Source organism: Gymnodraco acuticeps, unplaced genomic scaffold (assembly GCF_902827175.1).
Source record: "Gymnodraco acuticeps unplaced genomic scaffold, fGymAcu1.1, whole genome shotgun sequence".
Classification (NCBI taxonomy): domain Eukaryota; kingdom Metazoa; phylum Chordata; class Actinopteri; order Perciformes; family Bathydraconidae; genus Gymnodraco; species Gymnodraco acuticeps.
The window spans coordinates 4,658,961-4,803,139 of NW_022990501.1; the positions used below are offsets into that span (position 1 = coordinate 4,658,961).

At 42.1% G+C, this 144,179-nt stretch overlaps 3 protein-coding genes across 4 annotated transcripts; 2 read left to right on the top strand and 1 right to left on the bottom strand.

Moving 5' to 3' along the window:
* The first annotated feature begins 3,238 nt into the window (after nt 1-3,238).
* arhgap32b (Rho GTPase activating protein 32b) lies at nt 3,239-103,813 on the top strand. The gene is given in 27 exon segments (XM_034226604.1): nt 3,239-3,720; nt 29,846-29,966; nt 48,403-48,508; nt 51,752-51,846; nt 52,525-52,609; nt 64,877-64,963; nt 67,832-67,969; nt 70,087-70,179; nt 71,072-71,194; nt 71,733-71,810; nt 75,526-75,607; nt 76,914-76,964; nt 77,777-77,851; nt 90,965-91,114; nt 94,222-94,324; nt 95,176-95,320; nt 95,793-95,875; nt 96,199-96,306; nt 96,954-97,099; nt 97,201-97,402; nt 97,612-97,757; nt 97,861-97,935; nt 98,043-98,849; nt 99,176-99,987; nt 100,577-101,530; nt 101,873-102,424; nt 102,426-103,813. Coding segments are annotated over 26 exon segments (6,075 nt in total). The 5' UTR covers nt 3,239-3,720; nt 29,846-29,871; the 3' UTR covers nt 103,110-103,813.
* A 6,343-nt stretch (nt 103,814-110,156) lies between these two features.
* h3f3c (H3 histone, family 3C) lies at nt 110,157-113,673 on the top strand. 2 transcript variants are annotated; one of them, XM_034226663.1, is made up of 4 exons: nt 110,157-110,383; nt 111,423-111,566; nt 111,844-111,997; nt 112,390-113,673. In XM_034226663.1, the coding sequence occupies exons 2-4, from the start codon at nt 111,439-111,441 to the stop codon at nt 112,516-112,518; spliced, it is 411 nt and encodes a 136-aa protein (XP_034082554.1). In that variant the 5' UTR covers nt 110,157-110,383; nt 111,423-111,438; the 3' UTR covers nt 112,519-113,673. The 2 variants fall into 2 exon arrangements, with proteins under 2 accessions (XP_034082554.1, XP_034082556.1); XM_034226665.1 differs by lacking the exon at nt 110,157-110,383 and adding an exon at nt 110,721-111,095.
* Nucleotides 113,674-120,671: 6,998 nt separating this feature from the next.
* Nucleotides 120,672-122,817, bottom strand: LOC117552979 (homeobox protein otx5-like). Its single transcript, XM_034226715.1, has 3 exons — nt 122,721-122,817; nt 121,571-121,722; nt 120,672-121,307 (listed from the first exon to the last, which is right to left on the bottom strand). Exons 1-3 carry the CDS (start codon nt 122,815-122,817, stop codon nt 120,672-120,674), a joined length of 885 nt encoding a protein of 294 aa, XP_034082606.1.
* Nucleotides 122,818-144,179: the final 21,362 nt, after the last annotated feature.

Genomic DNA, 144,179 nt, shown 5'->3' on the forward strand with positions numbered 1-144,179 from the left:
TAGAGCAGTGCGATCTGCTGGGGCTCAATATAGGGGAGAAAAATGCAGGACTTGTCATCAATATTTAACAATACCAAAAGAAGTCTGGATAATCGTTGTGTTCTCGCATTATGAGCAACATAATCCTTAAAGACAAGTGTCTGCTGCTCTGCTCCAGCGGAGATGGCTAGTTTGGCAAGCACTTGCAGGAATTGTACAGTAGCTAGAATTATTTTACAGAATTCGAATGATCCACAGACATACTTGAAATTGTTTGAAAATGTTAATGTACGTATATCAGTTATGCATGGTCTCTTAGATAACTATAACTCTTAGATAATAACAAGTTCAATAACAAATGCAACTGTAAACTATGTTAGTGATAGTACATGATGTCAAACAATAAAGAAAGAAATAATGATAATAATAAATAGAGCAAAAATAATGAATAATACATACAAAAAATAACCATCTCTTGTCGGCTGTATTTCACAAAAGAATGCATTAAAATATATTTAAAAATGTATTAAAATGACTTTGAATATCTCTATGGTTGTGGTGACTGATGTTGCACTCTCTGACCATTCCTGTGTTTTCTTTGAGAGCTCTATTTCTGTTCACAAAAATGTTCAAAAAGAGGTAACCACAAAGCGATATTTAACTGAAAATACTAGGGAAATGTTTACTCAGAATTTTTCTTCCACACTTGCCCCTGCTAACATCTCAGTAAATGAGCTAGTAGATCATTTTAATTCAAAAATTAAAAATGTTATAGATGCCATTGCTCCAACTAAGGTAAAGGAAGTGTCTGGCAAGAAAATATCTCCATGGAGAAAGGCCATGACCGTGAAAACAGAAAAAAGAGAATGTCGAAAAGCTGAACGCAGGTGGCGAAAAACAAATCTCCAGGTTCACTTTGAAATCTATAAAGAGAGACTTGGCCTTTATAATTTGGAATTGAAAAACGCACGACAATCGTTCTTCTCTGACATTATTACCAAAAACAACGCACGTGCCTTGTTTGCTACCGTCGACAGACTGACTAACACCCCAGTGTCAGTAGCCTCTGAATTTCTATCCACCAGGGCGTGCAATGATTTTGCCTCCTTCACTGACAAAATTCAGAAAATCAGACAAGCAGTCAGTGCCTCTGCATCAGGTACAGCAAATGTGTTGTCCCTATCTCCACTTAACATCAATTCAGACATCATGACACAATTCCATCAGATTAATGATAAAAACCTAGAGGACATTATACAACTTCTGAAGTCCTCCTCCTGCTGCCTTGATATTATTCCAACAGGATTTGTCAAAGATGTTTTTCTTTGCATGGCCTCAGATCTACTTCATATAGTAAACAAATGTCTTCACTCAGGTATTTTTCCACAGGCCCTGAAAACTGCAGTCATTAAACCGCTCTTAAAAAATAATAATCTAGATGCTTCAGTAATGAACAATTACAGGCCCATATCAAACCTCCCATTTCTAGGTAAAATCATTGAAAAAGTTGTTTTTCAACAGTTGAGTAATTTCTTGCATTTAAATAACTGTTTCGATGTGTTCCAGTCAGGCTTTCGTCCAAACCACAGCACTGAGACTGCTCTTGTAAAGGTCTTAATGACATCCACTTAAACACAGACAGTGGCAGAACTTCAGTGTTAGTATTATTAGATCTCAGTGCTGCGTTTGACACTGTTGACCACAACATATTATTAGACCTGACTGGAAAACTGGGTGGGACTTTCGGAAACAGTTCTAAATTGGTTTGAATCCTACTTAAAGGACAGCAACAACTTTGTTTCTATAGGTAAATACACATCTGAGTTGACAAATATGACATGTGGGGTTCCTCAAGGCTCCATCTTGGGGCCTCTTCTCTTTAAAGTCTACATGCTACCACTGGCTCAGATAATGAAGAACAACAAAATAAGTTACCATAGCTATGCAGATGACACACAAATTTACGTAACAATTTCCCCAGGAGATTATGCTCCAATTCAAACACTGAGTAAGTGCATTGAACAAATCAATGACTGGATGTGTCAGAACTTTCTCCAATTAAACAAAGGAAAACTGAGGTAATGGTTTTTGGAGCCAAGGCAGAACGTATAAAAGTTAGCGCTGAGCTTCAGTCTGCAATGTTCAAAACAACAGATAAAGCCATAAATCTAGGTGTAGTCATGGACTCTGACCTGAGTTTCAACAGTCACATTAAAACTGTTACTAAATCAGCCTACTATCACCTAAAGAATACATCTAGGATTAAAAGACTAATGTCACAGCAGGATTTGGAAAAACTTGTCCATGCTTTTATCTTCAGTAGACTCGACTACTGTAATGGTGTCTTCACAGGTCTCACTAAAACATCTATTAGGAAGCTGCAGCTGATTCAGAACGCCGCTGCTCGAGTCCTCACTAACACTAAGAAAGTGGATCACATCACTCCTGTTCTGAAGTCTTTACACTGGCTTCCTGTGTGTCAAAGAATAGATTTCAAAATACTGCTGCTGGTTTATAAAGCACTGAATGGTTTAGGCCCAAAATACATTTCTGACCTCCTGCTAAATTATGAACCATCCAGATCTCTCAGGTCTTCAGGGACTGGTCAGCTTTCTGTCCCCAGAGTCAGAACTAAACATGGAGAAGCAGCGTTCAGTTATTATGCTCCAAATATCTGGAACAAACTCCCAGAAACCTGCAGGTCCGCTGCAACTCTGACTACTTTTAAATCCAGGCTGAAGACTTTTCTTTGTGTCGTTGCTTTTAATTGAACTATTCATATAGACTGCACTGTAACTTTTATCCATGTATTTTTTCTTTTAATGTTTATTTCATTAGCTTTTCTTTTTAATGACTGATTTTAAATGGCATTTTCTTAATGTCTTTCATTTTTTGTAAAGCACTTTGAATTGCCTCGTGTTGAAAAGTGCTATATAAATAAACTTGCCTTCAAATGAAAACAGACCACCTCAGACAACATACTGTCATTCAGATACAATTAGCATATTCTAATGTGGAATTTCAACATATTCAATTTCATTAACATTTTAAAGGAAATGGCCAAAGACTTACTTTACTTGACAGTGATGCTCTTACCGTGATTCCTACAATATACACGAACCGCTTGTCAACTGAAATATAATAGCAAACTGTGCTATATTACTCAGTTGCTCGACAGTGATGTTTCCGACAGCCCTTGAAAGCAGCACAGAGATAGCTGCTCCTATGCTCCAGAGAGAGAGAGAGAGAGAGAGATTCACTCCGAGCGCCGAGCGGTGCGCCCACCCACCCATTCAGCTGTATGCCAAGGGGAGCCCCTGACAAGTTTTAAACTGGAATAAACATTTTGTGACGCCAGCGAACGGCGAATTTAGTCGGACTTTTGTTTCGAAGGGGTGTGCTTTCATGGAGGATGATAGTAGTGTTATTTTACCCCAGAAGACAACAGCAACTGACTGAACGCTTCCAGTGAGCCGTGTGTGGAACGTGTTTTCCCGGCGAGACTTTTTGTTTAGGGTCAGCCTAACGTTCGCTGTAGGTACAAACAACCACTGACGCGGTTTCTTCCGTTTAGAGAGACATTTCAAGAAAAAATATCCTTATTTTTTTTCCTGCTTGGCGTTTTGGAGTGTGCTGGCTTTAAGCTGTGATGTGGAGAGAATTGATCAGCGGTGAAGCGCCAGACAGAGACAGCGATAGCTAAGCTCATCTCACCAACCAACGATCACCACTACAACACAGGTACTTTAACTTAGCACATAAATGCTACATGCGCGTGCTGTGTGTGACGTGCTTTCTTTTACATGACTTTGCTAGATAACGTAACCTGAACGTAACTCGGACTTGTAGTGTGTGTTTAGTGGCCAGACAGTGACAAGCTAATGCTAGACGGCGCGCATGTGTGTAGTGAGTGTGTGAGAGAGAGTGGAGCTTGTGTGTGCGTGTGTGTGAGGGGGCTTTGGACACTGTCTCCCCGGCTAGTCATGGCTTGCATGGAGTTTGGTAATCCCCATGTAGAGACAGAATTGCACACAGAAGCCCATTCAAAAAAGCCCAATATAACGCATTTAGCACTCGTCGTACAGCATACACATAACTAAGGGAGGGGATTAGGGCCACATGAGAAGAAAAACAATTGGGATGTGATTTTTGTTTTTATAATAATTGAGTTCTGACTTTATTTTTAGGAAAAACAAATCAGAACTCTACGATTAAAGTCAGACAATTTTGAGAAACTAAATCGGAATTCTGGGATTAAAGTCAGAACTCAACCTTTGTTTTTACTTTTGGTCACATCCCAAACATGTATTCTCATTTGTCCCTAATCTTCTTCCGTACATAACGGAACCATCTCATGTATTTCATCATTTTAATCTTTTGTTCTTGTTTAACAAACAACTGCTGTCAAACTCGTGTGAAGTAATATAGCACGTTTAATAAAACTTGTCCACGGTCAGTGATGAAAGAAGTATTCAGATATTGTACTTGAGTAAAAGTACCAGAGTGTAGGAATACTCTATTACACTTAAAAGTCCTGCATTCAAAATGTTAGTCAAGTAAAAGTATAACCATCAGAATATAATTAAATTACCAAAAGTAAAAATACTCATTATGCAGATTGGTCCATTTCAGAATAATATATATGATATGTTTAATAATGAGTGATCATTAAAGTGTTATCGAAGCTGGTAAAGGTGCAGCTAGTTTGAATGACTGTGTATAGGCCTACTGCAGGGTAGCTTGTGGATTTACTCCAGGTGGAACTAAAGTCTGCTTTAACACTTGATTATATTTCACATCATCCAAATCTGTAAAGTAACTATTAGGGTATTTAATAAATGTACTGGTGTAAAAGTACACAAGTTATCTCTGAATTGTTGTGGGGTAGAAGTACAAAGTAACATACATTTGAAATACTCAAGTAAAGTACAAGTCTCTCAAAATTGTACTTAAGTACAGTACTTGAGTAAATGTACTTAGTTACTTTACACCACTGTCCACATTCCACTTGGTGTATCAGAGGATGTGACATTCACCAGGAGACAGTCTCCAGTCATGGAAGGATAATATTCATGTATGACCTATCCACGCCGACCACCAAGCAAATACCACTACAAATGGATTCAAATGAAACCGAGTCTGGTTTAATGGCGTTCTCCACACAAGGACAGTTCACGTGTCGTGTATGATGAAACTATTCATTTGTTGTATTACCTTTTTAAATATACCCTTACATCAGCACCAATACTGTTACGGCCCCTACACACGGCGGCGTGCGTTACCGCTTGGCGGTGGGCGTGTCTGAAGCTTGGGGATTTTTTACGAACAACGCGACCAACAACCAATCACATGAATGTCCCGCCCCGGACATACAAAGCAAAGCATTCATGCTACATCCATGCTGGCTAAATATACTGTCTATGCTTGCTAGATGTCCATTCAAACGAAGTACACTGGATATAAACTCCCCAAACAGGCGAAAACCTACCAGTGTCACCCACTGTCTCTGCCACCTCCCCCCATGCCTGGCTCCTCCGGTTTGTATCCCTGTATGTAAAGAGGGACTGGTCATATAGTACCGCCACGATCATTTTGACATATGGGAAATAACTGCGGTCTGGCTCTCCCAGCATACATGCGGTTTGATTGGCTAGCGCTTGTAATGTCAGATTTGCATACGCGGGATTTGATTGGCTGACGCCTCCGTCGAGGCGGCAAAAGTAGAACATTGCTCTACTTTTGCAGCGAGCACCACGAGAGAAGCTACGCTTTGCTCCCACAATGCAGTTCGGCGAATCGTGACGTCACCCCATTTAAAGTGAATGGGCAGAAGCGTTGAAGCGGCAACGCACGCCGCCGTGTGTAGGCTCCGTTACGGCTCCACTGTCTCTAGTAAAGACTATAGTTCTTCTATTCAGCATTCTCTTTTTGCATGATTTCATTAGAAAATGTTTAATCCTAAATTAGGAGTAAGGTTTCTCTTCAAAGCTACCCTCTCCCTCTCATGTTATTTGATTCACTGTTACAATTGTCATGTGATACTTCACTCCCTGTATTAGATGACTCTTTAATCAGATCTGCATGGAGGCCTTTAATCCGTATTTAACTATCCTAATTGACACAAAACAGGGAGAGTTCTACAGATCATGCACATATACACTGCTCACTCAGTACAGCCACAGCCCTTCCATACTATTGAGCAGCAGCTCCTGTGGAACTTTGACGTAATAAATGCCTTGCTCAAGGTTTTTTTCAGGATACGTTCCAATCATCTATGTTAGGCAGCATTTCTCGCTCAGCAGACTCATTTGTTCGAGCAACACGCGCCTCTGAAGCCTATTGAATGTGTGCCTCCACCATGATTGGGGTGGAACAGTTTACAGGTCATGGTTCGTTACGTGTTTTGCTGTCGAGGGTCACGGTTCAGTGCATGTTGTCAGTGCAGCATGCGGAAATATACCTGTGCCAGTTGGCTGTGTGTGTATTTGTGAAAACTAAACTAACATCGTATATGTATTTGTACATATGTACTCCCCTTTCAAGCAGGAACAAAGTATAAACAATTTAAAAAAAAAAAATGCAATATCTAAAACCGATCTGCAAATATACAAACAAATCCCACAAAGAAAATCTGTCAATACATTACTAGTAAAAGAAAAGCATTTGTGAATATCTTTCATTCTAACATTTACAACTTTTCATCATTGAATACAGTTTTTATTGATGAATACAATATGCATTTGTGGATCTCAATTCTACAATTGGCCATAATGGATGGCACTTGATGGCAAATGGTTGGTTGAATTATTGGAGAGAAGAACATTTCGTTTACAAATATTTGTTGTGTTTGTGGAAGATGTTTTTAATGTGCAGATGACATATTATTTACACCCAAATTGTTCTGTTCTCACAGACAAGCATCGATCCCTATAGTTTACATGACTAATGTAAGGAAAAGATGGAAGGGAGGATTAGCCATCTCTTAACAGACAGATGGGATGAGCAGTTGTGGCTGCTTACTGCTGATGCTAATCTGAGAGACTGCAGCACATCTGTATCGTGAGTTCAACTGTTGCATTCAGGCTGAGGTGTTCTACAATGGACACGTTAAACATGATGAAGAAAGAGGCAGAAAAACCATGCTAAGAGGAGTAGACTTGTGCTAACGTCACTGCCTTAAGTGCTCTGAACTTGCTCTCAGGTCACCACCACTATTGGATGGGTTGCCATGAAATTCAATGCACTCATTCTCCCCATAGTATGAATTATAAAATCCCAAAACCTTATACCTGCAACATTGATATGAAAAACTGAACATAGATGCCAGTTATCCATGCTATTTTTCATGTGTCCATGAGTTTCAATCAATAATCGGTTTTCCTCTTTCCTTTGAAACCTGGATGCTGCCGTGCATCATTGATTAAAATGTAGCAATTCCATCCAGGTAGTTGAATACCTTATTATCCTTGAGAATAGCAAAAACCTATACCTATACACTTGCAATGACATAACATCATGTTTTGAAACTTTGGAATGGCCTCAGCGCAAAGTCGCAAACCTTTAAAAATAAATTAATCTTAGGTTGTAATGTTGTCGGGTCCTGTGGGACATTGTATGAGATGCAGCCAATTATAAAAGAGGGTCAAGATTATTTATCAAAATAAACACACAATCATTAATTCTGCACTATGTATTTAAATGTAAAACTGTGTGCAGACTGACTATCCTCTTTCTCCAGTTACGCAACCAACTGCTTTCTTTTGTAATCTTGATATGACCATGAACCTTCTGGGCTCTCAAAGGTCTCCTTGTTGGTCTTTATCTTTGGGAGGCATGCACAAAGCCAGACGTGACCTCTGACCCTGGCATTAGATACTGACGCATTGTGCATGCATCCATTGTGACTGCTTTCTGTATGTTCATTAATGATGCATAATGCATACACTGCTTTCCTCAAGTCCCACACATACACAGAGCCTCAGACTCCAGCATTCCTAGTGTGAAAAAGCATCTCGCTCCAAAGTCTGTGCGCAGCCACAGGCCTCAGAGGATGCTGCGACACTCCCAAAGGAGACTCCATTGCCCGTAAACAATCCTGGCATTCACACAGGCACTGATTAGTCAGTTGCCAGGGTTTTTACTACAATGGCTCAGCGGAGGATAATGACATCCGTTCGACAAAATGGAGTTCTCATTCAGGATGTTGTTGGCCACAAAGTTGTGTGAAAGGAGGAAGCATTTCCAGAAGCCACAAAGCTGAACGTTTAGCTTACTGTCTGACAAAAAGTTATAATGTCTAACTGATTGAACAAGTAAAATGTTTCATGTTATTACAAGTAACATTTTATTTCATACTGTACCTAAATACAATAACTAGTTTACTAAAACCATTGACCAACGTGCTGCTCTACATTTCCTCTGTCAGCTGCTGAGGAGCTAGCTTTAGCATCAGTCTGTCAGCATATAAACCAATAATGTGGATTGTTAGACCTCATACATGGTTATTGTTTTAAAACAAGCCAGTCGTTACCTGTTAAAATAATCTATTGAAAATGTTTAACCAACTGAGTTAAAGATTGTTAGCTGGCTAGCTTGGTATAGCTAATAGAAAGCTCCTTGAATGTTTACTTCTTGAATTGACGGTACATCTTCCTCTGTTATTGTCTTGAGTGTTTACATCCCTTCAACATCTTTCAGAGTTTCAGCTTCAGATTTCATGTGGTGATGACATCACTCCTGGGAATTGTTCCCACACTTAAATGAGAATGGGAGTATGTGCGCTGGTGTCAGGTAGAGCCACGCCTCCTTTCTCCCTACTAGTCTCTTTTCATTCTTTCTACAAAGAGCTATTAAGTCTCTTACACACCAAACTGACACCAAAGAACACGTCCCGACAGAACGTCAGCTCACGCCTCCTGCGTCTTGGCCATGTGTCGCACTGGAACACACCGCAAAGACTTTAGCCGACGGCCAAGTTGCACGTACGAACTGCGCATGCGTGAGTGGCAATAACTCTCCTTACCAGCAGGCGGCGGTAGTGTGTATTCGTCATTCAAAAGAGGCAACAACCGGAAGACAGACTGCGTGATATCCGAGAGAAGAAGAACAGACTGCGTGATATAAACAAACAACAAATAGCGTGTGCGTTCCATTTTCACTCTACAGCGAGAAGCTCATGGGGCTTTCCCGAACCTGTGTCGAGAGCTGGAGTTAAATGAAATCTCAGATTTCCGACAGCCCTCACTTCCGTTTCACTTCTCATGCACTGATTCGCTAGCTGAACAGCCAATCAGAGTGATTTCTTTCCGAATATCTCCCGATTCAACATGTCGAATCGGTGGCGGCACGGCCGAAAAGACACAACGGTGCAGTACACACCAATCTGAGTAGGGCGACACGACGCTCATCGACAGCCCGACATCTATCGACGCCAAAAATCGGCTTGGTGTGTATGAGCTTTTAGACGTCTGCCGAATGACTAAATCATTATAAAGATTTATTTCAAACTCATGCCAAGTTTTAAATCATAGATCACCAGCAGTCTAATCTACAAATCTCTGCCAAGCAACTAGAAAACCAGGAGAGTTGACGTTCATCTGCACACCCATTCTGCACAGCGGTTGTTTTGAGTGTTCATGCTACAGCCTGATTTCCCCAGCTCCTGTGCTCCAGGGTGCTCCAGACACCAAAGACCCAGCGATGCAAAAGCTCCCCTAAAGCAGAACTGTGTTGTGGGTCAGAGTGTGCGCTCACTGAGACAGCTCATTGGCCAATCCATTTTCCAACACCCGTCCCCACTTCACTAATTAGGTTGATGGGTGTCATGTTGTCTGGGTGCATTAAGGTCAAAATCACCTCTTGTTCCACAACAGGAAGCCCGTCAATGACTTTGAGATCTTAATTTATTGTTGGTAAGAAAAGTAAAAAGGCTTTTGTCTGAATAGTTGAAATGAATTAGTACAGGGTTTCTCAGCCACCTCCTTTTGTACGTATATCTGAAAAGTCTATAATACTTTGAGTTCATTTTTCTTATAGCACATCACTTCAAAAATGATTCCTCTTAACTAGTCAGTACTGCACTTGGCAGCAGACAGAGCTATACACTTGCTGATTATGTGGCAGACAGCATTAAAGTGTCTGGTCAGTGAAGCACATTTTATCTCTCCCCCATTCTTTTTGAGTCAAACTTTATTTTACAACAAGCTAGGGGTGACATGATACCAGAGATTAAGTAGTCGATACCACTGCTAGTGAAATTCCAAAATGTTTGATTCCACCTCAACATACACTCCCTCTCTAATATCTATTTTATTTTGCTGTGAAAACATCTCCTTTAAACATATAGAAACTAGAATCATGTCTTTGCTGAAAATTAACATCACAAAAAAAACATTTAAAGACATGATGATAAAGTGATAATTTACTTTCGCAGGATTGTCATTTTTACTGGATTATAACACAATGTGAGCTAGTGACCTAAATTGCCGCACAATGTTGTATATTGGGGAGAGGGAGACGTGTGAGAGCTGCCGGGTCTCAACCACATGGATGACGGATACAAAAACAACAACCTGTTGTTACCTTGCTGTACAGAGCTGCAGACTGAGGTGTCGATTCTCCGTGTGATCGGCTAAACTTCGCAATAGAGGCTTGATTCTCGGTTTTGCCTGAAGCTTAAACCGCTTTAATTTGATCCAAACATGCTGAGCCGACGTTTGTCACTGTGCCGAGAACATCACGCTGCTTAATCTAACTTGTATTCAATTAGTAATGACTGACTCTGATACCCAACACTGTCCCCTGGGAGACAGACCTTGTATTCATTTTACAAAGGTGAATTTAATTAACAAGGTCAATCCCGAGGTTGAAGACAGTAGACTTCAGAAAAGGCATCACATGACAAGTAGAAGGCAGGGAAAAACAAAGTGTTTAAAAAGAAGAATGCGTCATACATTGATTTTTGTCTCGAGTTTGTCCTGGGAAAGCTAACAGCCGACTCGCTGACTCCAGTGTGGTGCTTTAAGGTGGACAATCAATGAGGCCGGGGTCTAATTACCAGATCTGGAGAGGTTTTTTGTTTTTTTACAATGGTTTGGGTCATTCACTTTTCAAATAAAATAAAAGCTTTGATTTGACCGTGAACAAATCCCTCAATCCAGGCGTCGTATTTTTACAGTTACATTTCCTTTGCATTTGGCAAAAGAACAACCTTGATGCGGGAGCAGTGTGAGAAAAAGTTTTTAGAGAGTACTTGTCCATGGACAAGTGAGTTTGGCAATGTACTTGTCCGAATACATTTTTCACTTGTCCAGAATGGACAAAAATTGGGGCCACTGGAATCTTCTTCTTCGTCATCGTATTTTACATTTTCCCACGGTTTTTACGACACCGCTAACGTAAGTGAGCGGTAAGATTGTACTGCATCACACATAGGGTTGGGTATCGTTTGGATTTTAACGATTCCGGTTCTGCTTTTCGATTCCGGTTATTTTCGGTTCTCGATTCCGGTTCTTTGAGAGGGTAAAAATAAGTCAAACTGGGAGACAAATATATTTATGAAAACATTAAGTCAAATCTTTATTCCTATTTACAAATCACTTCATACTGTTTAATTTCTTACGGTTATTGAATACAATTATATAAAAATAATCTCTGCATTGTTTAGTTAGTTCTAAGTGGTGCAGTTTGAGAATGTACAATTGGCCCAGTCTCCTCTGATGTTACACTGCAACCTGCCTGTGAGACAGAGTCCAACCACACATGTCCAACACATGGGCCTAATAATAATAATAATACATTAGATTTATAGCCTATAGGCCTAGCGCTTTTCTACAACTCAAAGACGCTTACACATGTCCTGCAATACACATGCTGCAGCTGCCCAGCTGCTCACTGTTTGTAAAAGTAAATAAATAGTATTTTCATTTCAATAATGTACTTTCTATACCCTGCTTCATAAACAATACTGATATCCCTGTGCTCCTCCGAGTCTGGGGGTCCGTGGATGTGAGGACAGCGCGAGGACACAGACGGGGAGGCTGCTTTACTTCATAAAGGAAATGGCGGTCAATATTAACAACACAGGAGCTAAAACGCTTAATAACCTTCATTACGAAAGTTTGATAAAGATGAGGCTGTTAAACGGGCAGCGGATCCGCTGTGTGTAGAGAGAGAGAGAGAGAGAGAGATGCTGAGCTGCACCGTGCAGCGATCAGCTGATACGGAGCATAGAGAGAGAGAGAGCTGCGGTCGGCGGGGCTCGGCCTCGCCTCCTGTCCTCACAACTTTTATTAATCCCGGTACTGGACAATTGTTATTTGTTCTTACTCGGAACCGAGTTTTGCTTCCAAACCCTGCCACTGTGCTACACTTCCCGCCCCACCCCGTCTAACTGTACAGAAAGCGGCGAGATGCATTTCCTTAGGAATCGACAAGCAGAACCGAAACTAACATTTCTAAACGAACAATGGTGGACACGTACAATTTGCGAATGAGTTGTGCCTTTTGTAAACTGAATGTATCAATCATTTGTCAATAAATCAGGGCGAAAAACATCACTTGTCCGCCGGACAAGTCAATTGAAAGATCTACTTGTCCGATATTGTAAATAACACGTCCCGGACGGTGGGACGTGTACTTTTTCGCACACTGCGGGAGGTGTTGGTCGGCTCCCAGCACTCTGCTCTGTTTTATATTTGAGCAATGTAGAGATGTAGGATCCAGCCTTTAAAGAGTTTGACCCTTAAGTAACAATATGTCAGCCTCTGTCACTTTGGATTTAACCTTTTTAAGAAAAAACTAAATCTGTCCTTTTGTGAGCTGGCAATAGGTCACATGTTCTGTGGTTTATGTGTTTCTCTGCTTATTGTTTAGCTGTCTGCCCTATAGCTTTACTATCTGGTTCACTCTCACTTCCCTCCTGCAGTCATCTCCAGTCGCAGTAGGCAGCTGCTATGAGTGAAACGCTCTGAAAACATGCTTCTCTCTCCCTGCTTAGCATCACACTGCAGACACAGTCAGAGACCAGCTGGTGAACATATGGAGCACTCAGCAACTGTGTTCAAACATGTCCACATATTAAAGTGAGTACAGTGCCCGGTCCAGATGAACCGCTGCCCCCTGCTTCTTGGGTTGGGAAGTGAGTCCATGCAGCAAGAGGCGCATTCACACCGCAGTACTTTTCCCACAAAGGTTCATGAGAACTTAGTTCATGAGAACTCTTTAGTTCGCATGAACTAAGTACAGATCGCGTTCACACCGGAATAAGTCCCTGGGGGTGGATTAGGCAAATGAAGTCGCTGACGTCACTTCTTCTTCTGCTTTGGGTTTACTGGCAGGCCGCAAACCACTTCACGGCGTATACTGCCGCCCAAAGTCCCCGGCCGGAAGTCCCCGGAGTTGGGGACTGGCTTCAGTAGAAGCTGCTGGGACTCCCAGCAGCTTCTACTGAAGCCTTCCGAGTAAATCGCCAGAACGCCAACACCTCCTCATCTCCACCGCTCCCATGTTTTATTTTGTGTTGCCATAAGTTAGTCTCTCTGCGTTTCTGCGCTGGGCTAATGCTAATGCTAATAATGCTAATGCGAGGATAATAAAATGGAGCCTTCACAAAACTTTTTGGGAGTTTTACGAGCCGTGGTTTGCAATCCGCCCAGCCAATCAGAAATAGGAACCTTTTTCTCCCACGAACGAGGGGAAAAGTGGGTGAAAAGGTTCTCATGAACTAATTTTAGTTCTGGCTCTTTTTGGTGTGAACGCAACATTTCAGAACTATATCGGAACTAAAGTGGGAAAAGTACTGCGGTGTGAACGCGCCTAAGGCTACCATCGGCACATCATGAGTGGAAAAGCTCCCATCAAGTTTTATGGTCTAGAAAAAAAGTAAAAGCCTTATTCTGAATTCTGAAGAAATATGCAAGGGGTTTCACCATCCAGGGGTCAAGGGCCATAGTCAACCAGAAGTACATTGTGTACATTTCATAGTGTAATGCAACAACCTGATACACTCTGAGTGCAATTTAAAATGCTACATCTATGAATGACTTTGTGCTCTTCTGAACCATTATGTTCTCCAGTATACAATTTATTTTATTGGCAGAAAATCCCACCCACACTACAACATCACTTCAAGATGGTCGGCTTCCAACCATAAATCACAGATTTAATTTACAGACATTAGAGTCAAGAGAGAATCAACTCATTGGAGTTTTTCTAATTGTGAAAATGAATATTGAAACCCTTTTCAAATATGCAGAATAGATATCAAAATTCGATGTATTGACTCTTGGCTTTCTGGCACAAATTTCACTGCACAAAACTACAGAAAACCAAAACTGTACAATAAAACACGTGTATGGTTTTATCAAGATTCAAACAATTCACAAAATAAGAACTATTTATAAAAGACTTAACCCAAATACATTTTCATACTCACAATTACAATAAGCCAGTTCAAACCTTGCTTCACGAGCAACCTAACGCTACCAGACACATTGGATTTGGTTCCTACTTGAAACCGAGATACTTGTTGTTCAGGTCATAGTAAATAGTACAAATGAACTAATGATAATGGACTAAAGCAAGCACCTGGCACAAACTACATTTTATTTCTGTGGTGTGAAAGCCTGGTCAGAATGCACTGACATCCTTGCCTCATTAATCAGAGCCGGGGTGAGGTAATGAAGACGAGGCATGCAGGGAAGCATCGGATCAGTGAGCCATGGATTTGTCTTTCTGTTGTTGCAAACGCTGTCAGAGATAATTGACAGGAGGGATACCACATCTGGAAAGAGGATTTGCTTCCTCGGAATCTACCAGCACTGTTTTTTTTCAGGAGATTAAGGTTGAACGATTCTGTTAAATCTGTTGATTTTGTTGAGTGAGGGACAATCTGAGAGACACACTCTGAGGGACACACTGAGGGACACACTGAGGGACACTGAGGGACTATCTGAGAGACACACTCTGAGGGACACTCTGAAGGACACTCTGAGGAACACACTGAGGGACACACCGAGGGACACTCTGAGGAACACACCGAGGGACAATCTGAGAGACACACTCTGAGGGACACTCTGAGGGACTATCTGAGAGACACACTCTGAGGGACACTCTGAGGGACTATCTGAGAGACACACTCTGAGGGACACTCTGAAGGACACTCTGAGGAACACACTGAGGGACACACCGAGGGACACTCTGAGGAACACACCGAGGGACAATCTGAGAGACACACTCTGAGGGACACTCTGAGAGACACACAGAGAGACACTCTGAGGGACACTCTGAGGGACACTCTGAGGGACACTCTGAGGTGTGAAAATGTATCGCTCCTATAAGGTGGCACCTTGTATGGTAGCCTCTGCCAGCATATGAATGTAGGTGTGCATTCCTGACTTGTGTGTAAAAGCGCTTTGAGTGGTCCGGAGACTATTAAAGTATCATATTAATGCAGTCCATTTACCTTTCACCATATTAGTTTTTGTCACAGTGAGTCAACATGTCGTACGGGGGGCATTTATGTCCCTCCTCTCTCTAAACAACAACACATCCACTCAGGCAGAATTATTGCATGATAGTGCCTTGCACAGATCTACTGCAGAGACCATGTATAATGAGAGCAAATATGAAGCCCGAGCCTCAATTAAGTTAGCACTCCTCTCTCACTGTCTTATCTGCCTTGTTTCTGGAGTGCCAAGTGATTGGAATATACAGCTGCTGCCAAGTCAACATTGCAATTAAAATAAGCAAAGCTCTCAAGTGGATGAGAGAGGATCAGTCTGTCTGTCTGAATATTTCCAGTTGTTTGTTGACTTTGCTTTGCTGCTGTAGATTTCGTTCATGTATTCGATGGAATGGTAGGCTATATGTACAATTCATAGAGCAGCTTTTTATTAAACGTGTTTCTTACTGTTTTTACACAGTTTTATTATAGAGTGGTGCAGTGACTACATATTTTGTAGGCTCTGTCTACTAAAAGCAATGGGATTGTTCCTAATATAGCGGAAAATATATGATCTTTCTTATGATACTTATACATTTTGTGTAGCAGAATAATCTCCACTTATCAAAACCAATTTATGATTTGAAAGCCTTAATGCAATTGCGGAGAGTAAAAGCTTACATTATGCTATAAATGAACTACATCACAGTTGCACTTCACGTCTCAACTGCTAAGTTAAAGGCTGCTAATGTTCAGCGTCATGATGTTGATTCTTATGGAGCTATTTCAGGGTCATAAGTTTTGATCATTCAAAAAAATACAATTTATTTTGAAAGTTCAAGTTTTTATCCTGAACTTTGAAAAATACAATGATGTATTCAAAATCAAAATAAGTATTTGAAATCATTTTTCAGGTTGAATATTATTTTGATTCAGTCCAGCAATTTTTTTTAATAAAATATTTATTTTCAGATTTCACTTTTATACATATTTTGATATTTGAATCCTTATTTTTTTCAGTTGCAGATTTTTCGTTTTCAGTTTCAAATCTTGTTTTTTCAGGTTTCACATTGCTTTTCACTTACAGACCTTTTTTTTCGCTTTCAGATCTTTTTTTCTCTCGCTTTCAGACTTTTTAGACCCTCCAGAAAAACGCGGGCAAAAATCCTTGATTATGTGATCAAACATGCAGGGTTTCATGTGATTTTATGCGGTGAAATTGCGGGAAGTTACGAAATATGCGGAAAAAATAAATATTATTATTAATTATAATTATAATAATAATAATTATAATTATAATTATTATTATTATATATTATTAATATATTATATTATTATTATAATATTATCTTGTTTATTTATTCTCTCTCACACACAACCTGCCACTAACGTTAAACCCCTTTACTATTCAATTAAACACATTCAATGTTTATTTATTGTAAAAGCAATTGGGCTATTTTAATCACACTCACGCACACACACACACACACACACACACACACACACACACACACACACACACACACACACACACACACACACACACACACACACACACACACACACACACACACACACACACACACACACACACACACACACACACACACACTTCTCCGCCTCATTCTGTTTTCATTTACTTGTTCGTTATCTGACCAGCTTCAATCTTGTAGGCTTCTCACCTCGTTTCTTGTAGCCCTCGAAAGGGTTTTGGAGGTTGATGCCTCGGTGAACGTGAGTTGTTTGGCTTTCTTGTCCGCAGCAGCAGAAAGCATGTTCGAATGTTTTAATGAATCAAAGTGGGTCGTCACCGTCGATGTTCTCTTATGCTCCAACACACAGTTGCACGGGGTGCAGAATAGTTTCCCCCCACTTTCGTGCAAGACATCGGGGTACTGCTTTGCCCGGTCTTTAGCAGAAATGTTCGTCGGTAAATGAGATGGATTAGATTTTTTCATCTTGGTGTTTTTTCTCTCGCGTGTGAGCTCCACACGTTCACTCTACGGTGTTGTTTACCTTCTGTGATGCGCGAACTGATGACGTCGCGTCATCATCATCATCATCACTTCACAAGACGAGTTAACTCTTTTTTTTCTCAACTTTGTGTGGAAAAATGCGGGGATTATGCGGCCTTTTGATAAATATGCGGCCTTTTAAAAATCGCCATTTTGCTGATTATGCGGTAAATTCTGCGATCGCAGAATCGCGTTTTTCTGGAGGGTCTAACTTTTGGCCCTGATGTTGCTTGGGGGGCGGGGCTTAACAAAGAGTAGTTTGGCATCCTGAGTGGCAGGCTTCCCTCTGTCATGTTGCCTTCATGGATGTTAGGTAGAGCGAGAAATATAACTCAATACTTTCTATACACAATACTCCCGTGATTGGTGGGAAATAAAACTGATACGAGCGTCAAAGTTCCGTTAAGCGAGCTGTTGAGCATCGTAGTTGGCAAATATCAAGGTATAAGAGCAATAAAACATGCATACAAAAAGTATTAAAGATTAAAAAAAGAAATTATATATATATTTTTTAAAGTTACACATTTTACATAATACACACCATGTAACAGTTCTGCGGATTTAGCAGCCAGGTATATATTGCACAGTTTTCAACGGCATATATATATTGCACATATTGCAAATATTGCACATACACTGAACAAAAATATAAATGCAACACTTTTGTTTTTGCTCCCATTTTTCATGAGATGAACTCAAAGATCTAAAACATTTTAAATAACCATTTCTCTCAAATATTGTTCACAAATCAGAAAAGATCGGTGATAGTGAGCACTTCTCCTTTGCCGAGATAATCCATCCCACCTCACAGGTGTGGCATATCAAGATGCTGATTAGACAGCATGATTATTGCACAGGTGTGCCTTAGGCTGGCCACAATAAAAGGCCACTCTGAAATGTTCAGTTTTATCACACAGCACAAGGCCACAGATGTCGCAAGTTTTGAGGGAGCGTGCAATTGGCATGCTGACAGCAGGAATGTCCACCAGAGCTGTTGCCCGTGAATTGAATGTTCATTTCTCTACCATAAGCCGTCTCCAAAGGCGTTTCAGAGAATTTGGCAGTACATCCAACCGGCCTCACAACCGCAGACCACGTGTAACCACACCAGCCCAGTACCTCCACATCCAGCATGTTCACCTCTAAGATCGTCTGAGACCAGCCACTCGGACAGCTGCTGCAACAATCGGTTTGCATAACCAAATAATTTCTGCACAAACTGTCAGAAACCGTCTCAGGGAAGCTCATCTGCATGCTCGTCGTCCTCATCGGGGTCTCGACCTGACTCCGGTTCGTCGTCGTAACCGACTTGAGTGGACAAATGCTCACATTCGATGGCGTCTGACACGTTGGAGAGGTGTTCTCTTCACGGATGAATCCCGGTTTTCACTGTTCAGGGCAGATGGCAGACAGCGTGTGTGGCGTCGTGTGGGTGAGCGGTTTTCTGATGTCAATGTTGTAGGGGTGTAACGGTTCACAAACATTTCGGTTCGGTACGTACCTCGGTTTTTTGGTCTCGGTTCGGTACGTTTTCGGTACAGCAGAATTTTTTTTCACAAAACAAAACATATATATATATTTTTTTATTATTATTATTAAACTGTGAATAATGTATTCACTCAATTAAATACAAAATGAAAACATCCCAGTTCTTGCATGGCCAGCATACTCACCGGACATGTCACCCATTGAGCATGTTTGGGATGCTCTGGATCGGCATATACGACAGCGTGTTCCAGTTCCTGCCAATATCCAGCAACTTCGCACAGCCATTGAAGAGGAGTGGACCAACATTCCACAGGCCACAATCAACAACCTGATCTACATGAACAATATGGGCAGTTTATACATTAAATAAATCAAGAGTAGGTGGCGATATATGCTCCAAGTGGAAGCGATCCGCCATTAAAGCAAAGAAGAAGAAGAACTCCGCACAGTTGATCTCTTATCCTGGAACCTATCCTGCTCCGGAGCAGGCTAGCCGTTCCGCATAAGTTATCTAGCCCGCTAAAAAGTGAACCAGCGTCGTAGGACCGGAAATCCAGGAAGTTAGCTCGCTAAGCGAAAATCCTGCTTCGTAGTATAGGCCTCTGGTATAACTGGATTTCGACCTGTGGCCCTTTGCTGCATGTCATCCCATCTCTCTTCTCCTTTTCCTTTCTGCTTATACCTGTACTTATTCGGCAAATTACCCCAAAAAACGCATCAATATATATTTATATTATATTTGCCTGATTAGATTACATATAAATAGAGTTGCTGAGGTTTCTGCTTCTCCAGTTTGCTTATCGCTACATTTAGCAATTAAGATATCCATCTTGACAGCTATTGCATTATCTTTTCTGTCAATTCACAAAGTGTGGTCGCCCCATAATGAGCCGCTGTGAGTTGTTACCCGATCAGATTGTATCCTGCAAATGATCAGGACAAGATTGACTAACCAGAGATTACAAATCAGCTTCATGAACATGGTCATTCGTTTTTTCTTCTTCAGAGAAGCACTTTGTAGAAGGCCAGGTGACTCATATTTTAATTAAAACTTAATATGGTCTTTTTTTCAGGCTCCCACTGCTAACCTTGTGGGTTTGTTGAGGGACAAATTATGTTTACTGCGCACAAATGATATTTGAATGAACTCATCCCCCGCTGTGATTCACACTTAAGTGTACGTGTGTGTCTCAATGTTATCTAACTGTCACTATGAGATCAGCTTCATTGGGGGTAAAACTCATGATGTCATATAACATGACTGAAGCTCATCAGCCAGGTAGCAAAAATAGCTTTTTATCTGTAGAATCAAGCACACATTATTTACAGAGAGGGAGTTTCTCTCCCACACACAAATATGGCTGCCTTTTAAAACCCAGCACGACCTTTCCCCATTGGTGTTTTGATCATCTAAACCAGGGGTGCCCAATACGTTGATCGCGATCGACCGGTCGATCGCAAAGGTAGTGTAGGTAGATCGCATGGCATTGAAAAAATAAATAAAATGTATATATATATATTTTTATAAAGTTAGCCTATCATCTATCCTTACCATACTATGGCATTTGCCACTTGATTGACGTACAGGTAAGCCAGTCTGAGTTGTATTGTGCCATACGGGTTCATGCAGATATGAGGGGGCCTCACCTCCTCATCTGAAGCGCAAATGCGGCGCACTATTATGCGCTTATGCGGCGCAATTATTGTAAGCGCAATTATTGTTATCCGCCGTTTAGTCCACACCCCCAAGGACCAAACCTGTAACCTTTTTAAGGTGTGAAAAGTGACCTTTTAGAGCTGTGTCTCTCTTATCAGCAGACAACCTTGCCACTTGCTGTACTGCTTATAGAAAATAAAGACTATGCAGCATGGATAAGACACCATCATTTATTAATTTGATTATCTACTACACCACTGATATCATTCTTGCATTTGAAATGTTTATTACATTGCATTTAGCTGATGCTTTTATCCAAAGCGACTTACAATAAGTGCGTTTGACCAACAAGATACAAACTTGAAGTAAACAGAATCATATAAGTACACCAGGTTTCATAGAGCTAAAACATTTCAAGTACAATGACAAGCAAGTCATAATGTCAAACTGGCTGCTTAGGTGAGTACTAGTACAGTACAGATTATTTTAGTTCATCGAAATGTTGCACCTTAATGTTTATTTTTATTATATTTTGTATTTATTTGAGTGAATACATTATTCACAGTTTAATAATAATTAAAAAACCCCAACAAATATTTTATGTTTTGTGATAATTTTTTTCTGCTGTACCGAAAACGTACCGAACCGTGACCTAAAAACCGAGGTACGTACTGAACCGAAATGTTTGTGAACCGTTACACCCCTAATGACGACCCTAATAACTGTAGCAAACCCATATTTTTTCACACACTCAAATGTAGCTTTTACATTGTTGCAGGCAGGGTGAAGGTTGTTACAAATGTTGAAGAGGCTTAGATCATGAAAATGTTACGCTTTTCTGCTAAGATGTCAAATTAAATCCAAAATATGGTTACAAAATAATGTATCAAACAAAATGTGGAGGATGGATTTTATCTACACTACAATCCAAAAAAGTGTTTCTCGTGTGTGTGTGTTTTCTATAAAGCCAATGTCTTTTTAATTAAATTGTTAGAGCACCGGAAATTGTGTACAAGAGCACTCCATAAATCTGACCTCGTAACGTTTACCAGATTGATGTATTAACTTTACATTCTGGAGTACATGCCTCTGGACCCCCACTTTAGTTATTTTGAGGATGTAGGACTCGTTTCTGCACCACTCTATGCCACCTCAAGAACGTTTGACCTTTAATCAAAGAACTGAATATGTTCATTATATGTGCTGATGGTTCAGGAGAGTTTCATGGTGCTCCATCTGTGAATTGTCAATGGGAGATAGGATTTTAACTCCCGGAACCAACATAACATTTCATGGTATTACTTAAACAATCCATCTTTCTAACAGGAAATATAAATTGTGTGCTATTTCATTGTGTAATTAATAAGAACTAATCACTCTAGGCAATGCAAATTAAGGAGAGAATTAAACCAATGAGAAAGAAGCCTCAAGCATAGTTGTGACACTGTCAGAGACTAAATGAAGTGCATTCTCAGAGCTCTGCCACATATATGCTGCTCAGGTTGCCGTGCTTTCAGGTGGTAAATTAATGTTGTAGTGGAGAAGCTCTGTGGGGATTTAATGCCCTCTTGGTATTTGAGGCAGAAATGGCTTAAAAAATTGCTGTTCATATCAGAAACCAGGGGATGGCCACATACTGCCGACATTTAGCTAGGCAGTAAGAAACACTGCAGAAGAATGCTGCCATGGCACGTTGAATGGTGTTGCTGGGCGCTGCACAAATGGACCCTAAAGTCCCCAGTAAATGTCCTTGCCCTAATTTGCATCTCAATTAATTGTTTAAGGAGAGGCACTACACTGGAAGAGCTGTGGTCTTCGGAGGGTTAGGTGGGAAAATGTGTACTCCAGAGCTCCTGCCTAGTATTTGGAGCTACCACGCACATTTCAACCTAGCCCTCAGGAAGCGAGCGGATTGTTGAAGCTTATTTTTGCAGTGGCAATATGGTGATGCTACAATTCTGTACTTTATATATAACGTATATCATCTTCACAGTTTGAACACTTGAAAAGCCCTCATTTAAATGATTATGTTATCAAAGTTGTGTAATGGGCTAAAAGATCCAGAGTAATTATCCTTCTCCATTCATTTGACTGAGCCGAGACAGGCAGTTACAAAGCGGATTGGAGGCGGAGCTTAAGTAAATGAAATTGTGCATCCTTCCATTGGACTGAGATCCATGGTCTTGGGGTGCGTTTCACTTCTCTTATTTTTCATTTCCTCGGTCTCGGTATCACCGGAAGTTGATTTGTCTGCGCCATCTTGAGTAGCGTCCCAGTGGCCTTATTTGTGCCGGAGGACCGAGGATCGAGGAGCGATAATCGAGGAACTACCAGACCATCCTCGGGTGAAATCCTCATACACTCGCCCCGCCCCCTTACTGTGTATGGCTCACTGATTGGACGATGCAGCGCATGCACTGATCTGGCTGCTGCCAGACGATCAGCTGTGCGGTGTCATCACAAACGGACGTCGCTTCACATGACGCTCCGGAGGAAACAACGTCATTGCTCTTAAAACTCATGTCCCTGCTTCTCGTGGTTTCCTTGCGTCCCTCCATGCTTCCCTGGTGGGAGGGACTAGTCACAGGGAAATGACGCAAGTGAGGGATGCAAAGAATCCATTTAACCGAAGTGAAATGCACCCTTGGTATTTTTGTACTTGAGTCCATTTGGCTTCATGCACAACTTCATAGGAATGAACCGGGCCCCGCTCCCAACACTATCCAGTTCTCTTTTTACTTTGCCATGACATTGAACAGATATTCATGGTCCCCAGAGGATGCCTACCTGACCGGTGGGACAGGCTTCGGCAGGATCCCCCACGGAAGAGGACCAGGAGTTGGCAGGACCCCCGGCGAGACAGGTGACGGCGGGACCTCCAACGGAACAAGACACGGGATTGGCAGGACCCCCGGCAGAAGAGTCGTCGGCGGGACCCCCAACGGGACAGGACACAGGGTTGGCAGGACCCCCGGCAGGAGAGTAGTCGAGAGGTGAGACTCGAGAGGTGACTCGAGAGGGAACTGGAGGGGTGACTCGAGAGGGGACTCGAGAGGGAACTGGAGGGGTGACTTGAGAGGGGACTTGAGAGGGAACTGGAGAGGAGACTGGAGAGGAGACTTGAGAGATGACTCGAGAGGGAGCTGGAGATGTGGCTTGAGAGGGGACTTGAGAAGGAACTTGAGAGGAGACTTGAGACGGTCGGTTCGCCAACAGAACACGGGGGGCTGGAGTCGGCCGGAATGCCGACAGGACACGGGGAGCTGGCGTCGGCCGGAACGCCGACAGGACACGGGGAGCTGGCGTCAGCCGGAACGCCGACAGGACACGGGGAGCTGGCGTCGGCCGGAGACGAGGGGCCGGAGTCGAAACCATGGCTGCTGGGGCCAGGACTGAGGCTGGAACCATGGCTGCTGGGGCTGGAACCATGGCTGCTGGGGCTGAAACCATGGCTGCTGGGGCCTGTACTGGGGCCGGAACCATGGCTGCTGGGGCCTGTACTGGAGCCGGAACCATGGCTGCTGGGGCTGGAACCATGGCTGCTGGGGCCGAAGCAAGGGTTGACTCCAGATGGAACACACCGATGCGTGTGGTGTCATAATGGGAATTGGGAGGCAGGGAGCCAGCATGGCTGGGGCTAGCAGGCAGGGGATAACACACCGAGAGGAAATCCAAAATCCAGCCAGGTAAGAATTTCACTAAGCCTGGCTTCTCCGTAGCCATCTGGTGCGCCTCTGCCAGAGCTGCCTCTCGCTGCTGAACCCCGGACGCTCCCCTCCATCGATCAGAGCAGTTAGCCAAAAAAAAAGAAAAATCCAATAATTCCTGCTCAAAAGGATCTGCTGGGCCCATATTTGGTTAGTTCCTTCTGTCAAGGATAAGCGAAGCAGGCAGGACCCAACCGCAGATTTCTCAGAAAAAACACCTTTATTTCAAGGCTTAAATGAAACAAACATGGACAAAACAGAACTCTCACCCCGTGAACGACGTCCAACTACAACAAGGAAGTAACAAAGACTAACAGAAAACACAGAACCTAAATGCACACATGACTAATCAAACAAACAAGAGACAGGTGAGGAGGGAGGAGAAAATACAGGGGCACCAGGTGAACACAATCGGGTAATCAGGGAGGGAAAACAGACAGAAACCAACAGGCAAAACAGGAGGTGAACACTTTTCAAAATAAAACAGGAAACCAAATACAGAAAAAGACAAGACAAAACACAACACAGACAGATCGTGACACATAGCCTGTTTGGCTCTGGATCTGTATTTTGCTCTAAATGGTATCCGTAGAGCAGGAGTGGGGAACCTCCGGCCTCCGGGCCGTATACGGCCCGCGAGACAATTTGGTACGGCCCTCGAGGTAATTTATAAACACACGCAAAAAAGAAAAAAATGTAAGAAATCTAGACCGCAAAAAAATTAAACAAGCGAGTGCCTGTTTTTCCTGGCCAAGGTCAGGGTCCTTGAACACAACACGAGCCTAACGTGTCATCACGTGGTATATGTCTCGACTGACAGCGGTGCAGTTCTGACGGAGAGCACCAGAACGCCACTCCACTTGCAGTACCGATAAGGAGCCGTACACAAGCTGCAGTTTCTGCGTGGCTGTGTCTTTAGTTGTAAGCCCAGTGGCGATCTGTTCATCTGTCATACTGATCATACAGTCAATAACTTTGTTGTTATTAGCATCTGGTTAGCTAGCTATGCTAACGAATATAAGAAGCTTTTTCTACAACCAGTGAGGTAAAGGAGGCACATCTTTATATGATCATTATAGTTATCAAAAAATAAGAGAATAAAGTAAACGGGTATAAAATACTATATGACAGTAAAAAAAGTTGTTATTAATAAAGAAGAATACAGTTTGAAAGGGGAGTGATTTGTAAAATATCCATAAAGAAAAATAAATCTGCTTCCAGTTCTGTTTCATATGGGTGTTGAGAGATGTATCCATAGATCTCCTAATGTTGCTCCCAAAGTGCAACAGATTGATGCTTTTAACTTCAACATAAAAAAAAGGAGGTTAGGTCCCCCCCCCACTTAAATCATGTCCACATGGATAGGAAACTAAATACATTTGCACACATCTTGTGTCCATATCTTTCTGTTTGGGTGGTCACGCCACACCGTGCACGAGCATGCATACGCGAGTCATGGTGAGATATCTGGATTAAGAGGTTGCTTTGCATAGAATGAAATGAATGGGCTGTGATTTTAGTTTTTTTAAGCAGAGGTCAATAATTTGTACGGCCCTCTGAGGATATTGTAAAAATTGAAATGGCCCTTGAGAGGAAAAAGTTCCCCACCCCTGCCGTAGAGTAAAAGGTCATGCAAGTGATTTCACGTTGAGTGCATTTTAGTGCATTGTGTTTCATTAGCATGAGATGAAATCTGTTGCTCAAAGAGAAATAATAGCAATAACTGCAAAATGTTATACAGGAACCTAAAGGACTTTTATGTGTGGCAGCTGATTTTGAGTCTGAATAAAAACAGGATTTATTTTTCAAATGTAATTGTCAAATATTAGATTAGATTAAACTTTTGTCAACAATGATATTTATTTAAGTCTTGATTTAATTGTGTATTAGTTTTGTCTGCTGATCTTTATTAGGCTAAAGCTGACACCATCTGTTTTGTGTCCAGTAACCGTGGTTACAGGTATTGTTCTCATCTAGTGGTTAGTGGAAAAGGATCTGTTGACTTGGTAAAACCACACTGTAATGTGTCTCTGTTCTGCAGTAATACAGCAGACTGACTGCCAGGGAACAGTCCTGTTCAAACAGAGTTCATAATGACCCCTGTATGAGGAGAGTCATTGTTCCTCATCTGACATGAGAGCAACAGTAAAGTTACACCCACATCCTATTGCGTTTGAAAAAGGGACTTCATCATTATTTTAGCTTATATGAATGTTGATGTGCTGCCTGTATGTATTCATAGTTTGTCCCAGCGGTTTTTTTCTTGTCTTATTTTTGTAGCCTTGTATGAAGTTGCTCTCTTTAGTTTATTTTTAGTTCCAATTCAAAATCCTAAAAGGCTAACGTTAGGCTATAAACAAACTACATCATCACATGGCTAAGCTAAAGGTGGCTAATGTTCAGTGTGATGATTAAGTCTCATTTAGCCACTTGTTAGAAACTGCTCATTTTACGACACGTCGAAGCCTCAAACATTCCCCAGAGGGGTGTTTAATGACGGATTTGATGTCAAACATAAAAATCTCTTCAGCTTGTGTTACCCGCAGACCTTACTTCAAGCTTCTATAAAAAAAAACATTTAAAAACCTCGGACTTTGAGGAACCTGACGTGGTAAAAAGCTAGCTTATTTCAAGGTTTAAGGACTCATTCATGGACAGTCGGGTCCGTCTGTGTCAGTTCTTTGGTGTCAGCTTGGTGTGTCCGGGCCTTTAGAGGATGATGCAATGTGTGGTGCCCTGGATGACTGCTTGAAAAAGCCTATGATTATTAGTTTTAAACTATAAGAAAAAGGTTGTCACCAAATATTTCTTATGTCGTCTTTGACACTTACAAATAAAGATTTCTTAGTGGCCTTTTTACTTTTATTAAAAAGACAGGAAAGGGAGGAAACGACATGCAGCAAAAACACAATCTTGGATTCTAATATGAACAACTTCTACTGTCATCAATAACTCTGCCATCCTGGTGAGAATAAGGGATGTTTAGTGTGAGACTATTCAGACTGTATTTTTAATTTCTTCAGAGCTTAGTCTCTGTCCTCTCAAGGTCGGCCATTTTATGGCTTTTCTGCTGCATCAGCCTGCCTTACCCTGCATGCCTGGCATATTCAAACTCACTTCCTCTTATACTGCACACGCTTAAAATAACAAACAAATTAGATGTGGATTTCCACACAGATAGCATATGCTTTCAGGTACTAGCACACAAACACACTCACTCTGTCACATTGGTTTAGCTTGTGGCCTTCCTGTTAGTGTGTGATTTAGGGCCAGGAGTTTACAGTAGCCCAGGATATGAGATGAATCTCAACATGTACTCTGTGTCCACAGCACACGCTCGCATCACAACCCTCACGTGTTTGTAGCGGTCGAAATGCCATGCACTGTTGTTGTCCGGTCAATATGGTGTTGGTTAAAATAAAGTAATCTATGAGTGTATACAGCCTCATTAGATGATCATCTTTCCACCTCGATTCACTTGCAGCCAGGTTGTCTGGATGTTCTTAGTTAGTTAACGCTCAAAACAGGGTGACCTATTTGTTTCTGAGGGAGGCTTTTTCAGCGGTCAAGGCCAGTATTATATGCGAGGAAAGCTTCATACTGCCCTTGATCCCTGAAGCCTTTTAAGTACAAAAAACTTTCTCGAACATGTGAACTAACTTCAGCAACTTAAAGAAATTCTTGTTACAAAAAAGTAAAAACGAAGAGTAATTAAGAAAATGTGTAATTCTTATTGATTACTATTATAGATAGTATGAATATGGTGTTAATTTGCGCACCATAGAGAGCCCTGGGGATAACATATGCCCAGCGAGTCTTTGTCAGATGTACAAGCAGCTGCTTCTGTGTGGCCTATAAGGATCCTTCCTCCCACGCTCTCTCCTCCTTCACCCCCTCCCATCGTCCCTCCATCCCTCTCGTCTTGGCATCATCCTCCTGGGATTACGGTGCATAGCCAGTGACTGCAACAGAAAAACAGGCTGTACGACTACGGACTTCCTCTCCTCCAGACTTTTATTGGGTCATTCCTGCTGTGTTCCTGTCTGCTGAAAACATTACATTTAAATGTAGTGGTAGTTATCTGCTGTGATTATGGGTACACTGAAAGCACTGGCGATAGTCCCAAATTCACCTTAATCAGTTTCAAGAATGCATGTTCTCTGTGAAAATAATTCCATAGGAATAACGGTGACATCACGAGAAGGGAATGCTACGGTCCTCTCGTTGTTTTTAAGAAACCTTATTTTGTTTTCACTGTTTGCCGGTGTCTGTGAAAAAAAATGGTTGTAATTTGCTGGGGTACTGTCCTTTTGAAATGGTAAACAGCACTTTAAGAGCTGAAATGATTACATTATTAATTGTATAGATTATGGACAGAAAAAAAAACCTGAAGCAACTTTGCTATTTTTTTTTCCTAAAGAAAAAGTTGGTAAGCATTCTAAGCAAAGTCGTCCACCCCCCCCACGACATGCTGGTTGACTGGAAGACTGTTTAGCAGACCCTTGCTCTGTAAGCAGTCTGGACAGGGGGACTGAGGTCTTGGACTCACTAACTGTATGTCTGACTTTTACTTTACGATATAATTACATTCGTTTTGCACCCCTTACTGCAATTTCTATTATGTAAATATAAACTATATACATTAAAGTGCTTTAAAAATACTAGTCATTTAACAGTGTGTTTCGGATGTGTGTCATTGTGTTGCATTTATGGTAAATGGTCAATGAGCTGCCTTTTATATAGTTCTTTACAACCATAAAAATACATTACTTTTGTAGTATTCACCCATTCATACGCATTCATATGGAAGCAATGGCTGCCATACAAAGTACACCTGATCAGGGAGACTCACATTCACACACTGTTGGCCGCTCCCTTAGCATTTTTTAGGTGGGGATCAAACCTACGATTCTCCGATTGGAGGACGACCATCTTCCTCCTGAGCATCAGCCGCCCGTTATACTTCGTTGGGGAATTTGCTATAAATGTTTATTGAAATCGAACATACTTGAAAACTGCATTGAGCTTCTCTTCTTCGTATGAAAGCTGTCACTAAGTCGGTGAATGTGTGGACACAGTGCTGCTGTAGAGAATAATAAAATATGATATTTCAAATAAAACATGGACTGGCTTAAATATTATTCGATTGATATTCTGTTTTGAAATAGAGAGCTCATAGAGCACAGTCATCAGAGGACACCAGTGCAGCCAATGTTGCTGTCAGACTGCATTCACACTAGAACGTGTGAGCCAGAATCTCCATGTGTTAACACAAAGTGAAATCCTGCTTTGCAAAGCTCCATCAGCATGACTTTTTTGATCTACAAACAACTAATGATTTTCTTTCTCTCCCTGTTCTCTCATCCTGCTCACATGCCAATATTCCCGTTCATTTTCCACCTCATTCCTGTCTCCTCTCTTAATATTCCCCACTGTTTTCCCTCGTCATCCTCCCTATATCCTCTACATGTAATTTCTTCAATCTCATTTGTATTTCTCCCTCCCGCTCTACCTCTCCACATCCTCCTCCTCCCCTCCCTCTCTGCTCCTCTGGCAGGCAGCTCATTGCAGTGAGTCAGTATCATGGAGGCAGGCGGCGGGGCTGCCGCAGCGGTGGGGAGTGCAGCACTAGGACTGCTGGGAGCCACGACCACGTCCAGCCATGACATCTTGGACAGGTAAGAGCACAGGACGAGGCTGCCACACACCTTCAGGAACAGACCGCCCCCTCCCCGTTCACCATCACAGTGGAGAAGAGAGGAGGAAGAGTATGTGTTTGTGGAGTGAGGGACCACACCTCAGGTCGTAGTTTGGTGAGCATGCTAGTTTGTTTATAGTCAGAGTAGGGGGCATGGAGCAAATGATAGTGTGTGTTTGTGTGCCTGCCTGTGTACATCGTGTTATGCTCTCTGTGCGTGTGTGTCTTCCTCTGTATAATAACTCTCACTGTATGTGAGGTAAATGATCACAATGAACTGGTTTTGACAGTTGGAGAATCTGGTATGTGCGTAGTGTGTTATGATGATGGGGGGTTACTTGGCTTCCTCTATGCCTCAAGGAGAAATGACACCAGGGAATGCGCATGCAGGAGAGGAGGCATCGGTAGACATGCCTGAGCCCTATAGTTGAGCCGATAGGGTGAGTTTGCACAGTCACCATCCCACCCCCTATTTAACCCCCACCCACCCTATCAGACCATAGCAACTGGGAGAAAGCCATCGCTAAGCGTCACTGCTGAAAACCCCTCATACAGACTTCCTTTAGTGACGGAGCCAGTTATGAACCCCTGCCTGCACCGAGGCTGTATCAGCTTTCAGAGAGTTACGTCAGCGCTCCAGCCCACATGCCCATGCACTCATTCCTCACACACACCCTCAAGCATGCACATTCACAAAAACACAGATGGACTTGTATCCAATACAGACACACGCTTCACAAGATGTTTTAGGACAAATATTGCTGTCACATATGCAGGCAATGATCGCACGCACAACAAACAGCCCTTAATCTTAAATATCATATAACTACAGCTGGAACACTATGTCAATAACTCCTCTCCAACTCTTCTCCTTTTGACACATTTTAGAATCAGACATGGAAACTAAGGCTGTGACTCATTTGTAGGGTTGCAACATTTCGGGAATTTTCGGGAACTTAAATATAGTTGGGGAAAGTATATTTTAGCATAATCTTGACCAAAACAAACAGATGCCATTCAAGTACACTTGAATATCCATGCCATAGCACACTGCTTACTGCATGGCTATTGAGACCACACAAATGTTCGCAACAGGCTCACAAATGTGAGAGTGGAAAAACTGGTTGGCATTCGGGCAAACCTAAGGCTCTTTGAGCCTGACACAGAGCCATCCTCAACAAGGCTGGACAGTGACACTGAAGAGGAAGACTCAGAGTTGGATGTTGATGAGGCCCAGGAAGAGCCCATTGACTGAAAGGGTTTAGCCAAAATGCAGAGGATTGCTTGAAGGAAGATGTGCATGTCTAATGGGACTTTTTGGAGGGAGAAGGGCTCTTTTCATTTAACATTTTGAATGGGACTTTGTGGGTATTTTTGGATGGGGGGTGCATTTTTGTTGAGTGGGGTTGGGGGGGGATGAGTAACATTTAACTCAACATTCCTGTTTTCGTTCTTCAATGAAACAAATAATTGTTCAATAAAATAATTAAAACTTGTTCTACTAAAAAAAAAAATGTTTTTTTAAAAATCTGTTGAAATCATCATGTTTTTTTGTTTAATTTTGCATCGAATATTTCCAAAATTCCCCAGCTTAACTTCCCATGGAAACTTTTCGGAAACTTTCCGCCCCTTTGCAACCCTACTCATTTGGTCACCTCATTACTGTTTGTTAGTCACCACTCAAATCCTGACTCCCCCAGCCTTCCCTGAAACACTGAAATATACCAAACATCCTGCATATAGTGCTGGATTAATCTGAGTGTGTGTCTTTGGGTGTACTCTGTTATCTTATTTGGAGATGGAAAGGGGGGATTACAGTTAAGGCTGCTCAGCCCTTCAATCAATCAATCAATCAATCAATCAATCAATGTTTATTTATATAGCCCAATATCACAAATGTTACATTTGTCTCGGTGGACTTCACAGTGTGTACAGAATATCAGTATGACAATACGACACCCTCTGTCCTTAGACCCTCACATCGTACAAGGAAAAACTTCCGAAGAAAACCCACAGTTTAAAGAGAAAAATGGGAGAAACCTCAGGGAGAGCAACAGAGGAGGGATCCCTCTCCCAGGACGGACAGACGTGCAATAGATGCCGTGTGTAAATTGAAAAGATAATACATTTGCAACATAGGTAGTCCAAATGTTTGGAAATGCATGTGTGTATAATAGGAAGATGAATCCACGAGGATGTCAACAATCCTGTGGGAGCCATCAGAGAAGTAGTATGATGAGAGTCAGGCAGGAGCACAGTGATAGGTTCAGCCACGACTCGAAATCCAGGACTCAGGAACACAGCATCCACGACTCAGGATCCCGGCGTAGATAGACACCAAAAACAAATTTGGGGGAAGCTGGGTTATTTGGAACATGAGAGTACACAGTTCTCTCATGTAGTTCTCTCAGTTCTACACAGAGAGAAGGAAGAAGTAAGGTTCCCCCCGACAGTCTAAGCATATAGCAGCAAAACTAGCTGCTATATATATAGCTATATAGCTAACTATAAGCTAACTATAAGCTTTATCAAAAAGGAAGGTCTTAAGCGCACTCGGATAGGCTGTCTGCCGCCCGAACACAAACTGGAAGCTGATTCCACAAATGTGGAGCTTGATAAGAAAAGGCTCTGGCTCCCATTGTACTTTTAGAGACTCTAGGAACAACCAACAACCCTGCATTCTTGGAACGCAATGCCCTAGGACAGTAGGATATAATGAGTTCTTTAAGGTAAGATGGCGCCTGCCCATTAAGGGCTTTGTAGGCGATCCTGTGTTCTATAGGGGAGCCTTCCACCTGCCCTGTGTATCTCCCCCCCCCCCCAGTCCTGAACTGTCTCTGAATCCTGAAACCGGGTTACCATGGCAGCAGCAGCTTAGCATACATTAGACAGCAGTCCAACATACTACAGTGAGGGGAAAGTGAATAGAGAAAGAGATATGTAAGGAAAAGGACACGGGAACGGAATGACATATAGGGTGTTTGGCCAGGGCTAGTGCATTATAAAAGTTGCCCGGCGAGTCCTGTTGGATCAGAGGATCAGCAGCCAGGAGGACAGGAGTTTACTCAGGAGGTGAACCAGCGAAAGAGAATACAAATGCTGTTAAATCCTATACTGGTTGTGATTTAGTCAGACAGATGAGTGGACAGCAGAACATACTCAGCAGGAGGAGGCCCATGTCTGCAGCCAAGCTCTCATAAATCTGTAACAAAATACATCACAAAGCCACTGGTTTGAGGTACGCACGGGGGGGCATTCCATGGTCTTGTACAGTACAATTTAACAATTTTAAGTGGAGTTTTGAGTAAAAAATGTTGAAGTATGCAAGGAAAGTTGTGCTCTTTATTTAACTTTAGGTTAGTTTCTTAAGACTAGGGGGGGGGGGCATTGGGATATATATATATTTTTTAAATCCTCTGGAGCAGAGAGAGGAGCTGTGGATTATTGTTTTTGATTAATGCATCAGTGTTTCTTAGGGTCAAAAACACTAAACTCACAACTTAAAATGAAAGCGTTCAGTTTATTTAATAAAAGAGCACATGTTCAATGTGAAAAGTGACAGTAGATATAGATTAGTTGCAATTTGGTCCTATATATAAATAATATATAATAAAAGAAAATTAATACAAAAAAAAGAAATTATAATTAAAAAAAATTAAACACCTTGAATTTCAGGGGGGGCGTGGGGCTCCGTTGGCGGGGCGCAGCGCCCCTCCAAGACAATGGTAGGGGAAACACTGATGTTAACATCTTATAATCAAGGAACAGAAATAGTAAACTTGTTATTTCAACCTTGTATCATAAGTTCAACATTTGCATAACAAAAGTGTAAAAACAAGTTATTATAAAGCAAGAACTAAAGGTAAATATTGGTAATCATTCTGTTTTTTTGTTTTAGCCAGCTACTTCATATACTGCATGTGTATAACGGAGAGCAGTTGTTTTGTGTAGAGCCATAGAGCATGGAGATGTACACAATGCCATCCTTCACTGCTGATGGCTGACTGTCACTGTCCAGTGAGTACCCTGGCCACGTCCCCATCCACACTAGCGTGCGTGAGAAAGAAAGCACTGTGCTATAATTTTAAACGCAATTATAAACGTGAATGGGAAACACTCAATTCTGGAGAAAGAGCGTCAAGATTGATAAGATGACAGAATGACAGGTCCAGTTTTCAGGCTCGGTGCTCAGCACTCGGTTAGAGCGGAGAGACAGACGTGGAGCTTACTTAGCAGGAGTATTAATTATTCAATTTATATATATATATATATATATATATATATATATATATATATAGGAACATCGTCACAGTTTGATCAGTTAAAATGTCAGCCCCTTTAGCCAAAAGGAGTCGTATAGGAATACTATTCTTTGCTATGTTGTCGAATGCCAATTGAATAGACGATGCTCTACTACTATATGTATTTCTGTAAATTTGTATCAGGCTCAGAGGAATATTTATGAAGCCATCCTTTAGTCTGGCATGGATGGCTGGCTGAGCTGTAGAGCTGGTTTAAGCAACTGATGTACTGCAGTATGCCAGATCAGATTGCTTGGAAAAAGTTTCCAATTGCAAGATTATACCAGTCTATTAAGCTAATGGTGTATATATCTGGATGGCAAACCTTATTGAAAACAAGAATAGATAGTCAATTGACTCCTGTCTTGTCTGCTACGCCATATGCAGGGAAGATGAACTGCCTCAGTGTGATGGGAGCTAAACTGTTGGCTGATGGCAGAGACTTTGCCAGTGGATCAGATCCTGAACATGCATGCAGGGAGATCCAGTGCACTGCCTACCAGTGTTGGGTGTAACGCGTTACAAAAGTAACGGAGTTACAGTAATATATTACTTTTTGCTGTAACGAAGTAATGTAACGCATTACTTATGAAATATGGGTAATATATTACCCGTTACAATGCTCAGTAACGCAGTTACAACACATTTTAACCCGAAATTAAATGGTGTTTTGTTTTTTTAAGAATGTACTAACATAGCGAGACATTCGGACACCAGACAAATTGTGCGGGTAGATTAGTAAACCTGGTGTGTTTACCCTTCAGGCTTCGCGTCGGGATCTTCGGGGCAGTTGAATGTTATGCACCCTCTATTCAAAAAAGAGAACGGAGCGAAAAATACAAACAACAAATTGTGTCAGGTGCGCGTGACCTGCTCCGCTGCGCGTGCATCATTTCCAAAGTGCTTCCACAGCAGTGACACACATCTGTGGATAATCATTTATACGAACATGGTTAAAGCAACCATCACTAAACGCCAGCAACACTGCATCTACTGCAGAGAGTAGCAACGGGTCAGATGGGGACATCACGTTACCCTCCGTTGTGGACACTAGCTTACTCTCGCCTCCGGAGCAGCAGTCTTTGTCGCCGGAAACTACGCCGCCCCTCTGCGGCCCGCAGGTGCCAGGATACCACGGCAAAACAGAGCCTGCCCAGGTATATCTAAACAAGTACCCGCCTGTACAGTGGGGTTAGGCGGTCATTTTGCAGCTCGTGGTATACAAATAGACAAGGGCTAGAATATTCATGTAAAAATAGTGCCATATTCTGCCATGCCTGTAGAAATGTTGGGTCAACAATAATGCATACAATAGCACAGATGCCTTCACCACGAATGCCTACAAAACTATCTCATATCCCAAGCTTATCAACAAGCTAATGTTGCAGCTGAAATGTTCTCCAGGTCACAAAGTCAATCTCACATGATGATGTGATACCAGTTTTCCAGCACAGTAAATATTCTCTTCCCAGAGTATATGATGGGACCAAGGTGATGATTTAGTACATGGTTTTAATAATACTTTTGCTTTTCAATGTTTGCCATTTCAAACCATGAGCTGGTTCAAATCATATTTGCCTTGATTTACAATATGTTCTCATTTGTTTTATCAGTAGCTTTGAAGCTTTTGTGCTTTTCCTTGCCACAGTCCACTTTGGACTCTATGAAATATTTCAGGATTGCACTTTTAACTCACTTGAAATGTTCTCACTTGCTTGGTTTCAAAACATAACAAATGCCATAATCTGTTCATTGGGGACCATAACATCAATGCTATTTTTCATTGCTGTTGCCGGCCACTATTGCTCATGTAAACCTACTACTGCTGCGCCGCCTGTAATCTCAGAGGCACCCTGAGTCATTTTGTTCTGGAACCGGGCCTGTAAACGGCCATATACTAAACACACTATAGAGACCATTCCGTGTCCTGTTATTGTTTACTTCCTCTCTGCCTTCTTCTGGTGATTTATCTGATGTCCAGTGCTCCGTCTTTTAACCTCTTTTCCTTTCTCTTTCTGGATCCTCCTTAGCAACCTTCATTATAGTTCTTGACACTGGTCTGTACTGCTGTATTAACAATGTGTCACATGTTAAGAATTTACAATCAGAATCGAGTATTCAACTAAGCCGTGTAATACAAGTTGTTAGTAGCCTTAAGGGCCTACACAGTTGTTATGCTATACCACATTGCCCTTCACTGGATGTATAATGAGCTGCACTAAACTACATTTTAGCATTTAAAATACCTAGCCATTCTTTTGCGGTTATTTTGGTGAAAGTAACTAAAAAGTAACTAAAGTAGTGTAACTCATTACATTTCAGAGACAGTAATATTGTAATGTAACTTATTACTTTCAAAAGAGAGTAATAATTAATATTTAATATATTACATTTTGGAAGTAACTTGCCCAACACTGCTGCCTACTAATAGCTTATCTATGTATTTGTTGCTTGCTCCTTGTTGCTTTCAGAGGCCTTTCCTTTGCAATGCTGATGCAGCGTGTGGAGGGTTCACAATACATTCGTGTCAATGATTTACTTAGGATGGGAAACACTATACTGGGATTAGTTAAACTGATTTACTCAGACTTTCTAAACCTGTTCTCTTGGGTAAGATACCTCTTAAGCCCTACGGACCCTGTTCCGGGGCCGAAATCACGTCATTTGCAGGAAACAACGTCTAAGGAACCTTAATATTTAATAAACTATGATTATTTTATATCCATATAACGGGAAAAAACTAATTTAACTGATCTTTTTCATTTTTTTCTTCAAAAAACACACACAATGCTAACAGTGAGCCTCTGAATTAGCCCCGAGCGAAAAATGCTAACCTATTACTGCACCGAAAATCACTCCTAGCTCCCTTATTACTTATCCTAGCTGCACATCCAACACATTGTTTATGATCATAAAGACACAGAATCTAACGGTGCCCACCTCAACACTGAAAGATACAAACTCGCGACGTTATCAACAAAAACGTACATCAAAACAAGTGGCACGAGGTAGCCTACAACGCTAACATGGCTTACCTTGGTTTTGTCTGGTCAAAACTGGTCTTCAATGGCATTAAAACGATAACAACGATGCTGTAGTTAATCCATAGGTTAATACAACGTTGGTCCACAACGTAGGACGTAGTATTTCTACAAAAACGCCTCTGAAATTGTAAGATCCCTACATTGTTTTCACCATTCATTCCAATGGCTGGCGTCTATGTCACGTGATCTTCAAATTTCTCCCTGCAGAAAAAAAAACATGGCCGAACTTCGGTGTAAAATGCCTATTTTAAGGTTAGTTTGGCCATTAAAATGCCTTTTGATGTAATTTGGTGCGAGAAATATGAGTTGTTATTTCAGATTATGTGTGCAGTGGATGCACATGATCTTTAGTTTGCTAGTTATTACGAAGATTACTTCAGGAAATTGTGTCTATACAACGTTTTCATTGTCACCAAGGTGGTTGCTAGGGATGCTGCTATCGATATTATTTCTGTTATGTTGTGTAACGGAGCGTCCACACTACAGCTTCAAAAAAAGCTTGGAGCTGGGCGTGTCTGAAGCTTGGGGATTTTATTCAAGCAACGCGACCAACAACCAATCACATGAATCTCCCGCCCCCGACATACAAAGCAAAAACCCCCGGGGATTTTATGGGAGCAATATATATATATATATATATATATAAACTCCCCAAACAGGCGAAAACCTACCAGTTTCACCCACTGTCTCTGCCACCTCCCTCCATGCCTGGTTCCTCCGGTTTGTATCCCGGTAGGTGAAGAGGGTCTGGTCATACAAAACTGGGTGATTCGCTACGGCGATAATTAGTTTCTCCTCCATCTTTTTTTGAAATATAGAAATGAACGGCGGGATATCTCTCCCAGCTTAGACGCGGTTTGATTGGCTACGGCTTGAGATGTCAGATTTTCCGAAACGGGATTTGATTGGCTGGCGCTGGCTACTCCGGCGGAGACGGAACGCTATGCTACCCACAATTCAGTTCGGCGAAAAAGCGAGGCAACGTGACGTCACCCCATTCAAAGTGAATGGGCAGATTGAAGCTGTCGACGCTGTCGACGCTGTAGTGTGGACGGGCCGTAACTGTTTAATGGTGTTATCTTTATTGCTACCCCTTTCCCCGTCAATGTATAGTGTTGGTCCACAGCGCAAACGTATTAGTTTAACAAAATCCGCATCTAAAATTGTGGCATAGATACATTATTTTCCCCTGTGCAATTCTCCATTTACTCAACAATAACACATAATTATCCTTGTGTTTATTTATTTGTTTGATTAATAAACACAAGTTGGAGTCCGTCAGGACCGAGGGTCGGAGCAGCTCATTTGCTTTACAGAATATTACACCCGGAAGTAAGTATTCTCTCCGTTTCGCTTGACAAACCCCGTGATAGTCCTCAAGCTCTGTTACCTCATTCACACCAACGCAACTCCTTTTCAAGCTCCGTGCTAGAGCTTTTCAGGTTCAGAACCGGTTCTTCGGTTTAGCTCCGGCTCTTTTCACACTGCCCAGAGTCCGACTGGTGCTGCGGCGTCATTGCGTCATCGTTTGCGTCATGACGTAACCGTTTGCGTGCCAGCTTCATAAAGCCAAACCGCGCGGAAACCCCTCACAGCTGACACCGACAACAACAACAATGGCCGATTGTGCTCCAGCTTCCTCTGTACCTCTTCGGAAGACCAGATTCCCAGTAGGTAGCTGGTCTCTTCAGTGGACCACTGCTGCTTGTTACGTTTCTCTATCGTTGTCTACAAACTGGATAAAACGCCGGCTTTTTGTTGTTGTTCAGGAGTTGATCCCGCCCCTGCTTTTGCTCTGGCCGGACCATTTTTTGGTGCTCGAAATGAACCGGATTCCGGAGCTAAGAGGCTGCTCCGCTGCGGTGTGAACAGGAAAACCCGGTGCTTTTCAAGCTCCAGCTCCGAACCGGCCCTGAAACACCGTTGGTGTGAATGAGGAATGTGATTGGAGAGTGTGCCGAGCGTCGAACAGCACTTGAAATGGGATGGAACCACAGCAGACTGTCCAAAACTGGATTTGAACGGGTCCACCCCGTCCCCCCCTCCCCCACCCCGTCCCCAGTACTACACATGCGGATTATTGTGTGTTTCGCAACATGTTCTATGGCACGTCTCTATTGGGAGTTGTAGTTTTAAAAGACGTTTTCGTATTTCCCATAATAAGAAGTTGCCAGTATTAAACTGTGTACATCCCTGGAGGTTTAGGGGATAGGAAACACTCAAATGTAAAACATATAAGTAATAAATGGGTGAAAATTGCTTGTGCCCATAATGGCCAGCATTAATATATATACCCACATGCCAGCTAAGGTCAGAAGAGCTTTATTTAACAGCTGGTCTTATGTCTGTGACCCCTCCTGTTGTTAATTGATAAGCCTGAAACATGCACTTGTCAAGGTTCAGAGGCACATTTTGCAAATATGGCAGTCGCCATCGATCATCTTAAGATAAGATATACTTTATTGATCCCAAGTTGGAACATTTGCATTACATCAGCATGTGTAACAGTTGTAAATATGCAGTGGTGTTTATTTGTAAATCATTTAGTATAATCACACAAATTCTGTGTTTTATATTTAATAATTCTGTGTTCTTTATTTATTGATTGTTCAATACCTGACAAGGCCGGAGATGAAAAACTTTGGTCGCAGGTTCCTCAACAGTGCATTACAAGACATCTATCAATATGTGTGTATACCTCCACCATTAAACTGTCGTATTCTGCACATTTCTTATACTATCTACATACATCTTATATAAGAGTATAATACATATGTATAATATCAGTTAAAATAAGTGCTTACACATACACTGAACAAAAATATAAATGCAACACTTTTGTTTTTGCTCCCATTTTTTATGAGATGAACTCAAAGATCTAAAACATTTTCTATATACACAAAATAACCATTTTGGCCGTCGGCAGTCGGCCAAAGCAATCACTCTGATTGGCTGTTCAGCTAGCGAATCAGTGCATGAGGAGCGAAACGGAAGTGAGGGACCCAAACAAACTATTAAGAAGGCAAATCTGAGATTTCATTTAACTCCAGCTCTCGACACAGGTTCGGGAAAGCCCCATGAGCTTCTCGTTGTAGAGTGAAAATGGAACGCACACGCTATTTGTTGTTTGTTTATATCACGCAGTCTGTTCTCCTTCTCTCGGATATCACGCAGTCGGTCTTCCGGTTATTGCCTCTTTTGAATGACGAATGCACACTACTGCCGTCTGCTGGTAAGGAGAGTTATTGCCATTCACGCATGCGCAGTTCGTACGTGCTTCTTGGCTGTCGGCTGAAGTCTTTGCGGTGTGTTCCAGTGCAACACATGGCCAAGACGCAGAGACGCGAGGCGACGCAACAGTCGGGGTCCGTCTGTGTCAGTTCTTTGTTGTCAGATTGGTGTTTCCGGGCATGGCCGGACTGGGACAATAAGTCAGGCCGGGAATGATGCACCCAGCCAGGCCACTACCAGTTTTTTGTGCCATTTTGCTGAATTTATTTGTCAATATTTACAGCGTTGCTGCCCATAGTGATAGCCCTCTAGTTGAAATCTACTACCTAAAAATAAACATATGGAGATGGGTTACTATTTAGAAAAATGTGCAAATCTATTTAGGAACCTATTCATGTGAACATATTTTAAGTGGGGGTGGACCTCAAATCCTATAGGGGGGTCCGGGGGCATGCTCCCCCGGTAAGATTTTTTAAAATGTTGGACTTAAATGCATCAATCTGGTGCACTTTGAGGGGGAAATAAAGAGACTACATCCATATGAAACATAACTGTATACATTTAGATAATCATAAGAACATGGCCATAACCAATAACATACCATATCCAATATGAAAACACATTGAAACTTGTATATTTATTTGTTTTTGGTTCATTTATAGTTGTGAGTGTGTCTGGGCTCCTGAACCAGCCTCACCCGTCTCCCCCTTCTCCCCCCTGCTCCTCTTTGAGGCAGCAGCAAAAACTAGTTTTAGCTCTCAACAAGTTTTAAAAGTTTATCTTACCCTTTTTCACCTAGTTAACATTTTATTTGTATTATTCATGCATATTTTACAAATCACTCCCCCCTCAAATGGAAATATGTGTTTACATAAATGGTGTCCAAAGTAACCGTTTGAGACCAACTGAGAACTTAGACTAAGTTAATTATCTAAACACTCAGAGTCCTTCACCTCATCTGAGCTGTAGTTATCAGCCTCTCAGTCTGACAGCAGAGGACTCTCCCCCCACCTTGTTGTTGAAACAGCTCCTTATATCCGTTAGCGCAGCTAGCTAGCACCAGATGCTAACAACAACAATACACGTAACCGGTGCGCGCGCTTTCTCTCTCTCGTTCGCTCGCTTGCGCCACACATACACACACATACATACACACACACACACACACACACACCCTCCCGAGCTTGAATGACACACAGAGACCAATCGAGGGCATTAGTGTATGATCTGTATGAAAGTGGCCATATCGGCAGGCCACATCATGTAGACAGCCAGTCACTCTGTGAGGCAGAGTCAGACCCACATTTGCGCAGCGTTGCGTTCACAATACATACGTATACAAAAAAAATCCTCAGGCCAGCAGGCCACTTAACAGGCCAGGCCATCGGGAAACCTCCCGGTCCTCCCGATGGCCAGTCCGGGCCTGTTTCCGGGCCTTAAGACGAGGTAAAGTAAAGTACTATTAGAATGAAGCAACCAAAACTGCTAATGCAATAAAAGGGCAAAGTTATTACACAAAGTCGAGGGCTTTCTCACAGCAGAATCACAGTTCAGACAGCGACAGTTAGATTTCAGTCTTTCAGTTCCCTCATTCGGTATCTCTTTCATCACACCAGTGCCATGATATTATCTGGAGGATACTATTGGCGGTTCTAGAAGTGACAAATATCCATGAGTGTTCAGTCCAGCACAGAAACATGGTATGTTTTTGAGAGTTTCTCTCATAAACAATACTCACTGCCATCCAAACTGGAAGCACTCGTTGCCTGGCTTTGGCTAGTTTATTCATTTCTTGCCTCATAAATAGATTTGTACCGTTATTAGGTTTCAGCTGTCAACTGTTTGTTACAAATAAAAGCTTCTTATGCGACTGTCTATGATCATGTTGGCTTTCCGCTGCCATTTTGAAATCATTGGCTGCATATTGTCTTGTTGGTTAACCGCTAAGTGTAGGTTTAAGAGGGTTGGCTTTTTGTCAGAAATTTTGTTTTTCTAATTTAGCATCCCTAGAACATAGCATGTAAGTAGATGTGGAGGGGGAAGGAGGAGAAACAGTTTAAAGGCGGTTCATTTCAATACCTTCTTGTAACACACCTAAGGAAAATGTAGGAATATTATTTTACATTTTTGGAAATGTGCTCTTTTGTAAGTGACCTACATAGCTACAACGAGCAGCAGATAAGCAGAGGGAATGTACTTTAAACGAGGAGAAATGGCTAGTCTAGTTCTGTCCAAAGTAAAAAATGCAGTGCTGTAGCATTTTCCTTTGAGAGGGATCAAGTTGCTCCTGGTGACTCTGCCTCAGTGGATCTTGCCATAGAGGAACTGTGACATTGGTGTTGCAGCTTTCTGGAGTGTACCTTATCTACCATCAATCCTGGTAGTCTATGTGAGTAGAAAGTAAGGATTTCTGTTTGGGGTTGAGCATATGTTGGCATTCAGTGGCAAGGAAGACTAATAGCAGAGACGAAAGAAAGTGTTGGCTGATTTAAAATCATGTTATTTGAAATGGAAGCTTCTCTGTCTTGCTTCTTACCGAGATGGAAAGAGATGCATTTTACTCAGCATGATAGGAACTATCGAAGTCTAAGGGATGTTCTTCCACCTCTCCGTTTGTCCTCTTATCTATGAGCAACAGTTTCCATGTTTGTTCCAGCCACCTCTTGACAGTACATACCATTTCTAAAAGGATGTCACTAAGCCTGAAAAGCCAGTATATCAATAGAAACTACATTTAATATGACAAATGAGAGTCCTATTATCACTTGATAATGTCTTTGATTTGAATGGAAACCTGTCAATTGTAACACAGATAAAGCAAGACACTGAGTAATGTCCAAGCGTATACACTACATACAGCTTAGAAACATTTTAAAAGGGCAAATGTTCCAAACTAAATGGGAAAGTTATTTGTGTGTGCTTATGTGGGTTAGCTGGAAAGCAGGCGAAAGTGCATCTTAACAAAGATTAAAGAAAGGTTTTCTGGCAGCTGTGTTTGGAGCAGGTTCTGAAAGAAGTAGTTCCTTTCTCCTTACATGCCTCCAAACCAAGGAATGCTGGGAATGCACCACACTTCGAAACAGAAGGTGATACTAGAGAGGAGAAAGCACTGTGTTGGCCTTTATCTCTGGAAGTGCTTCACGCTGTCTCAGTAGCTCTCCAGTCTCCGTGGGTGAGCGGTGCTTACAGCGTGTCACCGGGGTCATTGTGGCTGTGGGATGTCAGTCAGTGGCCCAGGGAGGCATTTCCTATCACTTAACACCAGACAGCTGTCTTATAGTATACATTTGTGTCTCAATTCTGTTGCATGTAAAATGGGACATTTAAAGCAGTCATTTTCAACCACTCGTTGAGATCGTCAGGTCACATTAACATCATCTACAAAGGAAACACCCATCACTTCAAAACAATAACACAGACTATCTTGTTTGCGTAAACAAACAAAAGATGTCCCACAATTCATTCCATGCCAAATATCCCCTTCATGGAGTTATTATAAATCACCCGCATGTTGAGTCCAAGTGATAAATGTTGTTCTCCACCCCCTTGTAAATATTTAGCACATTATTGTCTTGCAAGCATATTATTTAAGCCTGAAGTGACTGCCTTTTTTGACCTTCCAAACACTGATGCATGGATGTTGATATCAATCTTGAATGATAGTTTGATGGTAAATGATGAAGCCCTAATTATAGCTCACAGGGGGTAGGTGTGGGATTCTCACAACATTTTGATTTGAGTGTCACGTAAAGAGTAAAAAACATTTGTATTTATTGTTTATCTGTTGTAGCACTTTATTTGCCCTCATGTATCTTCATCCTGACCTGGTCATTTCTAATCTCATGTAAAGGACCTTTTGGATTTGAAAGAATGTATTTAATTTTCTTAGATAACCAAGTTGAACTTAAACTTAAAGTGACACTAGGGTCCACTGGCACTCCTTTTCACCTATTTGAACATGTTCGAATATATATAAAAAACAAGATAAAGTTGGATAATGCTTTTTGTATCTGTTAAAAGTCTTTCACAAAATTGTGAGCTGAGAAAATTGGCAAAGAGAAGTAAAGTAAAGAGAATTGCTGTTTACTGAACTTTTCTTTCCTGCATCTTGGCTCAGATGTTCTGGCCCTTAACTCCAATTATATCAATGCAGATATTTGTTTTTAGCATTTTCTGTAGCACTGTCGTCTACAGCGGCACCACGCGCTACATCCTCCCCAAACGGAGATCTTTTGCTCTTTCGATTCCCTCTGTAGTCTTTTCAAGTTTATTACACACATCAAGCGTCATTCAGGATGACAGTTAAAAATCAATCTTGAGAGAGTGTGTGTTTCTCAATGTCGAGTAAAGCAGCTCCAGAGCCACTATTTCAAGCATACTACGTCATCGAGTGCCGCCGAAGGACTGTTGCAATGTCCAGCATACTTGGAATTCTACCGAGCCCGGCGTACTTCGTAGCGAGAAATTTCGAGGCTGCACATGTGTAGACTCCGCGGTCTTATAATCCCCACAATGCTTTGCGCACGGACCAATTTCCCCAAATCTGTGGCAGAAAATGTAAGGCGGGGCCTCTCATATGATGCACACTTGCTCGCCTGTTCCACTCTTCGTTTTCCGAATGCCAGGAAGTATTCTTGCCTCGCTTCTGAAGCAAGTGACTCGGAAGACGTGCTACCAAGCAAGCGTACTCGACATTGAGAAACACCCAGAGTGTGTGTGTGGGTGTTTCTCAATGTCGAGGAAGGCTGCTCCAGAGCCACTATTTCAAGCATACTACGTCATCGAGTCCCGCCGAAGGACTGTTCCAATATCCAGCATACTTGGAATTCTACCGAGGCCAGCGTACTTCGTCGCGAGAAATTTCGAGGCTGCACATGTGTAGACTCCACGGTTTTAAAATCCCCACAATGCTTTGCGCACGGACCAATTTCCAAATCTTTGGCGGAAATGGCCAAAATGGAAGTAAATCCATACCTGATTTACTGGTATGCTGCCTTCCTCTCTAGTAGAGAGCAACTTGTGAAGGTTAACAAAACCCTGTCATCTGCCATCACAACCAATGTAGGTGCCCCCCAGGGCTGCGTGAGTTCAGCTGTGCTCTTTACTCTCTACACTGATGATTGTCGTACCAACACACCAAATCAAGTCATCATTAAGTACTCTGATGATACTGCAATAATATCTCTGCTCAGTAACACAGACGACCCTGAACTGCACCAACAGGCTGTAAATCAGGTGGTCGAGTGGACTGATAACAATGCTCTTGAGATCAACACCACGAAAACTGAGGAAATCATTTTTGGCTCACCATCTGACTCCCATAAATCCCCATTGTCATCCATACAGATGAGATCAAGCAGGGAGTTTCATACAAATACCTGGGTGTAATGATTGACCATCTGCTGCCATGGAAGGACCACATTGATTATCTGTGCAAAAGGATAAAACAAAGAATTTATTTTCTCCGCCGTCTGAGGTCTTTTGGGGGGAGCAGAGAAATTCTTCTGTTGTTCTTTACATCTGTGATCTTGTCTATTCTTCAGTACTGCAATACTACCTGGTACAAATGTCTGTCAGTAGCTTTAAAATCAAAACTGCTCCACCTGTTAAAAATCTGCTCAAAGATTGTTGGTCAACCCTGTCAGAGACTCTATGACTCAGCCTATCATAACAACCTAGTGAGGCTGTCCAACAACATCATCTCCGACCCAAACCATGTTCTGAACAGTGAATATGAACTGCTACCATCTAATCGGAGATACAGGGTCCCACCATTCAATAAAGTCAGACTGAAGCACTCCTTTGTGCATCAGTCTGTCCTCACAGTAAACACAGAGCTAAATCCCAGATCAAATGCACGCTGAAGGCTCTTTGAGCAGCTTTTCTCTCACTGATTGTGCTGTTATGTTAAATGTTTGTTGTTTGTGTTTCATGTATTTGTGTCTGGATATTTGTCTGTTGATCTTGGACATGGAGCTGCTGTGACGCAAGTCAAATTTCAGACCTGATCTGACAAATAAAGTAATATCGTATCGTATTTCGTATCGTATGAAATGGCGCGCCATTTAAGGCGGGGCCTCGCATATGACGCACACCTGTTAGCCTGTTCCACAATTCTTTGTTTTCCGAGGCTAGGAAGGATTCTTGCTTCGCTTCGGAAGCAAGTGACTCGGAAGACATGTGCTACCAAGCAAGCGTCCTCGACATTGTGTGTGTGTGTGTGTGTGTGTGTGTGTGTGTGTGTGTGTGTGTGTGTGTGTGTGTGTGTGTGTGTGTGTGTGTGTGTGTGTGTGTGTGTGTGTGTGTGTGTGTGTGTGTGTGTGTGTGTGTGTGTGTGTGTGTGTGTGTGTGTGTGTGTGTGTGTGTGTGTGTGTGTGTGTGTGTGTGTGTGTGTGTGTGTGTGTGTGTGTGTGTGTGTGTGTGGTGTGTGTGTGTGTGTGGTGTGTGTGTGTGTGTGTGTGTGTGTGTGTGTGTGTGTGTGTGTGTGTGTGTGTGTGTGTGTGTGTGTGTGTGTGTGTGTGTGTGTGTGTGTGTGTGTGTGTGTGTGTGTGTGGTGAAAGCTGCAATGCAAATCTGTTTATTTCTATCCCTGTTGTTGCTGCTCTCTGGATACAGTGGCAGTCTTTGAAGTTGTTGAGAAATATCTTTGTAGAGAGATGTCTCATCAACTTCAATTTAAATATACCTTCATGTTCTGTCTGGATTAATTTCCTTTGTTGGTCTCTGAAGTGGGGGCCTCCAGCTGTCCCCATCTTAGCAGTGACGCCACCATCTAACTAAAAATAGGCGTTGTTGGTGAAATTGAGGCGAGGGCGGGTGTCACAGCAGAGCAGACAGCTACTGGTTAACGACCTGAGAAGGCCCCCACCTGTCACTCAAAGAGGCCACATCCCTGATAACACATAACTCTATGCCTGGATATAATTCAAATGGGTTTTATAACCCCCACCACCACCTACCTACAGTTATTGTGACAGGGAAAAGGGCTTAAGAGAACATGCTGTACACATGTGTATTTCTGCTATAAATATGGGGATTTCAACATGGAGGTTTTTGGGGATTGCTCCCTTTTGGTGGCAGCCTCAAGTGGCCAGTTGATGAACTGCAGTTTAAGGCACTTCATCATTAGCTCTACCCCTGCTTTGACCAGACACATCACATTCAAAAAGCCCTGCACTGGGCCCTGCAGCCTCTAGACACACTACAATGTTCCCTCACATTATCTTGCTCATTGATTTGCCCACACTAAAACTCTTGTGGTAAACTCCAAGAAGGTACAGAAATATCTTCTCATCAGGCAGAATGGCAGGCTCACTTAATATCTTCTGTCACAGTTGGGTTGCAAATGATGATCATTTTCATTAGAAATTGATTCATCATAAAGCTTAAAGATGTTCAAAAAAGCTGTCTTCAGATGTCTTTTTTTAACATTACAAGATTCCATTTCCATGATAAACCAGCAAAAGGAAACACCTTGAAATGTGAGAAGCTCTAAGTAAGAAAGGAATGTTTTCTTGAAAAAAGCAGATTTTCTGTCAATTGGCTAATTATAGAAGCTCACATTTACGGGAAAAAACTAAAAGCATATCCAGCTCGCTTTGATGTCAAGCCAGAGCTGGAAGATGAGTTGATTGGTCCATAGAATGAAAGAACATCTGCAGCTATTTGATAATAATCGCTTGCGTGATTATATGAACTTCTTTAAGTGAAATCTCCTGAGTTCTGGACTGTTAGACAAACAAGCAATTTAACAATGGGTTCTGAGAAATGTTGATGGTCTCGTTTCCCATTTGATTCACCAACAAAATAATGACCATATCAATGTGTGTGTTTGCTGTAGGGGCCTGAGACCTGGACGTCACCTGCAGGACGACGATTTTGTGCCTGAACTGGCTAACATCCATCCCAGAGAGAGACCTGACTGGGAGGAGACAATCAGTGCCATGGTGAGACACACACACACACTCCTCAAACACGGTCATTGTGATGTTCTCGTTTCTTTTTTGTGAGATGGAGATGGCCCGTGTTTTGAATAAATACAGTATAACCATCAATGTCCTGCTTTCATCGCTGCTGGTAACCTGAAGCTCTGAGTGTCATTGTGACATGTCAGATGCAGTCAGGGGGCGCCACCAGGGATGTTGGGCCCCATGAAAAGATATCACATTGGTTACTTACATTTTTTTCTTCTTAATGTTCTAAAATAGTCTGGGTCCCTGTCAGTCACGGGCCCTTAGAATCCTCCTAACTTTTCACCCCCACATTACGGTGCCCGTGGATGCAGTGAATACACCAGATGCCATAATTTGCTTATTTGCTACCCGCCACCATATTATCAGTCTGTTTCCAACCCAGTGGATTGATTTGTCTCTCTGCTACTGAAACTGAATCTCCTCTGTTCCTGAAACACGACCACACATTCGTTAGTAATGCAGAGAACAGTTGCCGTTCCAAAGCCCCCCCCCTTCCAAACCCTTTGCATAGATAGTCATCTTCCTGTCTGGGTACTCCTGTGTCATCTATTTATTTCAGTCCCTCCACACTGGATTTCATTCAGCAGACAGAATCATTCATTATTTCCTTCCCTCCCATCTTTGGTATGGGTTTCGCTTCTTGCATCAACAGCACAGTGAAAATGAGGCCGTCTCCATGGTAACATGCCGAGCCACCCGCGGTCGGCATGGTTGGCCCTATCGCAAGTGTTCACTTCGATCGGGCAACAGAGAGAAAGAGACACCACATTCTCACCAGCCTGATGAATATTGATCACAGAGGCGGGGCTTTAATACTGCATGTCTGCTATTCTTTGTTCAATATTTGATATGAGAGGGACTCGGGACCGGAGGATCATCCATTATGAATGTCTCCGGTGGTTCAGGGAGGGATGACAAGAGCGAAGAAACTTAGTGCAAGCTGTCGAACAAATAGTTTCCATTTAGTTGTAAAGCCTACATATTCGGGCCGTGGCCAATTATTGGTTTCATTATTGATTATATTGCCAATCATTTATTTTAAATTGATTGATGAATTGCTTCCTTCTCTATAATTTCTGAAATTAGAGAAAAATGGTTATCACAATTTCTATTTGTCATAAAATATCTTGTTATGTCTGACTGAGATATTCACTTTATTAGAACATCAAACCTAATAGATCAGGAATAGATCGACTTTATTGATCATCTGGAACCAGAGCTTTCTGGGTTTTGTTCTTCTGTCGATCGATGAATGTATATGAGAAGTTAATGTGACATCTTGGATAGAAGTGGCGTACACTTGCTTGTCCACATATGTATCTCTTGTATTTCCCAATTCCATACGTTCATTTTAATTTAATTCATATTAATATTGTTCAACGTCTGCTGTCAGAGAACTGAAATATTGCAAACTGAAGATATCAACTGAATAAGATCAGTTTGAAGCAAAGTTCAGTCCCCAGGCTCTGTAAATGAAGGGTGCTCTGATCCATCGACTACTGATCAGTTTCGCTGATTTCTCCCTAAATACTTTCATGAGTGGTCCCTAGAAAAGGCTGATCAGAAGCGCACATTAGATTACGCATCAATTCTTGAATGAAAACATTTTCTATAATCCTCAGCCTGATTTCTCCCCCGCTCTTTCATTTGCTCTGAGAGTGACACAACTTGTGGAGATCTGTGGCTAAATTACATTTCTTTCTTCATTACTTATTCTATTAAATTGTTAGAAATAAAATCTGGAAATAACAACCAGATTAGCAAAGCAGCGTCTAAGAATTTTGAGTTTGCATCTTGAGTCCAGCTCCTTAAGCACAGGACTCTGTGTTGACATCAATGATGCTTGTTGCTCTACATGTGTCCTATCATGCAAAATGCACTTTTTTGATGTCTTTCATACATAAATATGTGTCCCGGTGTGTCAGGGAACTCACAAAGTGTCAGAAAATAAAACCCTCTCTCTTTTCCTCCGTACCCAAATCTCTAAAAACGGGGGTACAACGGAGCTGATCCAGAGTTCGATATGACGTAATATCGGAAATGTGTGCTGGCTTTACGCCCACGGCCCTATCAGAAACGGCCCTATCAGAAACGTCGCTATGCGACGTGTTTTGGACGTAATATGGTCTTTGTTTACATTGGCAAGCATCGCTAACAGTCAGAGCTAACCTGTACTGGAGAGAGTATGTGTAAAAAAGCAGGAAATAAAAAAAGGAACTCACCTTGTAGTAAACTTCAAGTGGTTTGGAACATAATATGGCGTTTAATCACGGCAGCATTTAGCTGAGTATCTGCAGGCAGAGAGGAGACCTCACTGCTTGCCTTGTCGTGCTCAAATGGGGGCGGGGCCATCAGCTACAGACCCAGAATCAGCACTTCTCTAACAGGGCTGAAACAGGCATATGAGGGATGTTTAAAATGCACGATCTGTTTTGTATTTTGAGCAAAACACATCATAGACATGTTTTTTATATATTTGTATATATCTGAGACCCATAATATATGCTTACAAATAGCATGATAGGAGACCTTTAATGTTGAGGCTGATGTTTAAAGATGACAGTCTCCTAGCAGATTAACAATTGTTTTTGTCGCAGCTGTTTACATTGCTCTTGACACACACAAAAAATGCACCACAAGAATGCACCCATTTCATATTGTAAATGGACTGAAATTGCATTTAAATGTACAACCCTGTGTTGCAGAATGACATGAAATGAAAATTGTAATCGGAGCAAGCTCATTGTTAATGTTTTGTTGACAGCTGCATTTAACTGAATGAAACAAACTGTTTATTTAAAAGAGCTTTTAATATGCTGTAAAATAACATTGGGATAGCTTTGGCTGCAGAACCCTGTCATCATAAATGAATACTTAAATAGCTTTAACAATGTAACCCCTGGCCTACAGTAAGCAGCCTGGTGCTGTGTCAACAAACGTGCACTGCTTTGTCATCAATTCAATATCATACAACTTTGTTATTCAATTCACCACTCATTTCCTGGCTCCTCTGATTCAACTTTACCACTTCACTGTCTCATATGTTTAGGTCATCAAACAGTTGAAGACATCTCATCTTACAGTGAGCAATCCGAGCTGTTTACAACCAACAGAACAGGATCTACTGCTATGTGACTGCCTCTGCTGTTCAAACAGACAGTGCACAGATGTATTTGTATGCAGCAGCACTGACGTTTGTGTGTTTTTTTTTTTTAGGCGAGGAGCGCAGAGATCCCTGAGCTGAGGACGGATCCCCTCATGCGCTCCTGCAGCAGCAGCACGGCCAGCATGAAGGTCAAGAATGTCAAGAAGTGAGTGAAGTACTTTATGGAAACCGTAAACGCTATGAGATGGTCAGATCAATAAAGTTTGAAAAATAGTTACTCTATTTCTAATATATACTATTTTTGACTATAAGCTCTGGCGTGCTTGTGCTTTATATTCCATGTGTTTATAATGAATAGGGCTGAACAGTTTGAAATAAATAACCAATTACAACTATTTGTGAAATTATTCACATTTTGGCGATTACATTTTTTTAAAGCTTAATTCTCATCATGACATTATCTGAGAAATGATTTAAAATAGTTATGGTGTGTTTTCTTTAAGAGGATTTTAACCAAATAAATATGTTTTGTTGAGTCTCAATAAAAATGGTATTTTAACACATATTCACAAAAATGGTGCTTCTTGCTATTTGAATATTGCACTAGTCAATATTGCCATTTAGATAAAATGTGAATGAATTGTGTAGCCCTACTAATCAAAATCATTTTAATACATTTAATGTATTACAAAAGGAAGGCGAGAAAACACACATTCACACACCTGCCTCTCTCCTCCTCTCTTTGTATCGACTTCTTCCTCCCTGAGTCTATTTCTGTGTCTTCCTCCTCCACTCTGTTCCTTGTTGTAGTCATACGCACTCTGAGGTGTTCTCATGAGCAGGGGATGAACTTCCAATAACCTGTGTACTGTTGTGTTTTCAGACTTTGTTTCACCAAGGGCCACTTCCCCAAACTGGCAGAGTGCGCTCACTTCCACTATGAAAATGTAGACTTCGGCACAATTCAGGTAAATAACTTTTCTCACTTCATTTCTTTGTGGGGACGTATTTCCTAAATTAGGTCACCACATTATTTAAAGTGTACTCGCATACATCCAGAATGGAAGCAAGGGCTAGGCTGATTGCTTTTAAGATTCCAATGGAACTGGCTGTATGAAGCGTGTAGACAAAGCTTTGAACAGTGCTTTTTTCCAAAGACTTGGGGTGTCTCTAGTTATTCTCCTGCAGTGTTGGAAAGATCCTTTTCACAAAGAAAGAAGTATGACTCGTCTCTTCTAATTGACGTCAGGAAATTCCTCCTTTTTAGCTGTTGCTGTCACGGAGATGGTTGATGATTCTGCATTCGTTTGATATCTTCCTCCACAGCACGACCTCATTCCTTCCTGCTTCACACACCTCAGCTGACTGAGGCTGTGGCTGACTGTAACTTGTAGGTGTGACAGCTACTTGCCTGCAAATCAAACAAGTAGCTGATGTAGGCTCTTTGGATTATTATTCATATTGTTCAAATGTCATCAAAATACCTGCCGTCGGCTCACAAGTATAGAACTGTGAACTTTCACACATTTCATCCTGGCAGCAGCACTTTGGTGCAACTTTCTCTCACATCCTTTTGCCATTATAGAGCTTTTCATTTCCATTCCCTTAACTATGTTTGATATCTCCAAATATGTGTTCCCAAGCATTGAAATACCGTTATCAGCTGAACTTGGAAAAAAGCAATTTGAACGTCTTTAAGTTGATAAAATGTTATATTGTAGATTCAATGAAATGGACACTACCATTTGTACATGTTAAGTTGAGTTTACTCATCAAAAGGGGTGTGGAAATCTTTTTATTTTGTCTTCTGTGGCTCTGGGAGGAGCTCTGGAAACCGAACAGAGTCTGAATCACAGCCTGAAGCTATGTGATATAAAGGAAGTGGGTGAATTGTATTATGGGAAATAACGGATGTTGGAGTACTTTACAAATTGTACTAAATAGACTTTAGATAGATTTGTTCTGTTGATTACACTGTAAAGGATGTGGAGATGGCTAACTGGTTTTAAATGAACTTTTGTTGTAGCAGAACTATAGCATTTCCTCATGAAGATTGCACCTTTCTCACATAGACAATGCTGTCATTGTGTTAAGAAACCAGTAGAGGTCAGCAGTCAGCTTAATGTGTTCCACATAGCTGTTGGAAGGGCAGAGCATTTCATGAAAACCTTACCACTACAGTATGAGCTTCCCCTGCAGCTTGTTTGTCTATATAACAGCAAAGGTTGCACCACAGAAACCATCTATCCTTTCCCTGCATGCATTAAGGAAACAGTTGAGTGTCTGCAGTCAGTAGATTCTCCTTGAGTAATGCCAGCTGTGCTCAAACTGCCACGGAGCAGACTGTATTACCCTTTGTGCTCGTCTTTTTGCTTTCAAGTAGCCCCGTCTTTCTGTTTTGCTGCTCTTTTGTTTTACTATTCAGCACGACTCCTGCCTCTTCTCTCGAGTCGATAGAGCTCCGAGTGAAAATGAACATCTTAGTTGTTGTTGTTGAGCGATTCAATATTCTGTGTTTGTTCCTGCTGTCAATCCGTGCATCTTGTCTCCGCCCAGCATGTTTGTCTGTTTAATGAAGTGGTCTTAAATGTATTAGGCCCAAGTCATTCTGACATGCTATAAATAAATACTATAAATGATGACATTGATGCTTAGTTGAAATACGATATGTAGTACTGCCAACTGTAGGTTCACCTGGTAAAGCTTAGGATGTTGTTTGTGTTAAATGTCCACCAGTAGTTCTGCATTCTACATGGAGCCTTACAGACTGAGTGCAGGGTACTGAACTGAGGCAGGGTTAGTCCTTCTGCTGGAAGACATATTCTTTCGTTTCCATAATAAAAAAAACTTTCCACAGGAGAATTTGAGTCAGGCAAAGTTTTGTTGTGGAAACATTAGGATCTCACAGTCGCAGAAGGCCAAAGGGGGGAGCCTGCATTCAGAGCTGTGGCAGTATTTTCTTCTGATTCAGTTTTTTCCGTATTATTCGCAAGTGTTGCACATTTTCTGAATTTCTGGTAAGAAAGAGGTTAATGTGTCGGATTCTAACATTGTTTTGCGTTTCCTTAGCGCTGATCTACTATGGGAACTCACTATGAATTAGTTAGAACAACTTGCATCACACAAACAGTGTATCATATGTGTCCGGGGGTGTGAGTACTACACAGTATAATGCAGGGTCCCTTAAAGGAAACAGAGTAAGGCAGTACTGCATGTTATTGGGCTGTATGCCTCTGTAAGTTCAGATTCAGAACTCTAGAAAGTGTGGCGGGTGGTCAGTTGGCTGGTTTCAAGGTCAATCAATCAATCAATGTTTATTTATGTAGCCCAATATCACAAATGTTACATTTGTCTCAGTGGACTTCACAGTTTGTACAGAATATCAGTATGACAATACGACACCCTCTGTCCTTAGACCCTCACATCGTACAAGGAAAAACTTCCGGAGAAAACCCACAGTTTAAAGGGAAAAATGGGAGAAACCTCAGGGAGAGCAACAGAGGAGGGATCCCTCTCCCAGGACGGACAGACGTGCAATAGATGCCGTGTGTAAATTGAAAAGATAATACATTTGCAACATAATAGGAAGATGAATCCACGAGGATATCCATCCAGGACCTATGATCCAGAACCACAGCCACGACTGAAGATCCAGGACACAGGACCGCAGGATCATCCATGACTCCGGATCCCGGCGTATATAGACACCAAAAAGAAAGACATTTGGGGAAGCTGGGTTAATCGGAACATGAGAGTACACAGGTATGGACAGAGAGAAGGAAGAAGTAAGATGTCCCCCGACAAACTAAGCCTATATCAGCAAAACTAGGGGCTGAATCTAATCAGCCCTAACTATAAGCTTTATCAAAAAGGAAGGTCTTAAGCGCACTCTTAAAAACGGATAGGGTGTCTGCCGCCCGAACACAAACTGGAAGCTGATTCCACAAATGTGAAGCTTGATAAGAAAAGGCTCTGGCTCCCATTGTACTTTTAGAGACTCTAGGAACAACCAACAACCCTGCATTCTTGGAACGCAATGCCCTAGTAGGACAGTAGGGTATAATGAGTTCTTTAAGGTAAGATGGCGTCTGCCCATTAAGGGCTTTGTAGGCGAGAAGAAGAATTTTAAATTATATCCTGTGTTCTATAGGGAGCCAGTGTAAGGCAGCCAGAACAGGAGTAATGTGGTCCCTTTTCCCAACTGTGGTTAGTACACGAGCTGCAGGTCAAGGTCACTGTGACCTCACAAAACACCTTTTTGGCTAGTAAACTAGAGTACTACTAACAAGCACCTCTCTGCACAGTACTGTTGCAATAAGCTGTTGTGTTTCTTTTGGCTTGTCAAACGTCTGTGGACTACATGTTTTATTATTGTTTCTTCAATAACTAGATCATGGATGGAACAGCTGTGCAAAACACTATCACTGTTTAGTAGACTGTAGAAAATACAATGATGTCATTTTGAATATAGTACTATAATAGTCCTTAGTGAACTTGTTGACCCCGTCCACATGCTGTTTACATTGAGTTGCAGACGCACTGTTTGTTCTCAAACAGACATTCGTCTCCATTAACAACCATGTGTTTCTGATAAAGAAGACACTCTTGAAATGTTGCCTACTTTTCCTTTGAATAGATTATTTAGTATTAAGACAACTGAATCACTTCTGACACTTCACTCTCCATAGCCTCTTCCACTGTGTGAGCCCTGCATGCTACAGTGTGCAGCCAGACACCAGGAAAACAACTTTATTGAATTGCGCACACCTCTCCCCCTGTGTCACTCGCTCCTGCTCTTCCATATGGTTTATCTACTTCCTAGCATTTTGTCTGATCTTGTCGCACATACACCACACGGAGGCTCCAGCTCTTACACATTTACTATTAATGGAGAGTTTAAAACCACACAAGTTGATGCTGTCTAAATACTATGGCTCCGTTTTCAACTACTTTTTAGTGTACAGTGATGTCAGACATGGTAAACGGGGAACCTCACTTAAAGACGTGCCTTCCTTATAGTTTCTTTACTGTGGTGTTTCACTGTGTGTTGGTCTGCAGGATGTGGAAAGTGTGTCTGTCCTTACCTTTAAAGTCAGTTTAACACCTGAACTGTGAGACAGAAATTATCACCAAACAGTATTTATATGTAAACATTTGCAAGCGAGGATTTTTTTTTTTAAACAAGATATGTCAGCCAAATTAACTTAACAACTTTTAAATAATCATAAAGTCATTCTTATGAATACATATCTTTAGAGATGCATCCTTTAAGTTGTATAAGTCATGCTACTTGACAAATAAAGTATCAAATCATTCAATTGACAGTCTTTGGACTATGTACTGTTTGTCAGACAACATAAGAAACCAAAAGACTTTAACTTCGACCAGAATAAATAGTTTTCTTATACTTTTACCTTTTTGTACATTAAACAATGTATCATGAATATATTTAGATTTTAGTTTTGCTTCCACTATGTTCAGGACCAAACAACCATACTGTAATAAATCCATCTGCTGTTCTTAAACTGATCATGAAGGGATCTTATACTGATCTATAAATGACATCCATTCATGTTTTTTATAACATGCAGTCTATTATTACCACGAACGCTAATGTCCGTTATGTCATTGCTTGTTAGTTTGTAAAAGATCTGTGCAAACAGGAATTGGACCAGAACTAAAATGCAAACAATGTATCATTATTTTCATTGATCTTGACCAACTTGACTAGTTGCTCCTGATGTCATGAGCAACTGTGTGTGAATGTCAGCTGGAGCAGTTGGCACCTTGTATGGCAGTCTGCCTCTGTATGATTGTGTGTGTGAATGCAGGATTTGTATATGTAAAGTGCTTTGAGGAGTCGTAAAGACTGGACAAAGCGCTATATAGAAATGAAGACCATTTACATGTGTTAGTTGCAGCCCTACTTTCCATAGATAAGCTACTGACTCAACCAGCAGAGCATTTCGAGTGTATCATAAAGCTGGGTGCCACCGTCTTTCATTATCCTGCCTACATATTCAGGGTTTACTAAGGTCACAGCCTGCCCTTTGACCCAGAAGCACTATGGCTGTGTGTAGGAAATACAATGCACCAAATAAATCAATACACATTTCACAACCATACACACTGTAATACACACATTTCACAGATGAATGATTAAATAGAGTAACCTGAGACATTTTGGATGTGTGTATGAGAAACACCAAGCCAGAGAAGAGTGGGGAATCCAGCATCCAACAACAATCACAGCAATCAATCTGTCCCTAACAGCTGTCATCTGGACAACAGTGCATGAGTTCACAAAGGCTGTGGTGTTAGTGTGCGGGAGAATGAGAGCAGTATGTTTGAGGACGCTCATGCATGTGATAAAGATTGACGTCTCTCTCAGCCTTCTTCTGGCCAGCCCCCTGTGCTGCTATACTGCTGATCTGTGTTTCAGCTGTGTCACCTTCACACTCAGACGGGACACACACCGTCTGGGGGGGACGCTGCTCCACGTTGTGTCCGTGCCGTTACCCTTCTACTCTTCCATCCACCCGTCCCTCAGTCACTTCCCTGTCTGCATCCAGCTAGCTGTGACACAATATGTTCCCACTGCCCACTCACCCCCTTCACTCACAAAGGAGCAGGAGGGATGCATAGAGCTGAATTCCCTCCCCCAGTGGGACCCTATCCATCAACTGCAGCACTACACTGAGACACCACTGGGCAGCACACACCAGGCAGGCGGCTCTTTAAAGGCACAGGGTTCACTACAAGCAGGATTTAGACTGTATTCCTGACAGTTTTCAACGCCAGAATAGTTTTAGCAGTAAAATGATTCACATATGTTAGTGTGGACCCAACAAACTCCAAGCCATTGCCCTCTGTCACATGTTCATTAAGCAGACCTCTTTCCACTCGCTGTGAGCAGAGGATGATGTAACGCTTGGACTCATTCTGCCCTTGTTAGTGGAAACAAAAGACCAGCCAGCACACACACGAACACACACACACACACACACACACACACACACACACGCACCCTTTCTCTTTCTCTGTTTCTCTATTTCTCTAATGGTTTGTATTGTGAGGTAACCGAGGTTGCATATTAGTTTTGAACAAAAAAGCAGGTGCATTGATTGATTGGAATAGTTTTTAGAGGCCTATCAAAGTAAAAAATCTCCAGAATAAAAAGATAAAAAACCAATTCAATCAAAGTGAATGTTCATAGATGGAAAAAACCTTGATCAGATATCTCTAGCTAGACCCGCCCAATTCAAACAATTGAGAAAAGGGAGGACGAAAACACAATTTAAATTAAACTTCAAACTTGTGGCAGAAAATAGTGTGTTTAAGTAGATCAAACACAAAAGTCATCATTCATTTTTGCCCACCTCTCCTTTTAAGACATCACTTCATGTGCAAAAGAGGATTTTTACAGGGAAAGCCCTAGCTAGCACCACTTTTATATACATTTGAAAACTGTTTATCAAAACTGTAGTGAACACAGATGTATATATTGTAGATCTCCTAATGAACAAGCATTCACAGCATTACCAACATATATACTTTCTCTTGTTAAGGCATTTGAAGCTCCAATGGACTGATTTATTTCCTCCTCTACCTTCACACTCCACAACTCGTCCTCTCCTCTCGTACCTGACCCAGGGGCCTCCACCGGGGGAATGCCTGGGAAATGGAAGCATTTTATCTGCTGAGCTAGCTGCTGGTGCAACTTCTTCACTCAAGGAGACTGAAAGCATGTACGGAACGTCTTACCCTTTTCTGGCCTCCTATAAATGGGGTTGGGGTAGAAGAGACAAAATTGCAATATGTTCTTGTCATTGAGATGTTTTGGGCGTTTTCTGCATTCCGCTCGTTCTGTAAAGCTGGAATGTTGAGGTACCTTGAATTCCATTTCCATGAAGTCCATACGCCTATGCACTCTACAGTAGATTACATTTGTCATAATGACATTTCTTTGTAACCTACCACATGATGTCATCTCCATAATGCAACCTCTCTCTGTGAGTAAATATATTGCATTACGCAGCGTCCACACGGCGGCGTGCGTTGAAGCTTGCCGGTGAGCTTGTCCGAAACTCGACCAACAACCAATCACATGAATCTCCCACCCCGAACACACAAGCACGCGGTTTGATTGGCTAGAGCTTGTACTGGCATATGATTTGATTGGCTGATGCTTCCACCGAAGCTTCAAAAGTTGAACATTGCTCAACTTTTGAAACGAGCAACGCGAGCAAAGCGAAGCAATGCTCCCACAATGCAGTTCGGCAAAGCGTGACGTCACCCCATTCAAAGTGAATGGGCAGAAGCGTTGAAGCTTCAACGCACGCCGCCGTGTGGACGGGCCGTTATTCAGTCCCTAGATGTATTTGTATAGCTTTTATAAGAATATTACATTATAAGATTTTAGACTTGGATGTAGCTTTACATGTCCTCCTTTTTAGATTGAAAGTACTGCACACAGGCAGCCCTGCACTCATAACTCCTATTCTACAGTCCTACAGAAATACCACTGATCTATTATCCGTTTTGAGATGATGTGTTTCAACAGCTATTGGACAGATTGCCATCATATTTGGCTCAGAAGCTCATGTTCCCTTCAAAATAATGTATAATCCCTTTGGTGATCCCCAGACTTTTCATCATCAGATCAAAGCTTGAATTTGTCCAACACTTTGGCTTGTGCCCAAATACCTGCAAAGTAATGACATTCAGCATCAAGTGTACTTTGTGTGCTGCTTAAGGAGATGCTACTTTGCTAAATGAACACAAAATACACCAAACTGACCATGACAGTGAACATGATAAATGAGAATACATAATAGTGTACAGTACATGCTCTCATCAACATGTTAGCAGTGTGTCTAATGTAAAAGTTCTTTTTTTGTTTGACTGCTCATCAGACAACTTATCTTTGGCTTCTAATAGCTGCCATTTGTAATGCAATCAATTCCAGAGTTACCGTTGCACTCCTCAGTGCTGTTAAAAAAACAACAGCTAATTATCTTTCCTGGTGCATTTTTGTATTTAACTACAAAACAATTATATTATTTGATTAGGAGTATTGCATCTTGCATTCAAGGCTTAGACTTCAGTTGTGTTGACTTTTCCTGGAAAGTGCTGGACCTCCCCTCATGTGATCTGTGATAAATCAGTGCACTGAATGAACTGGGTCATCATTGGATTATGATTTGAAATGCATCAAGCAGACTCGTAGTAGAGAGTGATTTGATGCTCCGCTCCCACAGATTTACGGCTCGCTGATTTTCTTTTTTTTCAGGAACACTGGTACTATTTTATCTCAGTCGGGACTTTTATCAATTGGCAGTCTACTGATGTAAATGTTGGGTAGCAGGTGTGGACTGAGACAAATCATTCAAGTTTGATCATACTAGTCTGTTCAGGAATGAAGGTTGCAGCGATTAAAGTAAGTACATTAGTTTACTCCTAAGGTCTTTTTCTTTCCCCAGCAGCACAGGGAGGGTTGCCGCTTTGTACCGTGTGTATGTTTGTCTCTTGGCTCCAACATGTCCTCCTCAGTGGGGTTGGCTCATTTGCTTGGGTTTCTGTTCTCTCTTTTGAATCATCTCGTGTGAATGTCATAAATGAAGTCATCTTGGCTGATACAACCTAAACTTTCCTTCCCTCTTTGAGTTGGAGCTATTTGGTCGCACAACTTGCAACCCAAGAGCTGGTCATTAAGCATAGGGTAGGCTTCAGTTATATTTTTGGTGACTTTATTTCTGCTTTGCAATTGTGGTAGACTGCGAGCTAGCACACTCCCTGGTTATTTGTGTTGTGAAGTTTTCGTTTAGTCGCCTGGGATCGAATAGCAAAGCATCAGTTATTGATATATTTAACTGAATGTGCTTCAAGCTGTAATGCCTGACACTCATGTTCACTTGCAACGACTGCAGATGTCCTCACTTGAGCACTCTGTAAATTGCCACTATGCAAAAGTAAAGCAGCACTTCACATGTGGAAGAAGAGAAAACCGCTCTCCCCCAAGTGCTACCGCCTCCCCTTTTTTTCTGTTACCTCCTGCCCTCTCCTCTGCTTTTCTTTGCTCCCTCCATCCCTGCTCTTTGTCCTGGGAACGTACCAACCAGAGAGGGGGGAGAGGAGGAGAAAAAGGGGGAGGGGTGAGCAGCATGTCAGGCAGAGGAGAGGAGGGGAAAGGAGAGAATAGCATGCGGCGGAGGGTCACAGAAAGCAGACCGTGAGATCGCAGAAGGACAGGACTGATTTTGTATTTATTTTTCTGGATTTTTCCATTTCTTCTGTTGTAGCCTGCTGCTGCTTATATCATTGGGTGTTACAGTTCTGCTGGCCATCAAAGAAAGAAAGGCAACAAGAGAAAGAAGGTGAGGAAATCAGGATGGAGAATCACAATAGTGGGATGGGGCAAAATGGAGGAGATGAAAGTGGTCCCGTTGAGGATTCCTAATAACCGCCTCCTCATCCAACACCATGCTGCTACTAATAGTGTTACCTCCCACCCTCTGTCTCTGCAGCCCACACTGAGAGAGCTTACTCTGCATGTGAAAGAAAGTGCAGAGGGGGCATTTGGGTCCTGCTGAGGGGAACTTTGTCCCAGGCTGGTGAAACAGGACTATGCAAGAAGGGATGTACATTCTTATGCACACTTGTACAAATAGAGACTGGGGTCAGGTGCTGGAGTGTCAAAGAGAAGCGTACAGCTCTAAAGAAGGAAAGTGTAGGAACTAAAACAAGGAATGAAACCCAGACTTAAAGTGCTGTGAGTACAACGTGTCTTTCTGTGTCTTTGGCTGCCGTTTGGTTCTGTTGCTGCACTTATCGGAGCAATGCTTCCCCCCTGTCCTTGTGTGCCTGCAGGACTCATCAACATTGCTTGTGTGCAAAAGATGGATGTTGGATTTTCCTCTGCAGAAAGCTTTTTTTTCAGCAGTACATTGCAACTCCTCTGGCTCTCTTTAAAAATGACCATCTTGGAACCAAGATTTGTGTTGCTTTATGGAATGTTATGCGCCTGCTCCTCTGCTGTACACAGGAAGAACAGGCCACCCATGGATGTGTATTCTTCTCTAATATGACCATAAACAACTTGAGGCCAGGAAAAAAGTTATCATTTCAAATGCTAGTAACTTGTCTAGTTGTCATCCTCCTTGGGGTAGTTGTATTGCCTTTTTCTTTGTTACTAAAATGTAGAGCTTTAAATTGAACCAAGTACACCCAATTTATTATGACATATTAGGTATTATATTTTGTGATAGACAACCTATTCTCAATTAAGTTTGAGGGTGTGCATAGTTATGCCTGGACTGACAAAAGTTAAGGAAGTGAGACTGATGACTAGATGAAATGTTGTTACTTTTGTCATTAGTCTTTTCGCAGTGAAGGTGACGTAGAGGCTGCTCTGTCAGGCACAGTAGGGCAAAATGATGATGTCAGCATGACCTCATGTTAACAAAGATCATTCAAACGGCCAGATGTTATATCGGGTGTTAGTATCATAACATTTTCAAATTAGAAAAGTTCCCATCGCAGCCAGATGTGTCTGCAATAACCCACCCCCTGTCTAGACTGCGAGTGTATCGGATATATTTTTCTCGCGCACATACTCTCTCATTTCGATCCATGCAGCTGTCTGCGGCGGCTTCCTGCAGGTCGGCTGAAGCCTCATGAGGAGGACAACAACCTGAAGCATTTATATTTACGATTGAAGTTGTGTAAATGCAAGGTTGATGCCCAATAAAGAGGCACTGAATAAATATACTTATCCACATTTTGCATCCTACACGGAGTGTTCTGGCACATCGGTCCCACTGAACAGCGCGTTCTTTTATATGCACATTTAATCATATGTGTATGTGTTTGAAAAGAAACACAGCCACACAGTAAAGGGCAGTGGTGTTCAGGGAAGGCAGTCTTTCAATCAAGTCATCTTTTATGGGAACAAAAGGACTTCCATGGACTTTCCTCCTCACTCTGGAACCATGAAATTGCTCAGACATTCTGTTTAGTGGACTTTAGGAGCACACAAATACCTTTTTGCTTTTCTGACAGCACGACAGTTTTCTTTAGAATACAATTGAACAAGCAGTTGTGAGCAGTTGGGAAATTGGAACAAAAAAGTTGCTAAGATGTACAAAACATACACAAACTTAAGGAGCACTGAAACAAAGTGACGCGTTCAGAGTTTCAGTTGTTTTGAAAATAGAACCTTTTTTATACAAACCCCACAACCTGGAACGTATGTGTTCTGTGTTTGCAACATGCCTAGCAGGTGCTATGCTACATCATACTGTATCTTCATTATGTCTTCATCTGGTGTTGTAAGCTAAGTAGATACAACTCTGCCTGAGAAGTTCTACTCATTAAACCGAGGGGGGGCTCTGGGGAGAAAAAGAGCACCACATGATATAAAGCTTAAATCTTATTTTGCACAAAGAAGCGTTGACATGTTGACTCGAGGGCTAAGGAGCCTTCCATGGAGAGTCTGATTGGTGGACGATCACTCTACCTCCTTAGCCAAGGCTGATGCATGCATATTGTTATACATATGGACACAAGAAATGCATTTCATATACTGATCGACCACCTGGAGATTTCTAGAACCTGAACAGAACCTGTAGGGGATACTTCTAGGATCTGCCTTGTGTTTTTCACACCAGAATATGTTGTGTTGCCTCATCGATATACTCACTTCACATATCAGGGAAACATAGTGTGTGAGTGAAGCTGACAGTGGAAACTGAATCATAAGATCTTCTGTATATTGAAACATGGTTCAGAAGGAGGTTTTTTGAACTGGCCCCCAAAGAGGCTAGACAAAATACTTACTTCTGACAATGGATGCACATTAAGTTATGGATCATTACGTTTGTGTTGTTGAAAAAGCCCTTATGATAAAGAGTTACTGAAAAGAAGAGGCTTCATGCCGTTTTTGAGCAGCTAACAGAAATATAGATTGACTCAAATCACTGTTCCTGAGCGGAATAATGCTATCTCCTCTTGTTAACATCAAGTTAATGCCATTTCAGATGCTTCATTCAAAAATAGCCATGAAAAGAATGGTGGAACGGATAATTATGAAAGAATGTGGAATTATTTCAAGAGACATCAAAAATTGTCTAGCAAACATGAATAGAATGGAAACTAATAAAGTGTTTTTGTTCATGACCATCTGATTCTACCTCTTGCTTTGAAATGACAAATGCTCTCTTCTCTGTGTCCTCCAGTTGTCCCTCGGGGATGAACAGTGTGAAGTGACGCGGAACGGCTATGAGTCGAAGGAGCTGGTGTACCTGGTCCATATCTTCTGCCAGGTAAGAGTCCACTGGGTTCGATACTGCGGTTTTTCTTTCAACTTTTCTTTTCAAACTTGTGGGAACGGAATTCCATCCCACAAATGATGCTTCAGTCGACTTGTTCAGATACCCAGAGCAGTCTCTCCCTTGAGAAGGCCGCTGGCATACATTGAGACATTTCTGAAACACCTAAGTGTTTCAAACATCCCAGTTATGTGGGAATTTGGAACTGAATTGAAAGAGCTGCGGGTGAATGCCAGGATGGCTGAATTATTCTGAAGAATGTCTGATAATGAGAGCTTCAAACCGTGAACTTTACAAAGCACTGTACGCATGCATCTTCATATTTGAGCATACTACCTCAGCAGGATTATTTAAATGACATTGCCTGTTTATGCATTGTTTTCTGTTAATGTGTTTCTATGTCATTGGAAACTCAATTATGATTGTGAAACAGATATTGTGCAAGTTCTTATGAAGTGTACCGTTCATTTGGCACTGTTGTGTCCATGGTGATATCTTATTATAACCAATTGTCGTTGTGTTGGCTGTTGAAGTTTTTTCAAATAGAAAAAAGGGATGACTTTGAATTCGTTGTTTAGGAGGGATGTGGGAGTAAAGTAAAAACCAAATACTTTATGATTACATAATATAGTTTTTCCAAAAATGTGATTAACCCAGAATTGGACATTACATTAGAGCAAACATGCACAGCTGCTCTGAAGCTTTGCCCCAGCTGCCTCCAAAGACATTTTTGATTCTGGTTTCCTGTATTTCCCTTCTGCTCATAATCTTGGCAATGCAACACAGTATGTGCTTTTGAACTTTGGCAACTTCTTTCAGCCGTCATACCATTTTTAAATCTACACTAGTTCTATTTGAACAGGTTGCGAATGTGTTTCCTGAAACAGAGAACTAACCCAGTGAGATTGGTTCAGTTCCACATACCCAGAAATGGGGGTAACTAGAAGCAGCATCTGAAAGTGGGGCAGGACACCATCAAGAGTTCCTTCCAATGCATCTTTAAAAACAGAACTAGAATCAGCTGTGCTCTGCAGTCCCAGTTGTCAAGCCTTGGTCTCGGTTCAGACAGATCTTTCTGGGGCAAATCAAAGCAACATACTTTTTCCACCACCAGTCCCCTTCAGTGGGTTTGAAGGTTTGGAGCCCGGCCTTACTGGATGAAAAACATATCCATTGCAAAAATCGTTTTTTTAAAAAGAAAAGTTACATTTAATGTGGTGGATTCAGGGCAGCATTTTCTAGGATTGCATTTACACTGGTCACATTTAATCGCTGTCTGTTTTGTTTGGAAAGACATTTGAAATATTAAAGTCCATGGGTGACTTGATTGTCGATTTTGAGACAGTGCCATTGGGTTAGAGGCACGAGAAGAGCGTCTGTCTGACAAACAGAATCCAAGAGAAACGATAGAAAAACAGTCTCACTAGTTTGGGCTGCTAAAGGATTTATGGGCTGCTCCATATGCTAATGAGGCTGGTGGCTCGTTTTGTAATGTTATCCACAAAGTTCAGCTACTAGCAACAGGTGTGTTGTGTCAGTGTTGACCTTGAGTATTGGACCACACCGGACACCTGGAGAAGCCTACTTTAGTTTAAGGGTCTAAACCAGATAATGATATATATTAGCAGGTAGCCGTTACAAGCATCTTTAATAATGATGATTATATTTGCTGTATTTGTTTGGTACCTACATAATTGAGTTATTACGTTATTTCCGAGAAAAGAGAAATGAAGAGATAGCAATTACATAATTTGACAGATTTGATTGATTTGTAGGAATGGACCTGCACTATGGATTTCATCATTTAGCTTCTGATCTAGATTTTAGGGACCAAGTTAGGACTTGGTCCCTAAAATCTAGATCAGAAGCTAAATGAGTCTGCTTTCATGTCAATAAACCTGCGTAAACGTTTGATTGGCCATGGAACAGTAACAAGCTGCTAACACTGTGACTGAACAGTGGGTTTACAAAGTCTCTGTGGTCGATGAGCGTCTGCCATGAGTGATGGACGATTACATCATCATTTATTGACCTAACTCTAATGTATCTGAGAGCAGTGGAAGTGAGTGAGAACTGTCGGCCTTAACACCAAAACAATGAGTTGAAAGACATTCAATGCCCTGAGTGGAGCTTTAGAGTAGGGTGCTGTTTGTCACAACAACATGGGTGGGACCTTGTATGTTATATAATGTTGTGTGTGCTGTCACCCATGTTAAGTTTGTTGTTATACAGTGATTGTGTATTACTTCTAATACTATTTAAGGTTTTCTTTTGTTATGTTTCTATGGATTTCACAATACAATTTGTTTAGTTTTCCTGTTATATCTTTTAGGTTTGGTGAAATCTTTCCATACAAAATTACTTTAAGGTGGGGTATGTCATTTATTTCAGATACACTTTTTGTTATATTCCATGGAATGCTCTTAACATCCCGATAGCAATGAATATATTAAATGCTTTGACAATAAATACATTAAAAATGTCATCAGTGGAAGCCGTGGCGCTGTAAAAAGCACGACCAATCATCTGAGCCGGCCCCGCTAAAATAACTGGATGGCCTACCTGCCTGTCAGCCTTCCATCTGTGCACAAACTTATCTCGTGCCCTCATTGGTCATGTCCGCGTTCGTGTGTGTTGGAGGAGGGGCTCTGTGAGGAAGTCTGAAGGAAGAGGCAGATTTTTTTCCGGTTGTACTTTCAAATTCTAGCGCACTCGAGCTGGTTTCTCCAAAATGACATACCCCTAACTTAACCTAGCTGCAGTTGAATAGAAACATGTCTCACTTGTAGCTCTTTAAGCTGATTGTATTCTGTCTGTTTTTTTATTCTAACTGTTTACCCTTTTGTGTTGTCCTTTTTGAAGGGTCGAAGTTGGATTGTGAAGCGCAGCTATGAAGACTTCCGTGTCCTGGATAAGCACCTGCACCTCTGCATCTACGACCGACGCTTCTCACAGCTGCCTGAGCTGCCCCGACTGGAGAGTCTGACTGACCAGTCAGAGGTAAGAGCTGTAAGAAAATACAAATGTAGTAATAAGCTGATATGGAGCTTCAGTAAAGGCTTAGTAAAGATGTTTTTTTCCTACATATAGTAAGCAGTACTTAATCTTACATATCTTTTGAATGCCCTCACTAAACTATCCAGGACTTGGTCACCACCAACATTGAGTGAATGCTAAGAGGTAGCTGGCCATAAACTGTTAGGGAGGCGTGTGGCGCAGTGGAATAGTGCGCCGGTGTTCGGATCAGGGGACCAGGGGAGCACAGGTTCAAACCCCACTGCAGTCAGCATGTCGTTGTGTCCCTGAGACACTTCACCCCAAATTGCTCCTGTGGGGATTGCCCACAGTATTGAGTATGTGAGTCGCTTTGGATAAAAGCGTCTAACAGTTACATTAACAGTAATGTAGTAATGTAACTAGACAACAGGGTAGCAGTTTATATATGAAAGGTGTTACCATGCTTTGATATCCTATATGATCTACATTTCATTGCTCTTGGAATCTACAGGTTGATATTTTGCCGACTACTGTGTGCATGTGAAAGGTATTGTGAGCCAGACAACCTTTCTGAGGCTCTAAGAAGAATGCAGAGGTTAGGTATCAAGAGAACTGGTAAAACGTGTTCATCACAGAGGGCTATTGTGCATTTGGTGGACACTCAAAACTGCCTGTGGTATTCCACTTTCACAGTGCACACTTTGACTTGTAGCTGTACCCTCCTGTTGTCTTCGGGTTAAATCTGACCCATTTACTACTTTCATCAATCATAACTGTTTAGTTTTAAATTCGATTGCATTAAGGCTTTATGATATCCTTCACAGTAGACATTTGAACATATACAATTGCTGATCACCACTTTCATTGAATTTTGGATGATTTAGTCAACTTTGTAACACCCATGGTGTTCCCGGTCAAACATGACCGCCATAAAGAAAAGGAATTAGTAACCATCCGGATCAGATAAAACACACACACACACACACACACACACACACACACACACACACACACACACACACACACACACACACACACTCTAGATGTGTCCCCTGCCCTATGTGCCCATCCCCCCATGTGAATCACACCTGGCACAAACACACACACACAGAACAATTTGACACATTTCCCGCTCTTATGTGCCCATCCCCCCACACGGATCACACCTGGCACACACAATACATGTTCAGTGTCTATTCTTTGTATATTTACTGCAGTTTTTCATGTATACCAGTAGTCTGATACAATATGTACAGTTTGAAAGGGTGTTAAATGAAATTTGGTGATGATTAATGGTTTTTGTGTTAATGTAATAGCAGTTAAAACAGGACCGGTCAAATTTGACCGCGAACACCAAAGTAAGGGGGAAACGAAGACGATAGGAGGGTTAAAGAATACATTGATACACCATTTTGATGTACAGCACGAGGGTTAGGTGGGTCAGGTTAAAACAAGAAGTGTACTACAGCCTTAAAGTCTCTACATTATTCTCAATACAATTATTAACTAAGCAGGTGTTGGGCAAAGAAAGTATAAAACTAAATTGGCCTTGTAATATAAAGTCATAGCTGCCAATGTCTGTTTAAGTGGTGCACTGCCACGCACAAGTCTTGAGCTGTGTAATTAGCTGCTGCTTTGTCATTCAGAAATGAGACTTGTTATGGTAGTTATTAAAGAGGACACATTATGCTCATTTTCAGGTTCATATCTGCTTAGATGTTTAAAGAGGTTTTTCTCTTACTACCTGTGCTGCTGCACCTCTTTTCGCCCTCGGTCTGAAACCAGAGTCCACAGTGCTCTGATTGGTTAGCTGGTTGGCTCTGCTGTGATTGGTCAACCGCTTAGAGATGGGTCAAAAATCCCCCCCCCCCCTCAGCTTATTGCATACAATGTGTTTGATCGCTAGCCAATAGAATAGCTAATGTCACTATGTTACATAAGTAAACAAAATAGTCCATGTTTCAGGCGGGGGGGGGGGGGGAGTTTGTGGGAGGGAAACATTGATTGATTGATTGATTGATTGATTGATTGATTGATTGAAACATAGGGATTTGAACCTTTTTGCCATCTGAAATCAATGTAATGACTCTGACCTGTTTGTGTATTGTCTGCCCTGTTAGTCAGTTTCCCAGATGTTGTTGGCTTACCTCTCCCGGCTCTCGGCAATTGCTGACAACAAGATCAACTGTGGGCCCGCCCTCACATGGATGGAGGTGAGCCTGCCATGCACACAGCATATCTCAATGAATTGAGAATCCAGTTGTAACTGCTGTAACCCTGTCGTAAGGTCCAATGCACAAAACATATTCTAACATAAAGTGCAAACACGGCCAAAAGGTTTGGCAGATACCAGTTTGCCCTTTGTTTGCGTCTGATTACAATTATTCTTGTGGCAAAATATAAATGTGCTTAGGTCAATGCTCCAGTTGACACAGACACACCAAACAGACATAAAAGCACATCATACGAGCCATTCCTTATATTCCATACTTTCTCTGTGTACATTGCCCATTTTTCTTTAAATTCTGATTCACTGCACATTTTGTATACCCAGAATAAATGTGATATTCATAGTATTATAGATTTTTTTATTTTTTATTTAAAATGTATATTATATAGATATTCATAGTTACTTGTACATTTATATTTCTTGTAAACATTACATTTCAATTCCAGACAGGCATGACGTACTTGGTCATGATCTTTTCTAAGTCAGATGATAGCCACCATCCATTATTCAATGCAGTGTGTGTGTGTGTGTGTGTGTGTGTGTGTGTGTGTGTGTGTGTGTGTGTGTGTGTGTGTGTGTGTGTGTGTGTGTGTGTGTGTGTGTGTGTGTGTGTGTGTGTGTGTGTGTGTGTGTGTGTGTGTGTGTGTGTGTGTGTGTGTGTGTGTGTGTGTGTGTGTGTGTGTGTGTGTGTGTGTGTGTGTGTGTGTGTGTGTGTGTGTGTGTGTGTGTGTGTGTGTGTGTGTTGTGTGTGTGTGTGTGTGTGTGTGTGTGTGTGTGTGTGTGTGTGTGTGTGTGTGTGTGTGTGTGTGTGTGTGTGTGTGTGTGTGTGTGTGTGTGTGTGTGTGTGTGTGTGTGTGTGTGTGTGTGTGTGTCAGGTTGACAATAAGGGAAATCATCTGCTGGTTCATGAAGAGTCGTCCATCAACGTGCCGGCTATTGCTGCTGCTCACGTCATCAAGCGCTACATCGCCCAGGCCTCAGACGAGCTGTCATTCGAGGTGACAACACACACATACACACATACACACATACACACACACACACACACACACACACATACACACACACACACACACACACACACACACACACACACACACACACACACAGGGGAACACACATGCTCTCTCTGTGTCTCTGTCTACAGATATATAGAGATTCTATTAAAAAACCTTGTGGATATTTAAAAAAGAAATAACTGCCGATATCATAAAGTTGTCATTCAAACACTTATGTTAAAACGGTCCAAACTGTTTTAGCTCTTCATTTATTAAACCGGAGTATATTGTATTATATTGTATATTTTATAATACTCTCTTTTATAATTTATGATTTATGCTTTTTCCTCTAATGTTTTATTTTTAGTACATGTTTTATTGTTATACACTTAACACTACACAAATCATTTTGCTCAGAACAATCCTTTACTAAAAGATACTCTTTCAGTTGAAATGTAATTGTAGTCATCACTGATGTCTTCTTCCAACAAAAGGTAAAAGGACAATCAGCATTTTCTAATATTTCCCCTCTGTGCAGGTTGGGGACATTGTGTCAGTGATTGACATGCCCCCTAAAGAAGACACCACATGGTGGAGGGGCAAGCATGGCTTTCAGGTACGCAGCTTAACAGAACACTATGCAGACTGTGAGCAAAAACACACACACGCTTCATCTTTCTCTGGCTTTTTTCTCGCCGTCAACTTCTGATTAGCTTTGCACTTGAGGCATTTCAAGGACGAGAAGAGAATATGCTTTGTAAAACAGATTTCAAATAGTCAGAGTTTGTTGAAAGACAAAGCCTGTGAGCAGATAACAGGTTGGACTGATTCATGTTCACAGGCTTCAGTCCCATCCTGTAACACAGTGAAACTAGGGCTGTTTAGGACTTCAGGTTGAGTTATATAAAAAAAAAAAAAACGCTAACAGTCAGCCAGACTTACTAAGTGGGCCTCCAGAGATTTAAAGCACATACAGGGAGCAGCATTTGTGGTATTGCAAGACATTCTTTTGTTTTTTAGGAAGACAGACACATTGATTCATTTTGAAGCTTATGGGCAGGGCTGCACATAACTGGTGCGCAGGTGCGCATGCGCACCCGCCGCGAAAAAAGGAGCACCGGATCATTTGAAAAAAGGCGCATTTGCGCGCCAACATTGAGAGAGAGAGAGATATTTGCGAGTTGCATATGAACGGGTAAGATAGCAGGGTTTCCCACACATAGACTTTACCTGGGCGTGCCACTCAGGTATATTAACGGCCGCCAAAGTATAATTCGTAAGCCGTTTAGGTTTGATTTTTTTAATCCGTCCGCGAGCACGACGGCATCTGTCGATCCCTCGCTCTATCCCCTCGCTATCGTGTGAAGGGTCTGCTTTATGCACTCCGCACAGTAACCCTGCTGCGAGGCTCCGGTGAACAGTCCATGAGCGTGCTCACTAGCGCAACTCCCCCCCCCCCTCGTTTATTACATTACATTACATTGCATTTAGCTGACGCTTTTATCCAAAGCGACTTACAATAAGTGCGTTCGTCCAACAAAATACAACTTGAAGAAAACAGAATCATATAAGTACATCAGGCTTCATAGAGCAAAAACATTTAAAGTGCTACTCAACTGGCTTTAGAAAAGCCAGTCCTTTATTAGTATAAAAGTGCTTCGTTAATAGTTCTATCGCTCGAAGTGGAGTCGAAAGAGATGAGTTTTCAGTTTGCGCCGGAAGATGTGTAAGCTATCTGCTGTCCTGATGTCAATGGGGAGCTCATTCCACCATCTTGGAGCCAGGACAGCAAACCCACGTGTTTTCGCCGTTGGGAACTTGGGTCCCCCTCGCAGCGAGGGCGCAGCGAGTCGTTTGGCTGATGCAGAGCGGAGTGCACGTGCTGGGGTTTACGGTTTAACCATGTCCTGGATGTACGAAGGGCCAGATCCATTCACAGCATGGTAAGCAAGTACCAGTGTCTTGAAGTGGATTCTAGCAGTTACCGGAAGCCAGTGAAGGGAGCGTAGGAGCGGAGTGGTGTGGGAAAATGTAGGAAGGTTGAAGACCAGACGAGCCGCTGCATTCTGGATGAGCTGCAGAGGTCGGATGGCACATGCAGGTAGACCAGCCAGGAGGGAGTTGCAGTAGTCTAGGCGTGAGATGACGAGAGCCTGGACCAGAACCTGCGTGGCTTTCTGAGTCAGCTGGGGACGTATCTTCCTGATGTTGTAAAGCGTGTATCTGCAGTAACGGGTTGTAGCAGCGATGTTTGCAGTGAAGGACAGGTTGTTATCTAGGGTCACACCCAGATTCCTTGCAGTCTGAGTCGGGGAAACAACTGAGGTGCCGATGTTGATTGTTAGGTCAAGAGTGGGACAATCTTTTCCCGGAAGGAAGAGCAGCTCAGTCTTGTCAAGGTTGAGCTTGAGGTGATGAGCAGACATCCACTGAGAGATGTCAGCTAGACAAGCAGAGATGCGTGCGACGACCTGGGTTTATAAAGTCAAGTACCCCTCAAAAGGTCCGGTTTATTTCATTTTAAGGATGCGCACCAAGCAACATCTCCAGGTGCTCCTTTGAGAACCAGGGCTAAAAGGTTGTGTGCACCCCTGCTTATGGGTATATTTTTCTGTCACAGATTTGATTTATTCTGACACAGAATTGTATTTGAGAATAACACAAGACTTCACCACTATTTAGTAAGACTAATGAAGTGAGTATCATCCAAAGTGTCAGTCTTGTAAGAACACAATTCCATCCCCACTAAGCAGAGTCCAGGGGAACACAAAGAGCAAATTCATAAAAAGACTGGCTTTGGATGATATCTGCTTTGATTCAATCAGATATCTGTCCTCTTTGTGTTGTGTGAATCCTACTGCACTAATGCTAAGACGTGAAGATGAGACTTTTTGAAGATTCCTTGTGTCATTTATTTTCTGAGCTTGATGAGCTTGATCATCTCCAAAATGATCAACAGGTTAGTCAGAGAAGCCGACTCCACTCTGATCTGCTTCCTTGCTAACAGTAGCAGCAATCACAGATTAAAAGCTTTATATAGCCTGAGGGGGGAGAGTTTCAGAGGGAGGGTCAACAATAGAGGCCCTGTCCCTCAAGGTCAGGGGCTTGAACTGGTTGAGTCTTTGAAGACCTTAGTGTACAGATGATATGTTTTCCAAACTGAATCTTTTTACTGCAGTGACCTGGTTCGATGCTCAGGTCAGGCTGAACCTCCGTTGACCCGCTGCACCCTCTACATCCTGCCCCAGCTCCTCTTGTGTTTTGGCTCACTTCCTTCAAGAAGTAGTGCCTGCCAGTCAGGCTCACGGGCAGGCACTTTACTGATGCTCCACTTGTTTTTCAGATGAGTGGTCAGTGGCTGGAGACCACTGCCCTCTTTAGGATCACACAGCTTCTGCCTCTAAATATACAGAGACATGGAGAAAGCACCCTTGTGTAGCCTTACCTTTTTTTGGGGGGGGCGGTTACAGGGGACCCAACCCCCTTAATAATGCACATGCATTCGAGACCCCTGCGACATTTCCACCATACATTGAATCGTAAAAGTTGACCACAGTACAGGACTTTTTTTCAGGGGAGACACACTTTAAACCCAGTGTGTGTCCCCTGTGTCTAATATATCATATTCCAATCACTTGTATATAGACTCTTATTGCACTATTTCAATATTTCACTTTTTTTTCTTTTGTATTACTATTTACTTGCACAATTATTTTTCTGTTTTATTGTGTTGCACTGTTGGAGTGAGCCTGTGACCTAAGATTTTCATCGTCATAACTACATTGTAGCTAATCATGTATGACCAATAAAAGCCTTGGACCTGTGTGGAAGCTAAACCTATGCCCTTGTGAGTTGGGGAACTAACTGAAATGCCCAAAGTGAGGGGACACAAACACCTGCTGTACCACCTGTATCCGTTAGAGGGGGTCAATGAGGGTAGTGGTTTTCTGCTTTAACACTGTGCTTCATCGGCTCAGAATTTCCATCGTAAAACATTTCTAACAGATTTTTTTCCCGGTCAAAGTCCAGAAAACTCTGATTCGTCTTCTTTGATATAGGGTTTTTAAGAAATCACCAAATCATCAGCACCAAACTGCTATTTTCTAGAGCAGCAGGTACACAGATACACTTACCGGTAGTTTGTGTGATGCGGTCATTTTCACACCACATGAAAAGTAAATGTCCATACCAAGCCCTAAATGTTGTCTCTGTCACAGTTTAATAACACAACCACCACTGAGCATAGGATTCTTGTCCTCTCTATCTTTATTATGATTTCTAAATGAGATTTTATTTCCTCCCAGCTCACTTCACTTTCACTCCTCTTCCAGGTTGGCTTCTTTCCCAGCGAGTGTGTGGAGCTCATAAATGATAAAGTGCCGCAGTCCATGACCAACACTGTGCCAAAACCAGGTATTCCCCCCCCCCCCCCCCTCCTCCTCTTCCACCTCTTCCTCCTCTTTATCCACTGTAAGGAAATGTTTTGGAAATACATTATCACTGAGGGCTGGTAATGCGATACGGCTTGGTGTGTGCGTGTGTTTGTCAGTGCGTGAGAGTGTGTTTGAGAGATATACCTTGCCAACAAATATTTCACTGGTCTAAATGATTTGTGTCATGGAATTCAGTTTGTATTTAAAAAGAGCTCTATAGGGTATTTCTTTGATTAAGTTTATCATCTTTACTCAACATATCATCATTTTGAGTGGGTGAATTTCCCAAACTTCAACTTATTCACAGATCCATGCTCAAGGTTTTCACTTTTTTTCTTAGAACTGAATCACAATACATCATCTGTATCAAGATTATCAATAATAATCTAAGACATATGTTTAACATAAACCCTCTTGGAACAACACTTGGCATGTCTGTCATGTTTACTGTGAGTGAGTCAGATCGACCCCAGTGTGTTGTACCAGTCCCGTGTCTTCTCATCCAAAGACTGATCCTACAATATGACTCACTATCACAAGAACCCGCTGGCTTTGGGGTGAGCGCGTGGAGCCAGGGTTCCTCCCCATCAAAAAGCCTCTGAGACTCCGGGGTCCACATTAAGTGATGACACGGCGAACATAAACCCACCCCCTGCAAGAATCCACTTTTGTGAGGGACAGAATATCAGTAGCAGGGTTTCGGTCCTGTTGGACGTGCCAATCCAGTTTCAAACGCAGGTTGGAACGCTGTGTTTACTGTTACAGTGCACGCACAGCACAATCTGCAGACAGGCCCCCACTCAACCTTCCCCCCCACTCCCCGCTGCTGAGCAATGACCCAATGCTTCTGCTTTTTCTGTTTGTATTTTTGCATGTGTTCTTAATTTGTTAATCATGCATTCTTTATTTACTGAGTATCCGCAGGTCAAGAATATTATTATAGTTATAAGTAAACATAAATGTGTTTCTGTTGTATAGCTCGTTATTATATACATGTATTATTAAGTGGTCATGTCCTTTTAACTATGTTCAATCAGAAATATTTTGTTAGCCATAACCAGTGTAATATGTAATCTTCTATAACCTGCAGGTGTTATCAGTTATACCAACATGGCTCTAAATGAGCACATCCTGCATCAGCAGCAGAACACATAACTGACTGTAATGTGGTTTGAGCTGCCTGTGTGTTCTCCACTGCGACGCTTCATTAATCCTGCTGTTGGATGTACCGTAGCATTAGCATGTGTCTTGATTGGTTGCATTTGACTGTGACTCCTCTGCCTCAGCCTCCCCCTGCTCTGGCCTGCAGCCTGCTTCTTGGAGTCTCTTCCCTCCCTGTGCGTGTTGGTATACACACTCCATCCACCACCTGTCCGCTCACTCAACCTTCACTCACACACAAAAATGCATTTTCCACATTTAGACTTGTACGACATATTGTTTATCTGAGTTTGGATGCAATTAAAGTTATAATCCTTAAGATTTAGGCCCGGTTGATGTATGGTTACCAGTAGTAACAGCAATTGCAGGTTAAGATTTCAGAATTCTGGGGTCAGAAAACAATAAATGAACAGCTTATTTGTCATATATCCAACATAAGAGCAACTGTTACATTTCTTTACAGTAGCGCCTAAACATTTGCATTATGATGATATAGAAGTTGGACAGTAATTACCCTTTTAATTCCAGCTATTAGCAACCTGCTGCAGCTTTTTCATGTTCCACATTGACAGTCTGAAGGTGTGCCGTCTGTGAAATGTTACTTAGCATTAGCTCTGATGCAGTGTCAACAGTAAACAATGACACTGATATCAATCCGATCAAATTATAAACAATAATCCTGGATTACACAGAATGTACTGCTTTGATAATGCTGAAAAAATGCATACCATTAAAAGTACTAAAAACGGTTTGATTTCATGAATGTCTTCAGAATTATAACTTTAAATTCCCTTTTTATTGATGAATGCCAAGAATACTGCAGTGCTAAACATTTTATTCTGCAATGTTTATTGCTCTAGCATCATCACAGTACACATTTGCTCTGTTCTCTAACTTGAAGTGCTTCTCTCCCCTGCCGACTCTCATGTCTCCACCATCCATCCATCCATCTGTCTGTGGGGCCATCTGTCCATCGGGCTGCATGCAGACTTGGAGATGGAGAGTGTAATTCAGGACAATGCATGGGTGGCCGACCCGCTAAACCACTACAGCCTAAGTTCAGGTAGACAAAAAATCCTTTGGTGTGCTGCATTGCCCCCCCCCCAACCAAAAACTAACTCCATAACCTGAGGAATGTGTTTGCACTGTTCCCACCACCCTAACATAGTATGTATTTGTGAAGATTGGGAAAAGGCTTCACTTTTCACTCAGGAGAACTTTGTACACTTTTTGGTGTTACTTTACAACAGAGGGACCGCTCACACTTTGCCCCGTCCGTGACCTTTAACACATTATCTCCACACTCTGTCGGTGGACCAATAAGACAACAGCCACATCTGAGCATGCATGACTGTGCTGTGAAAATAGCCGGTTTTTTTCTAGTATGTGTGTTGGTGTGAACTTCCTTAATTAAATTACAAAACATCTATCTAAGAAAAGGTGTGAATATAACAAGTGGTATTTTTCTTATATATTATATATATATTTTATTGTTTTCATATAACGCGTTATTTGTTTCAGGCATTTGATGGCATCTGTTTGTAGAAGGCAAGGCAAGTTTATTTATATAAGCACTTTTCAACACAAGGCTTTACAAAATGAAAAGTCGTGGGTCTTGTTTTAAAAGAGGCGAGTTACAGCGGAGGTCTTTGGGAGTATGTTCCAGACATATGGAGCATAATAACTGAACGCTGCTTCTCCAAGACTAAAAAAACCGATATATAAAGGTTTCAAGATTAGATGCAGTGGTGTAAAAATGAAACCCCACTTTTCAAATGTTGCTCTACAAAGAGAACAATTGTATCCCTCCAGCCCGCAGTTTTTTTTCTTCTGTTTCACCCCAAAAGGTGTATGCAAATGAGTTCAGGGGTGAGCCAGGTTACTACAGCGTTTCTCAAAGCCGCTGAATGTTGGGTGTGTGTGTGGACGGGGGCCAGCTGTGTTTGTCTGTGTGTCTGTTCCGTGGCGACTGAAAGGGCGCGCGGCTCCCCCGCCGTGGTGCTAGGTCTCGACCGGCCTTGATTTATTTAATCCTTTTACAATGAGGGGGCCTGTAAATCCATCCATTGAGCGTTAAGCTTTGTCCTGCAACAGTAAGAATCTCTGTCTCCCTCTCCATGGTGACTGAAAGAACACATTCCTGCAGGGAGCCGCACGGCTTTGGAAAATCTCTTTGCTCTACCCTCGATCCACTCCGCTCACCACTAACCTTTGCTGTTTTTAGGCGAAACTATGGAAATTGTTAACATGCTGCACTGCTCCAATTAAAACAGAGACGATAGAATAGAAGCAGGAGTCATTCGGTCCATGTGTGTGTTGTGTTGCAGTCTGAGGTGGGAAGTAACTAAGTACATTTACTCAAGTAAAGTACAAGTATCTGCAAATTATAGTGTTTCCATTTTATGCTACTTTGTACTTCTACTCCACTACAGTTCAGAGGTAAATGGTGTACTTTTACACCTTCAGTTACTTCACAGATGTGGATGAATGATGTGAAATATAATCAAGTGTTAAATCAGACTTTAGTTCCACCTGGAGTAAATCCACAAGCTACCCTGCAGTATACAAAGTCATTCAAACTAGCTGCACCTTCACCAACACTTTCATGATCAATCATTATAAAACATATCATATATATTATTCTGAAATTGACCAATCTGCACAATGACTACTTTTACTTTTGGTACTTTAACTATATTTTGATGATAATACTTTAGTACTTTTACGTGAGTTACATTTTGAATGCAGGACTTTTACTTTTAACCATAGTATTGCTACACTCTGGTACTCTGAGTACTTCTCCCTTCTCTGGTTGCAGTGGAACTCTCTTCAGACTCTTCTGTTGACATCAATATGAAAATAAAGAGTTGTGAGCTTTTGATGAAATGGACAATCAGCCTTCTTTCCTCTCCAGACAGCACAACAGTCACTGAGCCAGATGTAGCTCTGCCCCCCCCCCCCCAGGCCTTCGTCATGCCTGGGGACCTGTGATTTGTGCAGCTGTGAGCATACATGAGCCAAGACAGCTGGCGATGTGAAGGAGAGAGGAGGGGAAATGGAGAGAGAATGTGCGAGACAGAGTCATATTTGTCCTCCTGTTCCCGAGGATCTCCGATCATTTCCTGGTGCTTAAGCTCCGGGCCGTGAAACCAGCCAAGGCCTCCTGTAACCTGTTGCTCTGTAGATTCAATAAGACACTGTTGTTGTAGGCCGCACCTTTGTGTGGGGAAGTGAACAACTCTCAAGAACTCAATGTGTACATATCATTTAACACCTTTACTTCCTTCTTGCGAAATGTTTTCTATATAATGTCCATAGTTGCTTTACTACTGTATTGCATCATTATAAAAATCTGTCGCATAAGTCATTACTAATTACTTAAACAAAAGATTAAGTATTGTCCTGTTGCAAAGCTACAAAGCTTACAGACATTTTTACAATAGGTAGGAATTTGGATTTACAACTAGTTTCAGACAGCATGGCGCGCCGCTCCTGTGAATTGGACTTGGCTCGCAGCTACTAAAACAACTTCCTCCTTCTTTCCACATCCCAGTGAAAAACAGATTATATTCACATCCATGCAAAATAGCAGCTTAATGATCCTTAATCTAACAGAAGGCTCTCATGCTGTTTTACGTTTTATGACGTCAGGGCAGTAGCTAGTAGCTACTTCCTGTATGGTTGACTGGTGTCTCATAGCTCATCCCTATTGGTCCTCTGTACTAAAGGCATACACTGCTTCACTGTCTCTGACACCAAACTTCATTGTATACAAAGTGGACGAATGAAATAGAGGGGAGAACTTGCTTATTGAACCGTATGCTATCTATTACAGCTCCTGTATATCATTAGTAGTTCAGAAGTGACCTCTCCACCTTGTTTCTGCTCTGTAAGTGATAGTGGAGGACACATACAGACATTTCCCCAGTGTGTGGAATGATTGCTGGATGATTTTAGGGTGGAAAACTATTTCATAGAGTACAACATTACATACACATGGGACATGCACAGTGAATAATTGTTCAGTTTCTTTACTCACGTTTTTTTTTTAAAACAATAAAACTAAGTAAAATTAAAATACTCCATTAAGTAAGTGCAGAAATACATTTGTTTGGTAAAATAAAAGTAATATTTCAGCAAACAAAGGGTTATGACATTATTAGATTGCAAATACTAATGCATCAAGTGTTTTGCATGTGTATATAACGTGAGTATTGTCCTGTGGTTACCCATCCTAAGGGGTAGAGAGAAGTCTGGATGATCTCCAGATGATTCATGTGGTAGGAGAAAGAGAGTAAGGAATTAAGGATACACAACTTTGTGTTTATGATTTTAAATGTTGGTCTGATACTTTGCTTTTTGTGAAAAAGTTAACTATCAGAACCTAAAAGACATTTGAGGATCATTAATAAGAAATGTCTGTCTTTGTTTGACATTTTTAGGTGATCACATGCAGTGGAAAAGTCCGACTCCAGTCTTGTGATTCTGGACCAACAACAAATTAGTTTGACTTTATTTAGACTTGTGTGCGTAGAGACTCTAGTTAAGGAATTAACAAGATAATGCTTTCAGGGGGAAGGGGCCCCTCAGAGGGAACGCTTATTTAGAGTCAAGTGAAGGCCGTCCTGTATGTTGTTATGGCAGAGAAGAAGATAATTCAGTGTGTTTGTATCATGTGTGTGTGTTCAGTGTAAAGGGATATTTCCCACTGTGTAGGTGTAAACACAGGCTTGCCTCTTGGCTGCCTCCAGTGCTGCCTTCAAATGCTGTCGGGAATCTAAGAATCAAGCCCATACACAAGTCTGTCATGTAAATGTGACTAGTTGGCTTAACGGAAGAAAACATTTAAACTATGTAAGCAACTGATTACCAATAGGGAACACATCAGTACGTTTACCACCACAGTACATTCTGTACTATGGAAAGTAATTAAGGACATGTACTCAAGTACTGTACTTATGTACAATTTTGAGGTTGGTGCCCTTTACTTGAATAATTTGGTTCTGCTACTTTTCACTTCTACTCCACTCAAAGTTGGAGTCATATTTGTTCTTTTTACTCCTCTACATTTATATTACATTATGAATGACTTTGTAAGTTCATATTGTTAATTCAAAATCAATTAATCAACTCATGAAATATGATGTACCATTATGGATTAGAATATCTGGAAGTACAAGAAGTCATTAAAGCTCCCTAATTAAAATGATGTACACATGAATGCATCACTAACAATAACCCAGTAGTGCTGGTACTTTAGGCATAATTTCATGCTAATACTTTGGTTCTTTATCTTGAGTAACATTTTTGATGCAGGACTTTAAGTTGAAAAAAGAGTATTTCTACACTGTGATATAACTACTTTTACTTAATTAAAATATGTTAGTACTTATTTCACCACTGTGTACTGTTAATTTAAACACCAAGTGGTTTCAAACTGTTTCGTCCAACGTGGCAACAATGCTTAGCAAAAACAAACATAGGAACTCTATGATTATTTTTTATGGAAGTGGAGATCTTTTCAGAAAAATTAAAGTAATTTTGGATTAATATATCAAGTAATACTACATATATTTACAAATGTTTTCATCAATATGCAGTTTTTGGTAGACTGCGATTACCGGAGTATATTTTTCCCGGGGGGCCCTGAAGGCAGCATGCTGATGTGGTTAATCGCAGCGGGCTGTGTGGATGAGATGACGGAGCGAGGGAACAGTCTACGCCTCTCCTCTCTGTCCAAACTTCAGCGCTATTCTCTTTCTCTCTCTGCCCGAAGCACCTCTCCGTGTCTGGGACAGCCGGTTAGCATTCAGCTCTCTTTAGCTTAGCTGTACGGTCAGAAAATAACTACCTATTTGTACTTTGGACTTATTTTGAAACCTTGTCATAAAGCCTCAAAGCGAGTCAAGCGTTATGGAACCAAGGTAAGACATTTTAAAAGTCTGATATAACTATATGTACTGGAGTGAATTTATATAATTTTACATTATTACATACAGCCTTTTTCTACCAGTATGGTGTTTTAGGGGGAGTAAATGATGCCGACAGACTGCAGTATGATGAAAGGAACCTCATAGAACAAAAATAAGTGTGAAAAATATATGTCCTCCTTCCTCATATGACTCCACCCTTTTTTTTTAGAGGAAAATGTAACTAATGGGAAAATAACTTAGGTGTTAATATTTGCCTCTTTACTCAATTATTAACTATTTACCACAAGATTGTAGGCTGTTAAGGGGGTTTAAAGTCAAACCTGTTCTACAGTGAATGGCAGTCAGTGCTTCTAGAAAATCAAACAAAGGCAATTAAAACGTTGTATTAATAATTGTATATTTTAAAAGGCTTAAGTGCCTTTTCCGGAAGTCGAAGTTGCTGGAAATTGGCAGTGGAAAAACAAGTATTCAGATCGTTTACTCAAGTCAAACTGTATACATACTCTGATACATGTAAACGTGCTAAACTGCAAAGGTTACATTAGAGTAAATTACTATAATAAGACAAGTGTACTCAAAGTAAGTGAAAAAAAGACCTAAAAGTTTATAGATGACAATTATCTCTCAATCTTCTTGGTAAATTCGCAGTTGGCTGTTCTTGTATATAAACTGTTGTCTATTTTTTTTTTTATTAATGAAACCTCTTGTTTTCTTAAATGCAACAATTTTAACTAGTAAATAACGTTTTAAATAAAGTAAAGTAAAACATAATACAATATTTCCATTCAAATTGGAGTGGAGTAAATGTATGACTGTAAAGCAATGGATGATTTTGAACTTAAGTATAATACTTGACACTCCACCACTGAAAAGTGGGTATAGTGATATGTGTTGCTCTTTCCTGACACGTTCGTAGGGTTTCTCTCTTCTGATGTGGTATACAGTTTGGAATTGATTAGGATTATTGGGTAAGTTCCTCAAAGGGCTCAGTGACATCACCCCTCTGTCCTGCCCGGTTGAATTGGTGTTCAGTGATGCATTTCAGATCCAACAATAAGAGATTTGGCTCCTGATCACCACACACTGCAGCTCTCATGTCAAACAGAGGCTGCTGTCACTCATGGCTTCCCTTTGACTGGCACACACTGCTCTGCTGTTTACTCACCCAACCATCCAGAAACAACAACTGGCCTGGGTGTTACTGGGTGCTATCACAGTGTCTATCAGTGTGATGTGCTGTTTCTCAGTTTGATAAGTAATGCAAACATTATCTCTATAGTAGCCACGCTCAATGGACAAATGTCCTTTTTCCTATGGCTGCGTTCACTAAGCATGAACAATCAAATAGCCATTGAGGTGGCTAGTTGAGTTTCTTAAATTGGCAGGTACAAGATAATATACTCTGGCATTTGAAATCACAATATTTACTTACATGATTTTCCAATTCCTCTATTTTTCAGCATTGCTGCTTTCCAGAGAGACCTTTCTTTATTATGTTGGACCCACCATTTGGAAAAGCATTTGGCGCACAAACATATCACTTTCTAGCCAAAACCCTAATTCCCACAGCAAGTAGATTTCTGAGAAGGATGATGTAATTATATCCAACCCATTCACGTACCGGTTTTACAAATCGACGAGGAGGGCAGTTTGAATTCCTGCTGCCTACATGGGCATGGGTGGCTGTTGAGTCCCATGGGGAGGGGGGTGCTGGGTGAAGTGAAAAGGCTGAGCTGTGATGAGAGCTTTGTGAAGCCCCAAGGAGCTGTGGTTACACCCGCTGCTGCTTGTGTATTCAGGGAACACTGACACACACAGTAGTTGTATCAAATATCTCAGGCTAGAGTCCAATGATCGGCTCTATAATGTCACTGCTCTACTTTAAGAAGCAGTACTATGAAGTTGGGATTTTCCTCCAGTTTGCCTCCTCTGGAAAGCTCATTGCTAACTTTTTGGAATGAGGCAGTGGGTTTTAGAGCTGGAGAGAGAAGACAGAGGATGATGTTAACCATAGTGCAGTTATTATTGATGCTGTAATGCTTGGCCTCCACTCAGCCCCGACTCGTCACATCCAGCCTCTCACTGAGCTCTCCTGGGGAACGACTCATCAGAGTCCCCCTGTCAGCTCAGGGCTGAAGACTGTCAGTGTTCCACAGGCATTATGACCATCCTCCAGTGTGTTTAGCATTTCCTTTAGCAGGATCGTATCTGTGCAAATGCAAGGCAGAAGCTACTGGCTCTCCTTTTTCCCACAGCTGTGTGAACATCTAACTATGTTTTAACAGGAAAAACGTATTTGTCATCAAATGTCTGCATCTAAAGTGTTCAGAGAATCAAGCTGAGCAAACCTGGCTCGCAGCCCCTCCGGTCAAATTAAAACACAGATTTTTGTATTTGAAGCTGCTGCATTGAGTTGTTTGTATCCGTTTGAATAAAAACAGGGACAGAATGTTTCAGTGAGGAGGACACTTCTACAGATAATGCGACTCCCAGTAAAAACTTCCTACAGGCCGGGTCTTAAGTTATCAAAGAGACAAGCAGAGTATTTGTAACTCTGCTGTGTTTTTTCTAGCTTTACTCTCTGGGACATCTAGTTATGGAGAGGAGGAAACCTCTGAGGATCATTTGTAACCCTAATCAGTAGAAGCTGAATGCAATGACAAACTCCCATTGGGCGCTACGCTGCCTTTTGTTGTTTAGAGTCTTGTTTGTGGATTAGAATTGAAATGAGAGCCTCCTTAGTGGCAGAAGGTGACATGTTGTAAAATGAATATGAAATGAGTCTAAATATGTTGACACCGACCCACCCTCCTTTGTAAATATTACTGGGAAAACAGTTAGAGAATGTCTTTTTGTCTCTGGAGGAACTTCGTCAAGTCTGATGAAAAAGAACCCTGAAGAAGTCATCAGATAGTGATTTAGTTATTACATCATTTAGGCATGATCAATTCAAAATTGAAATCCTGCTTTCAGAGCTGGACGTGTGGAGTTTGAGAGACGTAGATGTTATCAAGGCAGAAAGTGTGTATTGAATGACACTACCCAGTTGCATCATGGGACATTAATGATCCTTTTTTTTCCCTTTCTTTTTGGATTTGGACCTTTGCTAGGGACTCTGAAGTCCGAGTGTCTCAGCCTCTGCTGCACACTTTATGAATTCCTGCCTCTAAAATGTACTACTAAATCAGTGGAAAACCCCTTCAAGCGGCTCCAAGCTATAAATCTTGAAATTAATGCGACAGAAATGTTAAGGTTTATAAGTCCCACAAACCTTACCTTGAATGCCTTTCCCCCAGCTGGATGTGAGCAGTGAGTGTGTCAGCTTCAGTGCTGAGCATGCTGCCCTCACACTGTGAGTGACAGTCAGCAGATGGGAGTCTCTGTCCCTCTCTGGAGAGTCATACTGTCACTGCACTCCTCTTCCCCGCATCCTACAGTCAATCTGCTCTCCTTATGAAAAGTGACGTGTCAGTGTCGTTAGCCAACACAGTTGCACAGTCAGACCCTTCCCCCTCCACATTATACTGAAGGCCATTTCTGATGCCTCAACAATGAGTAAGCAAAGCTGCCTCAGCATTCTTTTTCTGCGGTATAGGAGTGCAGAAGGAATTTCTCCCTGAGGGGTGAATTCTAGCTCCACTTCTTCCTGAAATGGAAGATGTCTGTGGATGCACGTGCAGAGGCCAGCTGTTGATTCAGAGTGCTGCTTTCTTTGCTTTGCTGAACCTCATTACAGGAAACATGCCTGCCGTCCACACTTCAGTTAGTTTCAACAACCCTGTGTTGTCAGTGACTTGGTGTTAGTCTACACACAGTGTCCAATTCTTCTACCCAGTCACTCATTCCTTGATATTTAAAGGGGCCCCTATTGTACTTTTTGGGGTCTTTTCTTTCCGGTAGTGTGTTCTATTTAGGGATGCTCCGATCGATCGGTCACCGATCGAGATCGGCCGATATTCACTCTCTACCGATCGATCGGTGCTCTTTAAACATGCCGATCGCGAGAGCCGATCGCATGACGTAAAATACATGACACTTTTCTCTGTGTGCGGCAAAACAAGCTCGCCAAAATGGCTTCACCGGTCTGGCAGTATTTTAAGGTGTCCGAAAAAGACAGTAAAATAGCGGTATGCAACGTGTGTGAAGCAGAAATCCTGCAGCTCCGCCCGCTGTGACGGACCGGTGAGCGGAGCAACACACACTCAGAGTTAGACCTAACACACTAAGCTGTTTGATCTACCTCTGGAACAAGCTAAACTAGTTATACACAGTGTCGGGACTAACGCGGTACAAAGTAACACGTTACTGTAACGCCGTTACTTTTGGCAGTAACCAGTACTCTAACGCATTACTTTTTAAATTCAGTAACTCAGTTACCGTTACTACATGGTGCGTTACTGCGTTAGTTTTTTTATATAGTCAACAGCCAGGCGAACAGAGATGAGAACTGTACTTAAGTACAGTACTTGAGTAAATGTACTTAGATACTTCCTGTGTCACATGCGGAGACGGGCTGTGGGCGTGTTTGTGTTGTTTACTAACAAGACTATCATGGCGGCGGCGGAGCTCAAGTCTAGTTTCTCCACCTGGAGATATCCTCACTATTTCACTTTTGTCGAGCACAAAGAAAATAACGTTTTAGTTAAATGTAAGTTGTGTCTTGGCGGGTCAAAGATCCTATCTACTGCCCAAACCAGTCATTCAAATCTCTTAAAACATCTGCAAAAACAACATGCTGGGACGAAGCTAGTAGCTAAGACCACAGAGACTCAGCCGACGCCACTCCACCTCCACCTAAGCAACAGCGGCTGGATTTTAACCGAGGGACTGCTGGCCAGGGAAAAGTCGATAAAGCCATTGCACGGTATGTTGTAGAACACATGCAGGCTATTGCTACAGCAGAGTCACCCGCTTTCAGGGAGCTAGTTAGCATGATAGCATGTCCGGGCGGCACACGGCATATGGGACGGAACACTTTTTCCAACTACCTGGAGAAAGAATATACAAAAATGGAAAGCCAGCTAATATCGATGCAATCCAGATTGCATATAATGCATGTCAAGTTGATGAACAGATTGTATTATTCTCCAATGTAATAACAGTACTGAAATGAAGGCTATAAGGCAGGGGTTCTCAAAGTTTTGATGAGTGAGGGCCAATTTAGGTACCCAATATTGGATTGAGGGCCGCCCCAAGAAAAAACGGAACACAAATAATTCCAAAACAAATCCTTTCTTTATTGTACTAACCAATTATACATACAGTATACATTAAGAACTTGCAGAGGACACAAAGTTGGATTATCTACAGACAGTGACTAGCTAAAATCGCTAGCTAACTCCCGTTTCTGATTCTGATAACTTACAACAGATTTTCCGCTTAACCGCAACTCGCGAGATGCCTAGTTGCCATGCAACCAGTAGTCTAGCAAACTTTCCACAAGCTGTCATTCATAATTTAGGAATGACAACCCAGAGGGCGCAGTTTTACCATTCTTAAATTCCATTCTGATTCTTACTAGATACGAACCATGGAGGATTAAATATAACGCATGCATTTCAGCGTGTCACATTAACTATCGCGGGCCGCCAGAAACATTTCTGAGGGCCGTCATTGGCCCGCGGGCCGCACTTTGAGAACCCCTGCTATAAGGGCATTAATGGGAGCCCTTTTTTTAAGTAGCTAAAACGTTACTTTTCACAGTAACGCATTACTTTTGGGTGTAAGTAATCAGTAAAGTAACTGAGTTACTTTTGAAATGAAGTAAATAGTAATGGTAACTAGTTACTGGTTTTCAGTAACTAGCACAACACTTATACATATATTTATTCTTCACTGTCGGGTCACTCATTACTGGATCAGTGAGCTGCATGAGATACTGACAGGCTGTCAGGAGAGGGAGAGAGAGAGGGAGAGAGAGGGAGAGAGAGGAGAGAGGGAGAGAGAGAGAGGGAGAGGGAGAGAGAGAGAGGGAGAGAGAGGAGATAGAGAGGGAGGGAGAGAGGAAAAGAGAGCGCTTCCGCTCATTTCTCCCGTGTTATTATCAGTGAATGTAAACTTGAATAATGTACATCATTTGAATGTAATAATTAAGTTGGTTGTTGTTTGTGGAAGCTCCAGTGAATGAGCCCATTAACTGAGTTTTAAACATCACTTTGAATGGAAGATTTAAAGTGATGTTTAAATCTTCCATTTAGCACTCGATCGGTATCGGCCGATACTGATTCCAAAATTGGCGATCGGAGCATCCCTAGTTCTATTGGTTTTTGTGCTAAAATCCCAAAGTTCCCTCCAGAGGGAGTTTCTCTCCCTGGGCTCTGGTTTCAGACAGAGGGTGAAAAGAGGTGCACAGGTAGTATGAGGAAAATAAAGAGCTTTTTGAACATTAAAGCATGAAGACATCATGTCATAGTAGAGGCACATGAGCAAATAGGGCCTCCTTAAAACACAATTGCACCAGAAAGCATTTCAATTCTGTAAGTATATTCCACTCGCAATGGAATTTTTAAATATCAAAATCAATCCACACATCGTCTCCTTCCAAATCCAGGTTCCACAAACATTACCAACAATGCAAAAGTAATCACAGAAATAGTTGCCTGCTGCCAACAGAATTTCTCTTTTTAATATATTCTTGCTACTATTCTGCAATGACAGACTTTTACATTATTTCAGCTCCAAAGTAACTTTCTATTTCCAACAGCTCTTTAATGTTAGTTTGGTCTTAATGTGTTTCACTCTAAATGCACTTGATTGACTGTTCATGAAGTGTGCTGCACGCAGTTAACTCCGCAGCGTAGGGTTAGCATGCAAAACAGGCAGCCTCATTCACTTGTATCTAATGGTCTCTGGGCATGAGAGCCCAGTCTAACTCAACGGCTGTTTCTAAATAATAATATTCATAACAGCTGCTTCATGATGCTGTGTGAGTCTCTATAAAGGAATCTTGTCATCATGCTGTGAGCAAAGATACTGCTTTGACTCTGTTGTTGTTATGTTCCAAACACGCAAGTCAGACTTAGCATTCTTTAACTAAGCTTGCTTTGTTTCTGGAGATGGAATTTGATAAACACTGGCCTTCTTTCTATTGTAATGCTATCCGTTAAAGGAATGTAACCTGGAATATCAATAGATAAGTGATGCAACAGCACATTTTCCATTTCAGCCCAGAGCACCAGGAGATCTTTTTGAAAGATTTAGCAAAGTTCCAGATGTTGCAGTGGAAAGAACATCATAGATGGGATAGGTATGGAGGGTCTTAATATTTTCCCTTTCAGTTATAAACTCTCACCTAGTGTTCCCGGTTGTTGTTTCATTTCCTGATGCCACGTGTGAGGTTCAATGTTTTAGATCGTGGAGCAATTTGATTTGTTGGGAAAGGTGTGTAGCACAATGTACGTTTTCACAGAGAGTCACAGACACAGAAGTGACAGGGAGGGTGAAGAGATCAGAGTGGATTTGGAGATATGTTTCATTATTTGAAATGTGTTCAGTGTCAGTCAATACTTAAAAATGGAAGGTAAGAAATAAAGAGTGCAAGTGATTCATGCATTTTAAAGAATTGACCTGGGAAGAATACTCAGGATAATTCAAATACACAGTATAACAATCAACCAATAGTCGGTCAAACTGAACCAAATTCTCCGTTGAAAGAAAATGTATGTGAAGTTCTCCTAAGTGGAAAAACACTCTTCAACTTTCATCTCAACAGTAAATGACAGTTTTTAAGGTCAGATTTGTTGAACCAACTTGCTTTATTGTTCCCCCCTCCACCCAAAAAAACATGGTTTGTTCAATTCAAGAAAGCCTTTCCACATCTCCCTGCAGCAGATCAACCAACTGGTGTACTTTAAGAAGCTTACATCCCCTTTGCCAGACGTAGTATCTGATACATGCGGTCTGGGTATTTCAGAAGGTCTGCTCCTTTCTTGTCTTGTTTTGAAGGGGAGCAGAGGGTACTGGTGTTGGATGTGAAGGATTCCTTTGTAGTTGCCTGGGAGGTGGTATTTAAGAACGAAACCTTCGCTTCATGGAAACTACACATGCATAAAGGAAGGGTTTGCATTAGAATGGAGGTGAAATGCACAATGGGGTGGGACAAGCCTGAGCAGCCTGTATGGGCTTTCATTCTACTCCATACGTGTGAAAGCTGAGCCTGTGTGAAACCTACAGGCACTGGTGAGTAGTAAACCGTTGTGTAAGAGTTCTAACATGTGTCCTTCCTTCCTTCCCTCGCTCCTCAGTGTCTAAGAAGCACGGGAAGCTGATCACCTTCTTACGCACCTTCATGAAGTCCAGGCCCACCAAGCAGAAGCTGAAGCAGAGAGGCATCCTCCGGGAGAGGGTGTTCGGCTGCGACCTGGGCGAACACCTCCTCAACTCAGGACATGATGGTGAGACACACGAACACACACCTGAGAGCACCAGAGCTTCATGGATCCTTCCAGGCTTTTATTCTTAACAGACTCTTAGTGTATTCTGACTGGCGAGGGTCTTAAATGACCTGGAGCCTGATTTACGGCAGAAAGTGCAGGCCATTATTTGCAACAAGCTTCCATTAGAGACAGGCTTTGATTTCTGTTCCCTGGTTAATGGAGTGGTAGAGATTACATTTTAGTTAGCATCGCATGGGCTCCCTTAAAAAGAAAAGCAATGGGATTTTTCCATTGGAATTCAGAATATTGCAGAAAAGATATCTGTCAAACACACGATTATGATTCTTACATATTTCGGTCAGCAGGATAATCTCATATTCTGATGTAAAAAGCGATTTAATGCGAACACCTGCTGCTTCCTCCATTTCAAATAATGAGATAATGGTTTTTAGATAAGAGCCATTGTGAGCCTCCTCAGATTCACACCACACTGAGTTAAAGCAGTTCGGCCAGCCCTCTCTGCCTGTAAGTTAGATAATAGCTGGGCTTAAGTACATAGCTACATGTACCTGCTGTAGCTACATTGATGTTCTGATCCCTCAGCAGCACGCTGTCTGTGAGGTGAGCTGATGGGATGGTGTCAATGACAGAGGTGGAGGAGAATGGTTTCCTGATTACCCTGTGACATCAGCTCCAACCACTGTCTCTGCTGCTGAAGCGCAACCAATGACTTCATTTCACTTCTGCTTGAGACCAGCTTAAAAAGCCATTCATTCATGTTAATGGATCAATTCTGTGTCTGGACATGAATTGTTCTTGTCGTAGCAGCACATTGAATCACAGTGATCACAGACGGGTGAAGCATTCACTCCCTGGCTCTCTGTACATCCTGCCTTACCTTGACATGGAGAGATAAGCCACTCTGTCACACTTTGCTGGGTCAAATGTTTGACGTGTTACGATTGCTTCAGTGACTTTAAGAAATGAAAGAGGACTTTGATCTTATGGAACAAGAGAAATACCATTTGCAGTCATCTACAAGTAGAGTGCTGAGTCTGCTCCTATAAAGACCGGTGGTAGGTGAAGACAAGTACTACTTTGCTTTCACTTACTAAACAATATTTCCTAGACAAGAAAGTTGTATAACCGGTTGGTTAGATGTTGAATAAATAAATATAGTCATAAACAAAGCTTTTCAAACTAAAATTATAATCCATAGAATGTTGATGTTCCAAATAAATGTTGTCCAGTCAACAGACAGCCAGGCGTCTTGCTGTACTCTTATAAGCTTCATTAACACTAGAACCGCCAGAGGTCGCTGTATACCTAAAACCGCCAACGGGTCAAATGTACCCGCTGTTGATTTTCAAGGTACAATGTTCTTTTATTTATCATACAGAACAGTGAGTTTTGAATCGCACAGGGATGAAATGTATACCAATAGATTCTGTGGACTCCCAGCTTTTCATATGATATAGTTTGTGCAGATAGCATGAAGTATAAAATATCGCTACCAGTGCTGATTTAAACGCTTGGTGTTAGACTTGTGTTTTGTTCAGGAACAAATCTGTCTCTCTCTCTCTCTATCTATCTATCGATCCATCTATTTATTTATCTCTCTCTCTCTCAAGGTGTTACTATAGCAACACGTCATGTTTACGCTGCATTTTCTATGAGGTAAATATTACCCGCTGGCGGATATAGGTATAAATGGCGATTTTTTTCAATCTGACTTCATATTGACAATTTTTAACAACAGAGGGTGCTACATACTGTAACACACTTTCAGGAAAAGTCACAGACTGGGAGACTTGAATATTTTATTGAAAAAAAGTGACATACAATCCAAAAACAGCTGCGGGTCAAATTGACCCGTTGGCGGTTCTAGTGTCAACAAAGAACATAAAACGGAGAGTTAAAGCCATAATCCTATGCTCCATGAAATAAAAGTGGCTTTTTTCAATCCAGTTTTCAGAGGCGTATGCTGACAAAGGAGAGTCCGGGCTAAAGACAAAGGGATCTTCCAAGCTACCATTTCTCTTGCTATCTTGGTTCTACAAAAGTCCGCTTTGACAATATAATGTCTTATTGACAATATTATTAAAGGGGCCCTATTATTCTTGTTGGGATTTCCCCTTGCGCTTTTCTGGCTAGAGCCCCAACACATTATACGTGACAACTTTTTCACAGACTACCTTCATCTGTCAAATAATGTACCCAAACATCTCAGCTTCAACTTTCAGTGTAAATGTGACTCTGCCACTTGAGCTTTGAAACTAAAATGTAAGGTAACAAACTCTTCACTTAAATAAATTGGATGCTGTTGTTTGAAATGTAAGAGGGTTCACTACTGTTGTGTCCAAATCTGACTCCACATTCATGTTGTGTATCTTTGCGATAAGAGAGCCTCATAAAAAAGATCTTCCTACGTAAAGAGCTTGGAGAGGACTTATCCACCCTCGCTGTCCTCTTCTCTGTTGCAGAATGACATTTCCTTCAAATCTGGCCGCCTTGTTTGCTCTTTCGCTATGTGTGGAATTTGTCTAGACAGCTGCTTCAGCGCATGTCCCACTCTGCCATTTCTGAATGCTGTTTGAGCCTCCTTACACACATAAACACCATCTTTATCTACCATATACACACACACACACACACTCACAAAGAGAAATAGCATGTCTGTATGATTCATAGTTGCTGAAGGAGAATTAAGAAGCTCTGTGGTTTCTCTTCATTGTCTCAACACACAATCACTGGCATTGTGCTTTAAAGAATGTGATTTGCTGCCTCATTCACTGACATGTTTTTCTAACTATTTACTCCAAAAACATTAAATAAAGAAATCAAATCTTTTTAAAGCTCTCAGGATATTGGTTCAAACGTTTCCCCCTTCAGCTCCAAAAGTCCTTTTTCCTCAGATAGCACTAGAAATGTAGTTAATCACACTCCGAAGTCTTTCAGCGCCTGCAGCCTCTTGTCCAGAAAGCCTGTGAGCTCTAGCTTGACCTCGCTTGTACTCGCTCTTCAAAAGAAGAGTCATCACATTCTTGACCGTGAATGTCTCAGTGAAGACTGGACAAATATTGACTTGTGTGTGAAGTGTTGAACGGCTCTTTTTCTCTTCACAGTGCCCCAGGTCCTCAAGAGCTGCACCGAGTTCCTCGAGAAGCACGGTGTGGTGGATGGCATCTACCGCCTTTCTGGAATTGCCTCAAATATCCAGAAATTACGGTAGGAGACACACTGCCTGTTTATTATGTGATTCAAAGGTCAAATCAGAATCTCCCCATATAAAACAACTAGTTTGTACAGAAATGTCCTTAAATGTCATAGGAGGAGCTTACAAACCGTATCCTACCATAGCCCTGTATAAGCTGACAACATATGAATTCCATCTAGGGTTATTGCATCTGTAAAAGAAAATCATGATGACGTGCAGTTTAATAGGTGTTACTCATCAACAGTTACACTGGATCAGAACTTAAGTCATCTGAGCTCTGACAGCAGTTGTAACTGTTAAAAGGCAATTTATATGTTGTGGACATTTAAGTAGTTATTGTCAGTGTCAGTATAATCCTGTGTTTACATGTAAACTAGTGCAGTACCCGTTCAGGATAACTGGTGCAAAATCTTCTTGGGTTTCACAGAGACTAGGGCTATTCTACTATAATATTCAGGGGGGAAGTTTTCAGAATGCTAACAATTTAAAAAAGAACATGTAAAAAACGCCCTGCATTTAATTTCAGAGTTTGAGCATATAGAAATGTAGGCTATATTTAGAATGATTCTGTTAGACTCATGGGAGCAATGTAGACCTGTTTTATTATTGAGCAATATTTTCTAGTTTTATATTTGTTCATGCAAAAACATTGCATTCTCATATTAGTATTCTTGGTATTGTTAACTGTGACTGCACACCATAGACCACATGACGTTGGGAAGGCACATATCAACAATGTTCTCTTCTAATATGCATTCTAATGTCATATTCATCCATCAAACTACAGCAGTCTCTTATCGATGCATTTTTCCTCAGGAGAAATGAATTAGTTGACCTTGCTTTGCCCCCTATCTTTCACCAGGCATGAGTTTGACTCTGAGCAGATCCCCGACCTGACCAAAGATGTGTACATCCAGGACATCCACTGTGTGGGCTCGCTGTGTAAGCTCTACTTCAGAGAGCTGCCAAACCCCCTGCTCACCTACCAGCTCTACGAGAAATTCTCTGTAAGCAAAGCCTGAGTAGCTCAAGCACGTCTCACACACCAATTTCTAGCACAAATGTGTGGATATACAAGTCTACTTACTATTATAACACTTGACTTACTGAAAGATACTGATTGTGCTTAGTCTCTAGCGTAAAGTAATGAAATGTATAGAAATTCCTATAAATACATCTTGTAAGAATTCTACAGTGCATCTTGCATGTATTAGTCATAGACCCCACTGACATACAGTATAAGCATTGAACCTAACTCTATGTGTGACTTGGAAAAAACAATGTTGTCCAAGCATAACAGAGATTTCAAGTAAATGCTGGTTGTTATTGCAGCTGGAGAGAGGAGGGGTGGGGGGCTGTGGCTCCTGACGGATTCCCCCCTGCTCCATGTAGCGGCGTGAACCTGGCATAACAAGTTAATTTAGCCTTGTGTTGATTCATCACACTATTTATCTCCCTCCCTTTCTTTTCACTTTGAAGGATGCTGTATCAGCAGCAACAGACGAGGAACGACTCATCAAAATCCATGATGTCATACAGCAGCTTCCTCCACCGCATTACAGGTCAGTGTAGAGGCACACCGCCTCCCTGTGGCAGACTCAGGAACTGCCAGATACAAATGCATCCTGTGTTGTGGCTCCTGTCTTGATAAAAAATAATGTTTACGGCCACAATGCATTGAGGGGAATCATTTAACAGCTTATACTCATCTGTGCATGATGCTTTTGGAAAGCACACAAATGCACATTTCTAAGTGACATTCCTTTGGGATAGATCACATGGTGAAATATTGATGCTCTGAAGAATAAGCTCTATCATGGCCATTAGTGTGCGTATAACTTGTAGGGGACCACTTTATGTGAATGAATAGATGTTTGATTCATAGGACCCTGGAGTTCCTGATGAGACACCTGTCCCACCTGGCAGCCTACAGCTACATCACCAACATGCACAGCAAGAACCTGGCTATCGTCTGGGCCCCCAACCTTCTGAGGTGAGGGTCTCCTGCACCACACAATGTTCTCTGAATGCATGTTTTATTGAGTTGAATACACTGTCTATCATCACATTAAAGCCACCTGGTTGGTTGATTTCTTAATGTTTTAAACAATACATCTCAAACTAATTCTAATGGTCTTCACAGTTTGATGTATCTGTAGTTTAGGTTAAGTAGGTTTTGTATACTTCTCACATTAAAGATTTCTCAGACTTATTGAAACACTCACACTTCAACACATTTACCTGATATGCTCAGGGGCGGGACATGTCAAAGTGGTTTACCAATCACAACAGCTAACCAATCAGAGCAGACTGGGCTCTGGTTTCAGACAGAGGGTGAAAAGAGGTGCTGCAGCACAGACAGTATGAGAAAAGTAAAGACCTTTTTTAACATTAAAGCCTGATAATGAGCTCTGTGCAGCATAACGTTTCCTGTCTCCTGCTTTAAATCAGTCACTCTGCCTTAGTGGAAGGATTTAGGCACATTTCTGCGGGGAGTGCTGATCAACACAACATCAAATGCTGGAAGTCATTTTTAACTAATTAAGATGAATTGTTTACCTATAACTGATTTGCTATTACTTGTTTAAAGTCGGGCATTTGACTAAATCTAACCCACATATCCTCCCCTGTCATTGTCAGGTCAAAGCAGATTGAATCTGCGTGCTTCAGCGGCACAGCAGCCTTCATGGAGGTCCGGATCCAGTCAGTGGTGGTGGAGTTCATCCTGAACCACGTGGATGTTCTATTCAGCTCCAAACTCAGCTCTCTGATACGAGAGGGAGCAGGTACGTTCAGGCCGTCTGCAGATACCTCCTCTGCTCACTACATCTCTACACCAGCCAATGCTGCTTCTTCTCGAGCAATAAACACTGTTCTATACCGCCAGGTCACAACTCGTTGTCGCGGCCTAAGTCCCTGCTGGTTTCGTCTCCCTCTACCAAACTCCTGACTCTGGAGGAGGCCCAGGCCAGGACCCAGGCTCAGATCAACTCTCCGGTCACCGAGGACAGCAAGTACATCGAGGTGGGCGAGGGTCCGGCTGCTCTGCAGGGGAAGTTCCACACTGTCATTGAGTTCCCCACTGAGAGGTTTGTTAACTCCTCTGTCTAATTTGTCATGTAATTACTATGTGTCAATTGTCATTTAATATACAATCTAAGTAGTAAAGACACACTCTAGGCCCACAGACATCTACCACACGTCTACGTACCCCTGTGTCTGAATCTGTCTTTGAGTTATGGTGTCTATGTGAGTAAGTGAAACTAATTCTTCTTTGCCTGCTTTCCCATTATCATAGGAAGAGGCCTCCTATTAAATCAAAGAAGTCTCCTGTAGGTAGTTGGCGCTCTTTCTTCAACCTGGGCAAGTCTTCCTCCATGTCCAAGCGCAAGCTGCACCGCAACCCCAGTGAGCCCAATGAACTGAAGGCCATGGCCCTGGCCGGTGAGTCTTACCTCCTCAATTAGAAGGAAAATAGTCCAATTGTACAAAGACAGGAGCTTATTTGACTAAACAATGCTTAATCCTTGAAATGGCTTTGTTTCAGGAGGCAGAGGAGACTCAGCAACATTAAGATCAGCCAAGAGTGAAGAGTCACTGAGTTCCCTGCACAATGTTGAAGGTAATCATTTGTGTCTTCTAGTTTACTATCACGCATTGCTGCCCCAACTGTAGTAAATAAAGCCTGTTATAAAAATAGTTTCTGAATATATTATTTTCTTTCTTCAGGAGAGTCGAAGGTGTACCGTCCTCGGAGGCCGCGCTCCAGCAGTGACGCTCTGTCAGCCTCCTTTAACGGTGAGCTGCTGGACAGCCGGCAGCACTGCAACTCCTACGACAACCTGGACGCCACAGAGGACAGCGACGGAGACGACGGGCCCATCTGTGTGCCTGCCCTCATCTCTCCCCCCCGCTCAGCAGGTGAAGACGTGGACCTCAGCCCGCCAGACATCGGCATGGCCTCCTTGGACTTTGACCCCATGTCTTTCCAGTGCAGTCTCCCCGACACCTCTTACGCCTTCCCTTTAAATGACTCACCCAAGGGGGCTGAGGGTTCCACGTTAAGGAGGAACCATGGAAGCGCCTGTGGAAAAACCAATGGCTCTGACCTCATCGCTGCCACATTACTGAGCAGCCTGATGTCCACAGACTTCAGCCTGACCGCTGGACACAAGGTGGAAAGCAACAAACTGACCACTTCCTATTCTTACACTGACAAACCCACACAGGTCGTGTCACCTATTAAATGTGGAAAGACCACTAGTTTAACGCCTTTTCCCACTTACGAGCTTTTCTCTACTGAGGTGCCTGACAGGAATACGGCTGTACAACCTTCATCCCCTTCTTCAGCAGCGGAGGAATCTCCTCCCCTGATGGGCAGTGTCCTGCTGAGGGCAGCAGAGCCGTCTCTCAGTGAAGCTTTTCAAAAGGAGCTGCACTCTAAGCTGGAAGCCTTTGACAGTGTGGACAATGGAGAGCTGAAGGGAGAGGACAGCCTGCCGCGGGCGCCAGCTGCCAGCAGCCACGAGCACCAAGGTAGGGAGCAGATGATGACCTTTTTTATTTGTGTACTTTCTTACCTGTTCCATTAAACTATGTAGATTCTTATTTAAGAATAAGGTTTTAAGTCATGCCATTAATTATATGACTGCTTTCTTCTAGGTTTAGTCTCCCAGGTTTGCATGGATTTGGTCTTAAGTAAATATTTTCATATGTTGCCCAAGCACCACGCTTAACTTTGCCCATCCTCTTGAAGCTCCTTAAACCCAGCCTGCCTGCTGTCATGTCTCTTCTTCACCTGCTGCTATCTCACTTGTTTGTTCTTCAACTATAGACCCCTTTTGTTTCTGTGTCCCTGCTAGGAGTCGTAGCTCAGGACTCTGCGAAGGACCTCACCCCTCGTTCCTTCAGCTCTGCAGCTCCCTCTACTGCCCCTCCTCCTCCCCCTCCTAAAAACGCTGCCCGCATGTTGGCCCTGGCCTTGGCAGAGTCTGCCCAGCAGGTCTCCATTCAGTCTCAGTCCCGACACTCTGAGCCTTCCACACCGGTGTCCCCCCCGCAGCCACAGGAAACCTCTAACCTCCAGGACACGCCGCATTCACTGGTCACACATTACCTGACTTCGTCCTCCGAGGGAGCAGGGAGAGGAAGTTCCCTGCCACTAAACATAACTGCCCCCCGTGTCACCACGGCCTCATCGTATGCCCCCACCTCCAGTCCTACAACCACACAGCAGCCTCTAGAGTTAGACAGCATCACTACCAAGCCTTCAGACAGCACCAAATCCCTTACAGCTCCACCTGCAACACAGCCTGGAGCAGACTCAACGCCACCGGACACTCCTTTATACAAGTGCGCCCCCCTCCCCGGTTCATCCAGCAGCACTTCTCCAAGCAGGAAAAGTCCAGAAAGGCAGCAGCCTGTCCCAGTACAGGTCCCAGTACAGAATGCAGTACAGATCCCAGCTCAGGTCCCAGTGCAGGTCCCAGTGCAGGTCCCAGTACAGGTCCCAGTGCAGGTCCCAGTACAGGTCCCAGTGCAGGTCCCAGTGCAGGTCCCAGTGCAGGTCCCAGTACAGGTCCCTGTCCGTAGCAACTCACCCACTACCACTCCAGCCCCCTCCCCCAGTGACTGCTACAAAGTTATTGGAGTCTTACCACATCCTGTTCCTAAGGTAAGTCTCACCACTTTTATATGTAACTTAGGCTTTAAAAATGATGAAGGCTCTTGCATTGTAATAGTGAGCTGCAGTAAGCATGATCCAAATGGATCCACTGTATTCCTTGTGCCGCAGCTAAAATGTCACACGGTTATTATTATCCTCTGGAAACACGTTTCGAGTGACGGTATCGGGCACCCACTCATCCGTTGAGAGTAGATCGTATGTGTCTAGGGGAATACCTGCTGTCCATTTGACAATCCTTTAATAGCAACTGTAAATCAATGCCTGGAAGTTCCGTTGACACAGTCAGCTGGTTGTGGTCGCCTAAAAACGTGAGGCACCTGCTTCAGAGCACTTATGAAGTTGGCAAAACAGTAGGCACATACTAGGTGGTAGAAGATACTGCATGTGTAGTCAACAAGAGGCACCAAAACCAGTAGGAAAAGGAAGAACATAAGAAAAACACCTAAATAAACAGACATTTAGAATGTATGCCATGCTGCTGCCGGGATTGGAACTACCCTGCAACCAGACTGGTGACACTGAGCAGAACTGTGAACTTAATCGGTAATAATGTTGTTTTCTTTGTTCTTTGTCTTAGGTCAAACCAGAGGAGACTGCATCACCCCCAATCCTTTCAAAACCATCAGAGCAGCCCCCTCCTATAGCTCAAAAGCCTAAGAGGAAGGCTGTCTCCATCCCCCCGCATCAAACGCAACCTCAGCAGCAGAGCCAAGCTCAGATACAGCCTCATCTTCCAATACAGCCACACATGCAATCACAGGTCCAAACCCAACCACACCCCCCCTCGAAGGCCAGCGCACGAGTGGCCCCCACCTCTGTGGAGCCTATTGAGAAGCCTTGGGAAGCCATAAAGCCAGTGCAGCCCCATACAGAGTCTGCTAAGTACAACGACGCGTACGGAGCCACACCTCCGGCCCCTCCAGTCCGCACCATCGAGAGCAAACTGGCCACAGCAGCACTTAGCCAAAGTGAAGCCTCCTACCATTGCCTGGGGGAGGGCCCTGTGCCGGGGCATCTGGAAGAAGGTCTGCCTCACCACCCTCCCTCACCTCGGAAATCTTCCACGCATCAGCCGACCTATCTGTACCACACTAAAGGAGAACCTGTCTTAATTGAGCCCACAGCAACTGCATACTACCACCAGAGGCCTCTTCCCAAGGGCCCACAGTCCAAACAACGCCACATGCGACCAGACAGCGTCCCCCCGCACCTCTCCTACGTGTCCAAGTCGGAGCCTCAGATACCTTACAACGCCCGACTAGACAACAGATACAGCACTTTAGGCCCCAGGTCCTACCACCACTCCATGAAGTCCAGAGGAAACCCCCGCAGTGTGTACGTGTCCCCGGGGCCGGGGCATCAGGGTTACAGCCACGACAGACCCCAAGGCTATCCCACCATCCGCAGAGTGCACTCCCTCCACGTTCCCTCCACTATTCGCACCGTGCCTATCCACAGGACTGAAGTTCCTCCAGATGATGATATTTTCTTCTACCATCGACCCATGTATCCGTGCAAAGCCTACCAGCAGCCCCCCCATCAGCAGCCCTCCCATCAGCAGCCCTCCCATCAGCAGCCCCCCCATCAGCAGCCCCCCCATCAGCAGCCCCCCAATCAGCAGCCCCCGCATCAGCAGCCCCCCATCAGCAGCCCCCGCATCAGCAGCCCCCCCATCAGCAGTCCCCCATCAGCAGCCCCCCCATCAGCAGCCCCCCCATCAGCAGCCCCCCATCAGCAGCCCCCCCATCAGCAGCCCCCCCATCAGCAGCCCCCCCATCAGCAGCCCCCGCATCAGCAGCCCCCCCATCAGCAGTCCCCCCATCAGCAGCCCCCCCATCAGCAGCCCCCCCATCAGCAGCCCCTGCAACAGCCCCCCCAGCAGTCCTCCTCTCAATCAGACTACCACGTAACCCAGCTGCAGCCTTACTTTGAGAATGGCCGGGTTCAGTACCGCTACAGTCCGTACTCTGGTTCAAGCCCTTTGGAGGCGCCTTTCTATGACATCGATCCTTACGGCACCATCAGAGTCCGGCACTTGCCCTCCAATGGGGGCCGAGATCCTGGAGCCGCTGCTGGCCGACCGGGTGGAAAGGCGACTGGGTACCACTTCCTCGCTCGCCATGTTCTCCCACCTGGGATGGAGCACAGCTTTGTGAGCAGGGACATGCCCCCCAGTCATGGGAACAAGGAAGGTGCCACTTACCTGGCTTGCGACCCGGAGGAGTCAGAGAGGCTCCGCATGCACTCAATCCGCAGGGAGAGCAGGGCCAGACAGAAGATCAGAGGCCCTGTCCTCTCTCAGTACGACAATGTTGGCTTGTTTGCACCGGCAGATATATCAGGCTATGAAACGTTGCACCTGCGCAGTAAATCTGACCCCGGCAAAGCTGTGCTGGTTGCAGCTGAGAGCAAAGATGGCCGCTACCCTCCCGAGACACTTGGTGTCTGACCCGGAAGTCCTCATGTACATGGAGACTGATAAACACTTCCAGGGCAGCGCTGTGGGAGAGAAGTCAGATGGACTCCCCAAGCAAAGCGGTACCAAGAAATGCCAATCCTCTCACTCCCTTCCGGCGACTCTGAGCCACAGCCTGTCCCCTCAGGAAGGCGGCCGGCACGAGGCCGGAGACGAGCCGCTAGGTGGAGACAGCAGCAGGCCCAAACTCCGGCAGCAGGAGTATCAAAGCCAGAGGAACATCCAACCACGTTACGAATGTCCTGATTCTGAACACAACCAGAGAAAGGTGAAAACATCCAGCAGCTACCACGGTACAGAGGAGCAGCAGTCGGCCCCCTGGGAACAACTCAGCCACTCCAACCTGGAGCGGTCACACAGCGTCCGGGAGCAGGGCCACCCTGACCTGGACAGGGACTACTCATATCAGAATCACGGCACTAAACCGGTGCACTCCCACTATGATAACTTGGACGATTACCACCCGGTACCTCAGCCTCAGGCCCCGGTTCAAACCCGCGGGGGCTCCTTTCCCACCCCAGGGTTCACAGTGAGCCACGGCAACACAGCATACTCCACAGCACTGGGCCAGGGAGCCTTCATCCAGGCCGAGCTGGCCCTGCAGAGGCAAGAGATAGAGATACTTACAGAATAAAGCATTTAAGGGGGGGGGGGGGGACACAGCTAAAGAACAAATATCTTTAGCTGTGTAGAAGAAAGACTATTGAGCTATGGTTGCAGCCTCTGCAGGACAGCGGCCTGTCGTATCACCAATATTTTTGCTCCTCTGTATTTTTAAAGAATTGTAAGACTTTTTAAAGAGAGTCCTGAATGTACCGGAAGCTAATGTACAAGAGGTCCTATTGTTGTGATTGATTGAGACAGTAGCCGGTCATAAATGTATATGATATGAACGATGTGAGGTACTTTGAACAGCAACACAAAAATGTGAAATATATACACAATATATATATATATTAGGATAACTAGAAAAAAGAGACTTTTGTTTTTTAGGTGTGGCGCTGGGTATGAGCACAGAGTGGGGATTAAGGGCATGCATTTCAGAAATGCATGCACTCTATCTCTCTCTAAATTCTGTGTACTTCACTATCCCCTGCATTCTTTGTGTGTTACAGCAGGGGGGGACATGTAGGTTATCGTCGTCATCCCCCCCTTGCTGACATGCACACAAGTCATTGAACGAGTCCCTGTTTGCCTCGGAGAATCAGACGTTAAAAAATGTGATGTGAAGGAGCCACAATGGGTTACTTTGAGTTAATACAGAGGTTATCAATGTCTTATTTTCTGTGTGACTGTGCCATTTTTTATGTAACTTTGCTATAAACAGATTTCAATGACTTTGGTACTTGTTTGTTCTTCATCGAATGTGGGACCAAACGACTTGGCGCAGTTGTTGCACATACAGGATAAAGAGGGGACGTGGAAGAATGCCTGTTATACCTTTTTAGATGTGTTTTTATTTCCTTTTTTTCTTTTTTATCACATTCACAATACTTTCATGAACTGGAATAACTGAATAAAGCTGAAAACAATGTCCTCTAAAACAATGTGGTGAAGAACATGTTGCTGCAGAGTTGTTTGGAAAAGAACACTTGGTGACAAAGACCATTTGGTGTTCACTTTACCATTGTCATAATGCACAAACATTGTGATATCTCGATAAAGATCACTTTAATCATTTTTGACAGGTCAGGGTTGAAAGGGGACATAATGGGTTCATTTGTTTTGTGTAGGAGGGAGCACCCGTAGATAGTAGGGGCCATTTATTTCTTGAAATCAATGTTTAATACATTAATCTGGTACTACGTGACCTTTTGCACCATCATTTATGGATTACAATATGTTGTCCTGATCCAGGTTGTACTCTGTAACTGTTTGACTTCTATATCGCTTGCAGGTTTTGCTCCTCTTGCCTTATCTAAAGCCTCTCCCTTTCCAGATGGGGAACTGAAGGAAGGCACTGTGTACTTGAATGTGAAACAAAACACTTGTTTCAAACTAGAGGTATCTACAGTAAGATATGAAATAAATAAAACTGTTCAGGAATAGCTATAATCCATGTATTTTAATATGTCCATGATATTAATATACACCTCTGCTTGGCTATGTCTGACATTTACTTGAAGGACAAACTGGACAATTTAGTTTTGGAGAAAAGAGCACAAAACATAAGTCATGAATTATAGATTGAACCAGGTTTAACACAATGGCCGTGTGTGAACTCATTTATATGAGGGTTTATTTTCCTCATAGACCAGTTGACTGTAAAGTATAAATGTCATTTATTTCTCTTTTTGAGTCGAATACATTTAGAGTGTATTTTTAAGGATTACTGACTAGTCAATACAGCTGCACGATTGGGGGGAAATATTTGATATGCACTATAACTTGCGAAAAGTAAAAGCTAAATTCAAAGTTTACTCAGTTTTAGTATTCTGCTGCTTTCAGTATACTGTTTTATTAAATAGTAGGTCATTTTGGGCCAGAGGGCCTTTACTGGTGCTATCGAAGTTGAAAGGGGGAGACAGAGGGGAGGACATTGCCTGAAATGTTCGGGATTGGAACCAGTTTACTAGGCAGCGGTGACTGCATATGAGCCACCAGCTCTAACCAATCTGTCAGTATACTGTTAAATCACAACAACAAAAAAGTGCTTATTGAGTAAAAGAAAATTAGAGCAAATGATCTCCAATATTTGTATATTGAATGTTGAATTGAACACAACATTCATCAATACAAACAGTAAATATAATAAGAAAAGTGCAGTTTTCCACTGATAATCCATTTCAACTAACTCAAATAATTATATATCAATGTGCAATATCAAAGTCCTTTTTTCAAAGTGTTCATCACTTGATGAACATTGCCATGGCGATATACAAAAATAATATTGTGCAGCCCTACTAGTCCCAGTAATGCCATGCTGCTTTTAGAAAATATAAGGTGTCATGTTCCCCAGAGTTGTTTGCCACGACTAGAGTGGGTCTAAATTTGTTTAGTTTGCCTCATGCATGCACGTGTTGAGTGGTGCAGTAGAGTCCTGCAAACACATGGGGCCTTCTCATTTCACAAATTTCCCCTCCTCGAATCCTTGGTCCTCCGGTAGTGACCCGGAAATGGTTTTCGGCGCGCCATGTTGAAGGACATCTCATTTCTCTAAATGCACATCGAGGAGGCTCTCTGGAGGAGCTATAATCAAGGATACACTGATGGGTCCTCCGCGGATGCATTTCCGTGATGATTAAAAGAGTCGTGACCAAGCGGCAAACTCTGGGGCAGAGCCGGGAGGACAATAAGGAAGTGCCACAAACTGCAGTTAATCTATTGGCCGATAGGCGATGACTGCAGAAAGGATGAATTTCCATAGACCCCGTGCTAAAATGCCCAACTTTACAGCAGAAATAAACATGTTTCTGCCCCTGGATGCAATCAAAAATATTCGGGATATAGTTAGATTCCACCTTAATGATTATTAATTGTTGAGTGAATTGTTTTATAACGTGACCCTTTTATTTATATTAGGTCTTAACGTTTTTGCATAAATTAGGGCGTGGTCAGTTTGATGGACAGATATGTGCCTCACTGTCAGCTAACAGCAACTTGTCCACTCTGCTAGGCTACAACGTTAGCTAGTTGTAGTTACTGTACTTGACCCTTTAGCCATGTTTGTGGTGATTGTGCCTTTTAGGGAATGGTGTTACAAATACCAGACAATTAAAATGGTGTGCTGTGCGGTTGAATGTACTAACAGAACTTCCAAAAAGTCTAAAATAACAATAGTATACATGTTAACCCCGTTAGCAGGTGTTTGTGTGCTTGTTAGCTAAGCTTGTTAGCTAGCTAAGGACGTAACCCTTTATACATGTGTGTGTATATATACATACATATACAGTTTAGTTTATGATTCAGCTTTGGGTAAGACTTTTATAGTTTATTGCTATGACGGTCATAATGCTAAACGGGAGCAAATGTCAAAAGGGGACCCGCCGGAGCTAACGGAGCCGCAGGGGGCGTCCCGGCGCCGGAGTCCGGCGTTATAACTGGAGATCAAGGAATGCAGCGAAACCATAGAGCGAAACGCGGACTTGGTTCGCCTGCAGACCGCTGTAGTATTAGCTAAATAAATTATGTTGAACAAGGCTTATTAAGCTGAACATTACGGAGCTCCCTAGGGGACATGGAGAAGAAAAAAATAATAATTTGAAAAAAAATAAAAATAAAATGTTTTGCGAGATATCGCAAAACCTTTGCGAGATATCGCAAAACCCCTTTGCGAGATCTCGCAATACTTTTGCGAGATCTCGCAAAACCCCGTTGCAGTTTGTAGACGGTCCCTAAGCACTCCTCTCCCTCCTCCAGCTGCGGATTGTGACAAATTATTGATGTTTAGCTCGGATGACGGCGCGTATCTTACTGTTCTGATAAAAACGACTCTGTAGCTCGTTGTCTACCTTGCTATGATTGTAAAGTCATGTTGTTTGTATTTTTACAACGTTATGTTCATGAGTTATTGATCCGCGAAATTCGAATCTGTCAATAACTCAGCTCAGAGGAACGTGCACGTCCCCTCGCTCTGAGTGTTTTCTTGAGGTGTCTTCACTTATGTGAAACCCTTTATATATACAGTCTATGTGTGAAACCCGTGCTTATTGCCAAGCACTGATGTTATATCTTTATATTTAAGGCCAAGCTCAAAGTAAAATCGATGAACCACTCCATTGTTGTGGTTTCTGTGCCGTAGCAGCCGAACTGACCAGGAAGTACTAAATGAAAAGTATTGCGAGATCTCGCAAAGGGGTTTTGCGAGATCTCGCAAAAGTATTGCGAGATCTCGCAAAGGTTTTGCGAGATCTCGCAAAACATTTTTTTTTTTTTTTCTGTTCAAATTATTTATTTTTTTCTTCTCCATGTCCTCTAGGGGACTCCGTAGAACATTGCCACAATTGTTCTGCGATGTATCTGTACTTATTTTTATTTTTATTAACGTGTGAATGACAAGCATTAAGAATAACAAGAGTGTCTCATTTGATTATGAATGTAACGTTTATAGTGGAACTACACGGTTTTATCAAAACCAAGGTGCCACGCAGTAACTTGGTATGCATGTATTTCATGTTAGCTTAGCTTCTTAGCTTGAGCTAGCTCTGTTACTTCCAGCTCGGTGGCAGCAGGTCCCGCCTGGGCTCCGCCTCTTTGTCCTTATTTGGAGCAGGTGGGAATTAGACTCTGATGTCACTGTCGAGACGTTGGTGGCCGACTCAGTCCAGTCCGCCTACTAAGGGCAACTCTGCAGAATCCTATTTATATATATATACAGTATATGGTCGTGACGCACGGCCGGACTTATCTCAGCCAATGACAGCTCTGCATGCATCCCCTGGATATTATTTTATTAACTGCTTTCATCGCGACCCAATGTTTACTGTGAGAACAGCTGTGAGGTCCATGCAGAAAGCAGAGCAGTGTGTATAATATAGTATATATTTATATAAGTGAGTTTTCGGCCATGGAACGCCTGGGTATCATCCGCCGGTCTGACAGTCCTTGGGCCTCTCCTCTGCACATCGTTCCCAAGCCTAACGGCGGTTGGCGCCCGTGTGGGGATTACCGCCACCTCAACAACGCCATGACACCCGACCGCGATACCCGGTGCCGCACATTCAGGACTTTTCAGCACACCTGGCGGGTACGCTGGTGTTTTCTAAGGTGGACCTGGTGCGTGGATACCACCAGGTGCCCATGCATCCCCTGGACATTCCCAAAACGGCAGTGATAACGCCGTTTGGGTTGTTCGAGTTCCTGCGGATGCCTTTTGGGCTCAAGAATGCCGCTCAAACGTTCCAGTGCCTGATGGATTAGGTGCTGCGGGACTTACCGTTTGTGTTTGTCTACCTGGACGACATACTCGTCCCCAGCACTTCGGTGGAGGAACATCTGACCCACCTCCGAGCCCTTTTCACGAGGCTCAGCCAACACGGGCTGATAATCAACCCTGCAAAGTGCCTTTTCGGGGTGTTGGACATTGACTTCCTCGGGCACCGCGTCACCAAAGGCGGGGCAGCACCCCTGCCGGCGAAGGTTGAGGCTGTTGCGGCGTTTCCTTGCCCGCACACGGCCCAGTCGCTCCGTGAGTTCCTGGGGAAGGTGACTTTCTACCACCGTTTCATCGCCCGCCACATTATGCGGCGGTTGTATGAGGCTTTGAAGGGAAAGGCCCCCATCCAGGAGATCGACTGTACGGCGGAAGCTGAGGTTGCTTTTAAGGAGGTCAAGACCGCGCTGGCTCAGGCGGCCCTGTTGGCGCATCCGTCATCCACGGCTCCCATCTCCATTACCACAGACGCATCAGACTACGCCGTAGGTGCGGTACATGAGCAGTGGGTGGAGGGCGCTTGGCAGCCACTCACCTTTTTCAGCTGTCAGCTGACGTCCAGGGAACACAGGTACAGCGCTTTTGACCGGGAGCTCCTTGGACTCTGGCTGGCCGTGTGGCACTTCCGTTTTTTGCTGGAAGGCCGTGAATTTACGGCGTTCGTTGACCACAAGCCGCTCACGTTCGCCATGTCCAAAGTGGCGGAGCCTTGGTCTGCTCGTCAGCTTTCCTACATCTCGGAGTTCACCACAGACATTAAGCACGTGGCTGGCAAGTCGAACCTGGTCGCAGATTGCCTCTCCAGGGTCGTCATCGGGCCGTCCAGTTGGGCCTCGACTATATACTATACATATATTTCAACAGTTTTAAGACAAACTGTGACTTTGTTGACATGGAAATTATTTTTTAAGATTGACAAACATCATGCTCTATAGAGTGGCGAAGTCACGCCCATCTACTTCCGCCCCATGGGACCTTATTTCTGAAAAATTATGTATTGAAGTCAATGGAGAGAGAAAACGTATCTTTTGATCCCGTTTGAATTGTGCCATGAATTACACATATGATGTTTGTCAATCTTAAAAAATAATTTCCATTTTTCCAGTTTGTCTTAAAATATAAGACTATGAAAAATACGCAACTAGAAAGACTACAAATCCCAGAGTCGCGTACATTAACGTTACACATTACACTCGTGTTACTCACCGAAACCTTGTAAAGCCAGTCCCGCATGCTGGCTCTTACGGAACCGACTAACTCCCCTTTTGTGTATACAGTTCTCAACATGGCCAGACTTGTAGCGATGTTCACCTCTTTTAATACTTTTCACTTCATTCTGAAAGAAAGAGGTGGAATGTGCTAACGTGACGGCCATCTTGGTGTTGGTGACCAGAGTTGTAGTTCATTGAGCGCTTCACACAAACAAATGTGTTACTTCACAGTTTTACGACACATTTTAATTTTTTTTACTTGCAAAATTATCTTTTAAATTGACAAACATATGTGTAATTCGTTGCACAATTCAAACGGGATCAAAAGATAATTTTTCTCTCTCCATTGACTTCAATACATGATTTTTCCAAAATAAGGTCCCATGGAGGTCCCCCGGAAAGGGAGGGACTTCATAATTCCTTTATAATTGTAAAGGACCTTATTACCTTTACAATTATTTCAGAGCATATCTTTATCTTTGGCCTGATTTCTAAACATTATTATTAGTTTCCCTTGTGTAGTTATGTGATGTGTATGCCACTATAAATGATTATGATTCAGTCAGTTACATAACAATATGTGTAACTTTTTTATTATTAGGATATTGCAGCACAAAGGTCATCGGACCTAAAACTAAAGTTTCAGTGGGGACTTAAGTTTCAGTGTTTACAAATGCTGCCAGTTGCATTGTGGGAGACAGATGATTGACACGGCCGCCATTTTGCTCCGCTTCCATTGTGTGAGAGATAGTAAATATCTGAAGCTGCCAGACAGTCACAACTCACTTCTATCGTTGCGAAGAAAAAGCGCTAAAATCACACTTGGTAAGTCACATTTCGGTCATACTTTAAAAATCATATAATACTATGTATAGTTTAACATAGCAAATGAGTAGAATAAAGTTGTTTTTGTTCTGAAATAGCGTGTTATTTCGACGCTGTTTTGGAAAGAAAAGGCAGCTGCCCGAGGTCCAGGCAGGAGAAACACGGCTCAGTACTTCCCCTGCCGAGAGAGCTGCTCCACTTTCATATGTGCCCTTTCTACCTCGCTGTTCCGCTTTAATATAGCACCGCTTCACACGCCTTGGCGCTTGTTTGATAGCTACACTTGTTCTCCACGTTTTGTTGGTATTCTTTTGTTTACATGTTGTATGCATTTAAGGAAAAATATCAAAGTTTACGTCTCAGTCATAGCCTGAATACTGGTAGTTTAATTTCGGTCTGCGGCCATAATCTTGCGGAATGAGGCGGGGCTAAACCTGTAAGTCCCGCCCCTAAACTCCGCATTAGGAACACCATTGGTGCTGAAATGTGACACCGAAAACACGGGTTGGTGCATTTCAGAATTATGACTGTGATTGGTGCGATGGGGAGCCACAGGGCCCGGATTGGCTCGGTGTGTCTCTGAACACTGTGGATGTGGGAAGAGAAGCTGAACACAAAACCGAAACCAGGGTAAAGTTTTCCCAGGCTTCGGGGGGCGTTAATTACATGTGTTTGGCTCGAGTTTGGACTACAAACAAACTTAATAAATAAGGTGATACATATGAAGATAATTGGGTAAAAATACGGTGCCAATAATAAACAGGGAGTACCATTCTTTAAATTCTACATTTAAAACGTGGCTGACGTCTCACTTTTTAACACAGAATTATGATTTATTCAGTATTTATTTATGTATTTGAATTGTCTTATCATCTATTACTGCTTTTTTTGTTTTAGGGCTATCACAATTAGGCTAAATGTTTTGCTTGTGATTATTAAGTTATAGATTTTATGATTCAGACTTTTGGTTTAGAAGAAGAACAAATTCAAGACCCTATGGTAACAGGGCATGACTTTATATATTTGATATTGTGCTCAGGTGATACTCAGAAGAAATGGCTCGTACCAAGCAGACTGCTCGTAAGTCCACTGGAGGAAAGGCTCCTCGTAAGCAGCTGGCCACCAAGGCTGCCCGCAAGAGCGCCCCCTCCACCGGTGGGGTCAAGAAGCCCCATCGTTACAGGTAACACCTTTCCCTCCAAATATATATCATTTTTGTAAGATGGATGCTGAGATTGTTTGTTTATTATAATTTATAACATACATTTTAACTGGAAAATCTTCAATTCAGATTTTTGTTTGGCTGCTGTTCTTGGGTTGCATGTTGTTCCCCAGCAGGTTAAATATACTGATCACAGTGACAGAACTAAGTGTCACATAGAGGCATTGTTTTTTCAGTAGATGGAACCCATGTAGCATGTAGGAGTTTGAATGAACCTGAGCTGTGTTGTGTGTTTCAGGCCCGGTACCGTGGCTCTGAGAGAGATTCGTAGGTACCAGAAGTCCACTGAGCTGCTGATCCGCAAGCTGCCCTTCCAGCGCCTGGTGAGGGAGATCGCTCAGGACTTCAAGACTGACCTGCGTTTCCAGAGCGCCGCCATCGGAGCCCTGCAGGTGTGTGTGTGCACAAAATCTATGTTGCAAATGTGATATATTTCATTTTAATTTACACACGACATCTATTGCACGTCTATCCGTCCTGGGAGAGGGATCCTTCCTCTGTTTCTCTCCCTGAGGGTTTTTCATTTTTTTCCCATTAACTGTGGGGTTTCTTTTGAAGTTTTTCCTTGTCCGATGTGAGGGTCTTGGACAGAGGGTGTCGTATTCATATTCTGTACAAACTGTAAAGTCCCCTCAGACAAATGTAAAATGTGTGATATTGTGCTATATGAATAAACATTGATTGATTGATTGAAAATATATTGATAAAGCTAAAATAAGTATGAAATACAATTTTTAAAAGTGCAGACTTCTTTTGCTAACATGTGTGACCCCTCCCCCTGCAGGAGGCCAGTGAGGCGTACCTGGTGGGTCTGTTCGAGGACACCAACCTGTGCGCCATCCACGCCAAGAGGGTCACCATCATGCCCAAAGACATCCAGCTGGCACGCCGCATCCGTGGGGAGCGCGCCTAGACCCCCCTCTCGTCTGTTCTGTTTTTCTCTACCTGTTCCTACCCTCACTCCTTTATCCCACTCCCCACCCCCCCCCCCCCCCCCCCCCCCCCCCTCCCTACCTTCCCTTCTTCTCAGTAGATTTTGGTGTAATCCTGATTATGAACAGATAGAAATTTGTTGAAGTCTGGTCTCTGATAGGTTTTTTTGTCTTCACCAAATGTTTTCAGGGTACCTTTTTAGTGCATGTTAAAGGTTTGTCAGATCAGACGCACATGTGCACACATACACTGACTTTGGGGAGCCCACCCTTCAGCTCCACAGGATTCTTCCAGGGTGGGGCCCAGGGGGTGTGGTTAGTGTGGCAAACAGAGCTGATGCAGAGGGGTGGGGCCGAGGGGCTAGTCTGCTTAAGGGGAGCTGCAACTTCCACAGCAGGGTGCTATTAAAGCTAGCCCTGAGGCCCACCTGCCCCCCAGAACACCTGTCCCCCTGCCCAGTCCGTCCCTCCACACCGCAGCCCCCCGTCGCTCTGCAGCTGTACCTTTTCTAGCGCCCCCCCTCACCATGTGTTTGTGTGTATGTGTAGCTCTGATCTGTAAACCTCTTGTGCTCAACAAACAGAAATATTTTGGTTGCTTAAGAATATTGATTATCGTTGTGGATATGGTGTCTATTTTTTTTACGCATTTAAATCATGATAAGCATCTCTTTTCGTACCACTTCCAAAATCATCAAATGATGGGGGGGAAAAACAAATGTATTCCACACGGTTTTCAGTTGTTTTTTTACCCTGGTCTGATTTGCGTAATAATATCAGTAAGGGCTCCTCTGTTCTCCAATGCAACGATTCTGATGGCAGCCACAGGGGGGCTCCTCTCCTCGACGCTCTGTAGATCAGTCTCACATCTCTCTCCACACAGCGTCACACTCGCAGTATGAATTGACATTATAGTGAACATTTCACTCTGCATGGTTATGGTCTTTGTCTCTGTAGATCTGAACATATAATCTGTCCCTTTCTCAAAATTTGTGATACACAATATAACCTCATATTTGTTTTCTTTTATATTTTTCTTATTCCTGGAGATTTTCAAAAATATAAATAAGCTGATCTTTGTATTTTCCAAATGTCTCATATTATGGTGGTAATAAATAGGTGTTAAAACAAACTAATGCTGGTTGGTGTGATTGTTTGCTTGACATGGTTTCTCTGAGGCACTGATTTGTGTTAGTGGCTATACAAAATAACATTAGATGGTGTACACTGACATGTGTTGAAGGGGACTCCAATGAGTAGGGAAGGGTACATGTATGCCCTCTAGTGGAAGCATCTCATCCACTTTAACCAGATTGTATGTCAGCAATAAAAAGTCCTTCTACATCAGCAAGTACTTATTTTGTTAGTTTCACTCTGAAGATGAAGATTTAAAAAAATAAAAACATATAAATGACAAACAAAACACAATAGTGTATTTAACAGTTAAAGTTCACAGCCAGCACACAGCATTACAAAGCTACTGACGTTCATTTCTGAGTCATAAAATGTTTTCAATACGATACATTTTTCAACACCATTCAATTATAATTGATATAATTATTATTATTTACATTACATGTTACTTGTTAGATGCTTTTATCCAAAGCGACTTACATACTCAATACTGTGGGCAATCCCCACCGCAGGAGCAATTTGGGGTGAAGTGTCTTGCTTGCAGGGACACAACGACATGCTGACTGCAGTGGGGTTTGAACCTGTGACCCCCTGATCTAAACACCAACACACAATCCACTGCACCACACGCCTCCCTATTTGGCAGTAAAGCCTGAAATAGTACCTAGATCAGGGATGGGCAACTTTGATGGTGGTGGGGGCCACATCATTGATGTACTGGCCACCAGAGGGTCGCAGATTCACTTGGAACACACACACATTCCATGTATTGTATGTAATTATTAACAAATATACTAAGTCTGACATCTTCATTGACATTTTACAATCTTTCAGGGAACATCCTCTAATAAGTTCACTAAATATCAGTTCACAGAAATTTAATTTAATTTTTACAAGTGGCATATTTGTATTGAACAGGTTATTGAACAGTGGAATAAAACTATTTTTAAACTATTGGAAAGCACGGAAAATGTGTGTGCATTGAGATTAAACATTAAGATGACATAAACATGAAGTCATGAACACTAACCCAGACATTAGTTGTCTAACTTGAACCTAAGACACTTGTAGCCTCTGCTGACGCACAATACGGGGAATGTCAACACAGACACCTGTCATCCCGCACTCTGCTGTTCCTCAGCGCCAGTATTTGAAATCATGTACGCAGCTCGCCACGTAACTATGAGTCTAGTGGACGGTATCAGTACTACAGGTAAAACAGGTTTTTGTTTTAATTAATTACGTTGTTCATAAATTAATCTGCGGGCCGCCATTTGCCCATCCCTAGATGAACAGTCTGCAAAAAGAATGGAAAATTACCAAGCTAGTACCACTACATGTTTTTAAAGCTCGGTTGGATGCTACACAATCAGATGCTGTTGGTACCTGTACTTGTGGTTAAATATGTAAATTGTAATCCCTGTACATTTTGCTGTATGATGTCCTTTTGTTGTTCTGTTGTTTATGTCTTCTTGTGGAACCTACTGCTGCAGGTCTCCCTTGAAAAAGAGATCATTGATCTCAATGGGATTTTACCTGGATAAATAAAGGTTTTGAATTGAATTGAATCCCTGACCTAGATGATTGATATGGATAAATCCGACTATAGGAACCATGTGTTGTGTTTGTGGGGTGTTGTAAATCTCAGTCCTCACAATAAAGAGCACATTCACATTAAGTCAATAAGTGCTAATATGCCACTGACATACATTTGTATTGACAAATACCTCAGGTATCAAGAACTCATTCAGGGGTAACTCTTGTTTGTTTGTTTGTTTGTTTGTTTGTTTGTTTGTTTGTTTGTTTGTTTGTTTGTTTGTTTGTATTTCGAACAGATACAACAAATCAAAAGACAGAATGAAATGTTAAACAGAATACCGAATTTTAAATATAAATTGTCAAACTATATTGATACATTCAACAATATTTATATATTTAACAAAAATAAAGTGTCCGAAAAGGAGCAGGAGGAAGCAAATTCTTATTAATTCCACCAATGCTTATTAATTCCACCATTCCACTCAACTTCTAATAGTCTGTTAAATAATAACTGCCGTTATAAATAACTGCTATTATATTTTACATGTGCATCTGGAAAGTATTCATGCCCCTTCACTTTTTCCACATTTTTCTATGTTACAGCCTTATTTCAATTTGGATTAAATTCATTTGTTTTCTCAACATTCTACACACAATACCCCATAATGACAAAGTGAAAAAAGCTTTAAAATAATTTGTGCAAATGAATTAAAAATAAAACACTCAAATATCACATGTCCATAAGTATTCACACCCTTTACTCAATACGTTGTTGAAGCACCTTTGGCAGCACTTACAGCCTCAAGTCTTCTTGAGTATGATGCTACACGCTTGGCACATCTATCTTTGGGCAGTTTCTCCCATTCTTCTTTGCAGATCGTCTCAAGCTCCATCAGCTTGGATGGGGAGCGTCGGTGCACAGCCATTTTCAGATCTCTCCAGAGATATTCAATCCGGTTCAAGTCCGGCCTCTGGCTGGGCCACTCAAGGACATTCACAGACTTGTCCCGAAGCCACTCCTTTGTTATCGTGGCGGTGTGCTTAGGGTCGTTGTCCTGTTGAAAGGTGAACCTTCGCCCCAGTCTGAGGTCCAGAGCGCTCTGGAGCAGGTTTTCATCAAGGATCTCCTTGTACATTGCTGCATTCATCTTTCCCTTGATCCTGACTAGTCTCCTAGTTCCTGCTGCTGAAAAACATCCCACAGCATGAAGCTGCCACCACCATGCTTCACTGTAGGGGTGGTGTTGGCCAGGTGATGAGCGGTGCCTGAGTTCCTCCAGACTTTCATCAGACCAGACAATTTGGTTTCTCATGGTCTGAGAGTCCTCTCGGTGCTCCATGGGGGCTTTCATGTGCCTTTTGCTGAGGAGTGGCTTCCTTCTGGCCACTCTACCATAAGGCCTGATTGGTGGAGTGCTGCACAGATGGTTGTCCTTCTAGAAGGTTCTCCCATCTCCACAGAGGAACACTGGAGCTCTGTCAGACTGACCATCGGGTTCTTGGTCACCTCTCTGACCAAGGCCCTTCTTCCCCATTGCTCAGTTTGGTTTGGGCGGCCAGCTCTAGGAAGAGCCCTGGTGGTTTCAAACATCTTCCATTTGCAAATGATGGAGACCACTGTGCTCGTTGGGACCTTCAATGTTGCAGACATGTCTCTGTACCCTTCCCCAGATCTGTGCCTTGATACAATCCTGTCTCTGAGGTCTATAGACAATTCCCTGGACCTCATGACTTGGTGTGTGCTCTGATATGCACTGTCAACTGTGGGACCTCATATAGACAGGTGTGTTCCTTTCCAAGTCATGTCCAATCTATTTAATTGACCACAGGTGGACTCCAGTCAAGTTATAGAAACATCTCAAGGATGATCAGTGGAAACGGGATGCGCCTGAGCTCAATGTTCAGTGTCATAGCAAAGGGTGTGAACACTTATGTACATGTGATATTTCATTTGATTATTTTTAACATATTTGCGAAAAAATTCTTTAAAAACGTTTTCTGTGTCATTATGGGGTATTATGTGTGGAATGTTGAGACAAATAAATAATTTAATCCATTTTGAAATAAGGCTGTAACATAACAAAATGTGAAAAAAGTTAAGGGGTATGAATACTTGCCGGATGCACTGTATATATATATATTCAATTTATACATACATTCATAATTAAATGTATATATACGTTTATAATTATTTGTTCATCTTAGATCCCCTATCGTCATTCCCATCTTTCTAAGAAAGTGTTTTTGTACTTCCTTTTAAAGTGATTTATTTTGATGCTTTAACTCCCGCTCCAAACCCTTCCACAAAACCCCCCCACAGATTCTTATGCACATACTTCTCAGAGTTGGTCTGACCATGAGTTGTTTAAAATGAAGTTCTCCTCTCAAATGATTCCCCCCTCTGTTCCCCGGGAGTAGATGATGTCTTGCTTTGTACATGATTTGTGCAGTTTGACATTGAACCAGATCAGTGAACTTCAGTGTATTAGACTTTAAGAATAATTAATTGGTGTGTTCAAGATATCCAACATTGTGGATCATTCGTATTGCTTTTTTTTTTAGAATCAGAGGATGAACCCCTCTTTATTGGTCACACATTCATGCACACAGCACACACAGTGACATTTGGTCTCTGCTTTTACCCCATCCTAGGAGCAGTGGGCAGCTACTGCACAGCGCCCAGGCAGCACATTTGTGTAATGTGCATAGCAGCTGTAGGTTGGTTTTGTAAGTATTTCCCCAAATCTCCACACAGTAACTCAGATCTGGCAACATGAGTGTATCATACAGGGTAATGATGTGGTCCAGACAGTGTCTTGATTTCCCCAATATTGCTTTACATCGTGATTCTGATCAAAGACAAACTTTTTACCACATTTCTATTTCTTTAAACAGTACATGTAAACACTTTGCATTACTCTTGTACTTTACTTGGGTATTTAATATTTAATTATAATTTACGCAATGTTATACTTCTACTAAATTGTACATTTTAGAAGGCAATGTTTTACTTCAACTAATACATGATGATGTATTTTCATGGATTAAGCTTTTCATCAGAAAACAGGTGGTCTAAATGATCTCCACCTTTACCAGCTGCAACATTAGGGATGCGGACACAGAAATGCTTCAATAATATCAATCCAGTGATATTATATATTATTCTGCATAATGCCTTTTAACTTCTGTATTGTAAGTACATTTTTATGGCAACCTGTTGAACTCGAATAGATTTTCATGTCATTTCTACACTGTGGTATTTCTCCCTTTACTGAAGTTCCAGATCAGAGAACTTCTTGATACATTCAAGACAACACAGCAACAACGAGTGTTTCCGCGTCAGATGGTGTGCCGTGTTTTTGTTTTCTGCAGCTAACCTTCCTCAAGGTCTGCCCGGTTCTTCCCTCCCCCATCACATCTGCTCCTCCCCGGATTACAGCACAAATGTCTGTCTGAAACTCTCAGTGCTGAGGGGGGAGATTACAGCACTGCACCCTCCGAGAGGTTAACCAATCAGGGTGCACGGACGCAGGGATTAACCAATCGCACGGCAGAGAGGGAGGGCAGAGGGATTACAGCAGCACAGAGTGGGATTAGGTCAGAGCGGAGTGCAGAGAAATGCTTTTAAATCTGTCCCGCTACCCCTTTCAACTCTCAGAGCACTACAGCTGCATTTATGATAGAACCGTTGTGACATTTTACATGTTTGAGGGCAGATATAAAATAGGATATACATAGCAACACATATTTAATTTTGTTGTCGCCTGTATCAGAATTACATGAGAGAAATCAGGAGTAATAATTTATCCAAACTTTTATTTTGATTCAGCTGACAAACAATTATCATGTAACTTGCACACAATCTTCTATCGTAACCAACCATGCCATAATAATAATACCTTAGGTTGGTCATTTTATGGTCATTAATTTAACTATAAATAAATGACAAAATATTGGAACTCAATGAGAGGGAGGTTCATTTTGTAGCGAGAATCAATCTTCTCTTTTTCCTTCTCAACAGAGAAGGAAAAATGTTCACATATTTATTCATATCATTATTATAAAACATTTAAGTTTACATGGCAGTAATCAGGTCATGCAGGGATTACCATGCAGTCAGAGGAGTTGGGAGATTGGGTGGGGGCGGGGTCCAGGAGGAGGAAAAGGATGGGGAACCACTGAACTGACAGATCAAAACTGGAACAATAATGAATACAGCTGCAGTGAAATGCTTTAATAATCTGCACTGTTGTCATTGATTTGGCTGGTTTGGAACATAACATGGTTTCTTTTAAATAAGAAATATTAGGTTCAATTTAATAATATTGCTTTCAACTAACCTATACAGTTATGTGAAATGTGTTGACATAATACATTGAATTAAAGTCAACGTTTCAGTTTTCCCAGAGTATGTTCTTTTTGGTGGTGCACAGGATGAGTGGGATCAACTTGATAAAGGCAGGCACCCCGACAGAAAACAGGCAGAGTAAAGTCATGCTGCAGGGAAGAAGCAAAGGTAGATAAAGAAAGAAAAGATGGAGGACAAAAAGAAAGGGGTCAGGACAGGAAGAGAAGGCCAAGTGAGTGTGATGGGTGAGACAGAGAGAGACAGAGGGTGATAGGGCAATAATCCCAACTAATTCACTTAGGGCATTGCTGAAGGGAGGCTAAGAGGATTGGAACACTTCCAGAATGAGATCAACTAAAATAACCAAGATGGAGCAGTGGGAGCATGGACAACATGAACATGGCCACTTAACATCCACCGTCCCGTCTCCATGATGACCTCTCACTGTGGATCCTCGTAACTCACTTAGTAATAACCCTGCAAACACAAACTATAATTCAGTTGAAAGAATCTCAATGATTGTCGGTGCACAGAGTGTGAAGTATAGATCCTTTTAATAAATGACACAACTTTTCCATCAAACATTTTGGGATGATAACACTAAAGGCTAACACTGTAATACGCAACACAAATGCTCAACAATATCTAAACCAAATGACATATTTGAATGTAGCATTAAATAATAATAAATATCTTAAAATGATTAACCCTGAAGGAGGAGATGACTCTCCCTTCACTCTATGACAATGCACATTAAAACAAAATGAAACGCACAGAAGACATGGCTCAATGTGTTTTCATCTGTATGTCTCGGGGAGGAACTCTTGAGGCTTCATGTTCTCTTATTTAACATAGCATAAAGAAGAGAACATGCATGATTTGCAGAGAGGCAGCGTGATGACACACACCGGGCCTTCTTCTCCAAAGTCATTCAAATACAATGCATTTCTACAGAGGACACCTTTAGAAAAGAAAACAGAATGTTACAAACAGGAAACTGAAGATCAAAGAGAACGAGTCCTCTGGCAGACCTCTTCTCACTATCTCTCACGCTGACACACAGCGCGTTGATACACATAAACACCACCTTTATCACGCAGCATAATTGAGAGATTACAGGACCTGGAACTTCCAGGAGTTCTGGTCCTTGTGGTCCAGGCAGTCCATTGTGGTGAAGCCCAGTTTCCAAGCCTGCTGGTCCTTGTAGTCCAGGCAGTCCACAGAGGTGAAGCCCAGGGAGGAGGCCGTGCTGTAGCCCTGTGATGACAGCGAGGCCGGGGACTGGCTGAGGGAGCCCCCCATGGAGGGCACTGTGATGGGGCTGAGGGCCCCCACGGTGCCGGACAGCTGCGAGTGCATGGGGGACAGGTAGGCGCTGCAGTCCAGGCCGGTGAAGTAGGAGGTGGTGCTGGCGTAGCCCTGGGAGTAGGCCGACGGCTGGCCGTAGCTCATGGGGTAGGGGGAGGGCCGCTGCATGCAGGGGGCCGAGGAGGCCAGAGGGTCGGGCAGGGGGGAGATGGCCGGGCTCCAGATGGACACGGACGTGTTTCCATTGCTGGAGCTCGGGATCAGGCTGGGCCCTGTCTGGGCGGAGGAGGGGCTGTAGGAGCCGGAGGGGTTAGGGCCGGGATCAGGGGCGCTGACTTCCTGCAGGGGAGAGGCCTTCTTCTTGGGGGGCCGAGGCTTGGACTGGCCACTGCTCTGCTGCAGCTGCTGGCGGCACTTGGCACGGCGGTTCTTAAACCAAACCTGGAGGAGTAGAAGAAAAGATAAAACGTGTAAGTACAGAGAATGTCAGACATGCTGATACCTGAAGGTGTAAATGACTTGTGGGGTACGGACTTCTGAATGACTTATGTAACTGAAGTGTTATACTGTAAATGCAAATGCATCAATATGCTGCTGTTCTCCTTCTGTAGAGGAAATGTGTGTCCTTTGGGTACATCAGTATGTAACCCACAGACACCTAACTGTATGGCCTCCATCTTGGCAGTAGCCTTCTTCTCCGTTACCTGCACACGTGACTCCGGCAGGTTGATCTTGAGGGCCACCTCCTCCCTCATGAAGATGTCGGGGTAGCGGGTCTTGGAGAACAGCGCCTCCAGGATGTCCAGCTGTGTGCGGGTGAAGGTGGTGCGCTCTCTGCGTTGCTTCCGGGGAGTGGCTGCAAACCCAGGAGACGGAGGGGATTATTATTATTCTGCAGCACAGAGCTGACCTGAATTATGTGCAGCACTCAGGCTCATATTCAAGAGGCAACACGACATGTCATCTAAGTCATTTTTTTACGTGGTTTGATGTTTTCCAACTATGTGTGGATGACAACAAGAACACATGTTAATTTGAACTTCACAGTACATTATGATATTCTTTATAATCCTGACTGTGTTCTGTCGTCAATATGAGGACAGAAGTGTTTTTGTTTGTTAGATTGATAGACACTGGTCCTTTCAAGAGTTTCAGTTTTCCCAAAAATGAAGACACATTACGCTGCATTTCACTATAGTTTCAATATTTAAAATCACACTGTATATGCCAGATGTTAAATTGTAATAAAATATTACTGAAGAGTTAATAGATGTAGTCATTGTAATGTAGCAATTAGCACATTAATTGTCTCTTGTATACCATCTATCGATCTATATTTATCTCAGCGTCACCGACGTCATTACATTTTGAAAGGAAGAGTGAAAAACAAAGTAATACAAATCTCTTTCAAATATATGTGTGGTTCCCGACAGCCACTGTCAGTTTATGTGAGTTTCAAAGCTTTAAACAATATTCAGTTTATCTGCGAATTAACAAATGTATGTGTTAATCAATGTTACTCACGACAACGTAATATACAAATGAGTAATTCATTTAAATCATCGACCTCTCATAACCGCGGGTACACTAATAATTATTTGGCTAAAATCCATATAGTAATGATACTTTGATCGTACAATAACTATTTCTGACATTACTTTTTGTCAGTATTGGCTCTTATGAGTGTTTATCCTGTCATTTATTTGTCGTTCGCCACAGCGTTACGCACAGCCTGCGCGCCTTTACGCACCATGTTGACTCGAATAAATACTTTAAATGACTAAAACAGCAGGAAACACATACTTCACAGTCAATTAAAATCAAATATGAAAGAAAACATAAGTTTATACTTACAAGGATAAGCGATGGTCGTGTGTAGCACGTCCATTCCCTGGCCAGGCAAATTTAACCCGTTCATGGTGTAATGGGGTTGCTTTATGTAGGACATCATCCTGACAGCAGGCGTTTAAGTCCTGTCGGGGACTTGTATGTCGGACACGCAACACAACAACCGAGGGCCCCTCAGAGCTCCACGGGGCCACAGGTCGCGGCTCCTGGTTCAACCCGCGCCGAGTTCACCGGAGGAACCTCCAAGTGTTTTTATCTACCTGTAGTTTGAGTCCCTCCTGGTTGTGAGCTCAGCAGCGGCTCTCTGCAGCTCTGACTCTCCGATCTGCCGCTCTCTCCGTTAGGTCATCACTCAGGTGAAGTGGCCCCGCGTGCTTGTGCGCCTTGGTGAGGTCGCTCTAACTGAGTTCTTCACCGGCACACGCTGCTAATTAGAGGGAGCAAGTGGCTTCGGCAAACCCCTCCCACCCCCCCCTACCCCCATCCCTCCCACAGACACTTTAAAGTGTCCAAAGCAACAGGCTACATAAGACAAACCACACTTACAAAAGGTATTTTCATCATTTTGTATTGATTCGTATATCGATCCACTCATATGGAATAAATACAAACTTTAAAATAGTAATGCAATAGTTTAAAGAAAATCTTTAAATTATTATTATTTAGAAAATTACTCCGAAAGGTTATCAGTTTTGGATGATTTTGAAAAAACACTTTTTATTATATCACAATGTGAGACAACAACAAAATCATTTTTCTTTCAGAAATGTTTTTGTTTATTAAAAAGCCTTTTTCCTTCAGTTCTTAATTTGTCTTCCTTTATAGTTTATTTCCTCTTGATGAGCAATATATCTGCTGTTGCTCATACATTCACACATCATTGGGAGATTATAGTTATCTCCAAAACAGCACACACACACACAACACACACACACACACACACACACACACACACACACACACACACACACACACACACACACACACACACACACACACACACACACACACACACACACACACACACACACACACACACACACACACACACACACACCACACACGCACACATATGCACACATATGCACAACACCGACAAAGCTCATTTGATTTATCATAATATGCTTTATCTGAAAAGTAAGTATCTTATCTCCAGATAAAGGGAGGAAAGTCACAGCAGTTTGTCAGTGGTGGAGCAGGAGAGGAGGTAGCAGGTAACTACAGCCGCACGCTGGGGAGAAGGACGGGTTAATATGTAGACTGAGAGAAAGAATGAAATAGCAATAAAATGCAGAAGATGAAGACGTCAGGAGAACTGAACATGGAGGGAGGAAGGACAGAGAGCAGCGAGGACTCAGAGCAAGCAGCGTCACCTGATCAAAACCTACAAATGGACACTTCTAACATAGAAATGGATTAATAAAAACATTTACTCCACTTTGATTTTGTGGACTAAAGTGCTGCCATAAGAGACTTTGAAGGAGTCTGAGATGCATTGTGACTTTAAGAAAACTCTGTATATGCAATGTTGTGCAAATTGTAGGTCTAAATTATATCAAGAAAGGCTTTGACCAATGTTTCACTATAATTGCTAATGGTTTGAAATACCTGTTTATGTGCATGCAGTGTTGTACACAATATATATCATATTCTGAAAGAATTTGACAAACCTTATTTTTTACACTCATTTCATTAAAAATGCCTTACTTTTCTAATCTTTCATTAAGGACATTTTGTTTTATTGAAATATTGTTGAACTATTGAAGGCAATGCAAATACTGTCCAAAATGAAGATTCTAAAATGGGATATTTACATTTTTGTTGTGAGTTATTTGAGTTTGGTTACAAATATCATTATGTGAACACTTCATGATGGCGATGCACTCTAATGGCGCCGCTCAAGGCTGCAACAGCAGGTAGGGAAGTGGGAAACAGGACTTTGCTGGTATATAATCCCTTCCCGACTGCCCCTCCCCCTAATGCTGGACTAACAGAGACACATTCAGCATGATGCAAACATTTTAATTTCAAGACTAAAGAGAGTTGTTTTCAACATGCCGACTGACGCCTTAAAACTCAGCAGGATGGAGGGATGAAAATCACCTGGTGGAGGGGGGGGGGTTAGGTACACAGTGAGGGGAGGGGAGAAACAGGTGAAGAGGCAGAGTGGGGGGGGGGGAGCTCCGGTTGTTCTCGTCCCCACCAACACACTGCTGCTGTTAATCCAGATTAGAGTGTCTAAAACAGGACGGAAAAATCTGCAGGCAGCCAGCAATACAGAGGCTGTCAGCCCCAATCACTCTGACACACACACACACACACACACACACACACACACACACACACACACACACACACACACACACACACACACACACACACACACACACACACACACACACACACACACACACACACACACACACACACACACACACACATAAACACACACACGCACAAGCACACGCACACACAAAAACACACACTTTTAGCCAAATAGTTAAATTCCTGATCTAAATCAAAGGTGTTCAATAACTCTACATTTTAATATAGAACACTTTACGTACACTGAATCTACTTTAACGCAGCAGACCCAACTCAATATAAATGTATTTCAGAACACTCAATATATAGCTCACGTTTTCTATTCAAGAGGGAGATAACATCAGTCGTAGATCCACCTTTAAAATATGAACAGTTGTTGGCGTGACAACGCGGCATTATAAGGGTCAGTTCTATCTTTATACAAAAATACATATCCCATGTTTTTTAATATTTCACTTTCCTTATACTCTAAAAACCACTGTCATTTATTGTGTGGTATGCGAATGGTATGTGTGCATTTTTAGCAACATACTGTCTAAATATTTAAATTTGTATTTTTACTTTATATACTTGCCACTAATGTTAATTGTTATTACATGTGTATCTTATTGTATCTTCTAAACATGTTTAACGTGTGTAACGCTTGACACTGCTGCTGGAACAAAACAAAAATAATTCCCAATTTGGGATAAATAAAGAATCTATTTATCCATCAATCAATTTATCTATCTAAAGAGAAGGAGTCATTTACATTTTTTATTATGCACAAAATAAACAAATACTAATTGACAGTAAAAGCTTTATTGGCAGCATGAAATAGCTACAGTATTTAAAGACCAGAAGAGGTCTAACGGGAAACAGTTGTTCTCATCTGAACAATGTTCCTGTGTTGTTCTGTTTTCAGAAATGAGACACGAGCAATAAAGAAACCACAGGGTTATAAAACGGGCCTCCCCTCTACACTAAAGAGAAAACAAATCAATGACAAGAAGCAAACAAGACGGAAAAATAATCATTGGACACCAATCTTATAAAAACAAAGAAACATGTGAAAAACAATACTGGGAAAGAGAAATTAGAAAAAACAGATAAATAATTAGACATCATGAATCTGATGACAATTGCCTTTTATTTAGCTTCTGATAATATGGACTTATATGTCTGTACATGCATTGTTTGTAAAGAGGGAGGTGAAAAAAAATCATCCCGTCTAGAATGATATGAGTAAAATACATTTGAAAACACATATCTGACAAATTGAAATGAAACTGTATATTGAGAATGTTGCCTCCTTAGGGCTAAGGTAAATCCGTTTTACTCAATGTTTCAATGCTCTGATTATTCCCAAAAGCCCCATCATTATTTGATTGAATAAGCTTCACTACAGTTAAGACAGTTAATTGACTTCATATTTTTTACATCATGAATTGGGTTAATGGTACACAGTGTGTGTGTGTGTGTGTGTGTGTGTGTGTGTGTGTGTGTGTGTGTGTGTGTGTGTGTGTGTGTGTGTGTGTGTGTGTGTGTGTGTGTGCAGGGCCGTCCCTGGCCAACTTGGGGCCCCAAGCGACATTGTGAGATGAGGCCCCCCCCCCCTACCGACAGGAGTGAAACAATTTTTTTGGAAACAAAGTACTTTGTGTAGAGGAAACTTCTGTGTAGCATGCAATGGAGTCACCGACTCAGGAAGGAGACACGGGAAGAGTCGGAGCTTTGATGTCAAACCACTGTGATTTATTTGGAGTTGGTACCAGAGTATTCACATCACAAATCCAAGAGTCAGAGGTTCTGACTCCACGGTAGAGTTGCCACGTCAATTCTGGAGAGCCTCTCTCTTGCCAGCCCATCTAACTGGTTTCGCAGAGAGTAAACAACATATTTGAGAAGATAGCCTAAACAGTGTGTGAACACTGAGCTACTTGCGTCGGACACTTATGACCTCGAAGATTTTACCTTGGAGTCCACAAATACAGAGAAGGAAGTGTCCCAGTGTACCCACAACACAGACCATCTGTATCCCAGTATTGACCGGTCACAGAATGGGAACAATAACATTATTGGCTAAGCCGCCTGTGTCCTTAAAGAAGGTAAACAGACATCAAGGTTTGTCCTGTATGTTACAAATTGGCATCTATGATAATTATTTCCATAACACTTTGCAAATATAATTCCTGCTTATTATTATTATCAACACAGTTACTTTTTAATACAGTGAGGTCAATTGTAAATGTGCATGTATGTCAGTATGCGTTTACAGGTGAATACGTCGGCATTTCCTGGATGCAAAGTCAGCGAAAAGGTCATCGTATGACAGCTGCTGTGCCTACTGTGCGTTGATGCTTATGATAGCCAGGCCACTTAAGCGTTCTTGTGCCATTGATGACCGGAGGTACGTCTTCATAAGCTTCAGTTTGGAAAAGCTTCTCTCAGCAGACACAACTGTTACAGGAAGAGTTACTGCAATGCAGAGGGCAATCCAGAGTTTTGGGTAGAGTTCCTGTAACTCACTTTTGTGGAGAAATGACAAATAAACTACTTCTACTAATAATCATAATCATAATCAATTCAATAATATAAATACTATATTATTTTATTATAATATTGTAAGTTGTAATTTAGTCAAGACAAAACATGCTTATGACATGCTCAGAAACTGATATTTCTTAAATCTGTATTCAAATGTAGTTCCCTCTGTCAGCAATGTATCAACAACTACACACACATTTCTATCAGTATTTCTCTGTGTTGTGGTTGACATGACGATGACTGTTAGGAGTTAAGGGGAGAGGCTGAGCATCACCATGAAATGTGCAAATTGACAAAAAAATTAATAAAAGGGGAAAAAAATGCTCCACGTTTTTTAGGCTGTAAACTTTAACTGTTAAGTAAGCCATCAGACATACAGTGTATCACTCTTCCTCCTGTACGTTAGCAGATCAAAGGCATCACATACTTGAATGAATAAATAAAGGAGAACTGCGCGGAGAACTGCGCACAAGCCGAGCTCATAAGCCAAGGCCCCCTTCGCAATGTGAGGCCCCATGCAGCCTGCATGATCGGCCTGTAGGGAGGGACGGCCCTGTGTGTGTGTGTGTGTGTGTGTGTGTGTGTGTGTGTGTGTGTGTGTGTGTGTGTGTGTGTGTGTGTGTGTGTGTGTGTGTGTGTGTGTGTGTGTGAGAGAGAGAGTCAGGAGCTGTACAGTGAGGTGTGTGTCAGTACAGGATGAGTGATTACAGTGGACAGTAATCCTGCACATGGATTAGCAGGTGGTATTAGGAGAGGGGGAGGGGAGGGGGGGGGTGCAGTGGGGGGGGGGGGGTGGTGTAACACACTTCCACCTCTGAACTCTCACAATATGGAGCAGCCGCTCGCAGGGCCTAACCCCCGTCTGCTACCCCCCCACACACTCCAGACTTTATAAGACGTGTGACACACACTTAGACAGCCCACAGGGATGATGTGACACCATGTAGTTATTGAAGGGGGATAAAGTTGTGATTATTGATACACAATCTTATTTAATTGACGTCAAAACATAAAACATGTAGGTGCAATACGTTTATGGATGTAAGGTATCTACATTCCATCAATGTGAACTATGGCTTTATGTTTAATAATTTGGTTAATGTCCTGTACTATATGCCAATGTTATTATTGACCTCCTCACAGGAGCTGTTTACAAAATGGCATAAGCATCTAATTTGGTTTCTTTTTGATTATGCTCTTTGTCTTCTTTCTTGTATACGTTTTAGGATTTTTATATGTACGTTTGATGAGTATTAATGACTTCAGAGGTCAGATAATGTTGTCCGGCAGTAAAGACTGCAGAAAAAGTACTTTCCCTAAATTGAGAAGTAAATGTAATAGTATCAAATATAAAAGTAATTAACCTGATTACTTTCGGTTTCTGTTGAATTTCCTAATCATCAAATGCAATGCAAATAAATACAGGAGAAAATAAATATCAATAAGATGTTTTTTACCTAAGTAAGTAAGCTGCCTTTCACTAAGCATATTCAGGCAGCAGCCTCTACACCAACACTGAAACACATGAGCACGTACCACAGTTTAAAAAAGCAGAAATAAAATCTGAGCTGACAGAAAATACTCCGTTTTAGTTTAATACATACAGTTTAGCTCACACACACTATCTTATGAACATATAGGTTCACCTGCTGAATTAAACACAGAACAAATGAAGCAAAGAAAGTGAAAAGCATAAAGCAGATTCAGGCAGTAGGCGTATAGATTCACACTTAAAGTATTATCCTACAGAACAGCTCTAAGAGAAGAGATACAAGTGTTCCTTTTACAGGAGACAGAATCTGCTCTCACCAGTATATTGATTAAAAGCATCCACAGCATGTGCTTCTCAATGTATCTTTCTCTATTTTTTAAATGTACTGTTACATTCTAATCCTGCTTGTAATCCCCATGTTTTAAAAAAAAAAATGTACCGGTAATCTGATCTATTTTGTGCAACTGTAAGGGAATACAATTATCTGTTTTTTGTAACGCAATGACATAATCCCGTCATGTAATCCGTTACTCTGCATGCCAGCTGATGCTGCAGTGAAGTACAACAAGAACAATACTAGTACTATTATAACCAGACTTTATGAAGTGTCTGCTTTGCATTGGTGGCATTTAGAAGCAGAAACCAATCCTTTTGATGAGATTAAGAAGAGACACTGTCCCCTTTCAGAGAGGGGGGCTGCATGCTGAGATGGGAACACTGTTAGGGTCATGTGTTCTACTTCTACGCCTCAGATTCACACAGGTGTTTCTCTCTGTTATCACATGACATGTACAACACTATATATTTCTTGCAGTCAACTCATATCGAATAGTTCCCACTACCTTTGGTGAGGATGTGAGGAAACAGGAGGATGTTTCAGATGTACTGCAGCAAAAGGAGGAGAGGCACTGCTGCTGGGGGGGGGGGGGGGGGACATAGGCATGGGAGCATTTCTTGATTCTTCCTACTGTGTTCGTGTTATTACTATACTCCAAAGCAAATTCCTTGTTCAGCAATAAACCTGTTTCTGACTGATATGAAAGTAGGGATATTGGAAAGAAAACTAAAGTATGCGATATGCCTTGATTTGAGTGTCTTCTTCTCTATAAAAGGAGGTAGGACTTTTTGTCAAGCTGTTGGTAAGCAGAAGGAGGGAAATGTAAAGCTTTCAACAAGTTGCTGTAAGTGTTCACTGACATCTGCTGGACAAACATCAACACTCTCTTTAAGAGAGCTGGACTGTATCCTGGAGGACCCCTCCACCCCCCTCCATGCAGAGCTAGTGAAGATGAGGAGCACGTTCAGCCACAGACTCATCCCTCCACGACACAGCACCAAGCGCCTCGGACAGTCCTTTGTGCCTGTAGCCATCAGGCTGCACAAACAAGGGCTAACCCTGAAACCCACCTGCACTGAACTTTAATCATATCTACACTGTACACACCCACATACAATTTATACCCGCTCTGATACCTGCACCTTAAATATATTTAATATATCTGTTCTGCTCACATATCTGTGTACATTCATCGGATCATCGTTTTTTCAATTAATACTGTTAATACATGTTTATTCTTATTTTATTTGTCTTTTTTACTTCTAATTCCTGTGTAACTCCATGTGTAATATCTGTGCTTCTTCTTATTCTGTTGCTGCCTTGACACGTGGATTTCCCTACAGGGATTATTAGAGGTCCATTTTATCTTGAACTGCCCTAATGGAAATATTTGTGGCAATGGTTTAGTGAGTTTATGATTTATATGACAGACAAACAATGGTATATTTTAATTTACGCATTTTACTGACCGTCCTTTATTTTATTTTTTAAACCTTTTATGCTCTTAACCTTTTATTTTTTATATTACCATATTTTATTCAATATGATCCTTTAGATATATTTTTATTTTATTATTTTCTCCTTATATCTTTGTGAAGAACCTTGAGATGACGTTGTCTTTAAAGTGTGCTATATAAATCAAATGTATTATTATTATTATTGCAACAACACTATTACCAGGGCCGTCCCCTCCCTATACAGGCCGATCATGCAGACTGCGTGGCGTGGGGCCTCATCTCGCTGAGGGTGCCTCAACTGAGCCGAAAATGCGGCGCAAATAGTGTTGCGCGGCACGGTTTCGCCGCTGCGAGGCTCCACTAGCACCCACCACAGTTTTACGTTTTTTTTTTTACTTGCAAAATTATCTTTCAAATTGACAAACATCATATGTGTAATTCGTGGCACAATTCAAACGGAATCGAAAGATAATCTTTATCTCCCCATTGACTTTAATATATAATTTTTCCGAAATAAGGTCCCATGCAGCTCCCCCGGAAAGGGAGGGACTTCGCCTCTCTATAGACAACTGTCACTACCCGATCTGCAGCTCTGCCCGATCTGCAGTGCGCATGTGCGAGATATATTGCCATATTGGACAACTCCGGACGGCAACCCAAGTAGGACAACATTGACACAGTGGCTTTTGGCAAAGCTCAAAAGGAAAACTCGAGAGAGATGAGTTATTGTTATTACAACGTGACTTCACTATTATTTAACAACTCTTTTTATTGGGTTCTTTTATTTGGGGTTAAGTACATTGTCAGAATAAGTGAGAAATTGTGTTAGACAGCTATATGCCATACATATGCCATACATTTTTGCACACATTCACAGTAAATATGTATTCAGTATGATAGCTGTCTAACAGAAGTTAAATCCATTTCTCACTTATTCTGACAATGTACTTAACCCCAAATAAAAGAACAACGTGAAGTCACGTTGTAATAACAATAACTTTTTTTTTTTTTTTTTCAGAGAGCCTCCTCGATGCTCGATCCTCGAAGTGCATTTAGAGAAATGAGATGTCCTTCAACATGTCGCGCTAAAATTAATTTCCGGGTCACTTACGGAGGACCGAGGAGTCGAGGAGGGGGATTTGATGAAATGAGAAAGGGCCAATGGGCTAGTTGCACAAGATGGCATCTATCAACTTCCGGCGGCTGGGTGTGCGGTTGTAAACTTCCGGTCTATAGTAGAGCGGTAGAGGGAAGAGCGATAGATAGCGAGAAAGAGATAGCGTATAGATATTATATAGGCACTATTTTACACTCGATGTCTCCAAGACCTACCGAAGGTTAACATCAGTGATGTACATCGGCTGGTACAAGCGGCAGGCTCAGCCCCGAGGAGCAAAAGAGAAAAAGGGGTTCAAGATGTAGCTACATATCCAGCTACGTCGACAATTATGAAGGTAAGTGACAAACAAAGCTGTAGTTACTGGCCAGAGCCATATAATAGAAGAGTTATGACATCTCCGTTCACTCCAATGGACCACTTTTTTACAGCAATGGCGGATCGTGGAGCCTCTCAATCGTTCCCCGGAAGTTAGCGCCAAGGCTAGCAGAGCTGTGGAGTTGCAGCATAATAGACCGTTCGTGACGGACTTTTAAAGGTAAAAAGAAGTTTAAAGATTTATATTGCGGATATTATCAGTACATCTGATTCAATTGAACATGTGTATTAAAGGATGTCAGTGGATTATCCCTAAATTAGTAGATTTAGGGAACGTTAAGTTAGCAACACACGTTGAACAGCCTTTTAATTGTACATTCCGTTCTCTTAATGTCTATTTGGTCCAACGTTGTTGAATTAGAGAAGAGGGGCTTCTAAACGGGATTGTATGCGGGCGTGGAGGGAGTTAAATATTAGATAAATATAACTTTGGTGCGTGTAAGAGTGAGTGTTTTTAGCAGAGCCATATTGTGTTCTTGTGATTATGTTGATTATGACCTGCCTGTATAATGTTGCAGCTCAGCTGATTTTGGATTGATGGCAAAGGGAGAGGAACTTAAGTGAGAGTGAACACACAAGGTAAGTTTAATACTACTGTTTTATATAAGTAAGCATACTAAACATGTATTCTATCACTGTATTATATAAGTAATCTTGTTAGTAACCTACTGTATGGCAGGTGGAGGGGCAGTGATGTTACAGGTGGAGGAGCAAGACTGCAAACTCACAAGACAGAGAAATCGAAGTTTGTTCTCCAGAGATGAGGTTGATTTCACTTCAATTTTTTCATATTTTCTAAAGATGTGGAAATGGCACAAAAAAAAACTTGAGAGCTGTAACCAAGACAACTGTAACAACATGAGTAGACAGCCACCAAGGTTTTTCAAGTCCCTCTCTTACTCCATTTTGCCAACCCAAACTTCCAGGTACATGACGGGACACCTTGCTTGTTTTTGTTGTTTGCGCTCCTCTGGCAGGTAGAGGGCAGTGATCCCTTCCCTTCTTCCCTCAATCTTTGAGACTAATGTAAGTAGAAGACATGGCACTGTAAATGTTCGAACATTTAAAATATTATACCACTTAAAAATAAGAAATATTACTTTTGTTACTAAGAGTTCATACTTATTATACCTGTGTCACCTTTCACACTGTTGCTTGCTTATCTTTCTTACAGTGCAGACGCTTTTCTGCTTGCTCTTGCCTCTGCTTACTTTTTATTCTGATTTTCCTATTCTTATTCTCTGAAAACTTCGAGCAGCGGCTCCTGGACATTAACTTATCACTGGGACAGTTCATCTTCGTAAATAGACGGAGGGTTTCAGCCATATTTCAACATTTTTACGACGACGTCAGTCTTACAATAGCGTGGCCTAGCAACAGCTAAAGCCTGGTAGGCTACTGCTATTTAGCTAGTTGGTAGCAAAATGCCTCCGTTCTCTACAGATGACTTCCAGAAACTTATACAGAAGATGGCTGTGTTGGAAATGAAAATGCAACGGTTGGAAGTTAACGTGGAAGTGAATGGACTATGTCGTGGGAATGACACGACTTTACCAGTGTTGCACCATCTCCCCCGTCCTCATCACCGTGCCTACGTCGACCACCTCCCCTCCCTTCGAGGGGGCATCTGCAGTCTCCGAAGCCTGATAAGGATGTGTGTGTACAAAACACAACAAACTCTTACTGATATGTGATGGGTCCAGGCTCAAGAGCGTATGGCACTCTCAACTCTTTCCAGGACATGTCGGGGCCCTGCCTGCCAGTAGCTTTGCCGATATCTGTGTTGATAGGTAATAGATTAAGAGCGGTGAATCATAGAAACAGGAAGCGCTCAAACGTTTGTGTGAGTTTATCTAATTTAGCAGTGATTCCATGTCACCCACAGCTTGTTACAAAAAACATGACTGATAGTGTGTTTAACAAACTTAAACTAGCTTTATTAAATGTCAGGTCTTTGGCAGGAAAAACATTTTTAATCAATGATTTTATCACTGAGCACAATCTCGATTTTATGTTTTTAACAGAAACTTGGATTGAACAAAATAACAGTGCAGCTGTTCTTATCGAATCAACCCCTCCCAACTTTAGTTTTATGAGTCAGGAAAGAATGCATAAGAAAGGGGGTGGAGTTGCTATTCTGTTCAATGATTCCCTTCAATGCAGGAAGACATCGTATGGAAACTTTGATTCTTTTGAATATGTGGCCCTTCGGCTGAAATGCTCCTCTCGAGCTCTGTTCCTAAATATCTATAGACCACCCAAATACTGTGCAAGCTTTTTTGATGACTTTACTGAACTGCTGTCTATAGTGTGTATTGATTTTGACCGTCTAGTCATTGTTGGTGATTTTAACATCCATGTTGACAACCCCCAGGACAGAGGGGCTAAAGAACTGTTTTGTGTTCTTGATAGCTATGGACTGACTCAGCATGTGACGGAGCCCACGCACAATAAGGGGCACACTCTGGACTTAATTATCTCAAAGGGTGTGAATATCTCTAAGGTTGTGGTGACTGATGTTGCACTCTCTGACCATTCCTGTGTTTTCTTTGAGAGCTCTATTTCTGTTCACAAAAATGTTCAAAAAGAGATAACCACAAAGCGATATTTAACTGAAAATACTAGGGAAATGTTTACTCAGAATTTCTCTTCCACACTTGCCCCTGCCAACATCTAGCTAGTAGATCATTTTAATTCAAAAATAAAAAATGTTATAGATGCCATTGCTCCAACTAAGGTAAAGGAAGTGTCTGGCAAGAAAATATCTCCATGGAGAAAGGCCATGACCGTGAAAACAGAAAAAAGAGAATGTCGAAAAGCTGAACGCAGGTGGCGAAAAACAAATCTCCAGGTTCACTTTGAAATCTATAAAGAGAGACTTGGCCTTTATAATTTGGAATTGAAAAACGCACGACAATCGTTCTTCTCTGACATCATTACCAAAAACAACGCACGTGCCTTGTTTGCTACCGTCGACAGACTAACTAACCCCCCAGTGTCAGTAGCCTCTGAATTTCTATCCACCAGGGTGTGCAATGATTTTGCCTCCTTTTTCACTGACAAAATTCAGAAAATCAGACAAGCAGTCAGTGCCTCTGCATCAGGAACAGCAAATGTGTTGTCCCTATCTCCACTTAACATCAATTCAGACATCATGACACAATTCCATCAGATTAATGATAAAAACCTAGAGGACATTATTCAACTTCTGAAATCCTCCTCCTGCTGCCTTGATATTATTCCAACAGGATTTTTCAAAGATGTTTTGCCTTGCATGGCCTCAGATCTACTTCATATAGTAAACAAATCTCTTCACTCAGGTATTTTTCCACAGGCCCTGAAAACTGCAGTCATTAAACCGCTCTTAAAAAAGAATAATCTAGATGCTTCAGTAATGAACAATTACAGGCCCATATCAAACCTCCCATTTCTAGGTAAAATCATTGAAAAAGTTGTTTTTCAACAGTTGAGTAATTTCTTGCATTTAAATAACTGTTTTGATGTGTTCCAGTCAGGCTTTCGTCCAAACCACAGCACTGAGACTGCTCTTGTAAAGGTCTTCAATGACATCCACTTAAACACAGACAGTGGCAGAACTTCAGTGTTAGTATTATTAGATCTCAGTGCTGCGTTTGACACTGTTGACCACAGCATATTACTAGACCGACTGGAAAACTGGGTGGGACTTTCGGAAACAGTTCTAAATTGGTTTGAATCCTACTTAAAGGACAGAAACAACTTTGTTCCTATAGGTAAATACACATCTGAGTTGACAAATATGACATGTGGGGTTCCTCAAGGCTCCATCTTGGGGCCTCTTCTCTTTAACATCTACATGCTACCACTGGCTCAGATAATGAAGAACAACAAAATAAGTTACCATAGCTATGCAGATGACACACAAATGTACGTAACAATTTCACCAGGAGACTATGCTCCAATTCAAACACTGAGTAAGTGCATTGAACAAATCAATGACTGGATGTGTCAGAACTTTCTCCAATTAAACAAAGATAAAACTGAGGTAATGGTTTTTGGAGCCAAGGCAGAACGTTTAAAAGTTAGCGCTGAGCTTCAGTCTGCAATGTTCAAAACAACAGATAAAGCCAAAAATCTAGGTGTAGTCATGGACTCTGACCTGAGTTTCAACAGTCACATTAAAACAGTTACTAAATCAACCTACTATCACCTAAAGAATATATCTAGGATTAAAAGACTAATGTCACAGCAGGATTTGGAAAAACTTGTCCATGCTTTTATCTTCAGTAGACTTGACTACTGCAATGGTGTCTTCACAGGTCTCACTAAAAAATCTATTAGAAAGCTGCAGCTAATTCAGAACGCTGCTGCTCGAGTCCTCACTAACACTAAGAAAGTGGATCACATCACTCCAGTTCTGAAGTCTTTACACTGGCTTCCTGTGTGTCAAAGAATAGATTTCAAAATACTGCTGCTGGTTTATAAAGCACTGAATGGTTTAGGCCCAAAATACATTTCTGACCTCCTGCTAAATTATGAACCATCCAGATCTCTCAGGTCTTCAGGGACTGGTCAGCTTTCTGTCCCCAGAGTCAGAACTAAACATGGTAAAGCAGCGTTCAGTTATTATGCTCCAAATATCTGGAACAAACTCCCAGAAACCTGCAGGTCCGCTGCAACTCTGACTACTTTTAAATTCAGGCTGAAGACTTTTCTTTTTGTCGCTGCTTTTAATTGAACTATTCATATCTTAACTTTTATCCATGTACTTTTTTCTTTTAATGTTTAATTGACTGCACTGTAACTTTTATCCATGTATTTTTTCTTTTAATGTTTATTTTATTAGCTTTTCTTTTTAATGACTGATTTTAAATGCCATTTTCTTAATCTCTTTCATTTTTTGTAAAGCACTTTGAATTGCCTTGTGTAGAAAAGTTCTATATAAATAAACTTGCCTTGCCTTGCCTTTCACACTATCGCTGTGATCATGAGCTATGGGCTTTGTAGATACAGGTCCCGGGGTGAATCGTGGTGCAGGGGCGCTTCTCTTTTTGACCACAGGGTGATGCACGAAGATGGTGGGTATAGCCTCTGCTCTCAGCCTAGTCTTGCCCTTTTTTGTCTTGACAAACTGGTCTGCTTCAAAATGTGCCTGCGGAGTGACTTGAGGTTACTTCACACACAGAACAACTCAGTTGTGTCTGCCCACATACATATTCCATAGTGGTTGAATACACAGTATTAGGAAACACTTTATACTTACTGGACATGTTATACTCATTACATACTGTATTTACAATATGACCAAGAATGTGAGACAACTTTATAGAAATTCATATCACATCTGTTACTGATGCCATTTGTCATACTTTGTTAAACTCACAAATAATAAAGTTCCATAACTTCAGTTGGGAACAAAGACCACACCTTATCTCCCCAAGGCAATTTCCCATCCAATAGGTGTGCTGTGTGTGTATAACCCTTTCTCCTGTCTGTTTATCCCTCTTTCAGCACAAGAACCAGAGGGGGATTCAATGGAGCCTGAATACCTGCACTGAGACCCTCACCCTGCACCCTGAGTCTCAACTCTCAGTGTTTTTCAAGCCTTTCCCTGTTTTTTGTATTAAACAAAACATTAAGCTTTCCCAATGGTGTGGTTTTCGTTTTGTGAAAAAGTGCAAATGCAGTGTTTGTATATAAATCACATCTTTTTTTGCTGTTGGTCGTGAAATTGCTCCTGCTTCCTCCGCTCTGTGTCAGTGGGGAAGCTGTACATTCGTACTCCTTTCTCTGAGCGATTTGAGCATCCCCAGGCAGCACAGCAAACCATGGTGGCGACTAGGAGGCAGCACAGCAAACCATGGTGGCGACTAGGAGGCAGCACAGCAAACCAGGACAACAAGGAGGAAAAGGCACAGACAAACTGCATGATATGCTATTCAATGTTTATTGAATTCCATGTATTTGCAATGGATGTTCCTAAAACAACACATTTAACATCATCATCATGCTGCTGCTGCTAGTCCTTTGATAGTCACCTGTCAGTCTCCTGTCCTTTCTGAAAGCCATAAAGATGACATTAGTCATTTAGATAACTTGTGTCCTCAATTACCATGGAATTACTGAAACTACCATGAATTTTAAAGCATTACTTTAGATCCCCTCCCTCTAAATATATCAATAAACATTAGAAAGTGATGCTCCTGACTACCATACAAGTTTAAGAAGATAATATTGGTTTTAAAGAATTCAAAGCTATAAATAAACAGCAACAGGCTCTTTAACCAAGGCACTGTTAGCCTAACATGTAAACTAGTTGTTCACACTAATCCTAATATTATCACTTAATATTAGCAAATTCTATTTTATTTTAAAAAAAATATTGATGTAAATACATACACATATCGATTTGTTGTATAAATATTGTAAATCAAAACCTTTATTCACTAATAATTACCAAAAATCGTAGTTCTATCTCCTGTTATCAATGCATTCACATTGCCCGCCATGAACTTCCGGGGAACGATCCTCTTCTACATGAACCACGTGACGATAACCGTTTTTGGACTTCCGTTGTCGTAACTCTTCTATTATATGGCTCTGTTACTGGCTAACTGTCTAGCTGTCAAAACTCTGTACTCAAACCGGAAGTACTCAGCCGCCGGAAGTTGATAAGACACCATCTTGTGCACAGAGCCTGAGGCTTCTCAATTCTTACATTTCCCCTCCTCGAGACTTAGGCTGCTTCTCAGGTCGATTAAATGAAATCCTTGCTTCCCTCACTTGCGTCGTTTCCCTGCGTTTAGTCCCTCCCATCAGGGAAGCATGGAGGGACGCAAGGAAACCACGCGAAGCAGGGAAATGAGTTTTAAGAGCAATGGGACGTCCTTTCCTCCGGAGCGTCACGTGAAGCGACGTCCGTTTGTGATGACGCTGCACAGCTGATCGTCTGACAGCAGCTCTGTCCCCGTTATTTCCACAGTAAGGGGGCGGGGTGAGTATCTGAGGATTTCATCGGAGGATGGTCTGGTGGTTCCTCGGTTATCGCTCCTCCATGATCGCTCCTCGCTCCTCGATCCTCGGTCCTCCGGCAGAAATAAGAGCCATGGGACGGTACTCAAGATGGCGCAGGCAAATCAACTTCCGGTGAGACCGAGGAGCGAGGAAATGAAAATAATCGACCTGAGAAGCAGCCTTAGTCCCGCCCACAGGAGATGCGAGCGGAGGACCGAGGAGGGGAACCGAGGAGAGAGGAGGGGAAGCAGCAGACGTTTAAAGAAATGAGAACTCCTCTCCTCTGAGCAGTCATATTAAAGCGACGTCCGTTCATTATTACGTGGCAACAGCTGCATCAGCTGTCGAGTGTTTTGTCATAGCGCTGTATTTTATAATCTCTGTTACATCAGCTGAACATTGTTCCCCCACATATTTACTTTGAATTCATTGAGAGTGCGGTATAATCAGACAATACAGATGCGGACACACACACACACACACACACACACACACACACACACACACACACACACACACACACACACACACACACACACACACACACACACACACACACACACACACACACACAAATATATTTATTTATATAAATATATACAATTTAAAGTATGAGAGCACTCTCATAATAACACAATCAGAGACTGGATATATCCCCCCCCTCTCTCTGGTTGCTGAAATGGGGAATTGAAATTACGGGCCAAAAGTTGTATTTACAAGTATTAAAAGTAAGCATAGGACACCAAACCAACTGAGACCCGTCTGTCCGCCGCATTCTACGCACTGTACAACACACACCTACACACTGTACCACACACACCTACACACTGTACCACACACACACCTACACACTGTACCACACACACCTACACACTGTACCACACACACACCTACACACTAGGGCTGTGCGATTATGGCAAAAATCATAATCACGATTATTTGGTCAATAATTGATATCACGATTATTTTGATGATTATTCATTGAACTTTAAAACAAATAATATTTTACCAATACACAAGATCAATAAATGTGTTGGAGCGCACTTCCAAAACCATACTAAACATATATTAATATGATAAATAAAAATAAATTAGACCAAAATAAATGAAATCAAATATGTTGCAGTGCACTGTCACAACCTACTGAAAACTCCTTAACATATAGCCAACATTTTGGTAAAACATATTCAACATATTCCACTCAGTTAAACGTTGAAGGCTGGCCAACCGTCATGGTCCAGAAGTAACAGGAAATAAATGTTGAACTACAATTTAAGACCAAATAAAAATGTTTAGGCCACCATGGCAAATGCTGGTAGGGCTGCTCATGTCATCTCTTAAAGATTTTTTGCAAGAAATACCAGCCTGTTTACATGGTCTGGTTTCAGAGATGAGCGCAGGCAGGTGACAATATTGCCACCTGTACTGAAGACCCTCTCTGAAGAGGAACTTGTGGCAGTGCTGCCACATATGACACAGGAAAAAAAGAAAAGACTCTGAAGAACCCTTTCTTTGTCATTATATAAAAATAGTGTTGCTACAAAAGTATAAATTAGGCTTACTAATAAAACAACTCAGATCTGAAGCTACACAGTAATCTGCTGCAGCAACAGTGCAATAAAAAAGACAACATTAATAGAATCAAACCCATTTTTTGTTGCATTTTATTAGAGTATAAAAATAAATGCCTTTAAAATAGGATGCAAGCAACACTAGTTTCTGAACTGATAGACTATAATCAATTTAAACAGAACAGATCTTAATGTTTGCATTCTTATACCATTTTGTACAATAATTATCATGAATAAATTCAAACAAACTAAAACTTACAGCAGATTAATAACGGTATCTAAATTGAGTTTTTATTATATCAAAAACTTGTTGAAATGCTGCTGTTATTTTTACTGTCCCACAAAAGCGCGTCGCAGCCTCCAGGAAAGCTTCTTTCACAACTTCGCCGTCTTCGAAAGACTTCATGTGTTTCGCAAGAACGTGACTGACACGATAAGATGCTCTGGTAGCAGCCTTGCTCTTGTTGTTGGGCCTGGTGAAAATGGACTGCTGTGCATTTAGCTGTGCTCTCAGGCCCCTCCCCTTTTGGAGCGTAGGGCAGAATTAGGAGGGAATTCCGTCTCGTAGCGTTTGTGCACTGTTTTGAAATGCGGCTCCTAAATTACCCTTCTTCGATAAAGCCACGCTCGCATTGCAGATGAGACAGATGGACTTTGAATTGGAATAGATACAAAAATAATGATCCTCCCACTTGGAGTGAAAATGATATATTTTGGGCTTTTTTGCTTCTGCCATAATTGCGGTCTTGTGTGTGTGCGGACTGTCACTCCTGTTGACCATCCATGCTGTTGACACGGACAACGTCAGCGAACTAGTGCACTGCTCACCAGCCACGCCCAGACACATGGGGTGAGGCCGGCCAATCACAAAGCTTTGATGCGTTCAAGTGCATTATTCTGGCACGGGAACATTATGTTACAGGACATTAACGATAAAACAGAATATTGTTGTTCTATTTTTAGACACATCTCGCGATCGACTGGGAATCTCCCCGCGACCCTTCTTTTTAACTAGTTGCTGCTCTTGTTCTGACATCTTCGCTTGCGCTGAACACTCACAACACATGTCACTCCCACGTGGCCGAGTGGGCTTTTAGGGAGGGGCGAAAGCGCACCCAGCAAAATAATCGTAATTTGTCAATTATGCTGTTTTCCTAATCGTCGCAAGCCATAATCGTAATCGCGATTAAAATACGATTAATTGCACAGCCCTACTACACACTGTACCACACACACACACCTACACACTGTACCACACACACACTGTACCACACTGTACCACACACACACCTACACACTGTACCACACACACCTACAGCTCCTAAAGCATATAATCAGGCTACAGCCATTGTGTATTTTATTATGTGAAGCACTAAATGGTCTTAGAAAAATATCGACTCTTTGTTTGTAGATATCTACTAAACTAAAGCATACAAATACAGAGAGTAATGTAGGCCTGTTATACTGAGTGATATATATTATACACACTGCTCTGCTTTCTGCACGGACCTTACAGCTGTTCTCACTGTAAACATCGCGACGCGATGAGAGCAGTTTCTAAAATAATATTCAGGGGATGCATGCAGAGCTGTCATTGGCTGAGAGAAGTCCGGCCGTGCGTCACGCCTCCACCGTTCCCGGAAATGCATCCGTGGAGGAACCATCAGTGTATCCTCGGTTATAGCTCCTCCAGAGAGCCTCCTCGAAGCTCGATCCTTGGTCCTCGGTGTGCATTTAGAGAAATTAGATGTCCTTCAAAATGGCGCAATGAAATTCATTTCCGGGTCACTACCGGAGGACCGAGGAGTCGAGGAGGCAGAGTGAGCCATACATTTAAGTTTGTAAATCAGAAATGAGCAGTAGTAGAAATGCATCCACGGAGGAGCCGTGGAGGAACCATGTATCCTCGGTTATAGCTCCTCCAGAGAGCCTCCTCGACGCTCGATCCTCGGTCCTTGGTGTGCATTTAGAGAAATGAGATGTCCTTCAAAATGGCGCGCTGAAATTCATTTCCGGGTCACTACCGGAGGAACGAGGAGTCAGGAGCCTCATCCCAATACCCCTCCTCGACTCCTCTCTTCCCCTCCTCCGGGACTTGACCCGGAAATCGATCAAGACACGCCATGTTGAAGGACGTCCCAATAGCTGAAATGCACACGGAGGAGTCGAGGAGGGGTTAGGGAGGAGGGGTGCGGGAGGAGATGAAAGGGAGGATATACATGCAGTACTCAAGTTGTAAAAAAAAATCAGGGGGGATGGTGGATTTTATGGGGACATCATTTGTGCTGATAACCCGCAGAGGATGGGAGACCAACCAGCATAAAGATAATTATTATACTCCTAAAACAACATGCATGTTATGGATGTTCAGATACTCCTTTCATTGCTCTTGACCAAGGCACCTCAGAATTAGAGTCGGTCCCTGGGCTGCCATGGCACCACTAACATTTAGGGTCAAATGCAGAGGACAATTAGTGCAAAATCTTTTTTTCACTTTAATTTAAAGGGGGGGGGGGGATACAAAAATGTGGTTATAATGGAAGTCTATGGTACAAATCTTGTAGGTTAACAGTCCCTCATTTATTATTCAGATGGATCATTATACTAATAATAAAGTCAAAATAGTTTTTAGAATATTGAATTATAGTGTATTTTTTCAAAAAAGCAGTTACTGGTATACGATCAAAACTGGTATCTAAAGGGTTACATTTGTATCGTAATTAATTAAATCATTATGTAAATTAAACACTTCATGAAAAATTTGAGGAAAAATGTTTGAAAAAAATTGATCCGTCATCATTTTATTGCAGTTCAAATACAAATATTTTATGTTAACATTCCCAATGTTACTTTTTTTAACAGGGAATTAAGTGCAAATTGAAATTGTTTACAAAATATGAAAATATATTAAAGGATTATACAGATAATACAAAATAGGACCAATGTTGTCAATGGCTGCCTACTCCACTCTCCCCCATCTCATAGAAGTTTACAAAGATTTTCATAATCATGCTTTTTGGTCTCAATTTTTCTGGCTCTTGCTTTCGGATTGTTAGCTAAGCAATGGCTTTGAAGCCAAGTCTTGACATATACCTCTGGTCTGAACTTGTTCAGTGGAGGGCCAACACACTTGATGAAAAGCAAGGCTGACATGCTTTTTACCTCTAGGGAGCTTCTAGTTGTGGTTAAAATGTTCATTTGACTAAACCCACGTTCACACTCAGCTGTGGAGATGACCAGAGTGTTCACTGCTTGAAGGAGGGGTTTCA

Bases quoted from the DNA above. Each gene is read 5' to 3' on its own strand.
- h3f3c (XM_034226663.1), top strand. From the start codon at position 111,439: ATGGCTCGTACCAAGCAGACTGCTCGTAAGTCCACTGGAGGAAAGGCT. The intron at 111,567-111,843 runs GTAACACCTTTC...TGTGTGTTTCAG, and splicing joins AAGAAGCCCCATCGTTACAG to GCCCGGTACCGTGGCTCTGA. The intron at 111,998-112,389 runs GTGTGTGTGTGC...CTCCCCCTGCAG, and splicing joins CCGCCATCGGAGCCCTGCAG to GAGGCCAGTGAGGCGTACCT.
- LOC117552979 (XM_034226715.1), bottom strand. From the start codon at position 122,817: ATGATGTCCTACATAAAGCAACCCCATTACACCATGAACGGGTTAAAT. The intron at 121,723-122,720 runs GTAAGTATAAAC...CTGGGTTTGCAG, and splicing joins CACGACCATCGCTTATCCTT to CCACTCCCCGGAAGCAACGC. The intron at 121,308-121,570 runs GTAACGGAGAAG...CTACTCCTCCAG, and splicing joins TGCCGGAGTCACGTGTGCAG to GTTTGGTTTAAGAACCGCCG.